The sequence below is a fragment of the Dermacentor albipictus genome, chromosome 3 (assembly GCF_038994185.2).
Source record: "Dermacentor albipictus isolate Rhodes 1998 colony chromosome 3, USDA_Dalb.pri_finalv2, whole genome shotgun sequence".
Lineage (NCBI taxonomy): Eukaryota > Metazoa > Arthropoda > Arachnida > Ixodida > Ixodidae > Dermacentor > Dermacentor albipictus.
This window is the reverse complement of record NC_091823.1, coordinates 17,974,639-18,104,024: the sequence shown is the minus strand read 5'-3', so window position 1 is coordinate 18,104,024 and position 129,386 is coordinate 17,974,639. Positions and strand designations below refer to the sequence as shown.

The following is a 129,386-nucleotide window of genomic DNA, read 5'->3' as shown; positions in this document are numbered from 1 at the left end:
CGTGATTTGTTTGCCGTAGCTGCACTATTGCACCCTAGGTTACTGGCAAGCTTAAGACTGACACTGCAGATAGCGATAACAGAGGCTGGCAAGTAACTGCTCTTCATCATCAGCTTCATCATCATCTATTGACCCTCTAGAGGGCCGTCAGGGACATTGCACAAGGGAGGAGGGGAGGAAACAGGGGTGTAAACAGCATAATAGCAAGTGAAAAAGAGCATAATAAGAATAAAAGGAGTAACAAATAACAACAGGGGTCAAGTAGTCAAATGAATACAAAGGAAAGCATGACAAGCAATGTAACAGTATATAAAAGGAAAAATTCAGTTGTGCGGGCGGTATGGACTGCGGTGAAGAAACGCGGTGGCCAAGGTCTTCCCAACAACTTCTGCCCTCTCCTATAATAATAATGAAGAAAAAGACTGAAAGAAAGCGAACAAAGAAAGAACTTGGAATGGATCGTTATACATTATCCTGAAATTAATGGCTTAGTTGGCGTATCGCTGTAAGCAGTAGTTCACGCAATCTAATACGAGAGAAAAGGAGATATTACGTATGGCGCTATCTACTGCTGCGTTATTGTCTTGTATTCAGAACTAAACTGCAACATTTTTTTTTTCTTTCACAAAATGCTTTTCAGTAACCTGGCGCCTTTTACAGGCGCACACTCTCCCAAACCCAGTGAAGTACAGTCACCTCTTTCCCGTGCTATATAAAGCACATTGTAAATTATGCGCAGGTAAAGCCGATCTTCGCCACATCAAGTGGGCGTGCCAAAAGTACCAAAAAACGCACCAGCTCATTAACTCCTCTTCCCATCACCATCCTGGAGCACTGGGAGACTGCACTGCTCAGCTCAGACCCGGACCTCCAACTCCGGGACACCCATGGCCGAAAACGCTGCCAAAGCGCAAGGCCTGGCCGCCGAGGAAGAAGAGGACGGGCCCTCCGCTCCTCCTCCCTAAGCCCCATCGCGGACAAAATAAAGTTTACTACTGCTACTTGACGGAATGCTTGTGCAGAAAGTTGCCTGGTCACTCGTTGGGACAGTATAGAAAGGATTCAGAAGTTAAATGTGGCGCAATTTTCTTCAGTCAATATTAAAGGGCGGGTCCCGCTTAAGTAACTGCATACGCTGATTGTGCAGAGTTGCCAACTGGACTTTTACTCCGGTAAACCTCTCTGCCTTTCGATCATCTCTTATTCTTCCTCTCTCTCTCTCTTTCTCTGAGGGTTGTTCCAGCATCACGGCATGCGGAAATGGTAAAGCGTGCAAGCATGAGGAAATAATTGACATGACGCGACTCCTGCCAGTATAGTATCCTCACGAAAGAAAAGCGATAGTATAGCGCGCAAATACTGCTAGTTTTTCGAAATAAGAGCTCGCCATCGCGAACGCGTTGGCCACATGTATTTCTATTGCCGTAGAAGCTCTGCCGGCAAACGAGGCATGGCTTTGTTTCGCGTTCGCTTCAACGTTGTCATAGATAGCGTTGTCATTAAACTGGCATGATTAAAGCTGAATATTTGATTATTTGTTTTCTCAGTAGGGCGAGGAGTCATTGGCGATAGGCGATCAAGAACACCGGTGAAAGGACGCCGCTGAACGGCATTCGACGCTTCCATCCAAGTTGCAAATGACGCACGCTGGGCATCTTATCCCAGCCTCGGCGGCCCCACTGCGGGTCGCTTTAGTTAATCGCACATCGCTGTTGAGACATGCTAACGTGCCTTTGTCCAGGACATTTTCCGTCGAGGACGATCGACAAGCAAGATGGTCGCTACGTGCCGTTTATTTTTCTTGCGGTGCTGCTTGTATGCGTGCGTGTGCGTGCATGTGTGTGTGTCTGTCACGGTGTGTGGTGTATTAACTCGTCCATTGTTGTTTTTCTTGATTTTATTCGCTTTCTCATGCACATCTGCACCAAGTGCCTCAAGGCTATTATCTCTGAGATTTCCCTGTGGTGCCCTTTTCTCGGGTACTAAGCGACGCCGCCTTTGGAGCTGCCCTCATTAATTATTCAGAGAGGTGATTCAAACCGAGAAGATGATGAGCTCGCCGGCGCTCCCAGTGTCGTCACCAGAATGAATGCGCCACGGCGGGGATTACACGCTGCTCGACGTCCTCCGGGCCCTCCAGCGGAGCGAGAACGCGGACCCGAGAGAAGCATGACGGTAAAGGAAGCGTACATATATAGGCTTAGCGGTCGCAGTCTTACTATTATAGAATGCGGTGGCGACCCTGTCATCAGGAAGCTGGTAATGAAGTTGTCCACAACCAAGCAACCTGGTCTCTTGAAAATAACCCTGCGCGAGAATTTGTTGAAAACGCAGGTGTGGCGACATAGCAGCATTCTGCCGGTTGCCTACGTCAGCCGCAATCTCTTAGAGTAGCTGATAGAAGAGAGCTAAAGTTTGTTCTCTCTCTCTGTCCCTCCCTCCTGTCTCCGCTCAGGCGCTGAAGCCCTGTTAATCTCTCATGTTTAAGCACTCCGGCGTTTCTTTGCACGTGGGCCGTCTCCTGCTGGCGTGGGAGTCTTGCAATTTAGGGAAACAAAAGACAATGCCTAAAGGCGGCCAAGTGTGGAAGAGCTTGTGTTTTGGCTGTCTGTATAAGCAGCTACTGCGATGCTGCAATAGGGCAGGGGTGTCAAACGAGCGCGCTCCGCACTGTAGCGCGTTGCGGAAGGGGGATGGCTAATGTGCGGAATTATTTTCGGGCTGCACACAAAAGATCCGATGGCAGCGCGTGCTGCTGGTATGCTGCGTGTTTGAAATCCGCACAATGTAGGCAGCGCATGTTGTTGCAACAGAGCCCTCTAACCAACGGCAAGCTCGCTTTGCCGCTCAACTTCTTTGTCGTTAACGTGGTAACCAGAGGATAGTTGAACGGAAATGTACAGGGAAGTTGGCGTTTTTCGATACTTGCAGTGTGGCGGTATATGGCACTCATGATTACTAGTTTTACGGACTGCAGCGTGTAATTAGCGACTCAGCTGCGTGGCAGCAAAGCCGATTTGACAATTGATTGTTTTAAAGAACTGCTGACTAGTATTTCCTCCGTAAATGAGCGGATGTGTGTGGCCTCTATATACGGTTATTTTCAAGTTTTCTTGTTGACTGATCATATTTGAAACAAAGCACCCGACTTGCTTGCTTTGTGTTCCCGCTCTTTCTAAACACATGGGTGTTTTAAACTATAGGTGTTGCGCCTATGCAAACAATGCTTACTTTCTGCTTCCATTCAATACAGTGTCGTGGTGAGCTTCATATAAGCACGTAGAATTTCATAAGCACAAAGGTGCTGTTGCTGTATATGTTACAAACAGACAAAATTATTTGACTTACCAACCAGTATATGGTGAGTTCAGCAGCCCGTAGTGGTGAATGACCTGCCTCGATTGTCCTATGAACCAGGCACGGGGTCCTTTAATGGCCTCACACTCGATCAACTAATCCTGTCCTAGAAAATGAAAAGCAACTGCGGGTAGCGAAAACAGTAAGGGCTAATATGGCCCCTTCGATATATTGAGTGACATTTTTGATAACACAGAGAGAGAATGCAAAGACAGGCAGTTTGGTCAACTAGAGGAAATCTCTGGGTTGCTACCATTTACTGAGAAAATTGGCAATGGGTAGATTAAATTAGAAAATAAAGGGGAAAGAAGAATTAGGAACTATGCGACTACGCTCAATTAACGATCGTACGACTATCACGGACTGTCGCGAAATCCATGCTCCGGCACTGATGTAGTGCACTGGAAGGCAACGTACGATCTTCTATAGATTAACAGGCGCCCCATTCTGCAGCGCAATCCGAGCAGGATGTTGCGTCAGCAATAACACCGAGACTGACTGTTATACGTCGTTAACCTTATTGAGCGCATTTGTTCTTAGTCGCCACACGAGCAAGTGAGTCAGTCCCTCAAACTGAGCAGTAAACGGCAAACCATCCAGGCGAGCCGCCCTTAACTCCATAAAGTGCTCACTAGACCTCCAGAGCAGCGTAATAGTTCGAAAGCTGGACAGAATCGCGCACGCGGATCATTGCGCGGGCATGCCACGACACGACGCGGCAGCTAGGAGGCCACCAAGCGCGTTCGGGAGAGACCGGCTAGCATCGGCGGGCTCTTTGAGTTCCAGGACAGGAGGGAAGGCATTGTGGCGGGGCTCGAGGGCTGAAACCCCTGTTGATGGCTCCCTGCGATCGTGGTGTTGTTGTCGGCAACGCGCACGCGAACTCCCCTCGCCACACCAAGCCCACAAAGGGCACCGTTCTGACGAAAAAAAAAACAAAGAAAGGAAGGGGGAATACGCCTTCTTTGTCGCGCGGCAAGCAGCTTTCTCCCGATCGAGCGTGCACGCGTGGTAACGGGGCAAAAGAAGAGCACCGGTCCACCTCCCCCCCTCCCGTCCCTCCTCATCGCCCCTGGCCGCCGTTATAATAATACCTCTCCGTGAAGCAGCGCCCTTTCCCGCTCAACTTGAAGGCGCACGCGCTCGCGCACGCGTCGCCATTATGACGCCACCGCGGCGGCAGCTGGTCCCGAGCGGGGAGCGTAGACCCCCTCACCAGCCGCCGAAGCGAGGGGTGGAGGAGGAGGGGGGGGGGCGTGGAGGGTTCGCACCGCCGAAAAGGCTCAGGCCCTAGAGAGCCCCGCTACGATGAGGGGGCTGCGAGGCGCAGTCAGCAGCGACAGCAGCCCGCGCTTCGAGGCCACGCAGCCGCTCAAATCTTCCGCGCGCAGAGCAACACCGGGACCAGGCAGCAGGCGTCGGAAGCTGGCGGAAGCGGGCGCTTCCGGTCGCCTCGGCTTCTTCCCCTGCGATGCTAGGCTGACGGCGCGCGCGCTTTGCTATCCGCAGAGGAGCACACTCATCTCGGCGTGGGTCGTTCCTTGATGACCCCCTCTTCCTGGCTACCATCCTCTCAGCACTCGCTCCTTATTTTTTTTTTTTTCAATACTCGCGGTGCGCATGACGCCACCGATGAATGAAGAAAGAAGTTGCCCCCGCGCCGGGCATCTGCGCGCCGTTCGCGCGTACGCACATGCATGTGTGCGCTCGTCTGAGCAAGCAAGCAAGCGCGTGGCAGCTTGCGGATAGAAGCAGTGGGCGACATTCCGTAGCCGGCTCGTCAATGGGGAGCCCCAAGAGGAGGGAGAGAGCGAGGCGTCCCGTTCCTTGGGCGCACGGAAGCGCGGCAAGCCTTGGAGCGTCAGAGCGCAGCCTTCTGGGAAGCCTCGAGAGCTCGCCGTATATTTCTCAGTGCGTCGACTCAGCCCCGTGCTCGAGTCACGCGTGTCAGCGCCTTGTCAGAATCTCCAATCTAGTGTGATTAATAGCGTTAGAAATTGGTAGCGGTTATCTGTGGCGTCCATAGGTTATTACGGCTGCTGCAAAAGCACAAAACTGTTATCAGGGTCGAAATGCGTGCCATGCATCATCCGCTTTTATCAGTGACCACGTGGCACACATTTCAGATGCGATCACAGCCTTGCCATTGCGCAATGTTAACGCACTGATCGACATCACGCGGTAAATACGTAGGAAACACATTCCACGTGGAATCATAAGAAGCCAACAAACACTGACACCAAGGACAACATAGGGGAAATTACTTGTGCTTAATAAATGAAATAAAGAAACGATAAATTAATGGAAATGAAAGTGGATGAAAAAACAACTTGCCACAGGTGGGAACCGAACCCACAACCTTCGTTGGTTCGGTTCCCACCTGTGGAAAGTTGTTTTTTCGTCCACTTTCATTTCCATTAATTTATCGTTTATTTATTTCATTTATTAAGCACAAGTAATTTACCCTATGTTGTGCTTGGTGTCAGTGTTTGTTGGCTTCTTATGATATGACTAATAAAAATCGGACCCCTCGGTTAACCCCTTTTCTTCTCGTTTATTCCACGCGGAAGACATGTAGACACCACGTGGTGCATATCAGCGAATTAACACGTTCGAATTCTGGGGTTTTACGTGACAAAACGTTTGACAACACGTTTAAACATCGCCTCAACTCTCATCGCAAAATTCTTCTCATGTCTCTATGTCGAGCTCACTGGTGTGGCATTCTGATTATTTGCAAAACGTGAGAACAAAGGAATGCTCATCCCCGTTCATGGTAATCATGTACCCACCCATGCCCCTTAGGTCATCTCGACAACATGATGATGATGCTTCACATTGGTGGATTGGTCATGGGCCGAGAGAGGTAAAGAGGTTGGGAATCAGGAGATGTCGACGCAATAAACTGAGATGAACTAAGACTATAATACTAAAGATCTCGGCAGCTCAAACGTGTTCCAGCGGTAACACGTTTCCTTCTAGATTTTTCTCAGAAGCGCGAAAGTAACCAAACCAGAAAATTATTTTACCTTGAACAGACCCGATACCGACCAAAGCAAACGGCGAAAATAATTCAGAAGTCAGCAGCGGGAGAGTGTGGGGTGTCTTGTTTCAGGACGACCTCTGATATGGCGTATCAGGGTTTCCTGGTAAATTGCAATTTCTTATGAAGGTATCAACACCAGGATGGAGTGAAGTACCGATTAGGCAAACAGGAAGGATTCTTCAAAAACAAAGACCCCATATAAAGATGACAGGGAGCTCACAGAGGAAGAAGTCTCTCACTCACCCAGCTGTGAAGATGAAATGCTCTGCTGAATAAAGCTCTGGCTATATGGCGGTGCGACTATTTCAAATGGCTTACCGATTAGCCCGATCACTCGAGTTCGTTACCCTGCACAGTGTGCGCTGCCAAGAGCGCGTCGTCTCTTCGCCTCACCGCCGGCCTCCCGGCTACACTTGGTTTAAGCCAGTTTTGATGGCGAGCGTTTTCACATACTGCGTCTCCCGTAGATGTCATTGCGACGTGTGTGAGCTTCGTATTTACTTTCACATGCACTCCGACCACGGCGAATACGACATTCGTATTTGCCAGACACCAAGTGTAATACCTAACTATTGTATATCGTAGCCTTATTCAGTCTGCCCTTTCTTGAAAATAAAATAAATGGCAGAACTGTTAATCAGAGGCTAGTTCGTCAGAATAGCTTCTCCTTGGCCGAATTGTTTGTTTAGCAGGATCATTGCAGCGCAAGAACTCGAAAATGAAAGATAGCAGCGAGAGGAACGGAAAGAGCAGCGCTCGTCTTTTCCTTTCCGCTCACTGCTATCTCATTTTCGAGTTCTTGCGCTGCAAAGATCATGTTAAGCTAGTTCGTGTTTAAGTACGAACTAGCTTCGTGACACATTGTGAAAACAAAAACGAAGCCGAGACCGGACCATGATGTGATATGACGAACTGCGCTATTATTCGATCACCGTTCACGCCGCACAAGCGTTCCCGCAAAGAAATTCAGCTACTAGGGGCCTTCAAACAATGCAAACACTTAAAGACCGACGGCTCATTTGGCGCAGCTGCGACGTCGCTAGCAAAATCGCACGCTGTACAACGCCCACCATGTGGCGCCGTCAGCCTCTATAATCTTCCCCGGAGCAGACGTGGCCCCCTTTGCCAGCGTGCCACCGCACGAACCCTTGGAATCCGAAGACTGCCGCGCGACGCCCGACGTCGCACCGTGGGCGTCGTTCTGTGAATGGGACGCGTGCGAATGGAGGCCGCACCTCGAGGGAGCATCCAGAAACATCGGCGGCGGTTGCAGAGCGAGCGGGAACAGACGACATTCCAGCGTTGTTGTGGGAGGAGGGGAGCGTGATATGTTCACTGCGCTTGTCCCCTTTGCGACACGGGGCTGCCGGCGGTGCGTCCCGCCGCGAGTGACGGCAGCCCCCTTGATGCGAGCGGCGTGGTGGCGAGCCGGCGGCGCGCACCACGTGGTCTCTTTTCTTTTTTTCTTCTCTGCGGCCTCTTTATCTGCGCCGCCGCAGGCCACGCCGAGCACTTCGAGAGGTGTCCCTGGGGCGGCGATTGATGGAATTGTGTGCAGGTGCTAACAATGCCTGTTCGCCACCGCCCGCAATGCGCGTGACGGTTATGTTTGTTCGTGCGTGTGCGTGCGTGTTTGTCTGCATAGTCATATTTTCTGCGAGATCGGACGACGAGTTGTGCAACCGATGTTTCTTGGCCTGATCTTCCGTGCAACACTGCATCCGAACGCTGTGTCTCATGTTGCGTCATCTATGCTGCACTTACCATAGCAAAGCGTGAACCACTGTGACGATTTACCTTTCTTGATTCTGCTTGCGGGGGCGCAATATCGTAAATGGACTCCACACGTACGTCTGCAAAGAATGACGTATGGTGCGGCAGTGGGAAACCAGATACAATGGAGACCCCAATCCTCGCTGTCCTTGGTGACAAAGAGATACGTAAAAACTAATGTAGATTGCAAATAGATGATATAGCAGTTTTCATTAGCGGGAAAGCCGATGCTAGAATCTTGTTACTTCACATGGCATGGCGAATTTTGCATAACTCTGGGATACAGAAAATTCTTCGCTGTACGTGAGCTCGTGAATTATCCCAATGAAGCTTAAAAAGCGCGACTAAATAGCAAATGCTAGCTGTCGTCCGTGGGCGACGTCAAACCGAAAAAAAAAATCACTTTCTTTGTTTTTTCTATTTGCAAGGGTCGCGGTATACGGTGCCACATTCATATAAAAAGGCGTTGCAACGAAGCGCATTGGGACTTCATCCGAACAGAACTCATAGACGCAGCACCGAGAAATACTCGGATACCAAACAATACCCACGGCGAATTCAATACTGTCAGGATTGGGGGCTCAATCCCATCGTCCGTGGTCCTTTGCCAAGATTGGAGTACGGCATGAATTCGAAGGTAGCGGGCCCATGCCGTCGTCCAACTTATTTACGCTGAGATCGTTGATGAAGTGAAGAACTGTTTCTCATCGAGAACGAGGAAAAGGGTTTATTTACAGAAATTAAATCAGTCTAACATGACTGCTTGAGAAAAAGAGTATCAGTCCAACATGACTGCATGAGAGAAGTGAATCAGTCTAACATGACTGCTCAAGAGAAGTGTCCTCAGCATTCGCACAACCACAGTTTTTATACACTCGATCCGCCGGTCATACGACGCGGCGACTGTTCGTTTTCTCATCACCAACTCGCCGCTGCTCTGCAGATCAGTTTACAGACACAAAGGCACACACATTCCGATGCCCAAACGACGGTGTTGGAGGGGTGCCGTTCCGGGAATTATCGGTGCCGATCGAGGGTCGCTCGTTGTTCCGTGCCATGCCGAAGCGTGAGAAGCACAAAAATACGTCGTTCCCGCGGCAGCTTGTCCATGCGTGTCAAATCAGCTCCGCGTTGGGGAACTCCGGAATCATTGTTCACGCACCGAACTAGTTCCGTCACAATGTCGAAGGGGCTGGAGGAAGGCGGCGGATTCCAGCGCAAAGGCCGCTTCTTCGAACGCCTCCCAGCTGCAGCGACGGAGAGGGAGAGGTGCGCGTCGTGTCGCCCTGTCGTAACTGTGTGGCAATCTTGTTTCGCAGCTCGCCATTCTTAACAATACCTAAGCAAAATCCGATTGCGAATGACTTAGATTTAACTGAAAAAAATTCGCAGTTTCGACCGAAAGGCGAAGCATCAATTGCGATAGCAAATTGGTAGATAGCTGTACGAAGTAATGATAGTATAGTACTACCGGCTGTATAAACTTGTAAACATTTGCTTACTAACTAAATTAACAATGATAGAATGTGTAAGCGTGACACAACGAGGACGTAGAATGAAACAGACACACATAGACAGCGCCGTCCTTGTGTGTCTGCTTCTTTCTAAGCCCTTGTTAATTCGCGCTTACATGCACATGTTCTATCATGGATTCGAACCAACTTGCCCGCCAACGTGTTTTGACTAAATTAACTAGCACGGTGTCACGCGCGCACAGGTAAACATGAACACATCTCGCTCGATGACAGCGGAAACTGTCTGTGAAAACGCTGGAGTTAGGAATCGCGGCACCAGCCACGAGCCAATTGACCTCCGTGCATCTGTCGCTTCCGCTCGTACGAAACCTCGAAAGCACAGCGCATGCGAAGCTACCGGCACTACGCGCACTCTGCAAACATCGCAGATCGCTTTGAAGATGAACCCAACGCGGACACGCACTTTGGCCACGTCGCAGATCGCTTTCAAGACACACGAGCGCCGGCAACGCGTCCCTACGGCGTCCGCCAAAGGTGTCTACTACGGTGTCCGCGATTCGCGTGGCGAACGAAGTAGTAAACGCCGCGGTTGTCTCCACTTTGTACGGTGCGGCGGGATATCGAGGCACCCTGGCAGCCGCCGGAGAAGAATGCCCCTCTTCCCTCGCCTCACCCGCCTGCCTCGCGCGCCACAGGAGAGGGCACGCATCTGCGCCGCCTGCCGCGTTCCTCTCTCCCGCAAGCGAGATTGAACCGCGTTCGCAGGCCTCACGGTGACGGCGACGGCATAAGTGCGCCTGGAGTGTCCGTCTAATTGCTATCGCAGTAAAGGTCTGGCTCCCGTGTTTCTCGTGTTTTATGTCCACTGCGGCCGGGATGGAATTTGACACATTTTCGCTTCAGTAATGTGTTTGACCATGCATGGCTGACGACAGGGCGCATTCCAGAGGTATTTGAAAAAAAAAGTTAGTTTACGAACAGCTACTATTCTATTCGAGAACCGAATTAAGTGAGCTCTTATTCGAATCTTCATTCGAGAGTTTCAAATACTAGCATACCGAGAGTTGCACCTGCGATGAAAATTGTTATGGTGACATATGTTACCTGCGTAAATATTTAAGGATACAAGAATTGCGTTTGAGTGACCTCAGGTATGCCCAACTTGCCCTTGCTTATCTTCGTCAGCTCTAAGTCGGTAAGTTTTATAGCAGAATAGAATTCTGTGGACTCCCAGCAGCTTCCCGGCTAACATCTCTAAAGCAAGTGATGTCACTCATTGCACACATCTGAATTAGTGAGCGTGATCACAATGTCCTTCTGCTCAGCGAATGTATATCTCACCGGGCTATATTAACCAGCTATCGCAAGGCGCGTGGTGCGCCTACCGTATTCGAAAGAAGAAAAGTAACTTGCAACTGTTCGTTCATTAACATCTTGTATCCTTCCTCGGTTTGTGCGTAAATGAGTGCACTTTGCGGCTTTAAAATTTGTCGCAGTTAATTAACTGGATTTGCAAACGCCTGGACGCATTTATTCGGTCAAGAACCGACTCTTTGTCAACTTGTGATATACGTTATTCTTTCATTTTCGTGCTCTCTCATATAATGCAGCTCTTACAAGCCCTGTTTCCCCACCATTTCAGTACATCCGTGCGTCCGCGTTTCCGAGCAACAAATGGAGGCTACGCCAAACAGATAATACTTCAAAGGCGCCATAACAATTACACCAAGAGTAAAACCTTTTCAGCCCATGGTGATTGCTGCTGTACTACTGTACTGATGCATATATGTTGTACAACTGCACTGGCATCCTGAGACCCCTTGAACATTATTTTCCACATCACTTTCCGAGTTAACCGTCCAACAGCCACGTAAAATATTTATCGAGGACCGCAACTCCGCATGTCGTATGCATGCGGAGCTGCATTAAAGTGGCTAAAGCGTATTATTTGCACCAGTTTTCGATAAAATTGACACTTTCAATTTAGACCGCTGTTTACACACACGCAGGAAAGCAACCGTAAGGTCCGTTCCGAATAACCCGAGCTGACACGAAATTTCACGATTCAGCATCAACACACCAACCTTCCATGCGATGTTACACGTTCATCTCTGTGTTGAGGCTAAGAAGAGTGATGTTTGCCATAACAAACAGGAGATGGTAACCTTGTCCCCATACACGGAGATGCTGACCTCAGCCTTTAACCAATGTATGTTAATAAAGTTTATTTATTTATTTATTTATTTATTTATTTATTTATTTATTTATTTATTTATTTATTTATTTATTTGAATGTTCGTAACGTAGCAGTTTGCAATAAGAACTGACCTGAGAAGCAATCATGTGGCTAGTTTGCCTGGGTCTCGGGAGGGAAAAAAACCTTATTCCGCGCTTGTTTTAAAACGAGGTCAAGCGCAGTATCGATGACTCCGCTGGAAAACAATCACCTCACTCATTTTTACTCACCACTCGACGCGGTTTCGAGGAGTCATCGACGAGGTTCGAGCGGCACCCCTCGCCTCCCGTCCCAGCGTTGCGCGTGTAAGCAAGCAAACAAACACACTGAGCTGCGGGGGCGATTGCGTTAGCCTAATGCTAAGCATAGTGTGTGTGTGTACTGATCTAGTGGAAGCGTGCCACTGGAACGATCCAGCTCCTCGTGCGACGGAACGACGGTCGATAACCGCGCTTCCCAACCCTCCTCGTGGCGTCAATATTGGTCGAAGCCCAGAGCAATGTCTGTAGGGGTTGCACAAAGCTGCACCAGTTCTCTCGCACTCAACGACAAGTTAAGTGCCCGTTCGGAGCGGTTGGCCGCACCCGTCCGTGATCATGGATTTGGTGAAAGCCAGTTGTCCGCACCCATCAATGATCTCCGGACATGGTTAAGTGCCAATTATCCGTGTGCATAACATTATGCGAGCACGAGTGTTTCTAGATTTGTTCGGAATATCTTACAAACAATAAAAGATTGATTGATTGATTGATTGATTGATTGATTGATTGATTGATTGATTGATTGATTGATTGATTGATTGATTGATTGATTGATTGATTGATTGATTGATATACTTCCTCGGCTCTTTCTTGTTCTGCATGCAAATATACGTGGAACAGCGTTTCATAGTAAGCCATGTTTTGTTCCGCTATTTTCCGCTGTCTAAAAAGCGCGGACGATCATTTACTTACCGCACAATCACGTCTTTGTTCCGAAAACGGCGAGAGTGTTCTTACAAGCGGCTTGTGCATCAAACTGTGATAGGATCACAATCCTGTCAAGCAGCATTAGTGCTTAGCTGCAATTGTTTTGCTACGTGCAGGCAGGAGAAAAAAAAAAGATAATTTCTAAAGACACCACCCTCAACCCCGAAATTGCGGACACGGATAGAAGAGAACGGTATAGAAGAAGTCTGTCGGTTTTTCTCGGAGAAATACCGCCGAAAACTTGGGTAAGAAAAAAAGGAACAGCCATGTTCTATGTGTTCCCCTTAATAGCGTAAAATGGCCACCTATACCACATCAAAGATTACCATCCTTGGGAACTACCGTGCTGCCCTTGTATATATAGCAGACTACGGAGAAGTGACCCTGTTGATACAGTTGTGCGTAACATCACTGGCAGCCAACTAAATTACACGTCGTGGGCTATCCCTCGTTGTTCAGTGGATACCATGGCACTTGGATATATTGCTGGAAATTAAGAGACCACTCGCCTGGCTTCGACTTCTGCTCATAACGACTGACATGACCCGGAAGCTTTGTGTACAGGCTCGATAACTCTGGTGTTCTGTATCATCGCTAGCTCCTCAAGCAGCGCCTAATAGAACAGCGCGTTGCATATGGAAAGTTTTCGCATTGGATTGTCTGGGCTTGCCTAACCGCACTATAAGGCCTACTAATCAAGGTAAAGGTTGCTTGTGTTCTGGTGTGTGAACGCTTACACCGACGAGGATGTGTGGGCACTCCGGGGTCGCGTGCCTCTTTGGTTCCTGCGAGACACTTGAGCACCTGATTGAGTGCCCTGGATCGCGATTTTGTATATAGCGGTTCATCCCGCTCGATTTCATGCCTCTCTTATCATCTCCCGTTCGCGGCCGGCTAATCCCATTGATAACGCGGGCGGAGCGTCGTTCTGACCACTGACGAAGCGCGAAAAGGAATGGCGTCGGAAAAGGCATTGCTACGAAATCGCAGCCCAGGTTTCCTTGTATAGCGTACGTCGCTACTGAAGGACTATCAATAGCCTTCTTGGCCTGCGCTGTTATACGAGTCTCGATGAATGATATATACCTCAGTATACGTGCTTATTGAGGCGACAGGTCTCATTACGCCTTCTTCACTTTTTTTCGAAGGTATATTCCATGGATTGGCTTCCCGTTAGTGCGTTTTTGCTTATTTTTTGTTTACGCATTTCGAGACCTTGGACATTGTTTAAACTATCTTGTAACATTCTTGTCATAGAACCAACCACCTGTGGTGATACATTTCTGTTCCTACTGATGTACTCCATTCTTTGTCATTGTTTTGCTTTAATGGTATTTATGATCTACCCGCCGTTGTACGTAGCCCAACGGCTCGTACAAGGTCGCGAATTCGATACCAGTCGCGGTGGCCGCATTTCAACGCGTGATAATCAGACCGCGGTATTGCACGCAAGACCTCATTATTTAAGTCAATGTAGTTCTTGAGGATCTGTCCCCTTACTTTTTTCATTCCTTTATTGCGTATTTATGTTTATGTCCCTTCTTTACCTGAAGAGTATAGGCACGCGTTGCGCTCTTTCCGGTGGCAGCTGCCAGCATGTCCCTTGATTTCCTTTTCTCTCTTTCAAGTGCACATGGTTTTCAAATAATAGTAATAAATAATAATAATAATAATAATAATAATAATAATAATAATAATAATAATAATAATAATAATAATAATAATAATAATAATAATAATAATAATAATAATAATAATAATAATAATCGAAGTGGGGAGAATTTCGCTATTCAGAGGGGACAGAAGGTCATGGCAGAACCGGAAGAACGCGGTTCGCAGTTCGATCCAAATTTACAGGTGGATTGTATGCCTGGCCCCAGCATCGGGGACGTCTCACAATACCTATCGTGACGCATGCGATGCGAAAAATAAAAATAACAAACAGAGCGTGGCACTCTGCCGCAGACCTCTCCCTCCGAGTGTACGTTTCGCGTTCGAGTAATTGCCGAATGTCACGGAAGAGACATGATCCATGAAAGAGACATTTTAACGTGACAGCGCTATATATATAAGGGCCCCGTGTCGCTGAAAATCCGGTGTCGGAGTCCGGCGTTGGCGTCCCGTGAGCGATAATTGCTGCATATATTTAGGTATATGTATATACTGCGCCTTCCGATATGATATGCGGTATATACGAGTTATATTTCCCCGCCATTCTAGCACTAAAGTTGCTCAGGCCTTGTCTTACATTCTTGACTGAGTTATTCCTCGGAATCTTGAGAATGACGGCCCACAAACGAATGTCGCGAAACAAAACACCGAAAGCGCTTGCGTATTATGCTACTTCTTCTCAGACTCAAATAATAAAAGTTCGAAACAATAACAGAAGCCTGAAAATGATGTAATTTTTTTTTTTTGCGAGGTTGTGCACAACCTCTGGGATCGGCCCACGCAAGAGGTAGCGTTTCTACCAGAAAGCTCGCCCTCGTACATAGCGTTCACCGCCAGCGTTTTCCGATAAACCTTACGCTGTTACATAAGCTGCAGTTGCCGGGAAGCGTGAGAAGCAGTCAGGGATCTTTGAATGCTATCGCGTTCCGCTCTTAAAGGAGAAGCTTTTTCAAGTTTTTCGTCTTTAGTTGCGTTCTGGGTGCTTCTTGCAAGTCCGCAGAGCCGGCAGAACTCACCCAACGATGCGAAAATTCCATCACATTTCAAATATTCAACTGTCACAGAAAGGGACTCATATCGACGCTTCGGAGCAGCACTTTTTATCCTCGTCTAGTTCTTATCTTTGCTGTCATCGCTGATACCCTGACACCCGTTCAGAAAGAGTAATGGGGAGCAGAATAAATGTTTTGTTGCTTCCGAACTGCGAAGACAGGAAGGCGAAAAGGAAAGCAGCTTGTCAGCTCGTAATGAACAGAAAAAAAAAAGAAAGAAAGTCTGGAGGAAAGCCAGCATGGTTCTGAAGGGCATAGGTCGGCGTCGAAGCGAGTTTCCAAGAAGAGAGTCTCTTGTGAAACGACGCGGGTCCTCCGAAGGCGACAAAAGCTCACAAGCCCACACTGCGCGGAGCGTGGCGCGTTGCTTCAAGAGGCCACCGTTGAAGCGCGGGATCAGCGCGTGAAACGACAAGAAATGCTTCTAAAAGTACACATACATACCGCACTTTCGTGTCTGTAGTCCGCACTCGCTGTATGGTTAGCTCACTGTGACGAAACCCGCGCAGTTGAGGATAGTGGAAATAATATTGACACGTGTACTTGTCTTTATCGGGCGACAAGTATTGTCGCCTAAACAAATGTTATCGCACAGCGCGGGACGCGCCTGCATGTGTCCGAAGTTTCTGGAAAGTTATCGATGCTTCTATCCGCTGTCTGTTGTCGCCGAACGTTGTGTTATCTGATTTCATCGCTTGACACGAATGGTGTAGAACATTTTAGAAGGCATGCGGGTCCCAACGTTTAATCTGGAACATTCGATGATTGCTGTATAAAAGCCGACGCGCTTGACCCACCGATGAGATTTTCGACGATCGCCGAGCGTGTTCGCCGCTATCGTTGCGCTATAAGTGTAGCCTGTTTTGTGGGCACAGGTTCGCCCAATAAAAGTTAGTTTTGTCGTACACAGTACTGCTACTGTGTTATTCAACGTCACCACCACGTGACATCTGGTGGAGGTGCTGGGTAAGTCCGGTCATGAACGGTAATTCTTGCCGTGCAGACTCCAGACGGCGTGATGAGGTGTCCTCCAGCGGTTCGAATTTGAGGGCCTTCCCACATAGTCTTAACTTTCTTCAACTGGGCGGCGATGTGTCCACTCATGACGGAGTAATCAGCTCCTGTGTCGACTAAGGCAGTGACTGCGTGGCCGTCGAGAAGCACGTCGAGGTCGGTGGTTCTTTGTCTGGCGTTGCAGTTAGGTCTTGGCGTCGGATCACGGCTGCGTCGTGTTGAACTGAAGTTGGAACGTCGCGTCGTCAAGTCGTCGTTCGTCGGTGTAGTCTTGCCTTCCTGACTTCGTCGGGACGGCGGCGTGTCGTTGTTATGTCGTCGAGATCGTTTCGTCATCGTCTTCGTCGGCGGCGGAGGATCTTCGTCAGTTCGACGAACAGCAACCGCACCTCCATCGGTTGCTGCTTTTAGTTTTCCGGATATGGGCTCGCTGACCGGCCCCGGGCTGGGCCAGTGTATGGTCGGCGCTGCGGCGACAGGTAGCGTCCTGGTGACGGCGAACGGGATGGCCGTCGAGGGCTCCACTGAGTAGCGGCGAGGTAATCGGCGATGTCACGTGGGCGCTCTCCAAGCTGTGGACGGGGCGCGTTGACGGCGAAACCTCGCAGTCCCATCTCCCGGTACGGACATCGTCGGTAGACGTGACCCGCTTCTCCGCAGTGGTAGCAGAGCGGGCGGTGGTCAGGAGCACGCCAAATGTCCGTCTTCCTCGCGTAGGTGCGCTGGGCGACGGGTGGTCGTGCTGGCGGCGGCGGGGGCGGACGACGAAATTGCGGCGTTACAGGGCCCTGGCGCGGTCGCTGAGGAGGGCCTTGACGGCGGACGACGGCGGCGTAGGTCATCGCTTCGGGTTGGGGGTGCGGTAATTGAGGTTGCACCTCCGGGACTCCAAGCGACCGCTGAACCTCATCTTTGACGATGTCAGCGATCGAGGCCACTTGAGGCTGCGACGACGGGAAGATCTTCTGAAGCTCCTCTCGTACGACTGCCCTGATAGCCTCGCGCAGGTCTTCGGAGGCCAGTGATTGAACTCCGGCATAGTTTGTAGCGTTGGTGCGGCGGTCGAATTGCCGGTTTCGCATCTCGAGTGTCTTCTCGATGCTAGTGGCCTCGCGAAGAAACTCGTCGACAGTCTTCGGTGGGTTTCGACCATACCGGCGAAAAGTTCCTCCTTAACACCACGCATTAGTAGCCGGACTTTCTTTTCCTCGGACATTTCCGGGTCGGCGTGGCGGAATAGGCGGCTCATTTCTTCTGTAAAAATCGCGGTGGTCTCGTTGGGCAGCTGCACTCGGGTTTCCAGCAGTGCTTGGGCTCGTTCTCGGCGTACGACGCTTGTGAATGTCTTCAGGAAGCCGCTTCGGAACAGCTCCCAGGTAGTCAAGGTGGCTTCTCGGTTCTCGAACCACGTCCTGGCAGCGTCTTCCAATGCGAAGAAGACATGTCGCAGTTTGTCTTCGCTGTTCCAGTTGTTAAAAGCAGCGACTCTCTCGTATGTCTCAAGCCAGCTTTCTGCGTCCTCGAACGTTGAACCGCGGAACGTCGGAGGCTCCCTGGGCTGCTGCAGCACGACGGGGGATGCTGGGGCTGCCATTGGGGTGGACTTGGTGGCGATCTTCCTGCACGTCTCAGGTAGGAGTCCGTGCTCTGGGGGCAGTCCTTGCAGCCGGCGGCTAGCTCGCTGGTCTTGGGCGACGTTGGTTTTGTCCTCGGGCTTCGGGCTTGGATCGCGCCTTTGCGGGGGCGTTCGGTACATGAACGCACAAGCACCTCCACCAGATGTCACGTGGTGGTGACGTTGAATAACACAGTAGCAGTACTGTGTACGACAAAACTAACTTTTATTGGGCGAATTTGTGCCCACAAAACAGGCTACACTTATAGCGCAACGATAGCGGCGAACACGCTCGGCGATCGTCGAAAATCTCATCGGTGGGTCAAGCGCGTCGGCTTTTATACAGCAATCATCGAATGTTCCAGATTAAACGTTGGGACCCGCATGCCTTCTAAAATGTTCTACACCATTCGTGTCAAGCGATGAAATCAGATAACACAACGTTCGGCGACAACAGACAGCGGATAGAAGCATCGATCACTTTCCAGAAACTTCGGACACATGCAGGCGCGTCCCGCGCTGTGCGATAACATTTGTTTAGGCGACAATACTTGTCGCCCGATAAAGACAAGTACACGTGTCAATATCGTAGGAAGCCTCAGCATACCACCGTTACCGCTACACATACTCTTGGCTAATTGCAAACTCTAGGTTTGTTGGCTAAGCCACACCAGGTGTGTGCGCGACGTGACTTCTTGCAAAGCGACAGGTCGCGAAGACTATAGAGAAGAGAGAGAGAAGTGGTTCTTGTGGGGAAGAGAGGAAAGGCTGGCACTATCTTCTGCAACCCATGCGGCAGCACGGCTCAACGCCAGCAGGGTGGGGGAGATGGGAGTAAAGGAGAGAGAGGGTAGGAGGGAGAAAGGTAGACGGTCTTCCAAGCTGCATCACAGCAGCCCGGCCGGGAGGGCCCAGTGGGTTCGACCGGAGGAGTAAAATACTACAGATGACAATACTATGGCGGTAGCGATGCGCTAAAGCTGTTTAGTATATCATCGCTTAGATCACTAGTACCAGTGACCTAAATATACCTGCCAAAAGGCGCCCACCGAAACTTCCGCCATGAATGCACAAATTATCACCTTGCAGCGGCTGACAAGCGCTCAGACGCCACGTTTATTGCGAAATGTGTTCCGGTCATGGCATTACATAGGTGACGACGATGAATGAGTAACGGTTACGGTTTGAAGAGGTACATAGTTTCATCGCGGTTACGGCGAAGATATCGGCTGTTCGAGCCGGGAGCCGATGATTAGGTTGACGACGACCCAGAAGACTGTAACGCATTCCCATGAGGGAAGATTGGTGAATAATCGGTTGACACCTGACATTGGGTACTATCGGAACAGATTTTCACTGCAAAATAAATTATGTTAAGAATAAGATAAAGTAAGATAACAATAAAGTAAATAAAGTTATTGAGCTGTCATATGGGCGTGTCAACTAACATGTGCATTTAAATTTAGAACGTCATAAAAACGCTACCAAAACGAGATAATTGGAAAAAGGAATAGAATAATGATGACATGAACAGTTAAGTTGAGCGTACTCAGAAAGCCCATACACTGCCACCTTTGGTTTTGCCGTCCTTACTGTAATAGTCGCGCCACAGCTCAAGTACAATTGAATTAATGAGTTCCTTTGTAGTCGCTATATTCTGGGCCGCTTGAGTGAAAAAAGGAAAAGGGGGAAAAAAAAAAGAAGCACGAAGGTTACAAATCTAAGAGCGCGTGATTCCAACAACCACGCTAATATGTTAGACAGTAGCCCAGCGATGGCATTCTCGATTGCACCAAGCCACCGTATGCTCGTGGCTATTTCCGCAAAGCAACAAGAGGAATCGCCTGCACCGCCTATACCTGCACCGCAAGCGGACTGTAGACACGTAAATGCGGTACTCGGCGATAAAGGGGACCGTGAAAAGGCAACGCAGCCGGTGCAGTAAATACGAGCGCAACAAAGACGTGCTCGGCGCTTGCTCTCAGATCTGCCCTCCCATAGCGCTGTAGAGCGTAACTGCCAACTTGGCGCCTTTCGGTGTAAACTAGGGGGCATCGGTTCTTCCTCCTTTGGCGACATCGCTTCCTCGAGTTCCGCCAGAGGCTGGCGTTGGGCAAAGCAGGCGTGGCTATCTAATGGTATATACATATATTTTTGAGCCAACCAACAAAGCTACCTTTTTTTACCTTTTTTTACCTTACTTTTTTAACATGAAGCTTTCTGCAAAAAAAAGATTACATTTTAGTTTTTTTTTTCAGACAATCGGCTGAATTTTCAAAACATGTACCATTTTTCGGCTTTACTATGGTAACTGGGCGACAATTCTATATTTAATTTTTGGCTTCTGGATCTTCCCGCGTTCCTAGAAAAAAAAAGAAACTAAAGTTGAACTTCGCAATTTTACCGGAATTTGCCGGCGCCAAAAGCACCTAAAGTATTCAAGTATTTGGAATATTGGTTATTTCGGCAGTCACATCCTTCCTTGTCCTGCTATATGCGCCATTTGAAAGAGTGCATTATACAATGCACCCTTGAAAAAAAAAGAAGAAAGAAAGAAAAAAAAAAGCTGTTTGGTGCCTGTCTGGTTCAGCTGGGCAAGAGCAATACATTTTTGGCTAAAATGCTAGAAATGTTTTGGGAAGAAAAATAGAGGAGAAGAATGAGTTTTGAACTTCGAAAAACACGTTAAAATTGTTTTTTTCAACTATACATCTGTGAAGGTAAAAAAAAAAGAACACTGATTGATTTGGCGTGGAATGACCCAATAGCGACTATTCGATTTGAAGACCGATTCAAACAGGACAAGATTCGATTTGTTCGAAAGTTCTAAATACTCGCACAAATCCCACGTGACACCATAATTGATAATATTGCTAGCTACGGATCAAGCATTGCTCCTCCAGAGAGCCTCCTTTTGAGGTGTTGGGATAAAGATGCCACACAGTAGATCACAGCGCACAGAAGTAGAATGTTGCCACCCACGCAAGTTCAGACGCGCCCGAAGAGACTATCTACTTCCTCAAACGATTAATCATTATGTGCAATATACTGCTAAACGCCAGCGTTTAGCGTTATGCTTGTTGGTGGCGACGTTTAGCGCCACTATATAGCTGAAAAGATTCGTATCTTTAAGAAACTTCAGAAGCAGGCGAAACAGCTTTCTCCCGAAAATTTGTTGTCCTTGTGCTTATGGTGATATCAAACTTTGCTTGTTAGAATGCCCAAGGAAGGAAGCAGAAATAAACGAAAAGAGAGGGAGGTTAGCCCCATGTTCGGGCAAGAGTACAAGAGTCTCCTTGACGAACTGAAAGACAGAGTGGTGTGGAGGACCAGAATTCACACCCTCCCCCTCCATCCCCCCCTCCCCCCCGCCCACACACACAATTCGTGTTCATGCTGGCTGCACTAGCGTGGTCACATTGTCGGCTTGTACAGACAGACATTATACACCAACCGCTGTTGCTCAGTGGATATATAGTATCCTGCTGCTGGGCATGATGTCTCGGGTTCGATGCCCAGCCGGCGGAGGGCACACTCCGGTGAAAGCAGAAAGTAAAGAAGCTCGCGCACGAAGCGTAGGGTACATTTAAAACAAACCCGGGTGGTTGAAATTATTCTGAGTTCTACACTGCGGTGTCCCTTCCAACCTCTGTGTTATATGCTTTGGGATGTTGAACCAAGTTGATCGACCAAATGCATAGTTAATAAATAAATCAATGAATAAACCAGTTCATTATCGACAGCTAAAGTGTGTCGTGCAGCCTGGTATTTGCGGTCCGGGGTACCGTCCCGTACGTACCGACCCCATCTCCCCACCCCGCCCCCCACCCCGCCCCCCACCCCGCCCCCCACCCCGGGACTTAGGTTCAAATTACGTTGTCTCCACAATTGGTCACCTTTTTTGTTTTATTGCTATTGTTGTTGCGATAGCAATTGAATGAACGCTACAATCGAATCTTCGCTGTCGGCGTCGCCATGCCGCCCTGCGTATATTTAGGTGTATGTATATGATGTATGCTTATATTGGTGCAATATTCATTCACTGAAGTTGCTCGTATGCCGGGTCTCAAGTTCTCGACTAAGTTATTCCTCAGAATTTTGAGAATGCCAGCCCGCAAGCAAATGTGATGAAACATAGCATTCACAACGCATGCCTTTTATCTTAAGCTATCTTCTCAGTCTGTAAAATATCAAAGGTTCGAAACGATATCAGCGCTCAAAACCTAAAGTGATGTAAATTTACTGGCGCGGCTCTTTGCCGGCCACGTATAGTGGAGGCTGTGCGACGTCCTTACAGCGTGTTAAAGCTCGTAAGGGTGCCATAAATTTTGGCGGCTGCCCGCGTATGTCGCGCCCGCGTTGGTCTGACCGTCTCGGTGGTGACGGTCGGACCCGCATATATTTAGAACACCGTCCGAGAAGTTTGAGCGTGAAGCTAAACATTGCTATCGCAATCAGTGCTTCGTCCATCGGGCAAAACTGCCAATCTTTGTTATTGTGTTTACTTACCTTCTTTTTCTTGAGGGGGGGGGAGGGGCAAACAAAAGCTTGGCGGGCTAAAACAGTCACAGAAAAATAAATAAAATATAAACATAAAAAGTAAATAGAGGTCCGAAAGCGCGAACAACAGACTTCACATAAAGGTCCAATCGGCGCATGCTACGTGACAACACGGAATGTTCACACAGCAAGTAATCTCATTTAAGAATATCAATCTAAAGGAAGAACGCTCGGTCATCCGCATCACGTCTGACTAACTATCACAAAAACGATGCCCGCAAAGTGTCCCCTATATATATATATATATATATATATATATATATATATATATATATATATATATATATATATATATATATATATATATATATATATATATATATATATATATATATATATATATATATATATATATATATATATTGCTGTCTCTAAAGAAATTCTCAAAAGAAAAGAAAGGGCTGCTGAGCACGAGGTCGCGGGATGGGGGCGAAATGCGAAAACACTCGTGTACTTAGATTTAGGTGCACGTTAAAGAACCCCAGGTAGTGAAAATTTCCGGAGTCCTCCACTACGGCGTGCCTCATAATCAGAAAGTGGTTTTGGCACGTAAAACCCCATAATTTAATTTAATTTTAAAACAAAAGAAAAGGGGTAATGCAGTGCTATTTAATTATTTTCTTCCTCCGTGCAGGTGAAAGGTTCGTCTCAGCCTAAATCGAAAGATCTGGTTATGACGGCACACAGTGCGCGAGTATGAAGGGAGACTTGGAAGGAAAAGCTTTCACACCCCCTTCGAAACTCTGTTTAACACAACATGGAAACTCTATCGCATGGCGCCGCCTTTACTAACAGGATGTCCGGCTGGCATGGTACGACAGGGTGACACACACAGGCGTAAAAGCGGAATGAGAAGGACACGGACGGAGTACCTCACAGCGTTTCAGGTGACGACGCGCTTATAAAGCAAATAAAAACCAACGACGACCTTTTTCACTAGGAAATACGCAAGGAATACGAACACTACATGTCTGAAAAGAAGAAGAACAAGAAGACCAGCGTGGCGGACTTGACAGACGTCTAACAGCAGCAAAAATACGCCAACACAAAAAGAGGATGCCTCGATGATGGGTAGCATAGAGCCGTGAGCAAACGAGGTTATGAGCAATATTTCCCGGGTCGACAAAACGAAATTGAATTGACATAGTCTTACGAAGACAGCGCTGCTGCAGTCTGCACTATTCTTTTATACATATCTCTCTTTAGACTAATTCATGTCTTACGCCAAAAGAGCGGCGCTTACGCGCTTTTGTGTATGTGTCCCATCTTTATGAGATCTTGGCATGTTTATCTTTCGAGGCAACTTGTCATCCGCTATTGGTGAAAGTTCCATTCCTTTGACGTAAAACTGCCTCGCTAGCCTTGAAGTTATGCGACTGCAAGTCGGAGAAAATGCCGGCTCGCCTGACGTTTGCCCTCGCTCCAAAACACTGCACTTTCACTAAAGGTCGCAAATTTACATTCGTTGAGTTTTCCAACGAGCGAATGTCGGGTCGTTCATAGTCCAAATGTCGAGTCGTAACTGTCAACTTGCGCATAGGACGGGCGTCATAGAAAAAGCAGTTTCATGCAATGCGCTGTGACTCACTGACACGCATAAAAGCGCCAAGGCTGCGTTCTTCGGACGAAGCGTTTCACAAGCTTTTCTGCAAGAGAGCTACGCTCGTTTGCTTTGTCTAGCAACACTTTAATGTCTTCTATGGGGGCACAGGCCAAGCTATACTTGCAGTTGAAGGCATTTATTTTTATTTTGCCTGGTATATAGACCTATAGAACCACTCATATCTACCTTAATTGATACCAGCGGCGTAGCCGGGGTGTGGTACACCGGGCACGTGCCCTTGCCCTCTTTCTGCCTCTCCCCGTCCACGGTCAAGTAAGTGCCCTCCCCCAACCCCCTCTCTTAGAAAAACATTTCTGGCTACGCCACTGCTTGAATACCACCTGAATTTCTCGTTAAACTTCGTACTGTTTTCTCTCGGCAAGTTAACAGTTTCTGGCATGGGCCTGCAGCCTCTTCTTCTTCTCTCTAAACGAACCTATTACCTGCCCGTGTAACACACGAAGAGTTTCTTCAAGGTTCAGTTCTTCCTATGATTCGGTGCAGACCTGGCTTCCTCGACTGCGCCACCGTGAATCTCGAAGTAGTGCTTGGCTCATTCCCAAATGGTTCCTATAGCGCCTATCACGAGCCGCAATATTATGCCTGATACAGTCACGATGCGCGGATCGAATTACCGTTAAACTACTTACGTACTTTAGAATGCATCAATGCCGAAGGAACGGCAGGTAACTGCTACTGCCTATGTTAACGCACTTGTGCTTAGAACCGCCGAATATTAACGAACATCCGTTAACACCGCCACAAATCTCGGATCGGGGCTTCTCCTCATTCGCCCGAGTATCGGAGCAACGCTGAGCGCCACCGTGATGCTTTTAACGGCGCTTATCTGGAACTGCCATAAATCCCGCGATGGCCTTCCCCGCGGCCATTATATCTCAGTATGCCGCTTAACGGTGCCATCAATCTCGTCTAGGAGCTAGGCACGGCCACTAAATTTCGCACAGCATGGTGATCCGTATTAGGACGAGGAAGCCACGCGCCGCGAGTGGCCGGGCTTCGACTGCTCGAATGCACGGTGGCCGCTTTGTCCGTGGCTGCCTGTGCGCGACACGGCAGCTGACAGCGTTGCGACCGCGGACAGAAAGGGGCAAGAAGTCAAACAAAGAGCTATCGGCTGCGCTTCTCATCTCGCTCGAGCAGGCCCCGCGAGAAAGGCCAGACAATGGCGGTAGTCCGTTCGCGGCAACGGCGGTATGCCATTAGGCGACCAGACGCCGCTGTCGATGGGAGAGCCATCCGATGTCGCATAGAAGGAGGCCGGCAGACCCCGCTGTCGCTGCTTTCTCTTTCGCCCCCATCTCGGGAACGGCGGCATTCTCTGCACGGCGTCGCTGCTGCCATGCTGCTGCTGTGCATTGCGTAGCACGCGTATGGCGAGCCATATGCTGCTGCTCCTGAAGAGACAGCACGAGCGCTCTCCGGAGGACGCAACAATCGCGGTGCGCCCAGTCGAGGATGAGACTCTCTTGACGGCGTACACGACGATCACAATTCTAGATTGTTCTCGCTGGTGTAGGCCGTCGGTGTGGCCAAAACGGTAAACGTTCGGCAACGGTTGATGCTTTCGGCTAGGCGCTGATCACTCGAGTGAACGGGAAAGACATCGAGAGGCAACGTGCTTAGAATGTTTTGTTAATAATTCCTTTTTGTTGTTGTTGTTGCTTTCTAAATAAGCTCGCGAGGTTAGAAAAACCGAGTTTTTCATTTAGCGCGTTATGCGTGGCTCGGCGGTGCTGGGAGCAATTTAGTTCTTATGAGCCATAATCGTAAAAGGATCACGGAGGTTATTCAAGACAGGTTTTCTTGTGAAAGGCGCCAAATGAGGTAGGAGAAAAGTGAGAGAGTGAAGGATTTATCTCGCCGAATACCAGAGCAAGATGCGCTTGAGGATTCCGAAGCATCAGTAATCTTTCACCCTCGCTATATCTGTCTTGAGCAGCGACTGCAGTTACTGCCGTTCACCATTATTGGCCGAGCAGCTAACGGACAAAAAGAATGCAGAAAGTCGGACCGGTTGCCGAAATGAGCACGCCCTGCTTCTTACGCGTTGTGGTGTTAATTTCGTATTTATTTACGTTGATTTCTTTTAGCGGACCGCCAGGGGGCTCGACAGTCTCGCGCAGGACGCCGCTGAATGAAAAATGCGAAAGTCAATGACGGACATCTGTCCACATTTCTCAGTGCGTAAAGTATACACTCCATAATAAGGAGGAGAAAGAGAGAAAGAGGTATTTTTAATTACTCGTGGAGAGGGTCGCCTGGCGGAATACCTAGCATGCTACTCCATGATGGGCACGATGGAAAATGAAATTATATGCACAGTGCATGCCACTGATAAATGACGTACACAACACACACCACAACGATCAACAAACTATGAAGTATCTAATTCAGAACAGTGTTTCTAAGGAAGGCTAATAGTGATTTCGTTGCGCGGAGATGCACTAGTAGCGTCAGTCCATGGGCCAATAACGTGTTGCAGCCCAAGTGATGACAGCCTTTCATAAATGTTCAATTCGGACATTATGATAGCTCTTACTAATGTCAATGGCCTGCACCGGCAGATAAAGCGTACGTTTTATCGCGTACGCCGCGCGCGCGGCAAAGTGGCCACCTTATCCGTCTTCAAGTGTTGTAGCGACAGGTGGACCTCACCTTGCGAATGTTGCTGGCAGTTGTGCGCCGTTTGTCTAGGTGAAGTAGAACTTACAGCCCGTAAGATTACATGCAGGAAGGACGAACGGCGAGGATGTATGTCAACCGCGGCGTACCATTCACTGCGCGCCATTAATGCATCCCACGTCGCCCTGCTACGTCACCCACATGGCTCACCATCCACATTCCAGCTTTATATCGCAGATGAGCCTGAGGAGGAGGAGGGGAAACACCTCGCTCCTAAATACTCAGTGTGCTCCTCGCAGGAACACAATAGACGCTCTTCTTAACACTCGTGGTCTCACACGAAGTTTGTGCGTGTGTATGTCTCATGCACAGTGTTTTCGTTCCTTAGAAACGTATCTCTCAACTGAAAAACTGCTGCGGGAAAATGAAAGAAATGGGACACAAACATGGGCTAACGCTGCATTTTATTGTTTCTAGCAAAGGTACCTGTGCCACCTTAGTGCACGGCGGTTTAAAACAATTAAAAGCAAGGAATTCGTTCACATTAGACAGTTCCAGGTTAAACTTGAGCTCCTCGAAAGTCTCTCAATTTCCATTCGCAATTAAACAGTGACTAGAACTTGGAGAATGAAGCTAATGCATGTTTGTACTGGCAAATGCTTCGTCTCGCGCCGACGCGTATAAACAAGAAAGTCTGGGTGCAGACACGTTGGACTAAAGAAACAGCGTCCAGAGGTTTGTTTGTTCGCTCACGCTGCGCACAGCTGCTTGAAAAGAAGCGGAACACAGGACACAACACAGTTCAATTGGGCCTTGTACGGCGAAGATGCAGGTGTCGTTGAGACAACCATGGGTGTCGAGAGTGCCGCACCGTAACAACAAACGTAGCTTGGTGAAGGAGTAGCAGCGCAGCGGTATGGTACACCCCTCCCTTTTTTTTCTTTTTTTCTGGAACGTAGCATTCCCCGCACTGCAGTCGACGACATGGTATATAATGCCGTATTTACACGTAACGTACGTTACAACTGTTCAAGCGACTGACAGCATGTGATTGCCGTATGTTCTGGCAAGGGGTTTGGTAATCAAGATAATAATCGCACTTTCTGCCGAACGCTGACGTACATGGCAGCAGCCCTGCTGTACCAGCGCCTTTTGGGCAAACGGGGTTTTACAAGCTGCCGTCCCACAAAGTTATAGCTCCATAACGCCGTCTCGGCGTGGAAGTAACAACCCAACAACAACGGCAATGCTTGCATATCCAGTTTGGTCAGGTGCAACAGGTCCTGGTCATCTCTCAGTCTTCGGGGCAAAGGCGTCCGTAGTTCGGCCCCTCACTGCAGGACAGCCGAAGCATCGAGGAGGCAAAATACAGCAGGGCATGGCAGATTTGCTCGTAGCCTGATTCACCACCTGGACGAGAAAGCAGGCGCGAAACCACATCAGTCGATGCGAAGGTATTTTTCAAATGCAACAGAATGACAGACTCACCAACTTACTTTACAACGTTCCTCCGTTCGACGAGGCCTCTAAAGAATTGTAGACGTCGAGAAGCAATCCCGTCCAGTCGATCCCTTTGGTTTTAGAAGGAGCAATTATCTTTTTGGATTCATTTACCTTCTAGGCCCGGAGGCCATGTGTAATTTGTTTATTTTTGTTCTTCATTTGTTGCACTTCTTTCTTTTGTTCAAGACATTCGATCACTCAGTAGCACTACGCTTCGACTCAATGGTGATGATGATTGATCATGATCTCTAATGGCATCACCATCCGCCGTGGTAGCTTAGCGGCTACGGCGTTGTGCTGCTAAGCTATAGGTCGCGGGTTCGATTCCGGCCGCGGCGGCCGCATTTCGATGGGAGTGAAATGCAAAAACGCTCGTGTAGTCAGATTTAACTGCTAGTTAAAAAAAAACAGGTGGTTAAAATTCATCCGGAGTCCCCGACTGCAGCGTGCCTCATAATCTTATCGTGCTTTTGCGTGTAAAAATCACATAATTATTTAATTGCTGGTTTTCCTGTAATCGAGAGTAGATGTAAGCATGAAATCGCAACCGGCAAATGAGATTGGTTGGAGATGATACTAGCCACACTCTTAAAATGGGTGTAGTGCATGTTCGTAACGGCATACCCCACCGCACCATACCACACCGCACCATGCTGTGCACTGGTCCATATGGACGCTTCCCAGCTAGAAGAAGAAAACCGGGTGAAGGCCGCACGACAGACCGCGACATACGCCAGGGAGACAGAGCGCACTGCCCAGCTAGAGTTACTGTATATGCTACCAAAGGTGGCATATACAGTAACTCTATGCTCAGCTAGAAGAAGAAAAGCGCCTGAAGGAGGCGCCACGCAGCGTGGCGCCATCTCTCAAAGCGACGCGAAACGCCTTCCGTGAAACTCACGGACCGCTGGCGTTCAAAAGAGCACAGGCAACCCTGTCTCAGCGCCACAAGGCGTATATGTATATGTATATATGTATGGAGCCCTGCATCTGCCTTTTGAACGTCGTTATTGGAAATGACAAATAAAACTTCAGCGTACTAGAAGTTAGAGCTTGAGTGATACTGTGAACAAGCATTAGGAACAACTCGGAAACAGTACTTTTCGGAACTTGCTTGAGCAGTAACTAGCGTATGTAATGTAGTCCTGTATAAAGGGTTGGGGGCCAGAGACCACATTTTCCTATGTTTTGACTGGTTGCCTGGATGATCTTGTTTCTGTTCGCGACCTACCCGGATAATGGCTCTGACTTTTGGCTCAAGGTCGCTTGAAGGCCGCCGACGACGGGAGCTAAAAGCATTTCATGCTTAAAGTTGTTTCTTTTTGAGCTGGGGTGGCGACAAATATTCGCTTAGCCTGTGTGAACTTACTTACGCATTATCATATCGTAACCTATAACTCTGCTTTATATCGTAATGCTGTTTATGCCTGTGACGATTTCACGCCCATCTCTCCCGTGCTTCTTTTTTTCCACGGATAGTCTAAACGTCTCTTGCTTATATCAACGAACACTGACAAAGTAACGCTCCAATCCATTCTAAACAACTGCCCACCATTTTCCTAAGTAGGTAGGGTGCCTTGATGTGCCAGTCTCCCGACGAAGCGGCGGGGGCGGTATTCATCGAGGCACCCTACGAGAAGGTAAAGCAGGAGAGAGATAGAGAGATAATTTAATTGAAAAAAGGCAGGGAGGTCGGCCTGAGCTAAGGTACTCTAGCCTGCTACTCTGCACAGGGGGAGGGGGAAAGGGGACATAAAGGTGTAATGAGGGATGATGCATGATGACATAGCAAGAGGGATGGGCAAAGGTGAAAGCAAGTTCAACACTCTGATGATTATTTGTTTCAGCGTAGTTAACGGCATAATACAGTGATAGCTAGATGTTTTAAATACGAAATCTAAGACAGAGATCACATAGGCAAAAGGCTAGTTGGCGATAAATATAGTAGAGAGAGAGAGACAAACGGCAGGGAGGATAAATGCAGTGACTGGAACAAATCAAGCATACTAAAAACAGGAATAAATTAAGCCGACTAAACAACTATATATGCGAATATATGCGAACAAACATCATTGTCATAATGATCACTGTCATCATCATTGGTAGTGTCCATGTGTATACAGGGGCACTATATACCGTGCAAACTCGAGTAAGGGCCGCACCCGTGTGTGGGCCACATCCCCAACTTTGCCGAAAATTTGGAAGAAAAAAATCCACCCGAGAAGTAATCGCGTTTGGCGCACTCATATGGAGGAACAGACATCGGGAAAGGCCACGCACGCGGCAGTTCGAGCGATGCTCAGAGCGTGCTCACCTCTCGAGTAATACACCAACGCATCACGAACGAGTGTGTCGCTGTGGAGGGGCATCTCACTGAGGAATCGAGTGTGTCCCACCGCATCGCTGAGCGCTCTCGCCACGTCAACAACGAAGGTCGCCGAGCGTGGCACGTGATACTGCACCTGCACATTCAGAGTGACGAGCCAGCCGTTAGAAAGCGTTTCCACGGCATGCCTCCAGCTGTGTACTGTCATCGGCAGGCCGGGAACACGTACACTACTTCCAATGAAGTTATATACTTGTGAAGCGTTATTGGTCTCGGTGTATTATAAATGTTTCGATCCTTTACTTCTTGTTTTCTTTATTCCGAAGCTGGCGGATGGCCTCCAGTGAAAGACAGAAGGAGGCTTCCTACCGCACGAAGGGGTCCGGTTCTGACTTGAGCCGTGGATACAGCAAAGCAGCACCGAAGGAAACGATTGACACAAGATAATACCAAACAACAGGAGTATAGTACAATATATGGCGTGCTGATACAATCACAGATATATATTTGCAGTGATCACAAGTCATGAAAAATGGCATTCGTTGAACTGCGGTGCACGCTTGAACCCCGTACGAGCAAGCGTTTGCTAGCGGAATAAAGAAATACCGCTATTATCATTCATTAGCCTGGCGTCTCAGAAATTGAGGCACGCTCGTCAGCGCTTTCTTCCTTTCCTTCTTTTCTTTCTTTCTTTCTTTCTTCATTTATTTATTATGACCAAAGTAGTCACCTATGGTATTTTTCAGTAACCTGTCTACCACAAGAAAAATGTGGAGCATATTTTTGTCGATGGCTGTGCGTATAGTTCCGTTGACCAAAGCTCAGTAGTTGTTATGTGGTCACCTGTAAAGATGTTTGAACTAGCAATACTGCCATACTCGTATTTGTTCACACTCACGCCGCGGTTGCGTTCGGAGAGTTCAATGCTGACTGACCTCGACGAAGGTACAAAGCGTCCGCGTGACATGGGGGTGAAACACCGTATATACCTTTGCAGAGACTAGACATTAGACTAGAGACTATAGAGTCGGCGCCGGTTCATCAAGCGCACTATCTTTAAAGCTATTCGTAGCTTAGAATTGTGTGCGATAAGACACGTGGCTATCCTACCGCCGGCTATTGTGACTGGCCATTACAAGAGTACCGGCTCACAAATAAACGTTTTTTTAAAAGTCAGCCTCTTATTAAACAACGCCTCAGCTTCCCCATTCAACGGCGTGAGCTATATATAGAAAAAGAATTCACCTTACTACAGCAAAGCCACGGGTATTCCATTCCCCGGAATGAGGAAATTGAAGCGCGCCCGCACGCCCGCACGCACGCACGCACGCACACGCACGCACGCACATGTACGCACAAACACACACACACACACACACACACACACACACGCACGCACGCACGCACGCACACGCGTGCACACACACACACACACTCACGCACACACGCACGCACGCACACATACACGTGCACACGCGTGCAGGCTAACAGAACAGAATAAAATAGAGGTTGTACTCACCAAAATCAAGTTGTACAGGACGCTGGCCACTTCACACTCCCGTCCATTGACGAGCTTAGAAGAGAGCAGCAGGACGCAGATGTCTACTCCGCAATGCGCCAGCAGTATGGCGCGGTTCACCGGAAGCCACTCCCGCGACATCACTGCGCAGATGTCGTCACCCGGAGGCGCACGCACTTTTATCAGGCACAGAGTGCGTGCGGGCCTTCACAAAATTCGCACTGTGAGCCTATAAGGATGATCCGATTAGCGATCCACTGTTCACGAAGCGTACCACCTGCTCTGCAGCAAGCCTGCGGCTCAGAGTGCACATTTGGGACGATTAACGCGCTAATCTAAAGATGCCAGCAACGAACTAACCGCAAGGCGTCCTTTTGCTGACACTTCCGTGACTTCGTGGGATGCTGGCAAGATTACGGTTCGTATGAGCTTAGTTTGCGGTCTACACCACTCTTGACAGGCGGAGACGCATACTTTTGAGGGATTCCTCGTGAGATTAAGCGTTCAACTTTAGCTGAAATTTAGCTGAAATGAAAGAGGAGCGGAATTTATGGTCGTCAAATAATGGTTCCATTTGCGCCCCGCAGGGCAAATGTTGGTGTTTCACACGAGGAAGTCTAAATAAAATCAGCCTCACTGACATGTCACACATACGTTCGGGAGTATATTCATCTCATTTTTGTGTTCCTACTCGAACCTTCCCGTTCAGTTTTCATTTGCCGCTGGCTAAAGAATTGACGGACACGCCATTGGCTGAATGTTGGCGACATCCATCGAGAGAAAACAAAGTGGCAAGAATAAATTTGTGCCTCTCCCGTTAAACACGACGTCGCAAGTCGACTGTACCCCCGTAGCGGTCTCTCGGTTACCCTCGATATTACTGTGATACCGCAATGCTAACATGTGAATACTATGGTCACTATACGTTCATTAGTGAGCGCTAGATGCCTTTCTCGTACGTAATAACACATGCAAATTCGCACGTACGAAGAATGCGTGCGAACATAGAGCCACCCATACAGAGAAAGAGAGAGAGAGAGAGACAGAATTTATTATGATTTAAAAGCTTGAAGTTCGGTCAGCCAGCATGGAAGTATTGACCAGCCACTCTGCATTGAGGAAAAAGAATAGGCGTAGAAAGAGAAATGTCGATGTTGTGAACGGAAGCGATAATTTGAATGAGCTTGAACTGTGAGAATTTATTCAAAGGCTAAATTTGTGGCCACGCTCATGCCGAAATTTTTCGGCAGCCTTTAGAACATTTCACCACCGCCGAGGTTATGGCCAAGAGATAATTTAAAACAAAATGGCATAAAAAATTACGCGCAGCTGTTATTAGAATCTTAGAATTACTTTATAGTCGTCATTGGATCTCTATTACATATACTGTTACGTTGCAGAAGTCACATATAAATATGTAGTTACAATATTTACAAGAAAGACAACGATTCATAAAGAAGACGACTGTCGTGACCGATTCCACCCCTACACGTCAAATCGTCTTCTAACTGATACCACTCGTGGTTGCACAGTAACATAACACCCGCCTGTGAAGGCGCCGTCTCGGCGCTAAATATAAGGGAGGTGACACGCGGCAAAGTAAGGCTTCAGCCGGGACAGCCTTTTAGTCAGCGAACAAACTTGCGGGACCTGTGGGTGCAGCCGGTCGAGGTGCACGCTCGTCCAGGCAGTGGCCGAGCTGATAAAGAAACTTGGTGATAAGGTGAAGGTGAGTCGCTAACGGTAAATGGCGTATCATTTTTTTTCCTCTCTCTCTTTATGACTCGGTTCACATTCTGGTCACGCACGGATTGGCCTATTGCGTCAATCCTCACGAAACGGCCTATTTACACTCCACGTGGCCTGTTTACCTTGACGTCTTTAATGTTACAACAGCTGTTATGGGATCACACCTCTGCTCGTTCTGATGGCCGCTGGTAGTGCTGGCCTCCGTCACTGAAATCCCACAGTGCTTTGCTATAATTTATTTCCTAAGAAGAACACATTGCCTCATTGTCCTGCGAGAATACGAAAGTCGTCACCAGTCAAAGACCCTGCGCCTGGACGATACCTTTGGCCTCTCGATTTGCTGGAGCCACGTAATGCAGCTTATCCGTAGACCAGCGCCAAGGTGCAGTAACATAACCCAAGGCAGTGGCAAGAAGCAAAAGACGGGTTAGGGAAGGGGAGGAAGTACGGTCGTGTCTCTCCGCTTCTCCACCACCGGGAATCACACAAATGAAGACGAGTCGGACTCGCCATCGCTGGCTGGATTTGTTTTATGGCGAATAGAATTATTCGCATTATTGGACCAGTTTTCTTTCCGGCTACCTATCAAACCAAAAATAATGGCCGATTCTGAAGATAAGCGCAGTCTAAAAATGTGTATGTGACACTGGATATGTGGCGCTCTTGATTGAATCTCTTTGACTTTAACATGTGTCACTGTTAATGCGCCACTTGGCATGTGCCGGTATTCATAATAATCACCATAACAGCTAAAACATATCGCCAGTTACACACGCACGATAATGAGATAGATTGCTAACAAAGTGTACAAAGTGTACATTTACAACAAAAAATACCCATTAGGCGTATAATAAGTTTATTTTCATCTCAAAAGAATGATATTCGCGTACTCGGATAGCCATCGTCGATGACCTCGGCCCAATTTTTTTCGTCTAGAAAGTGAATGTCTCGCGCTTTCTTGCGAATGTTTGCTCCAACCGATATTGTTCCAGCGAACCGCCACTTTTAAGCGGATAACTATCTTTGGCCCTTTCGGCCGTTTTCGTGGTAGGTCGGCGGTGGCTACGTCGGTGGTAAGCGGTCTGACTCAGAAAGAAAAACGATCTCTCTCTCTCTCTCTCTCTCTCTTACTGGTTCGTTCGTTCATTCGTGCTATTTGCTTTCACTGAAAAACATCGTCTATGGTTTCTGCAGAATTTCAGTACATAATATGTTACGTGGGCCTTTAATATGCGGCTGAGTGCAGGGCATTGATGTTTTTGATATAGCACCTGATTCCCGCGAGTTTTTGGAGGAGAATATTTTCGGCGAATGGTGACCGGTTGACCATGCCCAATGTGACATAAGGTCTCTGCTGAGCTTGCTATTGGAGACGGGCTTAGACGCTTGTCGCTAAACACAAGCGGTGTAAAATGAAAGTGTGCGAAATACGTTTACGCGAGAACGTTTCGTACTCCTGCGCCTAGTGCGCGTACGGTGCGTACGCCCCGTATTGAACAATGTGTGCGCAGTTCATTGCGCTGTTTCATCGCACCCTGCCACACACGCCCTCACCCTGTCTCTCCCATCTCCCTTGACCCCGGTGAGGAGTACTGCAGCGTGCTTAAGACACGCGCTTCCGGCCTTACACCTCCTGCTTTCTCTCGATCGAAAGTTCGTCCCTTTTCGGTATGCGTGTGCATACACTCACCGAACAGCTCCTCGATCACGGTGATGGTGTCGTCCGAGGACCATCCCGCGGCCTCCTCGTGCAGGCAGGACAGCGCCGCTCCCATGTGCGCCAGCGAGGCGCGCAGCAGCGGAGACCCCATCGCTGTCTGGGGCAGCGACGGCAGCACCCACAGGAGCTCGTCTGCACACGTGCACAGGGCTGGGTTTATCTGCTATGTAATGTACCTCGCACACGGTAACCTCTGCAAAAAGAAGCACAATTTTAGCATTTTTTACAGGTAACCGGCACAATCCATCGCCCTAAATAATCATAACAACCTCTAAATAATGAAAGTATATATATATATATATATATATATATATATATATATATATATATATATATATATATATATATATATATATATATATATATATATATATATATATATATATATATATATATATATATATATATATATATATATATATATGAATCAGAGAGAGGTTAACCAGGTGATTCTTTTATTTTAATATACTGGTAATAGTGGTAAAGAAACGTAATGATTTAATAAATTTAAAAATCATGGTGAAAAGTTCATACACTGAACGCGGTAATAATCGAGTCGATGTTATTGCAACACACAACATCGTTAGTTAACTTACTTCACTGGGAAATGGCTGACGGAAAAAGGAAATGTTTGTGAATATTAACACGACTCGGCGGAAGATAGATTGCTTTGGAATGATTTAGTCTGATGAGCGGTTTGGATGATCTTGCAGATAATGAGAACGTGTTATCTGGAAATGACCATGGTATAATTGAAAGATGAATTTTAGTCTTGAAATTGCTGTTCTCTGCGAGAGAGATTTTAGGTTTGCCCTTGCGAGCAGACCTGAGATACTGGACTGCATTTTGTAATCCGAATATAAGAACCAAATTGCTAATTTTTGTATGCGTTCTATTTTATTTATGAGGCATTTTCAATGAGGGCTCCAGATTATATCAGCGTATTCTAGGCATGGCTTTATTAGTGTTTTCTATACTCATTTAGTTTGAGGTATAGTGGTGCTGCGCGCAGTTTCCTTTTTAACAAAGGATAGCTTGCCTACGGCTTTTTGACACATGGTGAGAAGAGATGTGAGGCTCCCCGTTAAGGTTAGGCGGGAGTTTAATACCTAGATATTTTACCTCCTCGCTTTTATTGATTATTGAGCTTTCAATCGAATATGTAAAGTTAAGCGGGAGTTTCTTATTTGTGAAAGAATTGTAGTGTGTTTTTGATGTGTTTAGTTTCATGCCCCAAGTGTTGCACCAAGAGTAAATTGCTTGCAATGAATTATCAAGTTTTATCTGGTCGTCTGTGTTGTGTACAACTGTGTACATGACACAGTCATCAGCAAACAGACGCATCTGATTTGAGTTTTCAATGGAAAACTGGATGTCGTTAATGTACATCAAGAACAAGAGTGGTGCCAGAAAACGATCCCTGAGGTACTCCGGAGTACACATCGAGAGGTTGTGAAATATGATTATCGATTGGAACGCTATGTTTACGATTGGTTAGAAAACTGTTGATCCAGGATATTATTTTATTACTAATACCAAAAGCCGATAATTTTGTGAGTAAATCCTGTTGCGGAACTACGTCAAACGCTTTAGAAAAGACTAAAGAATCTGCATCCAATTGGCCATCATCATTAAGTACGTTAGCTATGTCATGAGTTACCTCAGCTAGTGATTATTTACGGTGTAACGGAAGAACCTAACGAAGATATAGTTTCACTCGAAAAGATAGTGCGCGAAAACATTTTAAAAGAAACGCTAGGCATTGAAGTGGAAACCCTTGATAGAATTTACAGGATAGGTACCCGCACAGGTAACCGAGACCACCCAATCATCCTTAGATTGTTTTATTACGCCGAAAAAAAAAAACTCCAAAATCTTATCTTGCTGCTACAAACTGAAACGCACACCATTAACTGTTTCCGAAGATTTTTCCAAGAGAGTAAGGGAAACGCGCACGCACTTGTGGCATTCAGCTGTAAATTAAAGGGCAAACGGAGCAAAAATTAGGCTAACATTCGACAAACTGAGAATCGATGAGAAAGTGCATACTTGGGACCCAGTGAAGAACATCAGGACTGAATTACCGCAGAAAGCAAGTCTTTCAGAACAGTCCCTTTCCACTTCGACTTCGCTGAAAATTATGTCTCCAGTTGAAGGAAAGAAAAGATAAAAGAGGATTAACGAAGCAAAGAAGGAACCATGCACGTAGAACTGTCGATCTGGGCGCTGTCACAACGTCTGTGAAGGCCCCACATCGTCATAATTCATAAACAATACGTAACTGCGGCGGCGGGTGCTCCTACGCTCTGAAAACGTTGATTTTATGTGAAAGAACAAAACATCTTAAAGTTATAATTTTGGCATTTTTTATAAATAACGGAACTATTTGCCTTAAATGATTGTTATATTCCGCAATTAATAACGGTAATTTAGTCTAAATAGATGTTGTCTAAAGTGACGACTGATTTAAGCAGATCGGCGAAAAGTTTACAGGAGCCAACAATGTGTAAATGCGATGCCGGATGTCATAATAAAACCTTATGACATGATACCTGCTCTAGAAATTCAATGTATGTTGCGCCAGCAAGCGACATGTATAACTTTGATGCTACCTTCAGAAGTTCAATGTATATTGTCCCGGCAAGTGATATGTTATAACTTTGATGCTACGTTAAGATAGAATGCAAGGTAACCACACAATCAAGTTCGATCGGCTTCTGCCGTTATTTATGTATGTATTATGCCGCTGACCTATAAGAATGTGACAGTCGCAAATTACTGTCGACGGCAATGCGTTAGCATTGAATCAGTACAGCGACACAAGGTATTGCCACCGTCGAGTTGAGAGAAAGTACCTTTAGTGAACCTTACAATGTTTAGAGCCCATCTAAAACCATTGACAGGGAAAAAAGATTTTCCTCGCCATCACTTGAACAAGCGTTGATTAACTTTGTTGCAATAAAACTTATGCAGATGCCACGCTCTGTGGCTGGCACCGAGATCGGTGCCAGCCACACTGTCGGTTCCTGTGTGTGACTGTCGGTTCCGCGTGTGCGTGTGCGCGTGTTGGGGAGCGGGAGTTACGGGTGGTTTTACAAATTAGAGAACCAGCTTCGGAACGCTGCACCGTACACGTGAGGCAGAGGGTCCACTCAGTAAAAGCAGTTCAGCTGCAGATGGGCTTAGGCCCGGCGGTGCATCGACGGTGAACGCGCGGAAAGGGAAATGGAAAATCAACACGGCTGCCGAGAAAGGAAATATTCCCAACGGCTCTGTCCACAGTATGAACGCACAAAACGCCTTCATTGGAGAACTTTCCTCTTGTGCGCGTGTGTGGCCGCGATTGTCCCCCAGGCATCAATGAATGCCCTTTGCGGAGCCGCTGCAGAAGAAAGGAACAAATGAGAGGAAGTCCTGCATCGGACAGCAATGATCCTATTAGCCTCCGTGTAAACACGCGAACCGCCAAATCCGCGCGTCCCTAGCCAGACGGAAGGCGAATGAATCAATTACCGAGCGCCCGTACCGAAGTTGCACAGATGCCCCTATAGTCACGCGAATTTTCTCTTCTTTGGCCTTTCTTTTTTTTTTTCAGCCGCAACCCCACTTTGCAGGTTTCGTGAGTCGGTAACTGCGACTCAATAAAACTACATCTTCCAAGCGTAATGACTAAATAGAGAATCCGCGCTGCGACGCGTTGTGCACCGTCCCATCGAAGTCATTCTCACAATTACCAGCAGCATAATTATAACTGCAATGTACGACAAAGGCACCTCTCAAACCGACAGAAGACGTTGCTCTATAAGCAACCCCTTCTCTCTCTCTCTCTCTCTCTCTCTCTCTCCTTTTTATTACTTTCTTTCTCACTTTTCTTTATTTTTCCGTTCCTTTTTTTTCTTTTTCTTTGTGGGTGGGTGTGGGGAAGGGGGGAGGGGGAGGTGAGGAGGGAGCGTGCACCAACCTTTTCATACGAACCGCACCGTGTTCGTTCGGGTGTGGATTTGACAGTTGCGACAGCTAAAAACAAGGACCGGAGCAGTAACAAAAAAAAAGGCTTCCAAACACCACGCGCCTTCTTCGCCCCAATATAATGTTGCGTCAAAAGTGTGCTGCAGCAATTTAAGCCACGAGACCTGGAGATTCCTCGAGGGCTCGTATAGCGGAGCGTCGTCCCAGCAGGCGATCGTCTGATGTCCGTGGAGGAGAAGAAGTCTCGAAAAGTGCGATCAAGACTGCTGCTGTTTGAGCTTGTTAGTTTAGGTTAGAAGGCTTGAAACGTGCACACTGTGTCCTAATCATTTTCTAGTGCTTGGCGCAGAAACCTTAGCCGAGGCGGACAAAACAAGATACGCGGACAAGCGCTGGTGTCCGTGTGTCTCTTCTTCTGCCCGTCTCGTCTATATAGACATTTTCTGCGCTTAGCACTAAAAATGATGTCGGCCAAAAAGAACAAGGTCGAAAGTTCGGTAAGCCATATTACTTTTATATGGAGCTACCGCAAGCATTTTCGCAGAGATTAGGTTGTAGCAAACGGTTTCTTTTTTAATAATACCGCTTTCATATAGTTGGGTTCGAAAGTTGGGAATGTCGCCGACAGGGATCACTGAAGCGTGCTTCTCCTTAGAAGACCACTTAATGCGGAGAAGCGCACTATGAAAAAAAAATACTGTTTTTTTAGGGTGGTTGCTTGGGCTAGTTGGTAATTCGTGATAAAAACAACGTACAGCGCGAAGGACAAGGACTGCGAGAGACGACATACACAGCGCAGTGTATATCGTCTGTCGCAGTCCTTTTCCTTCGCGCGGTACGTCGTTTTTATTCTGTTCTTCATTTCTTCTTGTTTTGATTACAAATTTTGCTGCTTTTATTTTAACTTTAATCTCTTAAAACTAAACTACCCGTCTCCCTCTTTTTTTTCAAGTTCTCAAGAATTTACAAACTTTTTTTTGGTTTCTAATTCGCGATGAACCGGTCATAGCCACGCTTGAGTGGGCGCTCACATTCCTAAATTATTACTTTCATTAAGGAGACATTAAACACGCACATCAAGTTACGGTGTATTAGAATATTACGCTTCTACAATGCCACTGGTCACTCTAACCACGAAAGGTGACTTGGTAAGCTAGAAAAGATGCACAAGAAAATAAGGGTGGCGACGCTCTGTGCAGTTCGCCATGACGTATGGCGCCATGGATTTTGACAGCTTTGACTCGGATCTGAATAACTGCTTGTCTGTAAAGGAGGACAAATCAAAGAATACGGCTATGGCGAGCTTGAAAAGCTTTTCCTGCTCCAAAATGGCTCACACCCGGGCAAGCACTTTAAGCACTATTTGTGACGTCGCACTGACTTACCGCCTCTTGAGTTTCAGCGTTAGCTTTAAAAAAGTATGCGTGACTTTCATTTCATCAGTTACGTATCGAACCTTTCGTTTTCATTTAAAACGAATGAGAACAAGATTTTGAGCAATATAGTTGACAGTCTTTATTGACCTATTGTTGCTCTTCACCATCATCAGCAGCAGCATCCGCAGCAGCAGCCTGGTTACGCCCACTGTAGGGCAAAGGCCTCTCCCAAACTTCTCCAACTACCCCGGTCATGTACTAATTGTTGCCATGTCGCCCTTGCAAACTTCTTAATCTCATCCGCCAACCTAATTTTCTGCCGCCCCCTGCTACGCTTCCCTTTTCTTGGAATCCAGTCCGTAACCCGTAATGACCATTGGTTATCTTCCTTCCTCATTGCATGTCCTGCCCATGCCCATTTCTTTTTCTTGATTTCAACTAAGATATCATTAACTCGTGTTTGTTCACTCAACCAATCTGCTCTTTTCTTATCCCTTAACGTTACACCCATGATTCTTCTTTCCATAGCTCGTTGCGTCGTCCTCAATTTAACTAGAACCCTTGTCGTAAGCCTCGAGGTTTCTGCCCCGTACGTTAGTGCTGGTAAGGCACAGCTGTTATACACTTTTCTCTTGAGGGATAATGGCAACCTGCTGTTCTTGATCTGAGAATGCCTACCAAACGCACCCCAGCCCATTCTTATACTTCTGATTATTTCAGTCTCGTGATCCGGATCCGCAGTCACTACCTGTCCTAAGTAGATGTATTCCCTTACCACTTCCAGTGCCTCGCTACCTATCGTAAACTGCTGTTCCCTTCCGAGACTGTTAAACATTACTTTAGTTTTCTGCTGATTACTTTTTCTTTAAGAGAGGCTGAGCGAATAGTGAAAGAACATGTTGCAGGTGGGAAGATCCGTTCATCCACCCACGCACCTACCCATCCACCCACGCACCCACTCACCCACCCATCCATCCATCCATCCATCCATCCATCCATCCATCCATCCATCCATCCATCCATCCATCCATCCATCCATCCATCCATCCATCCATCCATCCATCCATCCATCCTTCCATCCTTCCGTCCATCCGTTCATCCCTCCCTCCCTCCCTCCCTCCCTCCCTCCCTCCCTCCCATCCCATCCCATCCATCCAGCCCACTCACGGTGGCAGCAGGGCCCGTAGATGATGTAGAGCAGCTTGGCGCGGAACACGAGTGGCCAGGGCTGCAGCAGCCTCTGCAGCCAGGCGCAGCTGTCCTCGGGGCTCACCTCGGACAGGAACAGGCAGCGCAGGAAGTGACGCAGCGCCAGCTCGTCGCGGCGCAGCTGCCCTGCGCACCACCGCGACGCGCTCGTTCGCTCGTCCCTCTCTTTTTCGCCGGTCGTTGGCCACCGGCAGCCCCAGTTTAATCGCGTGTCCAGGGAAGACGATGGCTTTGACGCAAATCAGGCGATAGACCGGTTACAGCCATAGTACGCTTCAGAGAGATTACGAACATTGTGATTGATTGATTGATTGATTGATTGATTGATTGATTGATTGATTGATTGATTGATTGATTGATTGATTGATTGATTGATTTTGTTCGAGACCAGACTCGAAGATTCTAAATATGCAGGCTGAACAGCATATAGATGACTCTATATTACATGAACGCACCAGGAGATCATGTGTAGCCCTAGCAGTTCCTCAAGGAACGAAGCGGGTATTAAGAAGTACAACTTATCCACATGTAATCAATAAGTGATAAGGTACGCGTCTGAATTTTGTCGTTTTTGTTTGCTTTTGTTTTTTTATTTCTTCTACACAATGCAACATATAATTTTCGATGCTCTGTTCGTTCTTCTATCAACTATTTCTAGTAGAATAGAAAAATATTGACAGCTGTATTAAAGAGGGCACTGTGTTCCAAACTTTTATGAGGAGGTACACACATGCAGCTAGAGCACATACAGCAGCACGCCTTTACGTACACTGGTTTTTTTCAAGGAACCCTTGAACTTAAGCATAGTGAAACGATGCTTCCTTTCGTGTAAGGGCATCAAGGATGGCGAAGGTCAAAGGACGGCTGAGGTGGAGCGATGCTTTTCAAGTATTATAAGGCGCCTCATTGCGATTGGGAGATTGAAGCAAGTTGTCCGTACAGCTCTCCGTTGAGGTAATAATCTCACGGGAGCGCCGACCAAAGCGACGGTGAGCGCCGTAGCGATGCAAGGCGCATGCGCCCACAGCTCACTCGTTTGCGAGCGTCGCGTGGATCGTGTGCTGGGCTGCTCTGTTATGCTCCCCATTTTCCATGTTACCTACACAGTTACAATGCAACCATAAATGTGCGCACGTGCTCTTGTGCGCACAGTGGTATATACAGAATAAGCGGCTGCGAACGGTATATATGCTAATTATTTATAGCAGGCGCTACGCCTAGCAGATGGTCCCCTGACACCATGCAGGACGCTCTGCGCGCATACCTTCGCTACTTTCGCAGGTGTGTCCCGTCCCGCGCCAGTGACCGAATGCCGGTCGACGCTTCCGTGAGATTACTATAACACTGGAGAGCGTCACATACCAAATCAACTAGTAGATTTTGAAGCGATCGCGTTAAGAGTTGTAGCGTAGCGAAGTTCATGTCTCGTAGTACGTGAAGCTGCAAAATGGAGCCTTCGAACGGTCATTAAAGAATCGTATTGGGTGCGGATTAATTAGTGAATTATAAATCTGGGACACAAAAACGGTCTATCTTACTGTAGCGAAGTTTTGGTAAGGCAGAAAAGAGTTTTAAACAAGGAACGCGTGGCGAGGCCGTCTTGAAGTTCCGGTGCCACAGCTCCTCGTGATGTCACGGAATTTGAAATCGTCTGCTCTTGATTAGTCGGCAGTTTATCGATAAACAACAATTGCATTTGTTTCTAAATCCAACTGAGTCTAGAGAACGTTTTCTGAACGGAAACAACCAAAACGTGCACAAATGAGCCTATAAAACCGTGACGTCACGTCAGCTTGGACGCACTGCACTTCGGGCTTACTAGTGCAATGAAAGAAACTTTCCGATTTATCTCAGCGCTAATAACTTTTCAACAATAGATTCTTGGGAGAGTACTTGGCCGGAGTGAACTAACTTTTAAGCGTCCTTTAGATCTTCGTTGAAGGCCTAAAGACATCCGTTGGAAAGACTATCGACCTAAAGACGTTCGTTGAGTACAACAGAGAAATAGCGCGAAAACGAGACACGGACACAGGAGGCGAGGCATACTTGCGTTCTTGCGCCTCGCTTTCTCTGTTCATGCCTCGTTTCTTCCACTACTGCTTTAGTCAGTACGTGACAAGTCCAAATTGTTCTCGTCAGGTCCGTTGAGTGTTTAGCGCCCCTTTGAGAAGTATCCATTGAAGCACCCGGGGCCTCATGGTGTATGTATGACGCCCATCCGTGGTACGACTACGCTGGACGAGCCGGGCACCCACCGGGCCTTGCCCCGAGCACCCTGGAGGTGAATCGCTGCGCGGAGGAGAGCCCCAAGAGCACCTCGTGCACCAGCTGGCACTCGCTGTCCACCCAGCCGACCACGGCGGCCATCAGGAAGGCGCCGTACTGGTGCCACTGGCGACCGGCGGCTTCCAGGTCGCGCGGCAGGTGGCTGCGCACGAGCGTCGGCCGGCTCACGAACTGCGGCATCGCGCAGTGCGCGTCACCTCTCCGTTACCTTGCGCTACAGCACAGGGGAACGAAAGGAGGGAGGGCAGTACAGACAGACAGACAGACTCACTCACTCACTCACTCACTCACTCACTCACTCACTCACTCACTCACTCACTCACTCACTCACTCACTCACTCACTCACTCACTCACTCACTCACTCACTCGCTCGCTCACTCACTCACTCACTCACTCACTCACTCACTCACTCACTCACTCACTCACTCACTCACTCACTCACTCACTCATATTTATTTAGTTATTTATTTTATTAATATATTCATTTATTTATATACGGAATGAATGAAAGAATGACCCTTCTCCATTCCTTGTGCAGCCAGTAGACAGACGACGCATCATAGGCCCACCTTTTCGACGAACCGCAGCATTATCTTGAGCCGCTCCTTGGTCGGGAAAAGACAGGTGACCCTCTTCATCAGCACTCCTGGAGCAATAGAAGTTTCAACAATATATTTGTGACCTTGTAATTGGCTTACCGACACTATAGACTTAGGTTTTCCTGGTCTTGTTCACTTTACTCCATAGCTAATACACCAAATGTAATGTTTAAGCTTTGAGCGCTTAGTATCTAACTTCACATATATATCGCTGCAGTTAATTATTTTTCCGTTGTATTTATTTTGCTCGTTATATATATATATATATATATATATATATATATATATATATATATATATATATATATATATATATATATATTACACATGGTACTGTTTACAACGGGACATACTATTTCCTCCTTCTCTTGTTGTTGCAGTATCTAATGCGAATGTTTATTATTAACCAATGCGTGAACTTAAGGAATAAATTCTAACAGATATTCGAAGTTGATGGCAAGAAAGAGTGAAACACAGCATAGCCATCGGCTGTCAGAAGTCACATATTTTTTCCCACATGAACAAGTAGTTCCGTTGAGGAAGGAAAACGAGGATGGCGCGAGGTATACGGATGAATCCATATTTTACTTTTTATTCTTAGTTTAACTAGTCTAAATTCCTCTCATTCTAAATATTGCAATGAGTATTCTTATCCTTTCTTTTAAATTTAACCGTTCATTCATCTGGTCGCACTGTTCCATCACACAGTACTACTTTATTCGCAGTTGCATCTCGGCAATTGCTCCACCCGAGTTCCGTGCACGGTCCAAGCGTTTCCTTCCGACGCGCGGGGAATAACGTGCCACAGAGTTACTTGCATCGTGAGTGGGTCTAGCGCTGCCAACACCGGTCAAGCCAATTATAAGAAATAACGGTGGATTGATACCACTCCATCAAGTTCACCCCGTACCCGATGTGACTATCCACAGTACTTCGTCGAGCGAACTCACCAAGGTTCCTGCAGTGCTTTACAGCGTCTTTCTGGTGCATGTGTTGGAAGCTGAGCGCTTTGAGAGCGGGGGCCCAGCTGAGGTAGCCCACCAGTTGGTCCCGCAGCAGCAAAGAGCATATGCTCAGCACGCTGAGGGAGTCCACTGCGTCAGCAGAGCGGGGAAACGGCGACTGACGGGTTATTGGGTTTCGAGTGCATAGACGTCGTAGACAGCTTTATATCTGCGCGTCGATTACTCCCCGCTCAGTTCCGATTTCTCGCGCTGAAGCACTGTATAGGGAATTGCTTCGATTTCGTATTTTGGATAAGCTCGTCTCCCCTAGACGCGAGCGACGCGATGTCACCGTGGCTGCAAGACCGCTCAGAAGCCAAGTGGCCGCATATTCCCAATCGGCTGAAATGGCTAGGCAGCGGAGCCTCGGTTACGTTTTCCTTTTCACTTCCGGCATGAGCATTGCACGCACGCAAAACGCGTTGGAGCTGAGCCGCTGTGTGCAAATAGTAAAAATTCAGCAATCTGATCGGAGTGGAGAGCAACGCTCAACAAAAACTATGTAATAAGAGAGTATAGCGAAAACTTCTTGCGTGCGCTATAAAACATAATGCACTGACTGCGCTTGCGCAGAACGCGAGAGGGAGCTTCGTGTTTACCGAACGGACGCTATCGTTTGGACTTCGCGTTGAAGGTTTTGTGTGGATTGCGTAGCTAGCGTGACAACAAAACATATCTTCAATTTGGCTGCACTTTCTGGATTAGTTCAGGGAGTGCAGCACTTTTGTCGTCGATTTTAGGATTTGACGTCGTGCAAGGCAAGTTATGCACGAGTTCGCGGTTCTCCTGAACTCGCTACCTCCGAAGTGCAGGCATCGTGCAAGCTATCGGTAGCAGGCGACATGGCGCGTAGCACTAGTTGAAAATGGTGTGCGGATGTAAATGCACCCCGCTCTGGTTACAAGGGTTACTATAGCTGACATAGCAATGTGAGGCACAAGTTCAATGTCTTAATTGTTGTGAGGGCAGGTTAGTAAAGTGATGTGACGCGCTAAATGGTTTCCGATCGCATGTGTTTCTCTTAAAACGCGTTCACTGACGAAACAAAAAAAAAACAACGACATCCACACCCACCATTTCGTTCTCGCGACATAGTACTATCAAGATAGTGATAATTCCGATAACGAAAGACAAAAAATATCCTCCCTTACGCTACACCAAATTTGTCGAAAATGTTCACGACAGGCCTGCACTATGTTGATGGGGGGTGCTGCTAGATGGCGGAAGCATACCCGCAGAGGAGCTAAAGTTTGAGCACAGAGAACTTGAAAAGCAGAACATTTCTCAAAGCGCGAGGAGCAGCAACAACTTCAAAAGCGCACGCAGAACGATGCGCAAGGCGACCACAGTTCGACGCTACCACACGCCCCGCCGCAGCACGCTGTGACGCGTCACAAGCGCAGGCGCTACGACACGATCGCGCAAAATGCACCCAGCGGAGAAAAAGGCTTGCACTTTTCACTTCGTTTTCCGGAATAAGCGTATAAACGACGTCACCTTTTTCCCCGAGTTGACATCAAGGATAGGCAAAAGGAAAGACAGGCTCCGGAAGAAGACGGCGACGACCACAGGACCGCCAGGGGTTATTTAAAACCGTCCTGGCCCCCGTGTTAATCACAACCGCTCGAGACTCAAATGAGAGTCACATCCATGTACCACTGAAGTGAATGCAATGTTTTATACTTTTTTTTTTCATCATCACGATTCCCGGCTTTTTCGTCGTTTCCTGATTCTTGGGGTGAAGACTCCCCTCACTCGGTCGAGATTGTCAACTGGTATAGGCACCAATTGGATACTCCACCCTTCGTCCTGGCTTCAGCAGAATGGTGAGCGCTTGACTTTGAGAATTTGCCAAGTTTTAGCTCGTGTGTTTTCTAAAACTGCAAGTTAGTTTCTGTACGTGCACGCTCCTGTTGAAAGCTTCCTCACGTCACAGCAGAGTAAGAAAGTACTCGTTCGGGATTGACCATGAATTAATCAAATGAAGAAAGTCAGAGTTGTTAATTTGTAAAGAGCTGGGAATTGAGGTCGGGAAAAGTCAGAGAAAGCCGCAGCTTATTCAGGTAATTGAGAAGTGCGGGGCACTTGAGGACGAAGTCTGAGAAGCGTGGGAAGAGAAACGAAATGAGAAAGCTGAACAAAGAGCTGCAGAGGAAAGTAAAAAAATGTGAGCAAATCGCTGCAGAAGAAAGACAGAGAGCTCACGAAATAAGGCTAAAAGAATTAGACGTGCAGCGGGATCTGGCCATGAAATCGTCAAATAACACCTCAATAAATGAAAGACGTTCAGGTGAAGCACGAGTAAAAATAAGGGATCTCATGCCATCGTACAAGGTAAACGATGACATGGGATTGTTTCACGTTACTTTTGAACGAACCTGCGAGAAAGGGGTTGGCACTAGAGAGTTGGCCCCAACAGACTCTGACTTTTCTTCCTGGTGAAGCAACAGAAATAATTGCAAGGCTAACGTGAGACGACGCAAATGACTATCAGAAAGTAAAAGCCGCGTTGCTAAGGAAGTATCGGCTCTCAGCGGAGGCTTTCTGTCGTTGTTTTCGGGAGACAGCTAGAACGCCGGGAGAGTATTCAAGGTTTCACTTATAAGTTGAAAGTTAATTTAATTGAGTGGTTAAAATGGGAAGACGTGTTGGGTTGTCACGACAAGGTTATTGAATTAATCTGCATGGAGCAGTTCGATCGGTCCTTGAGCGAAGAGATGCGCCTGTGGATTCATGATAGGTCGGGTGAAAAGGACTTGGAACGTTCTGCAGTGCTAGCAGATGAATTCGCCGCACGTCGCGAATCCGAGAAAACGCGCGTCAGGCCATTCACTAAATTCATCAAAGAGGAAAACAGGCGCCCCATTTACCACGAAAAGGCTGGAGGTGGGACAAAAGGCGTGCAGCCCGATAACTCAGGAGAAAACAACACCGCAGTAAAAGACGAAAAGAAAAAAAAACAGAAAAAGCATTTGAGGCTAGAAAACCGGTCGTCTGTTTCCGTTGCCAGGAGACACCTTGCGATCGGCTGTCAGAAGCCTAGAATTGTTTTTACTTTTGTGAAAGAAGGCGATGATAACTTGGCCCTCCTAGAACCTTACCTTCGCTACCTAGTAGTAAACGGAATGGCGTGTAAAGTACTTAGGCACTCAGCTGCGACAATGGACATTGTCCGCCCTGCGTTTGTGAAACCTGAGGATTTCACCCGGGAATATGCGTGGATCCGGCAGGTTGTCGAGAATAATTGTGTTTGCTTGCCTATAGCCAGTGTAAAGATTGAAGGGCCGTTTGTACTATTGCTGACTGAAGCAATAGTATCACCAAATCTGTCGAAACAATATCCCTACTTATTTTCAAATCATTCCGAGGTGCTGTTGAAGAAGGAGGGCCTGAGTTTTGGCGACCATACGGTACAAATTTTCACGCGTTCCTAGGCTCAAGAGATCACGGCGGAGAGAAATCACGGCAACGAAGCCGAAAATATTCCTCGTGACAGTAACATTCAGGAAGCACAGCACATAGCTAGTGAAATCAACAAAAAAGGCGCTAGCGACGAGGCATCCGGGTCAGTGCGAATACCACAGCAAGGGCTAACAGAAGAATTAGAGACTAATTTGGCACTAAAACATTCGGAAAGCTCTTCAGACTTACTGAAGGTGGTTGAAGGAATCTCGACGGAAGGAGGGAGCGATTACGTTGCGAAAGTAGAAACAAAGACTATCCCTGAGGACGTTCCTTGCGGAGACGAGACCAGTTTGAACATTCCCAAAAGGTTCATGGAGGCGCTGAAAACTCGCTCGTACCTCCGCACTTGGGCGACTTTCCAGAATCGTTAAAAGGAGAGGAGAATGCCAGGGCAGTCCAGCAGGGCAGGAACCCAATGCTCGGGAACTTCAGAGGCGCATTAGGCGACCGCCTGGCGTGGCAAAAATTGGTTAAACAGCGCAAGATCAAGCGAGCCAAGTACTCGGCTCAGCAAAGAATATAGAAAGTCGCCACACCGCAGTCCGTAAGACAAGCGGACAGGCCATCACGCAAAACGTCAAAGAGCTCGTTGTGGCGGGTGAGAAAACCAAGGCGTCACCTGACAACAAATCAGAACGCGTCTACGCGAGTAAGGGTGCGGCTGGAAGGTTCAACCGGGCGGAGATATGCGTGTGCGAACAGGACCAGTGAGACTGTCACTGCTGTAGAATGCGCCGCGAAGGTGAGGAAAAATGGAGGCTGGCAATTCCTCCCGCGTTTACGGCCTCATTTTCGGGGACGAAAAAGCAAGCCGCGGGCACACAAAGTGGCAGACGACGACAGAGGGCAGCGTATGCCTGGCGCCCTTTGATGCCTTCGGCAAGGCTCGAAAGTTTTCAGACAACGATCCAATCGATGCGCATTAAGCGTTAATAATTGTCATACTAGGCGCGTCCATAAGTTTCTTGTTTGTTGTAAAGGTCCGCTTCTCTTCTTTGTTTTTCTTCAAGAGCACATTGTTTGTCCATTTTGAATGTATGATTAACGCTATTTCAGGGTTTCAATGCGTTCTCAGTATCTCAACAAACGTGGCTTCCTCGGAAAAAGGAAACACACGAACGTTAGGCATTAGGCTGGCTGAAATACGCACTGGAGTCTGGTTTTCTCCTTTGTTAGTTTTCAGGAATCTCAAACGAGGGCTGCACATACGATTCTAATAAAATTAAGTGAAGGACGTGTGAAGTTGGCAGTTTTCGTGATTAGTTGGGTATTCGCAGTTTGTGCCTTGGGCTGGGCGGGGTTTATTTCCAGAAGGTGTCACCAGGCGGGCCTTGGAACGATCGGCGGAACTAAGCAAGAAGCACGGGGTCTACCGGTCCCTTCGAGGTGCTCAGATACTGCAGCCCCTTCGAGACCTCCTGTGGCGGCGGGCGGGCTGTTATGCTCGGCCTGTCAGGTGTGAGAAGCATTCAAACGGGCTTCCCCATTCAACATAATTGCCCTCTTCTACGAAACGGCATCACGTTTTGCCCCGAGCTAACATAAAAGGACAGGGGAAGAAACCAACGGTCAAGACGACGTCACCCTTTTCCCCGAGCTGACACCTAGGATGGGCAAAGGGAAAGACAGGCTCCGCAAGAAGACGGCGACGTCCACAGGACCGCCAGGGATTACGTAAGGCCGTGCTGGCCCCCGTATTGAAAAGAACCGCTCGAGACTCAGATGAGAGTCGCATCCATGTACCAATGGAGTGAATACAATCTTTTCTACTTTTTTTTCATCATCACGATGCCCGGCTTCGTCGTCGATTCCTGATTCTTGCGGTGAAGACCCATGTCACCCGGATGAGATTGTATCAACTCCTATTGCCGTTCACCGCTTTTCAGAAAAACGTCCGAGTGGGTCCACTAAACTGCTACATTGAGTGCGGTGCCGCAATGCCATCTAGATCTGTTATATTGTGCTACTAAAACAGTATTCATTTTAATCTTTTTTATTTAATTACTTATTCGTGTTAAAACCAAACTCAAATCAGACAAATGAGTGTTTGCTTTGCCTGCATACAAACGCGTATGAGAAAAAAACTGCTTGCCAGAAAGTGATAGAGGAAATGCACACCGAAAAGTTTAGTGAAAGACAGGATCGAGGGAGACGTGGTATACTGCGAATAAAAAAGAAACTAAATAAAGCGGAAGGCTTATTACGACGTATAACATACATTACAATGTAGGTCCAGCGATTTTTCGTTATGTTCGGCGTGTAAAAGAGGAAAAAAGGGATACCTGGCATTTCTTTACGCTATGTACTCACGGCTATAGCATAAAGTTCCTACGTGCACTGTGGCAGGCACTGGTGGTTAATTTTGGCAGCCGAGAACTTTCGAGGCAACCAATACTACACCAGGCGACCCCGCAACAGCCTCAGAATTTTAATATCGAGCGAGACGCCACCGTTCCCGACCAAAACACAACTCCGCAGAGGCGGGCGACGCGCAAATCAAGGCCAGTGCCTGGCTTGTCTCCGCTAGAATGACGCATTCGTGAACGGCCGAGAAGAAGCTTCGGAGGACAGTCTGCTGCCGCTGACAGTAAACAGGAGACTCGGTAAACAGAGAGCCAAGGCTCAGCCGCCAATGACCGGCGCAATTTCCTATACTGAGCCGCACGAGGCTTTAACGCTCACGTCCCACACAGCAGGAGATAAGGGTCGCAGCTACGCCGAGATTGCGGAACACGAAGCAGTGAAAGAAAACAAGAAAGGCTGCGCCTCCCTATAAGATCGTGGGGCGTTGTAAAAAACAACGGTTGGACGTGAGACAATCGAGCTCCAGATCAACAAAGAGCCGTTTGTTTCGTTCGCACGGCATTGACCAGCACTTTCGCTACACCCACGCTGATCAACAGCGTTCGTTATCACGACTCACCGTCGATCGAACGATGAGGAAACTCGGGACCAAGCGTTTCCCAGAGCATCATGCAGACACGGACAAGATTGGACCCTAACAGCGCTGAGCTAATAACTGAAAGTTCTTTTCTTCACTGGGACCAGTTATAAACACGAACGGGCGTGTGTAATTGCGGAAGGAAGAGGTGCGCGCATCTGAGAAATAATCTAAGCATGAGAAATTTCGAAACGAGGTGAGAAATGGGATAGTCTAGTTTCGTTGGAGCGCGAATTCTTATCGCGCAATTAGTGACACGTGTAACATCTGATGCTTCTGATTATTGCAATTTTGTGCTTTCGCTCCGTTGCGTCTCTTTTACGTATTCTTGTCTTTTCCTTGTGTGAAGCGTATTTATACCTGCTCTCAGGAAAAATCAAGCTTAATTTGTTAACCGACCGCTATGAGCGTCCATACATCTTCGTCTTTAACGCGCTGTGACCCTTTGGTAGTGCAGCGCCAACTTAACTAAAACTTAACCGAAAAAAGCAACGTTGCTATTAGTCGCTGCAGTAATCGTATACATGTTCCTTCCAAAGAACTTGCTCGTTTACGGCAAGTATTTCGGCAGTTTACTCCATAATCTAAACGTGCCGGCGTCTTGCGCAAGCGAGGAACCACTGCATTGCACTTGTCAAGTAGTACGTCTATATGCGACCTATTACTGTGGGCGCAGGCACCTTCAGCAAGTCATTCGCATCTCGCTAGCGAGGACGCGAGACCGCATACTCAGGATTTCTACCGTATACCAAGTGATGGACGCTTGGTGACTGATAAGGTGTACGATGCATTCGAAACAAGAGATCGCCGCGACCAATGGCGCAATTAAATAGCTTGTGATGATATTGTTGTCGTCATTGCTGTTACGCCGGCATTATTTAGACGTGAAAGGTTGTTGAAGAAGTGCCATTAGTGTATTACACTCGTTCATGCATTCGAGTGTACGATTTATTTCTTTGGTTTGTTATCGCTGTATAGTGAATCAGAACACATGTTCTTTTTTTACTCATTTCTTTCTTCTTTTCATCTTCCGCGCTTAAGAGCAGTATACCAGGCGTATGGCTATAGGCTATGATTGCCACTCGTGGACTCGTTGACCTGACTTCGAAGTTTCTTTTCTTTTTCTTTTTTTTGATTCAGCGTAAAATAATTGCGACGCTTGCATAAAGATATTCGGACCCGTAACCAGAGACTAGTCCCAAGGAGAGCGCACATTCAAAATCTCGTTCCAATTGTGTTTCGCAGTTCGCGTCGAAAGAAACGTTGCCGCTGCAATTAAGGCGGGGAATCGCGCCCTTCGACTTCATTCGCAGCAGAAGGGTGCCACAACGACTGAGCTATCACGACGGTTGCCCTGATTAGCTCCCACAGTTGGAGAGAACGCTCTTAGTAAAATGCAGAGAATTCTGCCGGCGTATATTTAGCCGCTTAGATGCCACTCTGCACAGGGAAAGGGACTGGGGACAGACATGACCTAAGAAAAAGAGAGTGGAATTAGGAAGGCAAAAAAAATGAAAGATACGCTAGAAAATATAAGGTCATGCCATGTACAGGACAGGCAAAGGTGATGGTGTTGAGCTATGACGGCTCGACGGTGCTTTGAAGAAGGCATATACTATACGTAAGCTGGACATTTCAGTATAGCTCCAACAACGCTGCACAGTTCGATTGAGTCTGTAAGACGACAGGGGCTGTTGCCACAATGGACGCAGGGCCAATCAGCGATCGGTTGAGGCCGCTCGCGCAGTTGATTGCATCCGCGTTTACGAGGGCTAAGCCATCCGAGGCGACTTTGTAGCCTCTGTTCTTTGTTTTATACCGTATACCACCGCATGGAAACGGATCCCTGGAACTTGCCGCTTAAGGCCAGTCTCTGTTGGCGCGTGCGGCGACGTCGAGTAACTTCCCTATGCTCACTTCTACGCCGCCAGCTAGAACTGGTTCGAGTTCTTGTTGCACGACTCAACGCGCGTGTACACCACAGCCTGATCTACACATCACTGACGTCCAGCAAAGTCAAGTTGTTTTGTTGTTGTTGTTGTTGTTGTTGTTGTTGTTTCTTCACACAGAGAATCCTAAACGGGGTGCAAGTTTAGGCTAGTTGGTTGGACACCATTAAATTAACAGCGCGAAAGTACAAGATTAACACTATAGGGAAGAGGAAAGACAAAAAACTGCGCTGACTTCCAATTGTTTCTTTTTTTTTTCTCGCGTTTTCTTCTTCAATACAGCCGCTTTTATACTACTCATGCACAACAACAAAATGCGCATAACAAATTAAAACACTGCAGCAACGGCAGAACAAGCACTTGCGCGGCATGGCCAACCAGCTGTTGTCCTGAAATGCCTGTGTAAAAACGTTGGCTCCAGTCGCCCTTGCTCGCAAACTGTAGATAATTTTTTTAAGTTGTGCCAACAGGACGAGGACAGCGAAGTATGTACTGTCGAACGCCTCTACAAAGAAATAATTCAGTCCCGGCTATATTGCGAGCTGTGTGCTGCGCGACATTTACAACGAAGTGACTTGTATTACGAATGATTTCGAAGGCCCCAAGCACTTCGTTATAAAGGCGTTCGACTGTATTGCGAGTTCCAAATCTGGCTAGCATTCGACACAGTCTACGTTGACACCTCAGAAGATAGCTTCGACCCCACGTGATGGACCGCATCTGGAAGACGTCTCTGCAACTTGACGTCACCTACCATTGACAAGAAAAAAGCTAAGAAAAGCACATATTATAGCTATATTATTTACGTTATTTTCGTGTACAAACCTAGGAAAAGCACAACGTCGCTTACATTAGGCGCACAAGAAAGCGAGACTGCGTTTTCTTTTGCGAAAGACTAGACTGCGCTAGAATGGGGGAGTGGGTCCAGCGGACGCCGTGGCAAGCGCGGAGAGTGACGCCAAAAATTCGGCAGAAGCACTTAACACTGCTTACGTGCGGGAATGCGAAAGCATTAGAGTCCGTTTGGTGAAACACTTTCGATTTGTGTTTTCGACATTCATTAAAGTTATTTCCGATGATTCGGTGTTTGTGTGCTTGCGTACAAATTGGCCACAGACCGGCTCATTTTATACACTCATGACGTGGCGTCGAGAGTCCATCGCAGTCGGCGCAGCACCGATGAAATGCAAGTGACGCGTGGGAGGTAGCGCACTCACTTTACACACTCGAGAGGTGACGCCACGTCCTTCCCATTGGCTGCGCCCTCACGTGACCGATGACGCGCGCACTAAGTCACACCGTTAATCATCCAGATATACGCCCGCTACGCGCTAAGCGCGTCCTGCAGGACCAGATTAAAGTTTTCCAGTCCAGTCCAGTGTGCTGGTATGTGGCCTGTATAATTTCGTAATCCCCAGTCGTCCCGAGTTCTCATGCCATGAGAATACGCTGCTGTCAAGGATGAAGAATCAATACATTGAAATACGATGCCGTTACGCTTCAGAACAAAATTTCTTTTTTTCTTCCTTCTTTTTTTTTGCCTGAATCAACCATGGAGATGGTCATTTCAGTCGCTATACTTGTAAGTATGCACCCGTACCATTTCACCAAACAACGAGATTTTCATGTTCCGAATAGATCCCCTGACAATAATAACTGTTAAAATTGATTAAACTTGGGGTCTTACGTGCCAAAACCCCGTTCTTATTATGAGGCGCGCCGTTGTCGGGGACTCCGGAAATTTGGAACACCCGAGGTTCTTTAACGTGCACCTAAATGTAAGTACCACGGGTGTTTTCGCATTTCGCCCCCATCTAAATTCGGCCGCCGCGGCCGGGATTTGATCCCGCGAACTCGTGCTTAGCAGCCCAGCACACAATAATAAATCTCAATAAGTGGTATTATGCCAACGGGTTTTTTTTTTAAAGGGGGGGGGGATCTCAAGAGGCTATTGTACCTTGCAGTAGTGACCCGAAGAGTAGTTTTGAGGGTCGTAATCTTACCCCTAGTATTCAATCAATCCGTCCCCTCACTTCCCTGGAAGTTGCCCTTTTCGGTTGAGCACTCAGCAAAGCTCACTATTTAATGGCACCCTCTTCCTAGCATTTTGAAAAAACCATAATAACTTCTTGCCAAAAAGAAATTTAAGAATTTCACGCCCAGCTCTCGCGCCGGACATAAAACGCTGGATGCGCTGCTGGTGCATCGTGAGTGGCCCCGTGCCGGCCGCTCCCGGCGCTCACCATCGCAATGCAGGAAGACGTGGAAGAGCACTTCCAGCGGCAGCTCGGTCAGCGCGACTCTCCGCTCCGGCACGGCGGCGGCCGACGGACCTCGAGACCCTTGGCTCGGGGAAGCGGCGGCACCGTGGACGAGGCACAGCGTCCCCTCCGAGTGCGCCGCACCTCGTCGCTGGCCGCTGAGTCGCAGGCTGCGGCGAAGCCGGCGCAGCGGGGGAGTCCCGCCGCCTCTGCACGACGCGTTCCGCGGCGCTCGCGGGACTCGCCGAGTTCGACCTGGGGATCGTCCGGGGAAAGGACAGCGTGGTGCGCGGAGTTGCGCGGCTAGACAGATTGCAGGCACCTTTGAAAATGAACGCGTGCACCGTAAAAGAATAACAGAATGCCTTTTCGAAGTGAAACTGAGCGTATTCTTTCATTTTAGAGATATAACACAGCTTCCGTCTTTCATTGAAGAAAATCTGTCCTCTATAGGGGAAAGTGATAGAGAGTTAGAAAGGAAAGGAAAGGCAGGGAGGTTACACACCTTACACTGGAACAGGGAAGAAAAGAAAGAAAGGAAATGGAGAAGGAAAGTGGTAACAGGTGATGCGCAATATAGGTCGACCTACTCACTCACGGGTCCGCTGACTCATACTCGCTCGACACTCATTTCACAGGCGCGAGTTAGCGCACCTTGACACAGTAGTAACAAACTGCCGCCGCAGGTTTTCTTTTTATAAGACGCGTCGTCCACACCAACACTACGTCTATTGGCATACAAAACACTCGTCCGCCCCGTTTTAGAATATGCTGTAATACAAGGAACCCTTTCATTAAAAGCGATATTGGAAAGCTAGAAAACTCACATTAAAAAAAGCATTTCGATTCATCTACAATACATGTCCCATGTGGGGGCCTTGTAAAGTACGTTACAAATAAAATAAATAATAAATATGGGCGTACTTCAATTACTAACCTCTTACCTCGAAGCGACTTGCCTTCTGTAACTGATAGAAACCGTGCATGTCGTTTAATATGTTTTTTTTTTCAGCTAATAAATGGTCACTACAACGTCAACACGTCTCACCTTGTCACCTGTACAACAGTGTACACTACCAGACACAGACACTCACTAGCTGTAACTCCAGTTACTACACGTGCGAACTGCGTCAAGTATTCATTTCTTCCTACAACCATAGTAATAAGCTGGCCGATAAAACAGGATAAAACAGTACTTATTATCGCTTTTCGAGATATCTTTCAGGAAAAGCAATTTTCACTTGCTGAGACTGTTTGTGATATCACTGTTTGACTGTATAATTTGAAAATCGCTGAACGAACATTGCTCGACTTCTTTGTTTTTGTTTTATTTTTTAAGCGCTTGTGTAAAGAAAATTTTGAGTGCAGACCCCCCACCCCCTTTTCTTGTATTTATTCAATGTTTTGTACTTACTCGTGTACCACGCTGCTAAGATGTTGTATAGATCGCAGTATCTATAAATAAATAAATAAATAAATAAATAAATAAATAAATAAATAAATAAATAAATAAATAAACAAGGGGAGTTGGGCAGCTCACGTAGTTCGCCAAGTTTTGAGCTATACGTGTACAGTTTGCCTAGCAATTTATCAGCTACTACGATGCCGGGAGTCATTTGTGCACAGAAGTTCTAGTAACGTCAGTTCATGCACACGACGCCTGACTCCACAGTTGCTTATAAATCGTTTCTGTAGACTTCGCTCTGGTCAGTTTTAGTCTCGAAATAACCACGCCAGAAGCAACTCGGGTGTTATTAAAGCGTTGATTGCTTTTCCTACTGCCCAGGTTTCTACTCCTTCCGCGCTGTCGATCTCGCCGAGTATAGGAGACGGAAAGACACCTTGTGTAGCCCATAATGTGGTGCCACCGAGCACAACAATGTTCTCTGCGCAATAAAACATTAAATCGCGACATAAAGCATGCACATATACTGTCGGCTCCAAAGGAACCTCCAAAGCACACATATCTCTTAACGGAAAGACGCGCGATACTGAATAGCTTCTTCGACTTTCTTAAATTCCTTGCGTTTGGGCTGCCCAATTTGTGGGGCAGTGGGTGTGTGCCCATTATTAGCCTGTCTTCCAGAATTGGTATGTGCCGCTGTGACTTTAACGGGTATATGTAGAACCTTAAAATGCATTTGCGTATGTGTCGTACTCATCTATGAATACACCTCTAATCACCCTTATTCTCACGACTATCATCGTACATCGCCTTAGTCCTCGTGACAGGTACAGTGAACCACGAAAGTTTACGGACCACGGTATCTCGGAAAACGTTTCATTTCCGAGCAGCCTGTAACAGTAGCCAGTAAAACCGAACATCGCAATGTTATTCGCATATATTGGTAGAGGCTGTAAATGCGAACGCTAGCCTGCGTTGTGAGGCTGCGCAGATGTTCAGCGTTTTCTCAGATCTCGTGTTCCGTAAGATCTTGTGGTTTACTGTACCTCCGCGTGACATCGCTTCCCTAAACGTTCGCATTACATACATTCCAACATGTGCGTTGGATATGCGTGACTCTTTAAAGTCCGAAAATCGGCACTTTTATGGGCGTTATCGTTTCTCCTCCGCTGCTGTTTAATTTTGAGTATCTGTCTGCATGGGGGGAGGGAGGGGGGCGTGTTCAGAGAGATGCTGTTCATTTCGGCGATGACTTGCACGATCTCACAGCAGTTGTTTTGCTCGGGCCTCACACAGAGTAACTACTTCGATCTGCAGAAATGAGAAGAAATGATCAATTTACGTTTATACAGCGCCGTTACCTTAGTTTCCTAAATATTGCGTCGCACCACACGCCCGTTACACCAGGCTGACAAAGCATCCGCTCTGCGCGACCATGCTAGTGCTTCGAATGCGTTCTGCATACCGCGCAACTCTAAGCTCTATTTATTCGAGCACACAATATCGCGGGGCTGTACGCTCTTACCAGCCTGTATAAGTTAAAAGAATTTCATGGCGGTAGGCAGACACAGCTTTTAAAAAGAAAGAGAGAAAGAAAACTACCGTTCTCAAAAACTGCCGAAATCGCATCCGCAATGGCGGGGCTCCTCTAAACCGCGAAGTTCTTAAGATTGATAGGCGTGAACTTTTCGCACTCCTTTATTATGTGAACACAATATTTCGAGGAGCGCGGAAAATTCCCGGCGGACCACAAAGAGGGAGTCGTTTACCCATTTGCCCTTTATTTAATATTATTGTTTTTGCTTCGTGGTACAAAGAGCCATTCACCAACGTGAAGGGCTATTCCTTTCCTTTTCTTCAGCGGAACAAGCCGAGGGAGTGCCCGGACCGGCATGACCGGCACCGCTGACGTTTATATATGGGAGGTTCTCGTTCACCTACACGGAAAGCAGAGATAAATAATAATAACACAGCTCCCATTTCATAGCGTAAAAACGATCCCCTTTAAAAAAATATAGCGTCGAAGTCTGTACCTATGGCTACCAGTGTATTGCGACACGTGGGCGAGCTTTAGAAACACAAGTATTCAACGTCCGCCATAATTAAAACGATACACTCAACCTATTCCAGGCGGCGCAATCGCTTTGTGTTCTGAGTCGTGTCCCCACTCCACAGGCATGCTTCATACGGCGCAGCAAAAGAAAAAAAAGGAAGTTTTCGCGAACGAACACCACATCACACCCACCTTTTCATACCATCTCTCATCACACCCGTAACAGATTCGGCTATAATGCGGCACAAGTACGCACTGCGTTCTGCACAAAATCGGCAGAAAATTATTGAAAAAAAAAAGGAACGGCTTCATCACGCCGAACGCGCGCGCGCTTCGCCAACACGCAGCTGGGCGGGCGAGCGCCGCGCCGTACGTAGCATGCATACATGGATGAATGAGGGGACGGATGGGCGGACGGACGGACGTACGGAAGGACGCACAGACGGACGTATGTACGTATGTATGTATGTATGTATGTATGTATGTATGTATGTATGTATGTATGTATGTATGTATGTATGTATGTATGTATGTATGTGTGCATGTGTGTATGTATGTATGTATGTATGTATGTATGTATGTATGTATGTATGTATGTATGTATGTATGTATGTATGTATGTATGTATGTATGTATGTATGTATGTATGTATGTATGTATGTATGTATGTATGTATGTATGTATGTATGTATGTATGTATGTTATGAGCGTCCCCTTTGGAACAGGGCGGTAGGTTGCGCAAACAAGCTCTTGATATTATATTGCCTAATGTCCTGCCTAGGTTAAAGAAGAGAAAAAAACGCGATGAATTCTCATAACCTAATTTTCTGACCCCTATTGCGAACTTTGTTTTTGTACGTCTCTGTTTTTTGTCGTTTCCCTGCTTTTCTTCCACCAACCTTCCAATCGCCTTTTACTAATCTCTATAGCGGAAATGTTTACTTTCCCCCTGCACTCATTGAACCCAATGGCTCCAATGAGGTCAGTGGTGCCTAAATCGACCGCTGCGTATATATCTTCACATTCTAATAAAACATGCTCCATCGTTTCTCTATAGCTTTGCCGCAGCAAGCACATGCTTCTTCTTTCTTATATCTCGCTTTATAGGTTCGTGTTCTAAGGCATCCTGATCTCGCTTCGAAAAGTAATCAGCTTCCCTTTGAGTTATCATAAATTGTTTCTTTCCTGATTTCATTTTTTTCCTCTTAAGTAGTTACTCATGGAAGGTTTCTATTCCAATGCCGCCACCCATGACATTATTTCAGCCTATCTGGCTTCCCGCTTGACGTTCTTCGTTGCTGTGTTACTCACTCTACAAGCCGCATACTTACTGGTAAACCTCCTAGTTCCTTTCCTCAACTGTGAATCACTGCTTTTCCCGCACAAATATCTGAACACTCACCCAGCCCATTTACTTTCTTCCATATTCCTCAGCCGTTCTTCCCAATCAATTTTACCGTGAGCTTCCCTCGCTTCAAAACTTGTCCAGCCCATATCATCCTGCACAGCTTGATTTGTAGCCTTCCCGTGAGCGCCCAATGCGAGGCGTCCCACTGACCTTTGGTTGCCATCGAGTCCTGATTGTACCCCTGATTTCAAGCAAACAACCGCATTACCAAAAGTAAGTCCTAGAACCATTACACCTTTCCACATACCCCGGAGCACTTCGTACCTATTGTATCCCCATAGCGCTCTGTGTTTCATTGTGGCTGCATTTCTCTTCGCCTTTACTGTTATTGTTTTTTCCTGTGTTTCCATATATCTATTGCCTTCGTTTATCCATGTACCAAAATATTTATATTCTTTTACCCGAGGTATTTCCTGGCCCTGTATTGCCACTGTCTGTTCACTGCTTTCATTGACTACCATAACACCTGATTTTCTAACGGTAAATTTCATACCTAAATTATCGCCTTCCTGTCCACACATATTAATCAGACGTCGCAAATCACTTTGCTTGTCAGCTAGCAACACAATGTCGTCCGCATAAAATAAACCTGGAAGCTGCTGCTCTATTACTGTACCCGTATGCTTGTGTGAGAGACTAAACCCGATATTACTTCCTTCTAGCGCCCTCTCCATTCTCACCTAATACAACATAAACAGCAGTGGGGATAAAGGGCACCCCTGCCTCAGTCCCTTGTTGATATCAACTTTCTCCTCGCTCCTCATCTCTTCCCATTCAACGCAAACGGTATTTTCTATGTAAATCTCTCTCAAAAGCTGTAGACAATCGTCGCCTAAGCCTTCCCCTTCCAGAATATTCCGCAGAATGTTACGGTCTACGTTGTCATACGATCCTGTAATGTCTAAAGAGACCACATATAACGGTCTGCTTTCTACTCTTGATATTTCAATACACTGAGTAAAAACAAATAAGTTGTCATCCAAACGCCGACCCATTCTGAAGCCATTCTGAAGTTCTCCCAAAATGCCATTATTATCTGCCCATGTTTGCAGCTTTAATTTAATTGCCTACATTGCTAACCTGTATATTGCCGATGTAATGGTCAACGGTCTATACGAGTGAATTTTATCTTTCTCCCCCTTACCTTTATAAATTAAATTCATTCTACTTTGTCGCCAACTGTCTAGTATTCGTCTATCTACTAATTTTTTTTTTCACTGCTTTCACCGGAGCTTCTTTACTTTTTGCTCCTAGTTCATTAATCAGCCTAACGGGAACCTCGTCCAGCTCTGTGGCTGTGCGCTTAGAGACCCTTGTTATGTAATAAACGAGAAGGAAGGGGATTAACCGAGGGGCCCGATTTTTTCTATTAGTCACATTATAAGAAGCCAACAAGCACTGACACCAAGGACAACATAGGGGAAATTGTGCGAAATGGGAAGGTTGTGGGTTCGGTCCCCACCTGTGGCAAGTTGTTTTTTCATCCACTTTCATTTCCATTAACTTATCGTTTCTTTATTTCATTTCGTAAGCACAAGTAATTGCCCCTAGGTTCTCCTTGGTATCAGTGCTTGTTGGCTTCTTATAATATCACTTTTACTTGGCCATTTGCCAAGTTCTTCAAAATTGGACTGGCCATTTTGCACTCCTTGCTCTCTTTCCCAACTGCATATCCTATTTTTAAAATGATGCGTTTATGGTCACTCCCTATGCTGCTATACCCTTCCTCGTCAATGACCATTCCTCTCAACTTGTCATGAATTCCTTCTGTCATCAGACAGTAATCAATGGTCGATTGCCGGTTTCCCACTTCCCACGTGATCTGCCTTTCACGCTTAGGCCTTGTATTCACGATAACGAGGTTATGTTGCTCACAAAGATCTAGCATTGACTTCCCCTTGTTGTCGAAATAGCCATGTAGATCCTCTATGCGAGCATTCATCTCACCTAATAGGATAATTTCGGCATGATTCCCGAAACCATTAACATGATCACTTAACCATTCTACTAACTCTTGATTCTTCACTGTGCAATTATTTCCGCTCCACAAATACTTTACGCCCTGCCAAGTTTTCATTCCACTCATTGTACATGATAACCAAAAATGCTCTTGACATTTCAAATTTACTCTTTTCCATTTGGCTCCCTGATGGATGAGCATTCTGACTCACCCTCCTTTTCTTTCCGACTTATGTTGCATCCGTCCCAAGCATAATTCTCAATCACTGGCGGCTCTTCCGAGACTCTAAGGTGCGTTTCTGTAATCGCATACTCCCCTATCTGTTCTCTATTTAACTGCTCCTTGATTCCTCTCCATTCTCATCCGTCCCCTCGCCTGCCTTGAGGGACCGCCCGCACACTGCACGCTTTCCCGGCTTGCCATGTATTGCACGGCTTTTTCTAATGCAAATACCGAAGCTTTCAGAGCACGTGCCTTCTAGCAAAAACCGGTACGCACAGAATCTAAATCCATAAAATGCCACCAAGTAATTCTAACCTATGTTCTAAAAGCAATTAATGCCGCACAGACTTAAAGTACGACAGGTGTTCCCAAGTGTTCAACCACGCGGCCACGCTTTCACTTCCTGAGAGGATGGATGGATGGATGTTATGAGCGTCCCCTTTGAATCGGGGCGTTTGGTTGCGCCACCAAGCTCTTGCTATTATACTGCCTAATGTCCTACCTAGGTTAAACAATAAAAAAAAGAAAAGAAACACTATGAACTCCCACAACCAAATTTTCTGATCTCCTATTGCGAACTGTGCTTTTGTACGTCTCTGTTTTTTGTCGTTTCCCTACTTTTATTCCACCAATCCTCCAACCGCCTCTTACTAATCCCTATTGCGGACATGTTTACTTTTCCACTGCTCTCGCTGAACCCAAGGGCTTCAAGGAGGTCAGTGGTGCGTAAATCGACCGATGGGTAGACGTCTTCGCATTCTAATAAAACAGAGGACTGCTCGCAGCGCCCTCTGCGCGTTCATTCCGGAAGCGTCCCGCCCGCTCCATACGGTGCGGTGCGCGTGCGCCAGTCTACCAGTGTTTCGTTGTCGCATGCCTCACTGCCCTCACTGCAAAGCACACTGCTAAAAACGGTTGCACCTTTTGGGGGCTTTGGGGTGTACGCATTCGCCGCTCCAGCCGCTCAACGCACTCAGGTACACTCAACTTTAGAAAAATGGGGGCGTTTACTCCTCCGAGGCGGATGCACACGAGCATTCACCAATGGGCGCGCACTCTGGACTGACGTCATGAGCCGGACAGCCGGTGACCCCGCGAACGGAGAAGATCGCCGCCCGCGCTTTCAAGGCGTTGGCGTTTTCAACTAGGCCAAGTCACGTCAGCTGTGTGCTTCAGCCCCCCGTGAGAGTGAATTCCAGAACTCTTTGTGATGGTATATCATGCCGGAAATATTACTGCGAGCTTACGATGCTGCATTTGTTCCGTGTGCGTTTATTCCGAGCCATGATCCGACGAAGGAACATTGCAGCGAGCATCGTTGGCGCTGCGCTACGCTTTGCCTGAAAACAGGATCCCGCGGCGACCGCTACGAACACACATCCTGCATGTTTGTTCCAGGTTGTTTTATTTCGCTCCCGAGTGAAGTTACGACGAGAAAAGTTTGACAAAGACTTATAGTTGTGTCGCCTCAAAGCACAAATACTAAACCGAAACTAACCTATGAACGGTTTGATGCTAGGGGTGAAGAATCCCTTCCGTTAGTTAAAGCTAAAAAGTTATATAAATTAACTGCTTGTTGTTTTTTTTTTCATATCCACCATGTGGCTGCGGTGGCCACCATAATGTGGCACTTAAATCTATTTTATGGTTTTAAACCTTTTAGGCGTCACGTTGACATCATTTTTATCGGAATTGGAACACTTTCGGCTAGTTCGGTCAACATTGTGCATGCGTGTACCAACGTTCTTGCATGTACTGCAGCAGACGGCGCGCTCTGCAAGAGTTTGAAACTATCTTTTGGTTCGTGAAAAACAGACAGATTACGAAATTGGAAATGCTGAAGCTATGTTGAAAACACATTATTATTCAAGATGAGCTACATGCTGCGGTATTGCATATAGCAAGACGTGCCAAGCTGGCTTATGCACGATCAAGCTGAACTGGACCGCATCAGAATATCACATATTTCTGTTAGGCTGCGTATGTTATGCAGATGGGACACCAAGGCAATAGAAAAAGCAAAATACTGCATTAAAGCAGTATATTCGCCGTGGCAGTAACCGTGCCCGCAGTCTATCCGCAACACACCTGTCGCACGTAAGTATTGCGGCTAGTCACTATAACGTCACCTCGCCAGGCTCCAGCAGCTCTCGCGGCTTTTGAAGTAGAATAAAGGAGGGTCAAACTCAAACATAATTACGAAAAACTGCCTATGTTCGTTATCATAGTAAATATTTGCCTTGTATTATCGATACGCTGCCAGATTTAGGCCTACTCTCAGGCTCTCGAATACCATGCAGTTTTATCGTATCAAACCATTGATCTTGTTTGGTTGATTAATAGATGCTCAGCACGAACACAAAGCAACTCACCGTTGTCCATTAAACCGTGGTACCGCGAGCTATTATTTACACTATGGTCACACGCGATGAGTGGAGCTGGGAGCTGCCCAGGTTGTCAAAAAGCACCGAATGAAATCGTCTGCAGTACGCGCACATCAAAGGTACGCGATGCAGACGACAGTGCATTAAGAAACTATTCGCACAGTGACACCGAGACATTTCATACTCTACGAGCTTTTAAACATCAAATAAATTAATTTGGAAGTAGTATAACCTCGAACTTTAATAGCTTAGAAAGTTGTGTGGTACGCCAAGAATATTGGTTTCCAAGTGCCACCGGTGCCACCACTTGGGTGTCTGTTGTTCATAACGATACGGGATTGGCGATAATCTACGGCAAGAATCTGTACTAATCAACTGGGTGAAGCGCTGTAGCATTCATTTAGGCAAAAGTATTATTCTCAATGAACAATTTTAGTTCAAGAACATTATCCTTTGCATTAACGAAATGGAAGAGTGTAAGAGGACAGAGCGAAAAGGGTACATGAGTCGAGAGCACAGCATCAGGCTTTGAATATGTATATTTAATTCCATCAGTTTTCTAAAAGATAAAAAAAAAGGATATCCTATCATGAATGAGTGATGACATACAGTTTCTGTACATGGTTAACAAGTAGGGAGGGTGCAAATGCATACACACTTCCTCAATATCTGTAGCATAAATTTCACAAATGAGCATCTCATAAAGACTAAGTATGACAATAAGGCAAGAAGTCTGCTATTGAGAATGTGTATGACAAAACAAGCCGAAAAAGTATAACAATGTGTATCCCCCTCCCCCCTGCTATTCTATAGAAAACAAGAAGTTTTTATCGTGCAGACATGCGCACAACCAAACTTGTTTCTTGGTTAGTCCACACTCGCACAACAGCACTGAAAGTTATAATTTTTGTACACTCTGGAAACAAATGAATAATCTGTGCGACTAGTGAGCTCATATCTCCTGTTATATACATAGGCTGCATGCCACAATGCCCCGTGTATCGTCAAACAGTCGCACCTTGTAGCAAAAAATAGTCACTCTGCATGCACACTAGGAACACCCACTCACTAGGGCACACCACACAAGATAAAACCTACAGCAAGGAAATGGCGTGATAATGGTGGAGAACTCGAGTAACATGTGATATGTTCTCAAGGTGGGCTGGCTCTTTCAATGAACTTGCACCAACTGTAATACATCCCTATTTTAGAGAATCAAGCTTCCACAATTCGAGGTCAAAGTTGGACAGGAAAAGTTTCCTTCAACTATGCAATAACGGCTCATAAAAAATCAACATTTAACATAAAAGGAAAATGACTTCTGCCTGCACCCACACTGCATTCATTAATCATGGGAGAGCTCAGTACAAATAAAAGAAGAACAAAAATGCCCTTTGAAACATTTAAAATGCTTATGCGCTTCCTATACGATTACATGATGAAATGACTTGTCTACTTTTGACATAACAGGATGTATCCATAATGTCTTTTAAAAACTGGAACCGAATCGCAAGAGACCCAAGCTCAGTGGTGCACAAAAACAACCATGAAGACATGTCGTAGTATGCATGTGCACCAAAATCACAATGTATGGCTTTTCTCCCTTCAACCCTGTCGCAAAAGAATTTTCAATACCAATTCAGAACATCAAAATTCACACTTGTAGCACACACAAATGAGGAGTTATGCTCTCAATCAACCACATTTTGCAACATCTTCACTTTTGCACGACATCACATTCAGTACATCCCCACAGTAGTGACAAGCACTCACTGATGTTGCAACATTTCTGCCTGCCTATCCTCTCAAAAACAACACGAAGATAATGCTGATGAGAAATGTGCCTAGGCACAAGTGTTTTTGATCACATCCACTTCCACTACTTGAAGACAGCTGACACATACTGAAAGAGAAAGTTGCACTGCATAGTCGGAACAAAACACAAAATTAAGCGAAAATTCAATAGGTAGTTTGGTAAACGCACCCGAGTACTCAAGTGCAAAGATTTAACAAATTGAATCCTGTCAGAAAAATCAAAACAAACCTAAATGCTCAGTGCTGGATCTCAGCAGAACTCGTCAGTGGCAGCCACCAGAAAACATTGTGCTCTATACTCTGTTTGACACATAACAGGCAATGCTGAGGAAGCTACACAGGTGGGGCATTTATGAAAGTGTCCTTGCACACATTTTGCAGCGTACTTGTTTTCAATCTGCAACGCTTTCAGTGGAATAACTTCTTCCTAAATTACAACTTGTGGATGTAAAGTTATATCAACTCGTGTACTGTTCGTGCATCTTTGTGCTGATGGTATGCGATGCAATGCTTTTGCTTGCAAACTCAAGCGGAGCAATGTGGCCACTGGTCACAGAAACGTGTCACTCTGCGGGCTTGGTGGCGAATAAGTTGAGATATACGATGCCTTCCATGTAATAATTTTGTTATATCTTGCGACATAAAAGTATGTGATTTCTGGTCACATGAAATAACATTATTCATACCTATGTCATTCTTTTGTATGTAGCGCACCATTTGCACACCAGTGTGAGCAGCAAGAGAAATCTCTCTAACCTTCGTAGCATTGCCTGCTATGTATGAAATGAAGCGCTTAGCACTTCTGGATAGCAAACGCAATCAACCATGGTGAGAGATTGTTCAAAATGACCAGAGGAACATACATATCTGCTCCAAATTTACCAGTGGAAGTCTGCTATTGAGCAACAAAGGCAGCTCTGAATCGACCAGTACATACCTTAAAGGGGTGCTGCAACAGCTTTAGAACATGACACATAAACCTGCTTAGTTTTTATGCAATAATGTCATGGACCCAAGTGCCTAACCTTAATCCTGCACTCACAGCAAGAGGCCTACAGCTTCATTCAAAATATCGCCTGCTATTTCCTTCAATTCTGTAAGTCCCATCCACATTTAGTGTATATTCCACATACTTATATACACAATAGCCACTGCCTGAATTCTTTTTGAATTCATGAATAAGCAGTGCATCTCGGGGGTAGAAAAGGGGAGAAATCTCATCACTGAGAGGGCGACCGGATAATCCAGTGGCCTGAGAACAGTGCCACTGTGCCTGAACTATGACCTCAAAAATCACGCGGTACGATGGAGTGTTGCAATGATAATACAGAAGCCATAGGAACACAATAGCTTCGCGTAGCGATTGCAGAGCATGCTGGGTATTTTCAATGCAAGCACAGCAGCACCCTCAAACGATCAAACGATCAAAAAAAGGGCAAGGCTTATTAAGAGGGTCAGCAGAACTCGAATGCCAATACCAAGTGGATTCAATAATTTTGTTGGAAAAGACTCACGAGGAGGTGCCCTTTAATAGTGGGCAAAGGTGTTGCAGGTCCCCTTTAAGATGCGCATGTCTACCTGAATTTTCAGTATCGTTTATGGAAGCTTCACTTCATTCATCAAAAATTTGCCTTTTCAACAATATTTTGTTGTGCAGGGAATTTGACATCCCTAAATATGATCAACAAAATATGAGACCAGATCTTAAATAATTCTTGTCATAATCTAGAAACTTGCCACCCCCTTTTTTTCTTTTTGTACCTGTGATGACGAGAGTAAGGGAGGGTGCTTCACATTAAAACCACATCAGTCACACCACTATATCTGAGCAAGAATTATTACCTCATTGAACAACTAAAAAAAGCAAACACTTCATAATCCTGCTGACTGCCAGAAAGTATGGTCTGTTCATTAATCTACCAATTGCTATCACATTAGCTAAATAGTGACTATCTTTAGCTGTAACTTGACAGAATCATTAAAACATTTATTTTGTCCCATCAAGCTTAATTGCAGTGCTGCATTTCTTAGAAGACTTTGCATTATTTCTTCTTGAAAGGTGATTACACTACAGAAAAAGAGTTGTTACATCTGTGCACAATTTCTTTCAACCACCTGCTTTCTCGGAATAAAGAAACTGTTTAAACTCAAGAGAATATAGTTTCTTTCCTACTTGTAAGCAAAGTGTTAAACCCAGAAGTGGCTTAGAAGCTTTAACAAGTGCAAGCAACTCCAGCAGACTGCGCACAATTCAAAAATTGGCAAGCACAGTAAATTGCTCCTATGCACTAAGGTCAACCTTTTAAGCCTACTCATCGTTCATTCAGGAAAACTCAACAGCACCCTGTAGTCTAACAGTTATCAGTAACTTGTCTCAGTTATGTGCTAACAACATACATTAATTACTGAATTTACTGTGTAATTATGCATGTTACATTTATGATAATGGCATCAGCATACCATTTGGCAAAAGTTCATTCAGTCTACTGAGCCCTAAATGGCCCAGCACGCGATTTCCAGCCTCTTAGACTGATGCATTTCTGGTATGGTTCCATAAAGTACTTTCTGGGTGCCATGCAAACTAAGTCAGTGCTGCAATACTAGTATGATGGGCTGGCAATGCTCTGCAAAATATTGTGCGAAGAGAATGGGTCTAACAAATTATGGTCAACTAGCCATATTAAAAACTGACAACTAAGTGGCCACCCATATTAGAGATGTGACCAAGGTTGCCAAAGTTGTTACCAAAAATTGCTACATACAAAAGGGTGCTGCAAATGGCTAGCTGCATATCTGATTGGGCCCAGGGCAGAATTGTTGGGCAATGACTAGCTGCTGATATGACACACAAATTAACTGTTTCATTCCTACCAGCAATCTTATGTTTCCATAAACCCATGTAATGAAACCATAAAAACACTATGTGTAGCAGCATACCAATCAACTGCAAACTGCACAGCAGTCACTAGCCAGCTCAGTCACGTAGACGAAAAACAGTTAAAATGTGCATGTTTCCTCGTGTGAAAAGTTGTGGCATCAAAAGGTCATGCATGTCAAATGCAAACATTATTTGGCACACAGTAGCCCACCTTGCAAACAATGTTGGCCTTCAGATCAATCTCATGAGTACCTATTTTCTTCTGCAAAGGTGCTTAAAACTGACAAAAAAGAAAAAAAAGAGAAAGAGAACCAGTCAAGCACAATCAGAAGTACTTAAAGCAGCTTAAAAGAGTGAAAAAAAAAATAGCTTGCAATGTCAATAGTCATGCCACAACCGACGGCACATAGTTTATTACTGCCTACCTCGCACCACTGTTAACTTTAGACATTTTTTCGTGTCAACGCAGACCATATGAAGGAGTCATGGAAGATGAACACTTGATTTGAAACAAGTTGATCCTCAACCACCAGCAAAGTTTAGACAAGGAGACCTTCACATCAAGTCGTCAAGCTCCACTTGTTCGCTCACTGTTTATCAACCAGGCCCTCACAAGGAGACCCTCAAAATGGGACCCTCACGTCAGGTCGTCAAGCTCCACTTGTTCACTCAGTGTTTATCAACCAGACACGTAGACAGGTAAAAACTCCAAGACAGTGCACATTCGAATGCTTTAAAGAAGCACATCACAGCAAAATAAATATGGGCACTTGTTAACCACCCAAGAATCACACGTCCAACAAATTTTGCCTTTGTTAGTGCATGGTAGGCACAACTAGTCCCCTTGAATCTGATTGCCCCCTCCCCCTTCCACCCCCCTTACTTCACTCTAAGCTTGAGCATTTGCAACTTCACAAAAAATTGAAGATGGCAAGATATGCATGTGGCAAAGTCCCACTGTTGTACATTGTGAGTGATGCCTTGGCAAGTAGTATCTGGTTCCCCTAATTGTGAACACTCTTGAAAAGTAGGAGGAACACACAATGACACATTTCTTGAAGTTCGCACCAATATAGTGACCAACATTCTACTATTAGGCACACATTAATAACAGTTCATGGCCTCTCAGGTGGCATCAGGTCTAACATGCAGCTCTTATCACCGTATTGCAGAAATTTTCAAGACATAAATAAGTTTTGGCGTGACCCATAGGCACATACCTGCACATAACTGTGCAATAAATAAAATACATGGCAAGTAGAGCATGAAATAATACAGCTAACATATACAAAAGCCAATACACCTCAGAGGAATCTATGATCCACCATTTTGTTATAATTGCAGTTTAGGTTCTGAAATGTTTTACGTACTGCCTACAATTTTTTCTTTTATTTCTGCCAATGTTACAGCAACCAGAAGGCAAGATGAACAGAAGGGACCAGCAAAAAGAAAGATTTGCATAATTTTGTGCATAAAAGCGACCGTTCCATCTAGATGCATACGCACTGGCCTCTCTACATGTAAAGGTAAGGGAAACTGAGGGAAAGAACAATACAAGAAAAATAAAGGCATGCATGCAGAAACCAAACATTATTATATCAACTGCACCATTCTTAGCATATTTAAAAAAGCTGGGCAGATCCTGCTTGACACCTCCGTGGAATGGCAATCCCCAGAAAACCGCAGCACATGACAATGCCCAGAATACTTGACTAGAATGTTGGCAGTTCTACTCGCATGATTGGAGCCAAGCCCGCAGTAAACTTGAACATGTCACCATGTGCAGTTTCAAAGTCAGCCCCTCCCTCACTCACTCACACATGCACGCACAAACCGCACAATGACCGAAATTGTAGTATGCAGTGCTGCCTCCATCTGCTCAGCAGTGAAGAATCCAAGACCACAAACGGTGAGGTCTATGACTGTCCATGCACAGTGGCGCCTGGCACCTGCAGTGTAGGAGAGTACTCGATAGGTGGTGCAGCAGACGGTCCTGAGTGGGGCGGCTTTGGGGCTGGGACACCAACGTTGCGAGACTTCCAAGGGGAGGCTTTTTCTTCTTCCAAATGGCAGCAAATGTGGAAAAACCTTCACAGGGATGCAGCGCTCGCACGCTCTCTCTACCACTTGTCTAATCAAGAGGTGTCTTTAAAGAGTTTTACAACACGCTCAAACTTTTCCAATGAGTTCTGAACAGTCTGCAGGGCAAGCTGCAGTTCCAGGCGCCGCTTCTGCTGGTTCTGCAGTAAAACAACAAAAGCAAGCAATAGTTGCCCATTTCAGGAAAGAACACCAAACACTTAAACTTTCTATAGCATATTGTAACACTGCCATCAATCAAGTCCATGTTGGTAATACTGGCACATAGAGGCCAAAAACGTGACATACGCTCCTAGAACAATGCTAACAATGCAACACACCTTAACAAAGACCTTGCACCACACATAGTGTCACAGGTATTGCTTATGACTTATGCATGTGCATCTAAAGCATTCTCACAGAGGAAAGCAAATGTGTGTTCTTGAGCAATAAATATTGAAGCGCCCTATAATTAATTTTGTATCTACCCTTTACATTACACCAAAACATGAAAGAAAAACCGCCAATATGAGAATGGTGCAGCATATATATATATATATATATATATATATATATATATATATATATATATATATATATATATATATATGGGCTTTTTTTTAGCCGCACCAAATTTTAAAAAGTTGCCTGTGGCAGATAGCACAATTCTAATTCTCGATCTAAAATACTTGATCAGGCAGCCATTACTTCTATGAGAAATCAAAATAATTAATTATTTTAATTACCTTTTTAGTTATTTACATTATGGCCACTATTTCAGTCTACGAATTATAGCCGTTGAGTTCGCAGGGCATATTTGCTTGGAATGAATTCTCAGGACTGCATCAGTTTCGAGATATGAATTTTCAAAGTGTCCGATGACTGGCGGTTACTTTTGTGCTTCAATGAATAAAGCAGCGCTTTTTTTTTAAAACTAAATGGAACACCAATGCATATCGTTGGACACTCTAAAAATTAATATCTCAAAACAGATGCAGTCCAGAGAACTTGTTCCAAGTGGATACGCCTTGCGAACTCACCGGCTATAAGTCATACATTGAAATAGTGGCCGCAATGTTAATCATTTTAAAAAGTTTACGTAATTACGTTAATTATTTACTAATTACGATTTACTAATTTAATTATTTACTTATTTGCTAACGCTGACGTTGCCTGACATCGGTTGTTTTGAATTGCCAAATGTCCCCATTAACTGAAAGCCAGTAAAAAATATTTCAGTTTCACTCGTAAACAAAATAATACTTCTGTTACGTTTTCGTTCTAATGAAAAATATTGTTTTGTTTCGTTTTTCATTTTTGTTTTCGTTCCATTCCGACACACTGGTGGAAGCAGCAAATGTGGCACTTTGGAGCAGTTTTAGAGCAGGAAGTGCCCATTTTGGAGCAGAAGATACACATTTTGGATCAGCTTGGTAAAGCTCAGCATGAGTGAAATACAGGCAAACCAAGAAACGTGTTCTACAGAAGCCTGCAAGGTGTAGCACAGTTCACCCACCTGATAAAGAAAATCCCATATGGGTTTCTCAGAAACCACTATTAATAATGTTACATATTGGGTGTGCTGACTAAATGTGGCAAGAAAGAAAAATAACCAAGGGCTTAACGCGAACAGCACCCACTGTATTTTGATTGGCTTTTGGTAATTCTAGTCAAGAGTTTCCTTTATTTGTGTGTGTTTTTTGTGCACGAAAAACTAATATTTAAGTTGAATTTGCTGTCATCTATTAATTTACTTACTCTATAAGGTCCCACTGCAAAGGTTGTGGAGGACATCTAGAAATGACCGATAATGGCATTTAAAGTAACCTAGGTCCCCTGCAATCATTTTTCCCTCCAACCCTCCCAAAAAAACAAAGCCCGCGCAATTAAAAAAGTTCTATGTGACAACACGTCCCCAAGCCAGTGGTATCAGCGGTATCAGACGTAAACATTGTCACCTAGTATTCATCATGTATATTATACATGTACGATTCTGATTTTGTGTGGTGCGGTCGTGCAGAAATTAGAGCATCCAGAGTCCAAACTTGGAGTGATGATTAGGTCGCCATTTAACATTTCTGGTCAAGAAGTTTCAGAAAAGCATGCAGGTCGTTTGTGCAGGTCTAACATCCTGGTAACCAGACGTGCTGCAAGTGTTAAGTCTATTTGAACATTACACCCATGGTGTTCCCCATTAATTGACGCAGGTTTATCAATAGGACTCACAAGTGGGCCCTAATATGTGCAACGAAACTGCTGAGCTACAGGCTGAACAGACTGTACGACTTATCCGTTCAGCCGAGAGCATGGCTTTCTTTCCCGACTGCCTCACATAAAGAGTGCCAGTTCAAATCATCTTTAGCTGGTCCGCATAGTACGTAAACGCATAGGACTTATATAAAACATTCATAATGCAATGTATAGCACAATATCATTTTCATTATCCCATTTTCATGTGCTACTACACACCCACACTAAAAAGGCGCAGACTCTGAAACGGATAACTTAGACGTGGATTCCAGGGCTAAACGCTAGCCAACAAACAGCTGTGTGGTTGCCATTGAACACGCACATCCTGCAAAATTCAGCGACTTCATTCAAAATTAGCATTCTGACACAGGTAAGTGCAGCTTGATGGTTTGGCACAACATGGCGCAATTGGCGCAGCACTTCCATCCCTGATACAGGCACAGTACAACCTGCGCAATGGTGTCGATGGCCCTGCATGGGCATGCACAGATTGCTCCTGCACTGTGCTAAAGTGTAATATCCCAAACAGACTGCTTACAGTTGCATTATTGCATTGTTAGATGACTTAATAACCATAGCACTCATACATTATTTGTCAAAATTCCTCCTTTGCATTTTATTCATGCAAATATAGCATGTTCACATCAAGATCTCTTCGCTTAACCATTGACTTGTCTACAGGGTTTGGGAAGTGGCAGCAAGCACGTCCTTTTCACTCCATGGCAGGCCACACTGGCACAAGCAGTATGCATCCACTGCTATGGATCACAGGCTGAACACCGAGATCTATTCCATCTCAGACTGAAACACAGCCAACAGAGGTCCCTCACCAGCACTGCGGTGCACAGTGGCCTACACATTCATCAATACTCATTAGACAGCTTTCCAATTGCAACAGGTCAAGTGCTACACTGTAGTAGCATTAGTCCTCATCTTTACCGCTACACAATGTTTTGTTCTTGTGTTATGATGGGCGAATGTAATGTGCAGTTATGCAATGTTTTAGAAGGCAGTGTTCTCCTTCAAGTAATTAATGCAGCACACAACTTTGGTTACCTAAGCTGCACTAATTCCATCCAAAGAGCCGAAGGTGCTATCAATGCACAAGCTGCAGAAAGTGACATCATGACTATTCTGGTGGCACTGATGTCATATTCAGTGCCATCAAGAAAATTTTCAACTAACTCTGCTGCCATGAATTTTTCGGAAAGACAAAATCAATATATGTGGCCTAGCTTTTCATAGTTACTTGGCAAAGATTACTGTTGAACATGGCAAACAGCGAAGCTCTTTCTACCTGCTCTGTGTGCCACCATACACCTTTGCTTATAACTATGCAGCTTGTCTAAATTAATGTCTGGCTCCATCTTCACAGAGCACACTGTATATACTTTGCTTTCCCTTTTTACAAAGTTACATTGAAATGTATGTGATTGCATACATGTGTGCATGATTCAGCTACACTTGCAAAATTAATTGCATGTAACTTAGTCTTCCTATGCACAACACCTCTATTGCAGGTGTACTCAGCAGTATTCCACTGTATTTGGCATAACTAATTCATGGCACATTTCACCCAATACACGAAATAAATCACCACTGCAAGTTTTGAGCAAGTAAATAAAACACGCAAGAGCAGATATTGCAAAACAGAAAAATGTACGGATCCCACGCGCTGTGGGAATAATTTGAAATGAAGCTTTCACTATTGTTTTTGAAAACACTGTTGTTGTTTAGCAATTATTTGCATGTATAGGGCACACAATTAAGTTGGCCACAAAGAAGAAGAAAAATGGGCAAGGATCCAATTGCACAATGGCAGCCATTTTCCTAAAGTCAGCTACGCGGCAATACATCCACGTTATGCGGTAAAGCATATGAACGCTACAAAGGCGGTTTTGTTATGTCCGATAGCACCTATTAGAGTGTCTGTTAGAATTGGGTAAATACCATAATCAGACATTGTGAACTACTGTTATTGCTTCAAACTCTTTCTAGGGCAGGCTTAAAAGAAAGGCTTTGCAACGGGTGATGACGTGTGTGTGTGTGACAACTTTTATATATCCTGCAACTGATGGCCTGGGTCTAGGCTGCGCCGGGGGCAGCAGAGAGACCCTGCCTCTCGGTAGCTTCCCGGGTTTGCTGGATGGCCCAAAGTTGGTCTTGAAGATCTGAGCTAGTCAGCGTGGCTCTAAACCGTGCCTCTAGGTCATCCAAGGGGTCTGCAATTCTCCTCTGAACTATTTCACAATCCCAGAGTATATGCTCTAGGGTGGCTCCTTTATCACATAATTTACATTTGGCATCAGGGTATAATCCCAGAAACATGCGGTTAAGATTAACTGTGTTTGTGTAAGTTCTGGTTTGAAGGCACCTCCAGTCAACCGCCTAAGACCTGTCCTATTTTGGGCTAGGAGGTAAATATATACACCTTGACTTCCTATAGAATTGAATTATGTGTGTTCAGTGCATTCACTGTCCTCTAAGCTCCATCGGGACAGACTGTGTCACTAAGAGGGTTGCTCTTGGGGTGACTATAGGGGTCCAGCGCTTGCGTCGCGACTGATCAAGTTTGAGTAATTCAGCGAAGACCAATTTTAGGATCAAAATAACAAAAGTTTGACTCCATAGAAATGCATGGGCGCTGGCTGGGACCTTTCGCTAGGATCAAAATAAAGGAAAAATTTAATTAGCCAAAGAATTAATTGAAGTCTACTGCACAATTGCTCACAAGAAGAAATTGCCCCGCCATCCCAGCCCTGCAAAAGTGGATATACAGCGAAGCTGTTGAAAACAACCACTACAACTGCTGAGGGGTTATGCAATGCTTTATTGCTTTAGAAAAATGGCAGTAATGGTAATTCTATGGTAATTCTGATAGCATGCCGCCACCAATAGCAGTGCTGCAACAACATTGAAATCAGTTGCTAGGCTGGCCCTTTTATATACGAAAGACTAGGGACATACTTCCCATGTCAAAAGCTGCCGTCACCACGGCAACTTGCGCAACACTAAATCTTTACCAGGAAACATATGCGGGGAGCGCTGTGTGCTCCGCAATGTTATCAGGATTGCTTTATCAATTATGTCGTTCAGATGACCGTTTTGTGCTTGTTCATTATTGAAATGTATGCTGTTCTGTATGGTGTATGTGCAATTCCAAGGAATGTATGCACTGTTCAATTCGATCCTTCAAGACTGCTTGAAGGATCTGCCTTACAGGGGTACGAGCCACTGCTCTTGGCCCTGCACTGCCACTAGGATTGGCCCACATTTTTGCTGACAGACGCAGACACGAAAAATGACGACGAACCAGAGGCCAACAGCTTCGCTGTGAAAGCTTCTATGGAAACTGAGCTGTGATTCTGTAATGTTGCATGAGTTTGCCATGTTTCCTTGTGTCCGGGGAGGACTGACTGTGGTAAGACCTCACACTGAAAGTTTTCGCTGTGCAGGAAAGCAAACTTGGCCATCCTGCAAAGGTTCCATTTCAGTGCATAATAAGGAAGACAAAGTTACTCAAATTACTGCAAGATTACATCACTGGCATCCTCCATATGCTTGCTGCATGGGGAACTAACATCAATCAGCAATAAGGAGAAAAAAAGCTGCTGCTGTCACAACTTACAGCAATGATCTCCGACAGCTGCTGCTTCTTCGCTTCTAGCTGCATGCGCTCGGCTTTTAATTCCAGGCTTCTTTTCAGCAGCTTCTGCTTTTCTTCTGCTTTGGCTGCATGAGACCGGAGGAGAACATCAAATTAAATGTGTCATCTTGTATAAGGTAACTGAACGGTCAGTAAAACGCAATGGGAATGTGACAAGCCCAATGTTGGTCCAATCGAAGTGATTGACACACATTTTTCGAGGAAATGTGTCCCACAAGACTCACATCTTTTTATTGCCGAATCAAATTATTTAGAATTACCTATTTTGATAAAACAAAAGCAAACATGTTTTAGGTGACACTAAAGCGAAATTTTTGTTTGTAATACGTGCAGTTTTAACATGACTCATTATTTAATACATGAATAATGTAGCATAGAATTTTTGATAGATGTAATAACATTCACAAAACTTATTTTTATGTTATAAATAAGTTTGACACAAAGGGCCCATATTTTGAAATTTCATTTCATTTTCCACTTTTATCGTATATGCCAGGCTGCGGGTGTGATCCCAGCAAATATGGCGGTGCAGCGGACTCCAAACCACGTCTGGCCCGATGGCGGAGGGTCATGAGAATGGAAAATGAAATGAATCATTAGAGAATACGGCCCCAGGACAAATGGCCAAAGCAAAAGCAAGGCATACCACGTGAGTGCCTGAAAGCAAACTCAGTGGTGCACGCACGTCAGAAAAACAAGGCACCTGAGAAGCTTGCAGCCAGCAAATTGTTAGATCAACAGAAAAAATTCTATCAGCTATCGCGAGCCTCGTAAAGAGAGATGCACATACAGCAGTATCAACAGTTGGCGCTCGCCTGTTAGCAAAGTAATTACATGCCTGCAGGAGAGCTATGCGGGCGAGCATCTTGCAGTAACACTTAGTGATAAGAAACGAGATAGAAATCACTTAGAGGCCTGTAACTCGAAGAGACGTGCGAAAATGTTGATTATAACTCGCGCAAGCACAGCAGTGAGCATGTCGCAATAAACTAGGCAAAGCAGGAATACTCCCCAACTACCCTGGCAACAATCTCCATAGAGCAAAGTGAAAAATCAGTTTTGGCAGAAGCTGGGGGTCAGCAGCACAGCAAGAATATTTTTTTAAAAGCCGTGGAAGGTTGCAGCAGCTGCAGAGCGATGCTAAGCGGTGCTTCATTCTGAAAAATGTGCCTTTTTACGAATGCTTGGTTGCTGCTGTACAAGTACGACCGTGACCCTTAAAGGTTTAATTACCACTTGCCACCCTTGCTCATTTCTGAACACTATTAGTGCCTTCTGAGCTTATTACAAGAGGTTAAGCAGCGAATTATGAAGTAAAATATGCACGCACAATTCCCAGAAAATATGGATTGGCAAAATACTGTAGACCACCTTTTCTCTGCTGCACTTCTTTGCTAACATCTCTGCTGAGATTTTAAATCTCTGGTGGATTGAACAGTTAGGGAACCTCAATTTTCTTCCGACTTGAAAAAATTATTTTATGCTTAATGACACTCTTTTCTCTCAAATTTCGCATCAGATTGCATTTTATGGTTAACATCTTCCAAAAATGCACTTGACATCATTGTTTACCTAAATTCGTCCAGATATTTTACCGCCCAATTGGCAGCAATATTAGCCCACATCTCTGCAGTAGCTAGCTTTTCCAGTTTTTTTCCTGACAAACCGAGCACTCAAAGATGCCCGATTACACACATTTAACAGACGCAAACACTTTGTACTCTTTCTCAGAATGTCATGAAAGTAGAGACACTAACCTATATTTGTGTTAAACAAAACGTTACTGGCGTGCATGTCGAAATCTCATGGCAAACATGGCCTCATATGTATGACAGCAAGGTGTCCTCACCACTTTTGAGTAGGGCGTAGTCACTGACCCAGCCCAAGGAATTGTTTGTGACCTCTTCAGGAGTGCTCTTTGTCCAGCTTTGCAACACATCTCCATTTACAAGCACTGGTGCTTCTTCTCTCTGTTGGCAAAGAGATCAGAAGAGGCCCTGAATGTGCTATTCAGAAAATCAAAGTAAATGACAGTGGAAATTATAAAGTCCACTGTACTCTTGTGATACAGGAAACCTAATGTGTTTTACAACAAATCATGTTCATCGAGTTTAATGTTATTTTCTGTGCCAATTGTTGCACAACAATGACTAATGTCATTTGAAAATGATGACAGTGACAATAGAGAAAAAAATAATGAACAAAGCTACTACAGCCCAACCCGAATTATCTGAACTCAAGTACTATATTCAATTATTGTCTATACTGAACAGTTGTAACATACCTTTGGAAATACCTTGCAGAAATATAGTGCTGTACTACGCATGTGCAGTAAAACCTCGTTAAACCATGCCCACTAAAACAGTAGTTTCATTTAAAAAGTAATAAAGCCAAATCCCCGACTCAGCAGCCATTTAACATAATGTGTTTTGCATCAGAACAAACTGTACCAGCTTATTGCGTACGTATCGGTTAACACGTAGTGTTTCCACTTTTCGTTGCACAAACATGGCGGTGCGTCGTCTCCATCGGGTGGCCTGGCAGAACAACAAGCCTTAGAGATCGAAACAACGGCCTCCAAGCGCCCTGCGTGTTCGTGCGTGAAGCCACATCAACATCAACATCATTTCAGCACCGTGCCAGAGAGCGTTGTGGCGTCGTGCAACCAAGGACTCGCGTCATGCCGAAGCTCGAATAAAAAAGACGCCGGGTGCTCAGCATGGAAGAAAAATTAGACATCATTCATACTATCGAACGTGAGACGAACAAGTCGGCGCTGGCACGCGACGGGGATCTGCTGTTGACTACGGTGTGTGGCATTTAGAATGCGAAGAAGTTGCTCGGTGGCGTTGCTCGGCAGCGCCGCTGCGGCCGCAAATTGATGTCGACTATGAGGTTTGACTTTTCGCCATCGTTGTCTCTGTTGTTGCTGAAGTGTGGACAGTGACAAGTACGACACGAAAAGCGACAGCATGGGCGATTCAGGCCCGACAGGGGTAGAAGCTGTGCGTTACGTCAGCCTCATGAGTGAAATCGTCACGATGAGAACAGCACCCCGCAATGAAAAGGTGTCCCGCGACTTCTACTTCTGCAGCGCTACTGCGCCTGTGCATGGACAACATGCAACGCCAACGAGGAATCTGCCATGCGAGTGTTTGCCGAGAAGAGGAGGCCGGCTGAAAAGCTGGCTCGAAGCTTCAGTAAGTTTGAGGCCGCAGTCGTCGCTGCTAGGCCGCCTCGGCATCAAATGAAAATAACACTTTTGTCGCACGAAGGGAATAAATACTGCATGTTTTTTTCCCTTTCATAGCACACTCTCCGAGTTCCGTTTTTGGCACGTAAGTGGCCGATCTCGTGGTATTTCGTTTAAGCAGTACTACCGTTTAGTACGTACTTTTTCTGTCAGCCAACTACGGTTTAACGAGGTTTCACTGTATCGAACTCCCATTCACTGCCATATTCGATATATCGACCACTGCGCCGCACCGCATCCCTGCAAGTGCAGTTCCCTGAACGAATAGCTGTTCACATCTTGCGCCGTCGTAATTTTTAATGCCGACGAATATGAAAAACAACTACATTTTGGCAGATGCTGTCAAACAGACAAGACATTGAACCTAATGGGCAGCAAATGTCATGGATGAAAATGAATGGCATGCGTGTCTGTTTAGCTCACTACACACATGGACGGCTCGGTCATGCAAACTACAACCATTTGTTATTCGCGAGAGCAGATCACCACTTTGCTACAAGAATGTGAACGGCCGCCCAGTCAAATAGGCATTCCACAGGAAAGTGTGGATAACACTCTATCTTTTGACTGAGTGGCTCCGGGCATGGAATGCCCAACTGGGATGTCTGCGCCGCTGGTTTTTGTGTTATAGTAGACAAGGGAATTTCACGGACGGCATTTTAGGTTTCAACAGGCAGCCAAAATGAATCTGACCCCAACCACCACTAGGACGGATTTTTACATTACAGTTTGGATTTAATAAAACCACCTTGGTGAAAAGACCATCCCAGCAGCAGCACACAAGACTTGCATACGCTGTGTGATTCATCACTAGAGTTACATGTGAATGGGAATCGACTCGGATGTTCTGCAAGTTGAAAGCCACTTCCGAACCTGGCAACGTCTATGTAGTGTCGGCAGTCACTGATCGAAGCAGTGGCTAAAGGGGAAGGTGTAAATTCAAGAGACCACGAGGTGTTGGAGCACCAAGTGGCATGCAAGAAGATACGGGCAGACATGGAGCGTAAAGTGAGGACGACTGGTTTCAATAGGAAGTCGGTTCCGATAGCGAAACACAACAGAAGTCTGCATGGATTACTCGTTGCCGACATGTGATGATGAGCCAATTAAACGATGTACACACAGCCTGGCACATTCGTGCACGATTCACAGTACAAGTACGCTAATGATGGCACGGCACATACCTACGCAGGCTGGTTTGCTTCCACAGTGTCCATTTATACTTTATCTTGAATAAAAATGTGAAGCAAGCACTTCCGAGGCCTGCAAGGTGCACCATGGTTTGTGCCCAGGCGATGCAGGCTTTTAAGGTTAGTGTTGTGATCAGCTTATCAAAGACTGCTGAAGTGCAATCAATTTAATTGCAGCATTCATGTGCAACAAATAAACAAATTTTGTGTATTTGGCGCTGCCTTGAAGAAGCGAATCGGTAAATTCCCACTTTTCCCGATCTGGGGAAACTGAGATATGCAGAGGTGTCAGATAAGCTTCAGAAAGGCACAATTTATATTTCAAATTATTGATATATCAAACTATTCTGCCATCCCCTTCAAACTCGATATATCCAGGTTTGACTCTATATGGCAACCAGGTGGCACTACAAAATTTGCATCAGTAGTGGCTACTGTGAACTGCGAGTTCAAGCTTAGTGAGCTGCTAAGCTGCGTCAGCCGTCACTAAATGCACACACACTCAGCCTCTAAAGGGCACCACAAGACAGACAGTATTGCCCAAGTTAACGAAGGAGGGGCTTGTTTGTACATTACCTCCAATAATGCCCAATTCTATACAGGTGCCCAACAATTAGCAGCACAAGAGGCAAACACTCCTGTAGTACCAAGGGTGATATAATGAACAGACCCTACGATGCTGTGAGAGAAAAGTTCCTTGCAACAATCACTGAAGGGAGGAATGCTCTCACAGCTCTGCCACATACTCTTGCAATGACAAAACAGTCCGTTTGCAAAGGATGGGGCAAGCTTCGTCAACTTCGCTTTTGATGAGTGCACCTCGACATGCAGCTCGACATAGTAAGACCACGCATGAGCACTAGGCACCACTCTTCAGTTGAGCATTTGGGAAAGAAACAATGCGCTGCCATGACCACTCATCGAAAGAAGCACTGAAATGCATAGGTGCAGGTAGGAGCGCTGTGTTTACAGTTACGCCCGCTTTGGCACCAGCAGCCGTACACAATTACAAAACACAGCGCACGTTTCCGATACGAAAACATGCGTGGCAGTGGGGACAAGTTTTTAAAACTGGTGCTATTAATGGTTGAATCCTTCACATCTTGCCATATTTGGGCATGCCTAGAATGTTGCGTACCATTGTGCCCATCTAATATGAAAAAGAAATCCTGTCATGAGCTACCACAAATTTCCAGCAGACTCTGAATGCTGGCAAGTGCGGCTGACTGGCATATCTAAACAGGGATCTATATAGAAAAGAAACCAGGTAAATACTGCATAATACCAGTTTCGTTGTGCCTTTGAGGACAAGAACATGACCGACGCTTTGACTATGCGACCGTGAGACGAGGATAGCCCAAAGCCTGGCTTTCTGTTTTTTTTCAATTTTCGTGCCAGAGCCGAACATATCATTGTAATAAAGAGCACAAGCCCTTGTAGCAGAAAGGGCGCCGGTTTGTGTAATAAATTAAACCATTCATTCAGTTACACCAAGCATTCTCATTATGAGACTACAGTATGCACGAACACTTTGTCGACCATATTAGTAGACCGATAATTTTATGGCCAGTAGAGTTTACGTATTTATAGCCAGGGTTCAGTCCTGCACTCATCCTCCTTACACTTCTTTCTGTCTTTGAGTGCTGCCCCACCAATACTTTCATTATGTACCAACTAGCCCAGACCAAAGCTTTATTGCATTTATTCTTTCTTAATCATTTTTCAGCACTGTGCATTGAACCTTTTTCCTTCTCGCATTCATTTTTGTGGGCACCAGTTAGTGCTTCAACGATGCATGCTAACTACCCTTGTCAAATGTGTTTCAAAGGAAATATCCAAGAAAAAAAAAAACGTATATAGTCGCTGACCGATTTTCCGGACTCCAAAAATTCGGACATGCCCGATTATTCGGTCAGCTTCGCGGCACCGCCATTCTCCCCATAGACCATAATGTATAACAACTGCCGAAAGTTCGGACACCTTGCAACCTCTCGTCGGATTTTTCGGACACTCCTTGGGCCAACTCGGTTGAGAGCACCATGCACAGACTCTGACCGGTGCATGGTTCAACTTGCTGAACGCCATTTTTGTTTTGAACAGAGCTTCCTTGCTGCCCCAAGAAGTGGCGCTACCAGAAATCCCCGCTCATCATCATCTTTCTGCCTGGTTAGATAGAGTGGCTCTGTAGCAGTTCCGGTTTAAGCTTAGTAAGCCATGTCAAGACAATCCAGCAGCTCATTTGTTTCTTCGCGCACGACGCTGCGAGCAGGCCACGTTTCTTCGTTTGTGTGACTGGTGTCGGCACGGTGGCGTTTGCTTTGTGTGCTGTGTCGAGGGTTCGGTGATCCAACGCGGCATACGGAAACATAGCGTCAAGTCTCTAATGGCGCCGACAGTGCCCGCGCAGGCTGCACTGGGGAATGCCGGCAAGCGGGTGCCGGGAGGCCTAAGATTTGTCGCCTTCCGATGTGCTCCCTACTGACACGGAAAATATTCTGCCGAGACCTGCGGAGTGGTTGCATTGCGACTCCGGACACCGTCCCATTTGACAGTTTCACAGGTGCTGACACTACTGCACTGACGCGCACAGAACTCGACGACAGCGAGATCATTCGTCAGGTTTCTGCTGCACCGTCAGACGATGACTCTTGTGTCGGAAGATGACGCACCATGTGCTACGCTGCCGTCGCATGCGGGCATGTACAAGCAGTGACTGTGCTTTCAGCCGCCTATAGTGAATGTACGACCCTCTCCATGATTCAGGCTTATCTGATTGCGCGTAAACGAACAGCGTGCAACGGCGCATTCACGATTTCTTCTAGCCTACTGCCGAGCCCGAATAAGTGCGTGGAAATAAAGGATTTAATTTTTTTTTTTTCTTAATCTGCTTTTTCGGACACCTGTTTATTCGGACATTTCCGCAGTCCCCGTGAGGTCCGAATAAACGGTCGGCAACTGTATACCAGGAACTTTTGAGATGATCAATTTATAATTGAATGCATTAAAATGAAATCTAAATAGCTTTTTTGCCAGCACCCAAAACTGCTACATCATGGCCATCAAATTTCAATGTAAGTGCAAGGATAAAATGTACTCATAGATTGTGAAATACCTTTAAATGATTGTGCCAGACAGCTTGTAAGTCATTTTAACTGGAATATAACGCTTATCTCTAATAAGCTCACAGACAAGGAAAGATCTTTTTAATGATTTCTACACAATCATATGAGAGATAGCAGTCATAAATAGCATATGGGTTCGTTGCATTAAATCAGTTTGAGAGTAGAAAAACAGCTATGATTAAGCAATTCAAGGCTCCAGTGAGAAGCTATAAATCTGATTCATGCAAGGCACGCACCCAGTACAATTTCTGAAAGTAAGAAAAATGCGTCTTTTTAGACAAGGAGATACGTGAGTTTGTGCCTATTGGCACCCCTTATGTTGAGAAACTCCAGATGATGCTTCAAAGCACTGTATGACGAAGGACACAAATGAGGCAAAATGACACTCAAGGTAGATCGGCAACGTTTTGAGCACCTTTGTGGTGACGTCGCAGCAGGGTGGTGGTGATGGATGGCCATTAGGTATGGTCTCGTTCGACGATGCTTCCGGTGAACTTGGTGTGGACGAACCAAGGCGTGATCGCACTGTAGAAGAGGCATCCATTGTGCAATTTAACCAATGTGCTAAACAATGCATCATGTAAACGCTCAAAAACTACGCTGTCAACAATCCTAGTAGGCACACAATACCATCAAACAAGGACTGACAAAACTAGGTATAGCTATCAAATTGAGAATAATCTTTTGACCAATACAGATTTAAAAGGAGAGAAACTGATGCACCAAGCATTGTTTGCCTCTGTGGTGGGAACACCGAAAGGTACTTTCAAATAACTTGTTGCCCTTAGCTGAAACCTTTCAAGTCATGAAGAACATAAAGGTGGCATGTGTAAAAAATATTGCATATTATGCATTACCTTATCATGTTTCTCTTGACATTAAGTATAAGTCACAGCTTTGTCCAAGAGGCAAAGCATTGGTAGCGATAGTCAATTACACAAAGTAAGGTTCAGTTTCACAGGCTGTGTAGATTGCAGTAAGCATTCTCATAATAGCCATAGTGTCATGTGTGCACAGAAAAACATGGACAGATCTCACTCTATGATCGCAATCACTGTCACAAAGCTGTCACGATAAGTACAAGCAGCAGGGAGCATGCATGCCTGTCTGAAAGCGCACACTTCATGCTAATGCTCACTTCATAATTTCAACTGTGCTGCATCTCCAAAACACAGATTACATGACTTCCAACACAAGGCGCACGAAAAGACAGCTTGCATGTAGCCACCAGCCATCTTAACTCATCTTTAGTCCTGGCACCCACCGCAAATGACCTCCAACATATGCTCGCTCGATCACATGACTTTCAACATAGGGTGCATGGGAAGACTGCGCATCAAACTGCCATCCTTCTCGGCTCATCCTTGCATATTTGCCCTCGCGCCCGCAGCATACAGCATGTGCAGTACTCATTCTTCTTGCACTTGGAGTTAATTTTTAACATCACTACGGCAACGAAAATTCACCTGATGTGGCCATATAATCGCTATCGCAATAAATGTGCAATGCATTATGTCTTGTAGAAAGTTGTAAAAACAGCTTTTATGGCAAAAATGAAGGAATTCTGCATGTGTTCTAACTAATATTTTTAGATATTGAGTTATCAACATTCCAAATATCAACAAACCAAACTACTTTGTGATATCTTCAAGATTTGATACATCCAAGCCTAAACATAATGAGTCCCCTATATATAATCGCCACGCGGACTCAGACTTGGCAACCATTACATGATTACTTTAATGACACATGTCCAGCTTGTGCCGCTTTCAAACTATGCAATATTCTTGAGACCTTCCCTGAAGTTCTCATAAATGAGGTTCTACTGAATGTGCACAAACACTAACACTTCAGAAAAAGTGGCTGAAAACTTCATGTTCCGGTCTCAGTTTCCTGCTTCAATAGTTCTCTCAGAATGAACCTTGGTCAACATTTTGAGCTGGCGGTCCTGGATTTGCTGGAACCAGAACCGTGCATTGCACAGGCACGTTACACTGCATCTAGTCACACACCAACAGTATGCTGTGAAATAAATGCACAATCATTGATGATGAGAGCGGGAGGTTCCTACCCTTTTGACACTTTCTGCCCGAGGCCATGTTTTCGCCAATCAGAAGCAGTGCATTGCGCCGTTTCTCCTCCAGGGCAGCACTGGAAAAGTGAGGGTTGGCAGTGGTGCGCCGCTTGCGCTCTCCCCGACGATGCTGGAGCTCGCGCAGAGCCTCCCGGGTCATCAGGCCCAAGGCACTAAGCAGTTCCAGCTTCTGTGAATACATGTGTATGCATCACCAGTTACACCACGCTGAAGTGCACAACACCTGCAAAGTATCACAGAATATACGAACAGAAGACCAAAATCACTCTGTGGCTGCCAAGGGTTTCGAGGCTGGGCTTCTCACACGAGCCAGCAGCTGCCATGTTTCCCTTGTTTCAGCATTTTCCAGTGGGTGAACCCGTTCAGTATGAAAATAGAGCTGAGCTCATCAGGCGCGTACTTGCAAAAAAGACAAACAACGAACCCAACTTGTCCAGTGCTGTTTTATTTTCAATGCAGTCCGCAAGACAATTTGAGCTCATCCATTGCCCTTGGCTTATTTCAAACACTGATGGGTTTCGCGAACAATGTGTGCCTCACCATCACGACAGTTAGTTGCTTTCGTTGTGTGAGTGGTATGCCACATTGTCGATAAAGGCTACTGAGGGTCGCTTTAAAACATTTCTTCGCTTGCAATTGATTGGCTCTCGATCTTAACCACAAAACTTTTCTTTCAGGTGATTGCTACTATGGTATTTGTGAATTAATTATGTAATAACTGTACATGACATGCCATCGTGTTAGCAGCCATGAGCAATTTGTTTTATGAGGGCCTGTTTCAGAGAGCGGTGAAGATAGCGGCAAACTTTTCATACGAAATGCGTGGCTAACTCTTTCTCTTATGCATTAATAAAGTGGCCATATTTGACTGGAACAACTCACCAGAGTGTTAAGAATTATGATGACAGCTTTTGCTGGGCAGCGTCTTTCTAACACGGGTAACATGTTGACACCAAATGCCAAGATATTTCTTCCATGTAAAATGCAATGTCTGTCATAGCTAAGTACTAACAGAATGTTAAGTGTTTAGCAAAGCATCATACCCAACTTCACGTGTTGAATTTGCAGACATTATTTTTACGCAAAATTTATGGACAGGCACGGCGCATATGTACATTGCAAAACCAGTAGACCCCTTCAACGCTACATAGCTTGCAACATCCAAGGCGCAAATTTTCTCGACTCACGCACTTTTGAAGAAAGAACTGTGGTTCAGGCAAAGCAGCAGAAAGAAGCCGATATATCCTTCAATAAGAATGGCTCGAGCCACCTATACCCCAAGCATATACATGAAGGGAACGAGCACGCATGGCAGCCGAGCGAGCCGGAGCGAGCCGGAGCGAGCCGGAGCGAGCCGGAGCGAGCAGCGTCCTGGCTGTGACGTCACTCATGAGAGGGCACCACTCCAAGTTCTCGCCGCTAATACCGGACATGTAGAAAGCGAAAGCTTGTTTGATTAGGGGGCATGTTGTAATCAGGCAAATACTCCTAAATGAATTGGCAGTGTGTTTTGGTGTCCTTTTCAGCATCTTGCATGAGCATCTTCAGCCGGATAACTCAATTGATTGCGTCGGTCCCATCAGGGTCAAATTAATGGAAGTGAACTGTATCCCAGTACTTTTCATGTTTAGGTAGTCTTCAGAAAAAACTCCCTAGGTTCAGTTTTTGGTTTCCTTACAATGCAAAGTAATCCTTGTTTATCAAACAATGACGAACTGGACCCTGCAGACACTGTCCAAATGTCACTCTGTCACAAGTAGCTAGCATGGGTCCTTTCTCTTACTTCTGCATCTCTTCTGTGTTACCAAGTCTCCATACACAGAAAAACTGGCATTTCAGGTATTCCAGAAATCTAATATCCTATCTTACTGTTCCTCCTTAGTGTCCATATAAAGTGCTTTAATCCAGCATGCTGCTTGCAGAAGTTGTATAAGTGTCTTGTGGAACTCACTGTAAATGACCAACCACAAGAAGTTTTCTTACCAGCCTGTCCTTACATTGCCACATCTAAACACCTTCTCTCATGTATCTTTGTCCTAGGAAAGACATCTGTTCATCAGCATTGCTCTTAACTTGGTTTTCTGCTTAGCACAGTGATTTTTCTTCACATTCACAGAGCCTTTGCATAAAGCTTGTCGTGGGTGTGTGTAACTACGAGTGCACGGCATAACTGCTGCATACTAGTGAGAAACAGCAGCCCTTTCTCTTCATGTCCATGGAAAATGCAAGAAATGCTTTTTTCTCGAGAGTGCAGGTGTAGAAACAAGGAGGTTTTAAAAAATACCTCATTATGTGCTGAAAGTGAAGTCCGACCGTGGCCATCTTACTATAGGACTTATGAAGATTAGGAAGCGCTTTTTTCTCACTTCTAGCAGGTTTAACACTTTTCTGTCCATACCTGCACCCATCGATAACATATTTTTGATGGTTTAAACTTCAAATTTTGCCGCACTCAAAGCACTTCTGGACAGCTAGCACAATACAACACCTAAAAGAGAAAATATTTTCTAGTTTCGCTTTTGTGTTTCTCTTTTTCACAACGGGGGGATTTTTAAAGCGCCTTTCAGCCATGCATGACACACAGCCATAGCTTCCGACATGGCGTCGACGTCGCATGCAGCTGCCCTTCAGAAACAGCGAATTTCCACAGATTCAGATAAGTCTGAGTGAGAATACTGCGATGGTGGTAGCAGCATCGACTCAGAAGATGATTTTGATTCATCAGACTCTAGCAAGGACGTCGAAAATGTGTCAAATAGCCCCAGAACATCAACAGGCCTCCGCTCGTAAGTTCAGTTTTCTACTCCAAACCATTTCGTTGCAGCTGAGCTCAGATCTAACGATTTCCATTGTGTTCTAAAGGTCACAGTTTTTATCTGCAGGGTGTCAACGTTGTTTGGGCAGGATCACTTGCTAGCGGCAGCACAAAGAGTGGAGTTTTGTGTGAGAAAACGGCCGGGATTTGACCTCGGCAATGCGCTCCGCAGTGTCACCAGCAGTACTATGGCAGTTTGTGCGATGGCGCAATAGCTACCTGGGCTAACATTTCTTGTTGTGTATGATGAAGTTCTTAAGAATGCTTATATGTATTTGCAGGAATGTTATATATAGCATTTTATATATTCTTCTTTTCTTTAACATGTATATTTAGAATTTCTTTTATGTTCCCTTGGTGCAAAGCAGCATCGATGGTTTTACTAAGTTTTCTCATTTTTGTTATACATTTTCTTATTCAATAATTATTTTTAAAGAATTAGCAGTAAAGGTTTGCTTGAAGATAGTACCATTAGAAATCACATGATCTTTTACAAATTGATACCACACATTTTAATATCAAGAATTTGCTGTTGCGGTAAAACAATTGTTTACTAGACTACCCGAAAACTGCCTATTTTTCCGCGGACAGGAATGTGTTAAGATGGCTGATATTTCAGTAAGCATACCGCTCAACATGCAACATTGTGTCATGTTTAGGATAAGGCATGAACATAGTGGCCAACTGTATGGGAGATTGTTATATCACTGCTATGCCAAACGTAATATCGTAGCCCGAAATAACGTACTTTTGCTTTCCAATTAGCCTAGCATTTACAATAAGACAACAAAAGCACTTGATCTGTGAGTGGCACCCAAATAGTGCGACTCACTTTCAGAGGACACGTAGAGGCAAACACTGGCTTCACCTCTGCTGGTAAAGAGCTGTAGGGGCTGCCACTACAGAAATTTTTATGTTAAATCTCCTTGGGTCAAAACCAGCAGCTGTATTGTCAGCCTTACTTTCAAGAATATCACTTTTTGTCTGCATTTACCAGATAAGACAGTGGATAAGATCAATGTTCTTCTAATGAGGATAGATATGTTACATCGCACGAAGGTCAAAGCATTCCCAAAAGTAATCGACCAGTAACACTACCTAGGTACGTCGTGCCTCTGTGGCAGAAAGTTACAACTGACTGCAGTAAGCTAAAACAGCAAAGCAAATATGGTACATGCATGCGCACATGCACACAGTGAAATTGTAACAGTGCCTCAGCTAGTTGGGCCAGGCATGGTGGAAAGTCACTGTTATTAACACTAAGGCAAGTATGATGGTGCAAAACCAGAATGACAAGTTATCCAAGTTGAATTATGTATAGAGCAGAACCTTATTGATTTAATCCTGCTACATACAATCTCCTAATGCCAACGTTTACGATCGAGAACACAAAAATGAACCATAAAGTTGTTCTTTTCTTTTACCCATTCATATGTTCCTGGAAAACACTATCTTCTGGCACTAACGTTCAGTACATCACCAAACTGCGATCATGTGATGTCTTCCAGCCGCCAGATCCCATGTAAACAAGAAAAGACATAAGGCGCACACCGTCGAGAACAGTAGCTGCTCACTGCAGCAGCTTCCCCGCAATACTCAGCTGCCCGTCTCACATGAAAATGCCGGTATGCACTTGGTTTCGTATTTCGGTACCACCAAATCTCCCCGGTCACCACGCATCACATGCACAGCGACCTCCGCCAACCTTATTGCAATAAGCATCTTCATCTCTCTGTTTCGCAGCACATGGGGCATCATGCCATTGGAAGCATACTGCACGCTTTTAATATGCGATAACCCAAATGTGCCGCCATTATCTGCTGCAGGTGGCATGAAGCGAAAGTCACGTTTAACTTTGCTGGCACCGTAGGAGTTGTATTTCGGCGTCACCCAACAGCCTGACTTCATTTCGCTTTCCTGTTGCTGTCTTAAAGCACTAAACAATAGGAAAACAACAACCTGCCTCTAGAGTTGCTCAGGTCCCACGAGCTCGACTTATGTCAGCATCTCGTTCCGCAACGGCTTGCTCTGATTGAGCACATCAAAGTTTCTTGCCACAACGCCTCGCTCCAATTGCTCCAAGAAGCTGCTGACCCAGGCCGAATTCGAGGAGCGCAAACGTAAGCTTGCCAAAGCCGCAAAAATGACAAAGCACATCTCGGGCCACCCGCACCTTACCAGCTCAGCGCGCGTCGGCATCTCGTGCTGCAATGATTCATACAACACTTCATATTACATAGGTGTCAACTACAGCTAAGTCTGCCGAAACTTTTAATGACTTCGGATCATACATTTATCCGTTTAGTATGTTTTCTACAGAATTTTTTTTTCTAAATGTATGAATGAGGTTTTACAGTAGTAAACTGAATTCATTTAAAAGCTGCTGTATGCTGGAACTCACCTGGTGGTCCTCCTTAGTTGGTGGAGGGGCACTTGGAGGAGGGGGAGCCACAGGCACAGTTCTGCGAGGAGAAGCCACAGCCGCAGTGGGCACGGGTGCAGGCATCGCAGCTGTCACCGTCACCATCGTGGTTGCACCGCCCGTTGCACAGATGCCATTGGTGGTGGTTGTGGTCATCGTTGTGGTGACAGTGGTCCTGTTGGTGTTACTGTGAATGTTGGTTCCAAGGTTTGGCACCACCAGTCCCGCAGCTGTGCTGTTGATGCTGCTTGCCTGTACAAGCACGGCGACGCAGGACTTGGGGACCCGTGGCACAGGTGGTGCAGTGGAGACCAAGGTGTGCTGCAAAGCGAAGTAAGGCAGCTACGAATAAGTGCCTGCATTAAACAAGGTGCCCGACTTATTTTATTGCGAGAGTGGCAGCAACATGTGGCAGTGCAGTTAATATCAATGAGGCACAGGCACATTGTACAGAGCAGAGCTGGTGCAGTGTGGAAGTACACTCTAACCTCATTACAACGAAGTTGAAGGGGGAGCCTAAATCACTTCGTTATATCCGTCACTTCGTTATGTCAATTATTACGACTTACCATAATGTATTCTCAATTGAGTGCATAACTGTAAACATGGAAACAAGAAGACAGCTTTGCAGCCTGCGGAACCACTGCGCAGCCAGGCATTGATGAAGTTTGAATAAAACAACAAAAGAATCTTTGGTGAGTGCAACACGCGACTTAGCAACTGAGACGACAGCCTTTAGATAGATACCTTTTGCTGAGCCTCTGCCTTCTGTTTTTGCACAGCTAGTGCAGTACGTAAAGCACACCTCGGTGAGAAAAATGCAGCGAGAACAAGGTAATCCATGACCAACCGACGTGCAGTTGTTTATGGCACTTAAGATGGCGGTAGCAGCATGGAGTGCCACACATCGGGCCATTATTGAGCAATTGTCTGGGAATACGCATCCCTTGCTTTAAGAATGCTGGTTTTGGTGCCACCCAAGAGACATTGCATGCGGATTCGGCATCGGATGTATATTTGTGCAAAGGGGCCGTAATCTTGATCGACTGCTTTCAGGTATACGAGATATGGCCCCTTTTGCATTCAGCTGGCGTTTGGCACAGGAAGCGTCGGCGCCTGCAGGCGACAGCGTGCACTGGAGAAATGCTGCTGCATGCATGGAGTGCTGTTGCTCTGCGTCTAGTGCCGACTCATGCAAAATCTTGTAAAAGTGATCATATATCCAAAAGCAAGTGACCGAGAATACTACTCCACGGCAGTGCTGCCACTGCTGATTGACGCATGCAGCACACTTTGTACTGTTGGCAATGCGGTTCTATATCCTCAAGCACAGCTTGCCAAAGTAGGCTAATGGAATTTCGACAGTAAAGTTTCGTTGTGCGATGCATTACCTATCTGTGCTGTCGCAGCAACAAAATTCTTGCGAGAGCGAATTTTTCCGCGTTACCCGCCGATTTCATTATTGCAAGGTTCAACTGCACGAATTGTTCTATACCTCTGATGAAGATATTCCTTCTTTTTTTTTTTTCTTGAATAAATGTATTTGAATTGTGGTTAAAAATTCTTATGTGTGAGGTCAGAACATCCAAAATTAGTCACATGCGAAAGTGTTTATTTGACAACTACATGCAGCATCAGAATCTGGCCCCTCTTCTTACTTTTATGTCCCACTCCAAGTTAGGAGCCCACAGCTAGGATGTTTCGAAATTAGAGGAACCTTCTAGAAAAGGTTAGCTGTGTTTTTCAGAAAATTGCTCCGGTTTTCCATAGTTGCAATACAGTATCCTACCAGCAGTGTTGCCTATGGTGCATTCTCTACAAGACCTGGCAAATTTTAGGATTGTTTACTGCCAAAAGTACGCCTCTGGCAAAGGGTAGATGTTCTAGCCATAACATCTGCCTGTCTTACGAAGAATGCCGAGTCATCGTCGGCACTGTACTGAGAAGTCCCATGCAGATTTCTGCCCACTTTGTACTAAGTCTGATATCACCCCACTTTGAATAACCTGGCCTAAAATGCAGGCTCTACAGTCGGGGCCAAAAGAGACTGTGAAAGAAGTAAGTACTTCAAATAAAGCAATTTTGTTATAATGAGGGTTCACTGAACTTGCATTACTTTAAGATGCTTGCATACTTGGTCTTATCCAATCTCCTGTCGAAATGTTTCTAGGTGGATTCATGAAAATGACCACATAGGCAATGAACTGCCACAGCAAATGGTGATGGCATTTCAATATATTGTATAATAAATTGCAGGGTTTAAATCCATAAGTGGCACAGTGAACAATATGGGGCGCCGTGGCACAAAGTTCTGTATCAATTTCGACCATCTGGGGTTCTCACCACACACCAACACCTTTGCATTCCACATTTATCAGAATGCAGGCACAGCGACCAGAAAAAAAACTTGCAATATCGCACACAGCAGCACAATAGGTACAGCCATTGAGCCACCACAGCGGGTAGCGAGAAGTTTGAACAATGCCTGCTGGATAGACACTTCACCTGATGCTGAGATTGCTGATGCTGCTGCTGGGGCTGCTGATGCTGGGTCTGCACCAATGGCTGCTGTGGAGTCAAGCGCTGGCCACAGGGCGGGTACTGGGGCACACGTATTGATGGGGCCATCAGAGTGGGAGGGCCGTGAGGGGGTCCACTGCAGCTTGGAACTACCACCACCTGCGGCAGCAGCACACCTCCTGGTGCCCCCTTCAGGGCTGCCTGCAGCTTCACAGGAACGCCTGCACCGCCCAGCTGCAAAGCAGCAGCACAGTTTTTAACATCTGCACCATCAGACAGCAGAAGACCTCTGGACATCATGGCTGATTATGGTGTTTTGACATCCTAAACAGAAGGGCTATCACAAATGCTAAAGCGGGGGCTCCTGATTAATTTAAACTACCTGAGGTGCTTTAAACGGACACTAAAGACAAATACTAAGTCGACATGGACTGTTTAAATACCATTCCAGAAACCTCGCAACACTTGTTTTGTGCCAAGAAGAGACTAAGATTACGAGAAAATTGCATCTGCAGGGTCCCAATGCTTTTTCAAAAATTCAAATCTCCTGCCACCTAACCGCAGGAGTGTTGACATTGCATACGCCATCGTCGGCCTTTGCTGCCGTCAGTGAGTAAAACGCCGCCCAATAGAAGGCGGCACCGAGCCAAGACAGAGCGGCAGATTTGCCGCTGCAGCTTCTTTTTGGGTCAAGTGCTGTAGACCGTTCAGGCATCCTTCGACATCACATGGAAGTTGAATTCTCTGCTACTTGCAGTTTATGTGATTTTCGTAAACCAGCAAAAACACTGCAGCACTACGCGATAACGAAACCACTGAAATGCAAAAGCGTCGGCGGCGCAGAGTCGAGTGAAAATGAAGCCTTTTGACCGCCTGCGTCATTGTCAAGGATAATTTCAATGAGTTCTCTTCTTCTTTTAATGATATGGAACTGAACAAGTAGCATTTTATTTCACCTTATAACACAATACGAGGATGTTTTTTGCAACGAGTAGTTCAGTACTAGTGACAGAATTTAACTGACGAGTGCTTTTGTCATCGGGCAAGTGGTTTAATGTCCCGCATTTACCTCGATTTCTCTATTATTAAGGCCCTGTTCGCGATAATACTGCTGCCTTAGAGAGTCTCGAGCACTAATCTATCACTTTAGTTTGACTTAGTGCCCCTTTAACATGCAACCAAAGCACACTAAATAAGCATTTTTGCATTGCACCTTAAGTACAATGCAGCCTGTGCAGCTGGAAATAAAACCCACAATTTTATTTTCAGAAGCAGAACACCACAGGCACTTTCGTCCTTTTTTTTTTAGCATTACAGTATCTTTAGGATAAGTTGGAATATTGGTCAATGCCAATGACACTTTGCTTGGTTTCACGTTGCCATAATTATTACATATGAAATAACAAATAGAAGTAACAGTAAGTGGCTAGGAATCTAACATGCTAACTTGTGCTTCAGCAAAAAAAAAAAAATGTCACGCCACCAAGCCACCATTGTGGTTAATTGTGACATTCCAGAGCTATACCTGGACTATCAGGAACTTTATGGTGACAGGCACCAGATAAATTTTAACTGCTTGTTTCTCTTCAACAGGGATCAATACATTGATATAGGGTCATGTCAAAATTCATTAGTATAAACAGAAACCATTCCCAGCCTAGTTGTTAGCTCGGTTTTCTCTCAGCAAAACTATGGTGTAGCCTTTAAATTCACATTTGAGCTCAGAAAGAAACGTTAACTCTGCCAGAGATGCCTTTTCATTCTGGTCACTACCAGATGTACTATGAGAGATACTGAGGGAAAGAGTTTGCCTCACAAAATTACTGCTAAACAAACAACAAACCATTTAACAATGTACAGATGCAGCTAAGCAAAGAGCGCAATATGAGCAATGAAATGCAGAACAAAAGGCTGAGTGGTTGTATTGCAAAGCAAACGCCAAACTGTAGCTTGAAATGATGGCAGCACAAAGGCAAATATCATCAGAGTTACGGTCCCTTCTAAGAGAGTTCCTCAAGCCACCCATTCAGTGCCACGTGGAGAGCAAATGATGAACTGTGGCTCACTTTCTGAAGTGCGGCAAGTGGATACCATGCCATAACTTCTGCCATGGGATGGCACCAAGAAGCATGCTGAGGCTTTTTGTGTTGTAACACTTATCACAAGGTGGCAGCAAAACATGACTTTATTCTTAGTTGAAGAATTACACTAATCCCCATATACACAAACAGGCCTCAGTTGAAAGTCCCTCTTGAACTTCAGCATGTAGCACAGTGGTGCTCCTCAACTGAAGTGAACAGTGCTTTTGAATAATGCTCTCTACCTCAATTACTGTGACCAGGAGGTGCATGACAAACACGTGCCCACTATTCAAGTACATGCTAGGCACATCCGATTATGAGATTTCAGCTCAGGAATCACCAAGAGGCATCATGGAAGCGTGGCTGTGACTTCAGTTGAGGGTAGGCATTGTCTTTCAGTTTTTGCAACTGAGGTGCAGTGTTCAATTGAGGAATGTTTTATAATACAGGGCAAGTTTCCATAGTGCACCTCTCTGGCGATAACGATATGTAACAAGAAAAGACTGGACAGTTCTTAACCCTGAATAGACTACAGTTATGACAGAATCCATAGAGAAGAATTCAATAACATGACAGTACAAAAAAAAATGGAGAATTTTTTGTGCCAGAACCACAATATGATGATGAGGGATGCCATAGTGTGTGACTGGATTCATTTTGACCACCTAGGGTTCTTTAAATATAAGTGCACAAACGTTTTTGCATTTTTCTCCACTGAAAATGCGGCCGCCACAGCCAGGATGAAACTCGCAACCCAGGCTTAGGAGCACAGCACCATAGCCACCAAGCTACTGCGGCAGGTGCCGTGACAGTACAAAACATGTCAAAAGAAATTCTCAAGCACATCACATGAAATCACACAGTGCAATGGAAGAACTTCAGTTTGGCCTAGTTGGTATTTACTGCAAATCATATTGACCGCAAAAAGGACGGGGACAGAGGAAGAAAACACATAAACAGCACGGGCGGTAACTTTCAACTTTTGTCCTCGTCTTTTTTGCGGTCAATATGATTTGCACACAGTGCAATGGTGGGGAAAAGCGTGTAATGTGTGACACTCATACGAGCCGAGCACATCAATAAAAAAGAATTATCCAACTTACCATGCCCCTAGGCAGGAGTTGCGCATTGTGAGAAAGCTTCAGAACTGCTGAACTTTGTTTCCGCTCAAGCTCTGACCTCAGTTGTTGTACCACCTGTTTCTGTAAAAACAAAGATTAAAAACTATGTTAAACACACTGTCGTGCTTGGCACTTCAGCAAACCGATTTTTCTGCAAACTTGCAAGCTAAACCTGTAACACAAACGTAAACTCCAACGTTTAGTTGAACACAGGCTCTAAAACTGTGATTTTGACTATTAATGCCATAATTTCAAGGTAAACAAGGTAAGTGTCTGGATATCATGCTGCATGTTGACAATAAACAAGTTAGAGATGACAGCATGCAAACATGTCACATGAACAAAATTTACTATTCATCTACTTATATAAACTAAATTTATATTGTATGCTTTTTGCCTACAGCTGCCACAAAAGTGATTTTATCAAAAGCAAATGTTAAAAAGACAGGGCACGTGCAATCCCTACAAGATGTGAAATAACACCTTCAAGTTGTGACAACGCAATATCAATCCCATAGCATAATTTCTGACAGTAAAATTGTCAGTCAGCATTAGAACACATTGCTGTTTGTTGTGTACAACAGGTGAAGCTTGTCCATCAGTAAACTCATGACACTGAATCATTGTTCTCATAAAAGATAACATAATTCCGAAGAGAAGTTTCGAGCTTTCAAGCTAAAATCGCCCTTTATTGAGCATTAATTTTCGTGTTCAAGCAAGAACAGAATCGGCTCTAGGCTGTAAAAATAAGTTTTAAAAACCATTGTTTGATTGTGCTTTAAAAAATAACGTCTTCATAGGAGCGACGAGTCAAATAACAGCTGGGGGTTTTAAGCAATAATGGCCGCGAGTAAAACGGTAGACTGACTTAACGCTTCTCAACCAAAATTTTCACGCCACCGAGAACTAAAAAAGCACGGGAGGCATTTTTTTTTTTTTAAGCCTTCACGAACATTTGAAGTGCAAGCGCAGGCACGGCGAATTCATGCACGAAGACAATCGGCGCTTGTGAATGCGAAAGCAAAGTCTAAGCACACGCCAGCAAGAAAGGAAGCCGCGGTGCTGGCACTCGTGATGTCACACACCTCCAAGTTTGTTTTTATGCTGCACTCGTTGACAACCATCTAAACCCATTTGGCCAACGCAACACATGCGAAGCCGATAGAAGGTAGCGCCGCCGACCTCATAAGGTGCAAGCGCGACCAAAACACCCGAACTCCACGGGCCGACCTCAACCACCGAGCTGACAAGCGCCGCGCAGGCTACACACACATCATGCCAAGGTCACAACAGTCGATAAATCTGGAGCTGATTACTTACTTGCTTGTCGCTTAGAGTCATGATTTCGGCTTGCAAATCGTGGAGCTGTCTCTGAAGAGCCGTATTCTGCAAGGAAAACACATTCTGAGTGGCCGCAAGCAACTTTGCAGATTCGTTAAAAAAACAAAACAAAATAACGGGGGCACACTTCGGGGATCCCGCAGCGAGTTTTGCGTCGCGTACACAGCGCCTTTGCATCTCCCGAGCAGCGCTTTTCAGAGGCTCAGAGCAGCCCACATGCGCGCATTACGAGCCGAAGAGTGCCAACAAAAAATATAAAGCCAAAGCGCCTACCTGAGGATCAATGCGCATTTTTGACAGCACGATCTGAAAATGGAAGGCAGAAGTGTTGTATGAGCGACAAGAACCCGCTAGGCGCCCGTTAACTGGGCGAAACAAGTACGCGCACCGCGCATTTTGCGCAAAAACCTTAAAGTCCACTGCGCAATGCCTATTCTAAAACTTGGCGTTTGTGTACACGTCCCGATACATGGCTGCCGCGAAAGTCCACAGCAGTACGGCTGTTGGATAAAAACTACGACAACAAAGTTGAACCGACCGATAGCAGGGGGGAACTCACTGGCTCAGCTCGAGTAATGTTCTCAGACAACGCTACTGCCATGCAGTTAAGCACTAGGCAGCCCAGGGCCAAGATCGAGCTACTATCTTAACATGCACAGGTCGACACTGCCTGTTTTTTTCAAGACGAGATATATCAACTTGGGATAAACTCGAGACATATCGTCCGGCCGTATACCTGATGGTTCTGGATGGCACTTTTAAGTTGACTCTGAAGGCTTTGCAGCTCCATCGCGTTCATTTGAAAGGCATCCAGCTTGGCTTGAGTATCACTCGACCCCGCGAAGAATAACAGGTCTTGTATAACAGATTACACAAATTACATCAAGTCGGAAAGTACTGCTGAGCTTTCGTCGTCCTACCTAGGGTAGAGACGCTGCACGAATAAATGAGCTGAAACTGCAGCTGACTGATCAAAACTCAATTTACTCAATTAATACCCCAGCATCCGGTGCTAGATAATCACTAACGCAACGATATACGTTCTTAGTCAACTTTTTTTGTTGTCTTAGAAAGAGAAATTAGAAATCTTTGATGGGTGCGGAGGGACTACTTTTCAAGTGTAGGCGTAGTGATCAGGCAGAGACTTGCTCCCGAAATCTGTGCCCGGATGTGAAAATATTTAGCGAAACTTGGACAAACGCTGTTATATTTGCTTAATAATGGCGTCAATAAATTTTTGTACGCAAGTAATACACCTCCTCGATGCAGCAAGCTCGGTGTTCCGATGCAAAACACACTTTTCAGCTGTTTTCACTTTTTATTACAGCGACACTTCTCGCGCTGCGCAAAGTGCGAAAAAGGGCAGCTGCTACCGCGCATCGAACGCGCAGTCAGGCGCAGGTCGCTCAGCAAGTAGTGCGCCGGGCAGAACTTCGAAAGACAGGTGGTTTGTAGGTTTTCATCATAATATTTGCGCATTGCAGCACCACTTATTGAATGCGCGCGTCTTGCATGCAGCTTTCGTTCGTCCTTCGAACGAAGAGGCCGCCGTTGAGTGCCGTTACATTGTATATGACTGTGACAAGTTGGTAACGGACGCTTGCATTCGAGACCTCATCCCGTGCATGTGCTCACGCTTCTCACGGTGTATTGATCTGCGCGGAAATAGCGCCCCAAGAAATGCAATTCATATGTAATTTGCAAAATTCCTCTACACTGTTCTCGCCACGTATTGCCGTCAAAATGGCACTGATTTGCGCGACTATACATCGTGATAGTGCGTCTGCAGCCAGCTAGTTTGAATGAAAAATGTGCGATGTGTTGAGGCTCGCGTAACTACCTTACTAGTTCTCGTGTAGTAAATAAATATAATATAGTGCAACACTGGAAGGCACCTATAATCGCTTCTTTATAACTGCACCGAAGCTGTTGATGTTTTTCAGTGAAGCTACCTGCGTCCGTTTGCTCCCGCGTGCTGCGAGGCGTAACGTATATGGGCGTTCAGATTTGCAGGAGGGAACTGTGCTAAGGAATGTGTAGATTTCTGCGAACACGCGGCTCAGAGTGCTCATCATTGTCTGGTTGCCATCGAGGACGGCTTTGCTAGAGCGGCTCGTAGATATATCGCTGTGCTGTCACTTATTGGTACTGAAACGGTGGATTTGTTCTGCGTGTGACAAATTAACTGTTTTGTTGCCTACGTAAATTAAAAGCCGAAATAGTTGCCGGCATGTGCTGCTTTTTTAGTGTGAGGAATGTTGATACTTGCAGATTGCTGACGATTTTCTGTGACGCCTTCTGGATAGAAACATGGCAAAGCGACAAGCTTCCAAAGAACTGAACGCTGACAACTGGGAAGAGGAGGACGAACCAGAAGATCAAGGCCAGTTCAAGAAAGCTGACAAAGAGGAAATTGGACGCCGTGTAATCAAGACTGCCAAGCGTAGCCTCACCAACACGTCAGTAAGTGTTCTCGCCCGCAACTACAATCAGAATTGCACTTGTGTAGAGTAGTCGAGCGGACGACGGCGGACTGCGCATGGAGCTAGCATGCGGCGCAACCATGCGTGGTCTCAGTGCGACGTCGGTCTGTGCTGGTCAATTGACCACGCTAGACAAAGTGTGATTCAGACTGTACTCTCTCACTTTCACCACTGTTAGATTGTTTCAGCCTGTGAGAGCGAATGTGTGCGTGTGTGTGTGTGTCGATTCGAAATAGATGGCAGATTGCCCAAAATAATCCTGATGCATTCCCGAGTATTGCAGAATCTATACATGTATTGCGTAAGGAATATTGGGCATTGAAGCATTAGTACACCCTTGCATATCAGCGCATGTAGAAATGTGCATGACCGATGTTGCAGCCATGCTGCCAAATGGATTAGCTTTGTTTTGTATTTAGTACAATAACTGATTATTCCACAGAAAAGGAAAAGAAAGAAGGAACAATGTTCAATGGTCCTTTGATTGTAGTCCGTAGTGCTCTAAACGCAACAAACAGGTAAAGCACTATGCATCAAAACAGGGAGCGGATATCATGAATTTCTTTAAAGGGACTGACAACTGGCCAGAATATGTGGCGAGACGTCGGTGGAAATGAAATTACCATGATTTGTAGTGATAGAATCCAGCACACTGTTCACGATTTAAGTAGGAATAATAATTTTAAATTGGCAAAGAAAGTCTCAAAAGTCAGTCAGTGGTGCGGAGTGGCAGTAAAGCCTTGGTAATAGGGATGTAGTATATGAGATTACTCCACGTAAGTTTGTTGTTATTAAGTACTGCATACTTATTGCTTAAAATAGCAGTCCATTTATTGTTAGGCTTTTGCACTTTATTCTATGCATATTACGAAGTAAAGTCCACGCTAACTAGTGGCACTTGCGTTCCTCAATGTATATCAGCGCACGTAATTGCTATTGTACACATGCAAAATCCTGAGCACGCAGCTAAGGGCATTTGTTCCCACTCACTCAGGTCTTCGAGGGACAACCTACTTCTAAAATCAAAAGCTCACGCACGGCTACGTCAACATCCTGAACTGCGTATTACGGGTAAAAGTGTCCTTTCACTTAGAGAACTTAACTTGGCTGGGCTGAAAAACATCCTTGACTTGTTAATGATATAAGGACAGGAAACCACGAAAACATGTAGCTATTATTGTAGAAATAATTTAACACTTCGGAAAACATGAATAACAGGAACATTGGCTTGATAAACAAAATATTAATATCTCACAGCTATGACCGCACTTGTTGTCTGCCTCCCTCAAATGCCAGAGTATTTTCGCTATCACGCTCTCCTATCACTGTTTCCGGCATGCTTCCAGTAAACGACTGTATTCTAACTGCAAGTTGAAAAATTCGATAAAGACTGGTGCATGTAACCACTACACTCCGACTAGTAAGCTTTCCATTGTACCTGGGTACTAGAAAAATTGGTTGCGAGTCCCTTTAAAGCTTGCTGTGAAATTACAAGTTTAGCTTAGAATGACTTTTTTCCAGCTGTTGCCTATTTTGGCTGCCTCCCCAACTTGTCTGGACGAACTTGCTCCAATCAGGTGCCCTTCTTGTATCCTTTCACCATCAGAAGCCTTTTAAAGGAAGGCTCAAAGATTGACAAGCAAATATTTCTGCAAACAACTTTATTTTGTGTGAAGTTTGACATAAAATTCATACAATGGTAAAACGTGCCCAAATTCATATGCTTCAAGAAAAATTCTAGAGTTGGCAGGTGCGTTACTATGCGTTACATGATTTGCCTTAGCCCAGTCCTTATCTCAGAGTACAATATTAACTACCTGCGTTTGGGGCTCCACAGTTCATGTTGCTGTCTTTTCTCTTCACGTTATGCCTATCACTGTCATTGCAAGTTTCCATGGAAGTTTCTTTGTTATTCTCAAAGTTTTGGCCTTGTAGGTTAGTACTGACACGAAGCATTATTGCATAGTTTTTTTCTTTCCTTTCAGAGATCTGAGTAAGCTTTGATTCATGAATTATAGTTAAATTCACTCCTTAATTGTTCCAAGACGCTGACTGCTGCTCATAATCCCTTGCTTCCTTCACAGGCTGTTACGAATATACCACAAAGGTTGTTTAGCCTTTTTTTTATTTTTCTACAGTAGTGACGGCTAGCTTTTAAACAAAAGCTGGAGGCCAAAAGCCATTTTTATGACCTCTGTAAATATTGCACTTAGATTGACTGAAAGCTAAGCAAGTTAGTAGGGATTGTATTAATTCTCATGTTACTGAAAGCAACACGAATTCTTGCGAGTAACAGTAGGAATTCCATAGTAGTGCACAGGATCAGCGACATGATATTGCATTTAATATAGTTGAAAGAGCCGGCATGGCTTCATAACACGGGTACACTGCTCTGTTATTGAAGTGTGGTATGATGCAAACATGCACGACTATCTACTGCTACACTCATGCGAACAAAAAATACCAACCTCAACCTTTTGTTTTCAAATTACTTGTAACAGGGTCATAGACAGGGGCGAAAGGGAAGGGGGCGGTCACATTCGGCACATGCGCCCCCCCCCCCCCACACACACACACACACCTAAATGTCTTTGTACCAGGGATACCTGGCATAAAATGACATGCAACGACACCCATCAGCCCTGTCCCTCTCCTGCAGACGAGTGGTGCCCCCCCCCCTGCCTTCTGAAACAAATTCCTGGCTATGCCACTCACTTGAAAACGAACGAAAAGAAAGGGAACCGAGGGGCCCGATTTTTAGGATCTGACTTGAAAACATTTATTAACGTGCCCGACCACAGCCTCTGTCTCTGTACGCAGGCCTCAGCTAGTCCCTTTGGTGGCTTTGGTTTTGCCAAGGCGGATGCCAAAAAGCCACCAGACGCCACACTACCCAACGGCTCCACATCAACAGTACCACCTGACAAGAAGCCACAAAATGAAGATCCAGTTTTTCTAGGCAAGCTGAAGGTGATTGGTAGTTCTTGCTTACTCTTTATTTTTATTTTTGTTATATTACGTAAAACATGTCGTGTTTTTCAACTTTTCTCCATGGTACCCTAGAATATTTGTCAGCATACTTTCACTTGTCTGTAGCAGCATTGCCTTTTAGTGGTTTACTTTTCCTTACTGCTCAGAAGTTCTGTTATATTTTTGGCTGCATGTATCAAGACCTTGTACTACCTCTTGAAAGTTCATGATACAATACACAGAGAGTTACTGCCATCCTCTTGGTATAAGACTAATTTTCACAGCAATGTGTGACTTCATGCTAAAGCTATTTTATTTTATCTCTCTAGCGCTTAAACGAGTGCCTGCTGAGCTGGGTAAAGCAGCATGTGGAGTCCAATCCATTCTCGGATTTCCGTCCCGTCTTCCGGGACTACGAACATCATCTAACCGAAATCCGAAAGTTTTCCACATCTGGACCTGAACTGCCCAAGTTACCCACATTCAATTTTGCATCATCAGTCCCCACCAATTTAAACTTCGACCAGGCACCTAAAGGTATTGTGTACTTCACTTTATTTTTTCCCTGAATTTATGCACTTGAAGAAGGTATTGCATGTGGCCCATGGCCAACGCAAATCAGTTTTCATTAGATGTAGCTGCAATTTGTGCTTTACCACATCCTGATGAGAAACACATGCAGCAAGGCTTTGTACATCACTTTACCTTCCAGGTGACCCAAAGTCTAATACTCCTGCCTCAGAGTCTTCCAAACCTGAAACCAGTTCTTCGGGTACCACCGCGACGAAGTCTTTTATATTTGGGATGCAGGCTGCACCTACATCTTCCCATGCCCCGACACCAACTTTCACATTTGGGTTATCAACAGTTGCCCCAACGACAACTTCAACTCAGAAGGACACTAATGGTGAGTGCAGGAATTTAAAGTTTTGTTGCAAGTGTAGCACCATTGACGTGACATTTCTGACGCCACATGTCTGCACCTTCGCAACCATATGGAGTGGCGCAATGCAGGAATTGGAGCTTGCGTACTCATTTGTTTTTCAGCTCGTCCAGCATTTAGCGCATTTCGTCTGCCCACTTACAGTTTTGGCGTTCCACGATATTCAAATTCACAAAATTGTTTTATACATTCAGACAACATTCACTAGTGTGGTCCTTAGCATCTTTTCAAGGTCAAAACATTTTCACTTGGATCGATCTGGTAGTGAGTTCAGCCTGAGAGGACCAGTACCATTACCAGCAATCACTATGGCACTGACACAGGCATACAATAAAGGTGAGAGCATGTGATGTAATAGTTTTTATACTTAACACTAACTCCACTGCACATCTTTGAGGTCAAGCAGGCTATACAAAGCCACAGTAAAGAACACTTAACGCTTACACAGACCTGCGTTTTTAGCTAGTACTACTTTCTTTCGCACTCATCCTACACGGTGTACCATCAGACTTTGATGGTACGCATAACATCCATTGTTATTGTATGCCAGTTCAACACTTGTGAATAATCACTAACATCACACATCCGTGCGGGTTCTGGAATCTGTGCTAAAAACTGTGGAAGAAAATTTGCAGTGACAGTTTGACTTATGCTCTGCAAATAACTTTGTAATGTAGTAGTGGCATCACTTGTTTGTCGAACTGTTTCAACTGGAATGTACAGCACAGATTATGGCTTGATAAAATTGTGAGTGAATTATTAGTCAACTGTCTCGTGCACTTTTCTTAACTGACTGAGGCCAACTGGGCCGTATGACCCAGGTGGCGTCAGTCATTTAAAGGGACACTAAAGGGAAACAATAAATCAGTTTAGACTAATAAAGCATTGTTTGAGAAACCTGCAGGCAGTCATTTCAAGAAAATAGTTTGAATATTAGTTGAGAAAATGAAGGTCCAAGTATCAGTATTTGAATTTCGCGCCGAAACGCCAGCGCCGGTACGTCAGCGTGACGTCAGGGATTCTAAAGTTTGTTTTCGCATTTGGGCCGCGTTGGCTGAATAAAGGTTCCCGAAACTTGGCATGTTTAATATTTGGTTCCTTTAGAACACAATGTAGTCAATCTGTACCGCTATATATAATTAGTAGGCCCTAGAAGATGCCATCAAAATCCAAGACGTCACAGCCCCCAGGTGCGGGAACTCAAGTAGGCGTCGCCACCCGCATTTCGTTCTTGCGCTTTTTCTGGCTTACCAAACGTCTTATCGTTGTAAGAGTGGTGTTTTTGGTGTTGTATAATGGTGATTTACTGATGCAGAAGAAATCATTTTTCACTTTAGTGTCCCTTTAAGAAAAGCATCCAGCATCCATGGCATCCAGCCAACTGGGGCTGGATGCCATGCGCAAGGTTTTCCTGGGAAACATTATTATGTACAATCAGTCTTTACAAGTTGTCTATGACACTCTGTCTTCTGAAGCTTGCAGGAATAGTGGCTTAGAAGAACCTGTTTAATTTAATTTCATGTCCACTGACTATTAATGCGATGGGGAAAAAAGTAGCATTTTTCACTATGACTAAGTTCATAGCAAATGAGTAGTATATACATACTACTTAAGCAATCTAGGTAAAGCTACAGGGCTTGTAATTGCTTAATTTTCTTATTAAAAGCCTTTAAGTAGCACCAAAAAAGACATGTGCACCTCATGGTTAGCGGATATGATGCAAGTCCCAGCACATCACCGCCGAAATTTTCACCGCACCATGGGCATTTTCAGGTAGCCACTAATCTTGGAGGTAATTGGTCATACCAAGGAGCTACGCATTCTCAGTTATGCATCACTCCCAGCAAGCAATACTGGCTCTCTCTTTCTTCCCCTTCTGCTTTTGGTATCAAAAATGTCTACTTTTGCTAGCCTTTCATCACTTTTATAGTCATATTTCAAACAAAATTTGATGGAAATTGTCTTGCAATACAATTATATATGGAAACTCGAGCCACGTTCACGCTATCACTGCTGCCATGCTGTCCCGATAACGATGGTGAAAGCACGGCTCATGCATGGGGGATTGTAATGTCTCCAGAGACACGAAAGGCATGCTGTGCGTTCGCCTGCAAATACGATGAAGCCAAGTGGATGCATCGTCATGCTTCGCTGAATCAGCTCTGCAGTGGAGCGGGCAGCGTTCCTCATGCTTCGCTTGCCACTGCTGGTATGAGCATTGTGCGGCTGCATGCGTACCACACCATGGTGCCTACAGTGGCCTGGGCAGAATGCACAGAACACCAAGCTACAAATGCTGACAGTTTTCCTTCCATTTCATCTCATGCACCATTGAGGTGCGACGCCTGCAATGCTGGTGGCAGGGCTCCCCATCACACCAGTATTGTGAAACACCTAAGAGCTGCCAGGACATTGTTTCTGCTGTGCAGCAGAATTGGCCTTGTGCGCTATGTCGTGTCAACTTGTCACTCCCGAGTATACTTAGAACACCATCTGAGGAGCTTCAGCGCAGCACTAAACCTTGTGAGCACTCTCAATGCTTCTCCCTTCGAGTGAAACTGGACAATGTTTTTCTTGTTGATTTCACTTTCTTTTTCAGTAATGTATCTGCATTGAATGGAACACCGCAGGGCTTCCATTCTACCTTTTTAACACAAAATTTCCGAAGCGCTTGGTTGTCAACACACCTGCTTTGTTGTGTGGTAACTTCTCAGTGTTCTAGCCTGAGGTTTTACATTGCCCTTATAGTTTCTAGACAATATAGCACATACTAATGTCATAAATGCAATTGCGCTAAAATTATTTTTCTTCTTTTTAAATGCAAAAATCCCTTTTCATTTTTATAGTGTAGTTAGGGCCTACGTTGCAATTCTTCTTAATTGGGCAAAAATTGAATAACAGCGTCCATGGCAAACAGTTAGTTGATAACATACAAAACCGTTTTGCTCTCTGTCAGAAATTAATTTTGGGGATTGACCAGGGACTCCTGCATAGATTAAAAAATAAAGAAACTTCCAATAGCAAGGTAAACTTAAAGGGATACGAAAGGCAAATATTAAGTCAAGCTAAAGTGATAAGAATGCAGTTTTATGCGTACAAGACAGGGATGAAGAAGAGGCTAAGACACATGCACGCAGCCTTGTACGTCTCCTTTGTTCTCCTCTTGTGTGCATAAAGCTGCATTCATGTCTTACCAACATGCCCAAACTGTCACCATGTTTAAGTGATAGATTAATGCTCAAGAATGTCAAAGGCATCAATATTGTCACAAAGTTTTACTAATGAAGAAATTTAGGTGAACAGAAGACACGATTCCAGACTCATCCAGGATATTTAAGTACTATCCCGATGACGTAGGCACTCCACCGTAATTCTATCGCTAGTACTCAACTATTCGTAATAAAAAGCATTGCATTATAAGACAGAAGAAAAGGCTACCTGTCCGGTTCTATTCAATTTCCAGGAAAAAGGAACTCATTGATGTTACCCTTGTGTTATGATTTGGTTTGCATAGGTTAATGTGGGGTTGTATGCCCGGGAGTGTACCTACACTTGCATGGTTTGAATTATTCTAGCCACTACTGAGGCAAATCCACAGTGGGGAAAGGAAACAGCGAGCTGATTGTTAACAAAACATGAACATATAATTCAAACAAACTATCACACACACAAACGTTCCTGCAGCTCTATATGTTCTCACACAAGTAAACACTTATACAAAACATTAAGGTCCGTGACCGGTCGCAATTACTTGACATGCGTCGATACAGCTGGTCGCGTAAGGATAAGTCGCTGCTTGCTTCTTGAGGATCATCCGCAGCTCGGCCAAGGTGTTGCAGGAGGGAAGTGTGAAGTTCCTGCCTTCAGGCCCATGTCACCAGAACCACCGAAGGCCACAGGTTGGAGGTAGGATGGAGGCCATATCGTCGTTGAAGTCTTGAAGCTCGGGCCTGCAGCCTAGCAGCCTCGCTTCTTCCACATACACAGCAGTGCTTTTCTCCAAGAAAAAAAAGCCTTTTTATTTCTTCTCTTCTGCTTCCCCTTCCAGAAGCCATGTCTTTTCGTGATTGGCTGTTTGCCGAGATGCCACGTCCTGCGTGCTTACACTGAATCCACCATTTTTTTTTCTTCTTTCGGAGCCACTGGTTGTCCACCACGCCTGACACATGCACTTTAGTCTTTGTACATGACGCCTTCACAATGTTGCAGACAGTTGAAAGCTTTCATTTTTGATTGGCTCTGTGTTACCTGCACTTTCGCAGTTCAGTAGTTTCATTATCACGTACTGCTATGCTCGTTTGCTGGCTCTAAAAACTGCAAGTACCATAGAATTCCACGTCCATGTGATGTCGTGGGATGCCTGAATGGTCCACGCCACTTGACAAAGAGCAGCTGCAGCGGCGAATTTATTGCTCTGTCTTGGCTCAGTTTCTCCATGGTTGCACATTTACGTTTTGCACAGAAATGCCATAATGGACACTCTACTGCAATTTCTCGTGGAAAACTGCAATAGTTGGGTGACCGTGTCATGCTCGCTTTAAGCCATGTACCTGCTGTTGGATTAGGTGATCGTGACATCAGTTGTCAAGTGCTGTTTGTCAAGTTTACGCCTGTTTCCATTTATACAGGTTCTGATGAGGAGGAGTACGTTCCTCCAAAGGAAGAGTTTGCTCCAGTTGAAGAAAAGGATGCCGTGTACACCAAACGGTTCGTTGTGTTTCTGCCCTTTTATATGTCTGGCAAATGTTTCAGTGACTTTGTAGGCTCATGGTGGCCTGAGGCTTCATACATGCCAACTTTCCAGATTTTTTTTTTATTATTAATGAAAATTAATTAAGAGAAAATGAGACATCCACCCATTTGTAGCTATTGCTACTAAGGAAACCCAGACAGGCTGCTCGAAAGAAAAGCCTCGCAGTTGAAGAAAAATTTGTTCTGGTCCGGGACTCGAACCCGGGACCAGAAGCAGAAATAAGAGCAGACCAGGATGCATGCAAAGACATGTTTCCAAAGGTTATGGCAACATGTTAACATATTATATTCAATAACCCACATTTTATATTATACGACCAGTTTTGCCACTACGATCAAAACTCGACAGAACCAGAGGGTGGTGTCCTTGCTCTGACGCCAATAAACGCAAGCTCGATAATGCTGCACAGCAATGCCAGCCTCTCAGCTTAAGTGTGCATTTCACACTAAGTTAAAGGAGTACTAATAAGAATTTTTCAAGCGAAGTTTGTATTGCTTCACTTGTGTCGGCGTTGGCGTCAGTGTTGGCGGGTTTTATATGCATAAAGAAGTAGACGTAGCACAAGGCGCAAGTCAATCACAGGCGTCCCCTCCCTCCCTCCAGAGAAGGGAAAGGGTGTGATCGCGTCATCGCTCACCTCATACTTGCCGTTTCCCGTCAGTTCAGGCCCGGCAGTCAGATGGGGAGGCTGCGTTTGGTTCATTCTGCCGAAGAGCAGGCTGCATTGAAAGAATAGGAGCAGGCCGAGCGTCATGCATTCGGCCGAAGAACAGGCAGGGTTTGATGAACGCCGCTGGGAACTTACTCGAAGAAAGGCTCATCGACGACGTGCCAACCTCACCGTGAGGGAGTGCAAAGCCAAGGCGTTATGACAATGAAGAGCCACGGATCCCGAGCTTCGCTTGCACCCCTCTTCACCGTAGTGGAAGGGCGGTCAATTTTTTTTTTCATATAAGAAAGCAAACGGGAAGAGCCGAAATTCTAGTTGCCATTAAAGGGCTCCTCACCAGGTCTGGTCATTTTGAGCTGAAAAGTTCAGAGCATGCATTGCGCAATAACAGTCATGTCTGCAAAGTATTGCATCACTACGTGCTGCGGAAAGATCTGAAATTTCAATCCGAACACCGTTTTCCTCTTCACTCCCGACTGCTGTGCTCCAAGCCGGACGGTGACGTAATCGTGCCCCTGCGCCTACGTAAGCGTGTCCACAGTGTGATGTCGCTTGTGGTGACACATGAGTTCGATAATTATTCAAGACATCTGTTATCTGTGCGATCTGTTGCTTGAATTGACGTATTGAAGTTTAGAGAAATAACAAAACACACAAACAGAATGTCTGCTGGTTTTTTTTTTTCACACCGAAGCAGGAGAGATGTACTTCTGCTTCGTCTGCTTGTTCCCATGGTCGTGCGCTCACATGCGCAGGTACCGAAACTACCGTGCTCCGGCGCGTGATCATGCTTTGCGATCCGCTTGTTTGGCCTCAGTATTGGTGTAGCACTGAATTATATCGCTATTCATGTTTCCTTGTGCACAGCGTGCAAAATCATGCGCTGCATGAATGAGACAACAGCTCGCGCGCGACGCCATCAGCGGAAGTGTGTAGCACTGAAGAAAAAAAAATGTGAGGAAAAAAAACAATGAAGGCGGGGCCTGTGACGTATGCATCACGCAATCCTCGAGGTCTGGTATGGGAGAACGGTAGGAATAAATTTAGCTTGCGGAGGCTAAATGGGGCTAGTGGAGAGGGCGTCTTGCTTGACAGTGGAGCCCGCCTGCTGAAATCATGGGTGCGCTCCACCAAAATATTTATATCTCGGGTATTAATAAGCTGATTCGAAACTTTTTTTGTGGCACAACACTCCCTAGAGAACACTTGCAGCATATAACCAAAATTTGCTATGAGGCCTGGTGAGGGGCCCTTTAGGAGAAAAAAAATGGAGCTGGGCAGGTCATGTAACGTCTAGGGTAGAAAACCAGTAAGCCATTAGAGCTGCAGAGTGGGTGCCAAGGGGGAACGGAAGCACAGTTGAAGACGGCAGAAAACTAGGTGAGGTGATGAAATTAGGAAGTTTGCAGGTACAAGCAGGAATTGGCTGGCGCAAGACAGGGTTGGAGATCGCATGGAGCAGCTTTCGTCCTGCAGTGGACATAAAGATAGGTTGCTGCTGATAATTTTTTTAGGTAGCTGTCAGCTGCGTAATTACAGTACAAAACATCACTTAGTCAAGGGCACAACAAATAATTAATGACAGCACCTTTTATGCATCCCGTTTGGAATCTGCACAAAGTGCGGTGCTTCTTTGGACGTGACAAAGGGGGCTATTTGGTTACAAAAAGGGGAAGTGGCAGTCATGTAGTATCACAATCAACTAACTCATGCACTAGTCAGCCTGGTGTAGTGTTTAAAGAGGGACACTGCTACTGAAACATTTTTTTTTTTCATCAATAAATAAATTTTCCTAGTCTTGTTGAACTCATTGTGCTGATTTCAGTAGTGTAATTCGTGTTGGTGTAGGTCTATTAGATCTTCAAATAATTAATATTTCTGTTCCATTGTTTCAGGGCACAATAAGAAATAAATGGCACAATAAAATTATTTGTATGACATGGTTAGATAGCATGAAGAGTAAGGAATTGAGTATAGCAAGCATATCCAATAATGGATATTTACAGCCCATAGAACATAAAAGCCCACAAAATGTAGCAAGAAATTTATTTCTGAAATTAGAATTAAGAGGTCTGATTGCTATAATTCAGAGTACACATTAGGCTCCTTTCTGCAAAAATAATTTTAGTTCTATCTGTTCTAGGTGTTGATATATCAAGGCCTAAATATTGCACTGAGCCAAAAATTTGTGTTTTGAGAAAGTTAAAAAGAAAATGAACAAAGCAAGATTTAATAAAAATTAACAAATGTTATGCACATATTCACATAGCTACATTCTTAATTGCCACCAGAGTGTAGTCTAACTGCCTGCTGCTGTTCCAATGTTGTCTCTTCAGTACCCCTTGAAGATTGTTGGCCCATGTGTGCTTCCGAGCACATTCATTTGCTCTACAGTTGTGCTTCTCGGCTATCCATTTGTTGCTCACTGAGCCAGGGTTCAGGCTGAGTTCCTTCAGGATTGCTGCTTTAATGTCCTGTTGCCTGCATTGAACTGCATCACTGCCTCTGCAACAGCAGCCTCCAAAGTGAATAGTGATGCATGCCATTGCTTTGGTGCAAGTGACCAGGTTATGGAATTTAAGCTCATGTTGTTTTGAGTTTTACCTCTCTGGAACCACTCAAGGAGCTTCCTTTCTGAGAGGCGCTCATAGACTGGAAGCAACAAGGTGGCCAGTTGCACCTGTGTTTTGGGAGTAGGCTCACCTCGAGCTGCTGCTGCATTCTGCCATCACCAAGAATGTAGGCATCTTGGGCACAAACTGTGATTACCGACTGCATCATTGGAATTAATGTGATATGTCACCATCACAGCCTTGTGAGTTTCCTCTGCATTTCCTTTGGGAGATTTCAGCACCCAAATATAGTAAAAGCTCAACTTTGTTGTGAGGTCCACTTTGAGCCTACCCTTGCCACCAAAGTTCTTGGTTCCTTTGTCTCCTGCGATCAAGTTGAGCAGGGCTGTGCCCATACACTTCTGTGTGTGATTAATGCAATCTTCTTCTATCTCAATGTAATCATAGCTATTTAATTTCTTTATTATTGATGTCCCTTTTGTACACTCATGCAACAAAAAACGGGAAGCCGGGGCATATGCAAAGGATCTTGCAGCCAATATTTCGTTGGATTAACTGAGCAAGTGCACTGATGCTAATGTGGCCTTGTATCTGCCCAATTGCTCGCTACATAATACTTTGGAGCTCTATATCCACATTTTATTACAAGTAATGTAACATTCTATTTGTATTTGAATAGGAAGTAATTTCTGCAGTCACATTCTCGCATGGTAATGTGCCTTTGCTAGATTGCTTGTCAAAATATTGTTGTTCTGGCTATTGGATCAACTATAGTATTGAGAGCAGGATGTGCAGCCAAGCAAAAGGAAATTAAAATGTTTAAGGTTGAAACAAAAGCCTATAAATGTATAAAAGCCAAATTTTTGGAAAGTACAAGGTTGGTTTATGGGAAATGGTCTAGATGTAAGGATATGTTTACACACACACGGAAAATGCCTTATTTTTCCAAAAGAGTATATTTGCAATCAACCCAGTGACTTCCCACTTGCTTTTTGACCAAATACAGAATTCAAAGAAGCCCTGACATTCTTAAAAACAATGAAGCCACTTCACACCGCAAGCACTTGCTTGCCAACTCTATCAGCCACACTCCTACAGCCCATCACTCGGTGGCACCGCCGCGTGGCATCGCTCCCTGATCACGCTAGCCCTGTCTGGCTCACTGTAGTGGTGCAAAATTCAGCCATGTCCATAGGCCATCTTCATCTTTCAGGCTTACTTTGGCTTGGGCACCATAACAATGTCTCATATTTTGTAGTAGCTGTGCCAGTACAGAGTAAATGAAATCATGACATCCCTCGTGACCAACTGTGCAGTATCAGAACGTTAAACACCGTGATTAAACATGCTCTCGTTTTGGGCTTTAAGTGGCCAACGGCAATAGTGGTGAAGGAATGGAAGCAAATATATTTCTCCCGTACTAGCCATCTTTTCCCCCTTTGCATTAGAACTCCTAGATCAAAGAAAAAGGAAAGCCTGTTTCATAGGTGGCCCTCTTCTTAATTGCACTTGGGTGTGTTTGTGAGGTGCCCCATCCTTGAAAGTGAGAGAGGTGCACTTCAGAATTATGTCATTTCATTATAATGAGTTAAAAGCTGGCTGGCATGTGTGTGTGCTTTTCTTTTTCTTCCTGCCATTGTTTATGTGATGTTTCTGTGCAGGTGCAAGCTGTTCCAGAAGAAAGACAACGGCTATGCAGAAAAGGGTGTGGGCATCCTCTACATCAAGCCACAGAAGGACAAATACCAGCTGCTAATCAGGGCTGACACCAAGCTCGGTGGGTGTGCCAGTGGCATTGTCTCTGTTTCCAGACACTATTGTTGTGTATATGCACGTCTGCGCGATATTCTTTGTATGATTAGGAAAATATGTTTTTTGCAACTTGTAGTAGTGTGTTTTTACATCATTGAGCATAATATAATTATTAAGCTCGTCCATATTTTTCTCGTTATGTTTGTTGTTTTCTAGAACAATTCACTGACATGTATAGCACTACAGTAGACTTCGATTAATTCAACCCTGAGAGGCCCGGCGAAATTCATCGAATTATCTAGTAGGTCGAATTAATCAAGATGCGGGATAAACACTAAAACACACGGCCGATTCATTTCGCAGTTATTTGCATGAGCCTAACATGCCCATGACTCAAATGCGCGCCCACTTTCTATGTGTACAAAGTAGAAAACTAATGTAGAAATGACATTTAAGCTCCTAAACAATGTAGAAATCTCAGGTGCACCCAAGGTCAGCTTTGCCACGATACATTAGCATTATCCGGTAAAGCATACGAATGACGTGAAGGCGGTTTTGGTTTCCTATCCAACTGCAGCATGCACTCAATCTTGGCCCATTTTCCTTGTGGGGAAAAAAAGTTCACATTATAAGGTATCTGTATAGCGCAACAAAACAAAGACACGAGAAGAACCGAAGGCAGAGACAAGACTAGCGCTTTTCTTCGTCTTCAGTTCTTCTCGTGTCTTTGTTTTATTGCGCTATACTGATACCTTTCAATGATGACCGACCAACAAGCCCATATTGCCACCCTCGTCAATTGCACATTTTAATTGGGTAAATATTGTAATCAGACAATTGTGAGCTACAGTTATTGCTTGAAAATCTTCCTAGGGCAAGCCAAAAATAGGCGTTTTTGACAGGTGATTTTTTATGTGTGTTCAATGCATTCACTGTCCCCTAAGCTCCTCTGAGACAGACATGCTGTCACTAAAGGGGTCACTATTTGGGTTGCCTAAGGGTCAGGCGCTTGTTCAAATCGTACAGTGAAGGCCAATTTTAGGATGTAAATAATGTAAGTTTGGTCCCATAAAAAGGCATGGGCACTGGCCAGGACCTTCAGTCAGGATTGAGTTAATTGAAAAATTGAATTAACGGAAAGCTACCATATTTTGTGTCAAATTTATATTTTCTTCTAACTATAACATGCCAAAAACTTGGACATGGCTTTATTGCCACTAGTTTAACAGGTAAAATTTGTTCTTTTGAATGGGCTTTCATAATTAAAGCAGCATGTCATTGTGTTACCATTGGCAACCTATACAAACACCTGTTCTGCCACCTTCTTGTAACTACAATGGCAGCGATGTTGAGTCTGAATAGGCTGTTGTTAATGCCAAGAACACATTTTCAGTGTCATATTCGACCACAATGCACAAGCAATATCCAGACTCGTTTTCTTGGACAATGTGGTACACCTTAGAATTGCATAAAAATAATCTTTCATTGTGAGCTGCTGTTCTGACTTGGAATTATGGAGAGAGAGCGCCAAAGATCGGTGTTTACAGTGAATGAAAGAAAGCGTGTCTTCGATGCAACAGCTGTCCGCTAGTGCTGCCAAAGCTGATGCTGCAGCCATTCGGGTAAGGCACAGCGTGCTGGCTAGTGAAGTTTGAATTGTCCTGTGAGGGTAAATGCCAGGGTTGAAATGATGAATGTTGGCCCATAGAAATGTATGGGCACTGACTAGGACCTCTAGTCAGGATTGAATGAATGGGAGTCAAATAATTTAAGTCTACTGTAATACAAAAACACATATCTAAAGTTATATTTATTACTAGAGATAAAAACAACAAGAGGGTGTGTGCAGATAAGTGGGAAGACAAGGAAACAAAAAAAAAAACAAAGTGAGACATGAGAAAAGGGTTATCATAATGGCCAGGTAATGTGTGAGGAAAGACAATGCAAAGGGGTGTGCAAATGTTCAAAAATGTATTATACATATTAATGCTATATTTGATTCGAAAAAAAAAAAGCTATTATATAAAGTTTGAATATATCGGTGGCGATGTGGTAGCAGACATGATTTTTGCACTTGTTTTTATCTAGCCTGCGAATGCATGATCACGTTGTCACATGGCTATGGGAGAATTCTACGCATACGGTAGGCTCAGCTACGAAACGACAAAGTCGTGTGGAAAAACTACTCTCTTGAGAGCAAGGGGCATGGTTTTGCAAACAGTGAGGGTGCAACTTAGCATAACGGAAGAAAATGGGGGCAGTTGCATCAAGGGCTTGAACTGCATCATGAGTGCTATTCCAGAAAGTATAGGTCCTACGGGCCAATCCAATACAGTGATGCTCAGGCACATGGCTTCCTTGCTGTGGAAATGTGCTCACTGCACACCCATCTGACCTTTTAATATAGGGTCTAATAAGCAAGCTTTTACTGTAAGGGTTCTATAGTCTATTTTTGTTGTTGGCAACATAATTTCAGTAGTCGAATGTGCTAAAGGAACTTGCTAATAGGTACTGCCATCTGCCTATCATTACATATTCTATATTCAGAAATAAATTTTTTTTTTCCATTCCTACTCAAGAATTTTGGCATTTACGCACCCTACAACACATTGAAACAGAGCAAAAATGATATGTGTTGTCAAGCACTGAGCATAAGCATATGTACAACTGTTAGGACCAAGTAAAATGCATGTTGTCAACAAAATCTGTCATGATTAGACTGATTGCTATTAGTTATGTAGAATTCTGAGAAAGCTGAGATGAGGGGGCTCATGGTCTTACAGGCAACGGACCAGGCTCTTTCTTGAAAAGCTTTAAGCTAGCATACACACATGAATGAGGTGGCATTTCGGTTATGTGGTAAATTTCTCCACCATGCCAGTCATTTAGAATGGCAGCCGCATTATTGAACGCCTACTTTTGTGTAGAACTTCGTTTACAGGGCACTTGGCAATCGTCGCACCTTTCTGGCTGGCTAGTTCACTTGCAAGCAAGCGCACTTTCTCCCTCTTAAGTTTGAGTAAGGTATGGTCATATCTGTATACATCTTTTTCCACATTTGTTTTTTTATTTTTTTTCTCATTAACACACATTTTAGTGCATCATCATATAGCTGATCATAAGGGTCACTACGAATTCCAAGTTTCGCTCAATATCAAATTGTGCTTGTTCTGGAACAGCATGCGAAATCATAACAAGGTAAATCTTCTCCAATTGACATTTGACCGGAAGCATTATAGTACTACTGTGCACTTTTGTTCTTGTGTGCAGGTAACATACTGCTAAACATCATGCTGGCCCCGTCGTTGCCAGTGTCACGTTTGGGCAAGAATAATGTGGCACTGGTGTGCATTCCAAACCCACCTACGAATGGCAAGGACGAGCCAGCAAGCCCTACAACTATGCTGCTTCGCGTGCGTACAGCTGAAGACGCTGATGACCTGAAAGATGCCTTGGAGCGCTACAAGAATGAGAAGAAGGACAGCTGAGTTTGAACACAGCTGTCTAAAATTAGCCTATCAATGAAAAAAAAAATTCATCCCAGGTAGTTAGCCTGGTTTGTTACCTCAAGGATTATGCCAAGCAGAAGCATGAGCTTGGTTGGCTATTAAAGAGAAAGTCCACAAGATTTTGATTTGAATTATGTGAAATATCCTTTTTTCTTGCATATCAGCACAGCCACCCTGTGATGCTTGAAAAGAAAAGATCTGCAGGTTTTTCTGCGTTTGTATCGGTAGAGCAGCATGATGACAAAGCGCCAAAGCGCAGGATATCATAGCTCAATTCTGTGTTGCCTTTCACAGAATTTTTGATATGCTGTTTATGCAAATGTCTGTGTACAGTGCAGTCACTCAGGTAGTTAGTTGCATTTCTGACTCAAACACTGCTTGGTGAGACTAGTTTCTTGTTATATTTGCATGAAACTAGGTCCACAAATAAAAAAGTCCCCCTCCCTTTCCCCCCTTTTTGTATGCACATGCTAAGCTTCCGCATGTTAGAATCCTTGTATCCATATTTTTGTCCGCCTATCTTTTTCAACACTGGGTATGCAGCCCAAGGAAGCTTAATGACCTTTATTGACTGAAAAAGAAGGTCATTGTTTTTCAGTTATGTTGATACTCAAGTGCTGCCCCTCCCGCCTTTCAATCTCCTTTCAATAGCAGATATGTTAGCACAGCCTGAGGCCCAATTTTGGAACTATTCTTTTTTCATGTCTTTTTGTTATGTGTATGCCATTATGTACTGTTAATGCCTTTATTGGCCACAAGGCACAATTAAGGCAAAAAGGCTATTTCAAAATATATCTTTATACATGCTTTATCCTTTTTTTTCTTAGCTCCGGCAATCTTTATTTCACTTTTGTTTAGATGCATATGTTAATCCCTTGAAATTTGAGCTTTCACTTGAGGTTGCAAAGGTGTCTGGAATTTTTTAAGTTGTACTTCGTTAGTCTATTCACATCTTGGGATCTGGTATTCAGTTTGTCCAAATACTTGTGCATGGCTGAATGTATGCAATTGTTACAATGTTCCTTCACTTAGTTGCGGTTGGCGCCGTTAACATTTCGTTAGGCTGCATCCCACCTTCACTCTTCCACCCACTGTGACGGCTTGGTAACTGTGGCATTCTGCTACATAGCATGAGGTTGTGGGCACAATTCCCAGTAGCTGTGACTGCATTCTAATTAAAGCAGAATGCGCGAGCACATGTGTATTATGCTTTGGTACAGGTAAAATTAATCCAGAGCCATCCACTTCAGTGTCTCTCATAGCCTTTGTATTGCCTTCGAAGTGGCCTTTATGAAATACTGCTTTTTTGAGGGGGAATGGTTAGCAATGCAACTTGTGATGACTGGTCTCAAGGAGACCCTTTAACATGGTCTGTGCGACTGTCCTCGCTGCAGTGAACAAAGACTGTCACTCTCGACTGTGCTAGCTCGCATTGATCACAGACCATTGTTAGAATAAACCATTTTGGAATGCCAACCTCGTAAGCCATCACAGCAGAGGATAATGAAAGCACTGCAATTATTAAGGACAGCAAACCTGCAAAAATGGCAGTAGCCTTAATTGATGTCAATTGTGCTGCACGTGACACTGCTGTGGTGGTCTGCGGTGATTGTGACCGACTGGAATCGTGTTTGTGCACTCTGGCACACTCCCGCTCTCTACTTATCTCTCTCCATCCACCACTATAGGGTAACAAAACGTATTTTCTATTCTACTATTCCCTGCTTTTCTCTTTTTCTTTGCTTGCTGTCAAAACCCCTCGAATAAAACCACCACCTTCTCTCTTCCATGTACATTGCTTGTACTGTTTAGCAAGCTATTGTTGCAATCGTTGTAGCTACTGAAAGACAAGTTTCTGCTTCAGAACGCACTTGGCTACACTAACAACCATCTGGGACCCAAAATTTTGTTTGTAAGCAGCCTGTACATATACCTTTACGCAAAGCTACGTTTTCACTAGCCTGATTTGCACTTCCATAATCATTTGCCAAATATTTTAATTTTCACTACTGTGTTAATGCATCATTGACTTTACTTGCATTGCATGTTCATTTGTTGAGTTCCCACTGGCAGTGGTGACGCACCTGTCTTCTGTTGATTTGCAGGTCGAATTGATTTGCCCCGCACTTCATAAACTAGCCCACGCCAGTTCAGTGCTGGCTCTCGCAGAGCTGCCTTGCTGTCAACTCGTCTTGCACAAAGTCTGCGTTGTTTGAAATGAATGGAGACATGCTGGTGCCACAATCTTGAGCTGGTGAAATTAGCAGCACATCCTGAACTAGGCCGGAAAGTGCCGGCAAATCAACAGAACCTTACAATATGGCCAATACTATTAAAGGTTACAAGTGAACTTTTATCATTTTACCATCTGCTTCTTTCTTGTACTCTGGACAGAAAAGTATTTAATGCTCAAACTTTGTTGTAGTGCATAAAGACAACCGAGACGAGGACATAATGCTGCCTTGTGTTCTTGTCTCGGTCTACGGCCTTGGCTGTAACAAAGTATGTTACTATACCAACTCGCCCAGCTAGTCATCCTGCTTCGAATGCATTGAAAGCCTTTTATCATGTATTCAATTCAGGTGCAGTTTCTAAAAATTGCTATTCACATGTGCAAAACTTGCCTTCATATGAATATAGTCCCATGAATTGTGCGACTGCAGGAGTGAAATTCCACCTATGCCTTTCAACACTGAGTGTGTCGAGAGTTAAATTGGTGTAGCCCAATTTCCATGACACTGTTCATCTAACTAGTGCCCCTGCAAGCACTTGGTAAGCACCTAAAGAAACACTAAAGGCAAGTACTAAGTTGAGTTGGACTGTTCCATTCCAGAAACCTCACAATGCTCGTTTCGTGCCGAGAAAAGAGTTAGCTTACGAGAAAATTGCATCTGAAGGGTCTGAATGACTTCTTCAAAATTCAAATCTGCTACCTATCCGGCAGAGGGGTGACATGGCATATGCCAGCGCCTGACAGAAGGCGGCACAGAGCCAACACAGCGGCGGATCCGCCGCTGGAGCTTCTTTTTGGTCAAGTGCCGTAGGCGTTCGGGCATCCCCCAACATCACATGGAAGTTGAATTCTCTGCTACTTGCAGTTTGTGCGAGTTTCACGAACCAGCAAAACCAGTGCAGCACTAAGCTATAACGAAACCACTGAAATGGAAAAGCGTCGGCAGCACAGAGCAGAGCGAAAACGAAGCCTTTCTACCGCCTGCGTCGTCGTCAAGAGTAATTTCAATTAGTTTTTTTTTTTTTTTTTGATGAAATGGAACTGGACAAGTAGCATTTTATTTCATCTTATAATACAATACAAGGATGTTTTTTGCAATAAGTGGTTGAGTACTAGTGACAGGATTTAACTGAGTGAGAGCAGCATTCCGGGCAAGTTGGTAATCCATTACTTAAATGATATTGCGCGACAAAAAAAACGACACGGACGTGAGAGAAGACGACACACCAAGCGCAGACGACACACATTGCACTTGGTGTGTCGTCTTCTGTCACGCCCGTGTCGTTTTTTTGTCGCGCAATACCGTTTAATTAACTGAGTGCTTTTGTTATTGGGCAAGTGCTTGAATGTCCCAGGGGAGTCTCTAATCATGTCCTGCATTTGCCTCGATTTCTCGATTATTAAGGCACTGTTGACGATTATATTGATGCCTTACAGATTCAGGAGCACTAATCAACCACATTAGTTTTGTTTAATATTTCCCTTTATTGTCCCTTTAATGAAACTTGTGTTTTCTACAATGCACCTAGTTAGCTCTTACGCTTGGAGCTGGAATGCCTGTTATGACTTGCAAAGCAAAGGGCTACAGTATGGAGGCATACTAAAATGTCATCTGGCATGAGAAGTTATTTTGAACAGTACGGACGTGTTCTTGAATTTTTGCACACTCGTGCCACATTAGCGTTTAAATAGCTACACCCAATGTTTCAACAACAGATTCTCATGCAACCCAGCTGTAGTTTTTTGGCACTTCCCTTGGTGCGTTAACTCTTTCATTATTGCGCCTATAGAAATTGATCGATGTGATCCACAGATTTTGCACGCGCTGTTCAACATTTTCGTTGGGATAATTCTACTAGCAATGTCATGCATTCAGCTTATGAAATGATGACTGAACTAACTAGTGCCTATTGCAGATTGGGAAGTCTGGAAAAATAAAATGTCGACTGGAGGTATTGCAGAAGCTAGCCTGCAGTGCTCCTAGCACTTCCTCAATAAAAGGACACAATATTGGTGCTTTGGTCAACTTGACAACATAACTTTTAAATGACAGCAGCAGTGAAGAGACGGAAGCTTCTGTTGAGTTGTCAATTTTGCGATCCAGTTTTAACGATGCCTCAAACAACGGTAGATACTCATTAGTGAATGTTATTTTGATAATTGGGTTCAATTAATATTAGGTCAACTTTATTTTTCCCACTGTTGTTTGCTTTTATCCATCAGCGTTGTGACAGCATATGCACAACTTTTTACGAGCAATCCTTCCCGTCGTGTGAGGCTATCACTCGCACAATAGCACGCAGTCAATTTCAGACCAACCTTGGACCAAATCTTGACTAGCAATCTAACTTCTGCATTTTCAACCCCATGTCTGCAAGTGCCCTGAACTCATTACTGTACAATGTTGTGCAACATCACATTATTTTGCAACACTGCACAGGAACATAAAGCATGCAGAGGCTCTAATAGCTGTTGAACCCACATTAAACCACCTTGCTTACACAGAAAAGCTGATCAAATGCAATGAAGAGGCTTCTGCATGCTCCCCAACCTGAAAACCATTGCATTGCGAGCCTAAAGAATAAAGAACGAACCAGGTGCCTCCTGCAATGAGTAAAAACAAATGCTCTCTGTACAACAGGAATTTCACCCACTTTCCACATTTGTGAAGCTAGTGCTTTTCTGCATAGCATGGGCATCATTATGGCTAGCATTGATGCCAACAAATCGTCATAATTTTAACACAGCAGCGTTAAGGGCCCCATGTAGCAAAAAAATCCAGTGTCTGCATCTTGCATCAGACGCCGTTTGGTGAAAAATTTGAACCACAACCATACAGGCCCTCTGCGTGGCGCAGAGGCATCACTGAACTAACTGAATTCCTCAAAGATGCGTCAGAGAAATGGTAAAGTACAATGTAAACACAAGCTACAGACATGATAGCATCAGATTGTAATTTGAATATACCAGAAAACATCATTCTGTTAAGCGGAAACTCAAACATAAACCCCATTTCCAGGGTTTCTACCGTTCACAGAGCGGTGCAGCGAGCTCTGTATGTTGCAATAACACCATCCAGATGGCGCTCGCCTCTATGCATTCGCGGCCTATGCAAGAGGCCACATTTCTACTAGAAAGCCCGCTTTCATGCGTAGTGTTTGCTGCCAGCATTTCCCAATAAACATTGTGGTTACATAAGCTGCGGTTGCTTGGAAGCACGAGAAGCAGTCGGGGATCTTTCAATGCTATCGCATTCCACTCTTAAACGTCAAACATAAGTTTCCTCCAAATTTTTTTGTGTGATCTGGCTTACAAAAAGACAAAACTAGGAATCAAGCACATAATCTGTATGTTTATTTTTTTTTACTAGTACTTATATTAAAAACTGCAAATTATTGCTGTCATTTGTTTTCCTTGAGGTGCTTCTTTGAAGTTTCACATAAATATTCTAAAAAATTGTCTCAGCAATTATTGCTGCTATACATCCATAGAAAACACCAGTGATCAGGCTGTTAATTTGTGTGTAACAGTACACATCGCGACTACTACATCTTAAAATAAGTTAGAAATTGAAAGCACTGAAAATAACCACTTTTCTTGCGGGAACATAAACATACAAAAATGAACATTGATTATAGATGGCACCTCTTGACTGCAGCACAAGGTTTTGAGTTCAATTACTGACCACATTTCTGCAGGAGCAGGATGCAAAAATGCATTTGCTGCACTTTGGATGCTCATTAGTGAACCCCAGGTAGTAAAAAATTATTCCCAGAGCTTACTACTAAGGAGTGTCTTGTAGAGCGTGTCTGTTTTGGGACATTAGACTTCATGGCAATGGGTGGAAAATATTCATTTAGTATATGCGGGGTTGCAGCACTGGCAGTATGTGACAGTAGTGGAAAAAGAATGTGCAGTAATGCATGTAGCACCACACTGCTTACCATTGCATATGCATAGAGAAAGTGTAAAAGTGGGGTTGATGCAGAAGACGAAGATAATGATCAAAAGCCGGGCAAGGGAAGAAGAGTTCAAGATCACCAGTCAGCTTCTCGAGTCTGTGAAGGAGTATGTTTACTCTGTGAAGGAGTATGTTTACCTACGTCAATTACTCACAGGGAAGCCTGATCATGAGAGGGAAATTTACAAAATAAAAATGGGTTGGAGGGCATAAGGCAGACATAGTCAGCTCCTGACAGGAAGCTTACCATCATCATTGAAAAGGAAGCTGTACAATCGGTGCATTTTACTGGTGCTGACATATGGGGCAGAAACTTGGAGGCTGACAAAGCTGGAGAACAAGTTAAGGACCGCGCAAGGAGCGATGGAATGAAGAATGCTAGGCATAACGTTAAGAGACAGAAAGAGAGTGGTTTGGATCAGAGAGCAAACGGAAATAGCCGATATTCTAATTGACATTAAGAGAAAAAAATGGAGCTGGGCAGGTCATGTAATGGGCAGGTTAGATAACCGGTAGACCATTAGCGTTACAGAATAGGTGCTAAGAGAAGGGAAGCGCAATCGAGGATGCCAGAAGACTAGGTGGGATGATGAAATTAGGAACTTGGCAGGCACTAATTGCAATTGGTTGTCACAGGACAGGTAATTGGAGATCATAGGGAGAGGCTTTCGTCCTGTAGTGGACATAAAATAGGCTGATGACGACGATGGCTTTCCACAATTAAAATGGGTGCACCAGGTTTGTCTTGGCTACAGCCTGAATGTGAGCATTGCCCTTCACTTTAATCAGAAAGACGTCAAGAATACATCGGTAAACAGTGCACTCCTCATAAGGAACATGTTTACATGTGCCAGTGAGTCACATTGTTTGAATTTCTCTGATCCCTTCACTTTGCTCAGGCACTGCTCTTGAACCATAGGTGTCGGCAAGATACAAGTGATACTGTCTGTGAAATGAGTAGTTTCGACTTTAGTGCATCTACTTAAGTTCTGTCTAAGGATGTTACTTGGCGTCGCGAGGTGCATGTACTGCAGTAAAGCAACGAAGAAAAATAATGGAAAAGAAAGCAACAAGTTTCGTGGAGTGAGCGAAGTAGATGGTCAAACCAAGGGTTCAGGGTCTTCCCGCCTGTACCTGGTGCTTTTGGGACCAGCGGCCCAACATCCAAACTGGTCTTTACCATGTCCAATGGGTTGCCAATTACAACCTCTAGGCTCCCATCCTGCATTCCCAAGCGTTCTGACCAACCACATAGTCTTGCTACACATTTCAGACTAACGCAGATCACCGAAAGCTGGACACCATTTTGGTATTCCTTCCCTGATCCACTTTAAGAATTGCAGTATACTCCGCATCTTTCTACCGTGAACTTTTTTTCATCCTAACACTAGCACCTCTTGCCTGTTCGTGCATGTGATGCAAGAGTACAGAGAGTTTCTAAACCTTTCAAACTTTATATCCCATCTGCATGACCTGTAAGGGAACTGTGGGTGTTTGTTTTTTTTAGGGGGGGGGGGGGAGAGAGAGAGCAGAACGGCAAGCTCGGCACACTTCCGTGGATGGAGCTCTTGCATTCTTGCCACTGTTGGTCTGCACATTAATTTGCCAGCATACACTGCAAATTCTTCTACACGCAGAAGGGTGCAAGTTTAATGCTGACCAGCAAACATATTAACACATTTTGGAGCTTACCTTGTCTTCAAAAGAGCAATCATCATCTGTCCTGCATGCATTACCTTTCTTTAGCACTCTGCTCTCGCTACTTGCCTGCCAGGAATTCCATGTCACATTGGCACACACATGCCATTCACTACATGAAAGTACTGGGAGCAAGCGTTGAAGAAAATGCACACAGGACCAACAATTATTGCACAGTATTATTGTTTGGGGACACGCTATGCTCCAAAGGGCACAAGCTTGTTTTAGGGTGAAGAATTTAGTCCGAACAACTGCACTTTGCTTTCTCGTCTCTTCTTTTCAATTGAACAGACTTTATTGAAGTGCTAAGGGGCTCTATAAATGCTCTCAAAGGCTCACCTGCAGACTGCACAAACTGTTGATCTGACCCACAGTAGAATGAGGAGAAATTGAGGAACACTGGAAATGAGTCTCGGCACTGCTCTCTCTTTGAACTATTTTATTCTTGCATGGTAGAAAGGGCCAAATGGTACACAGTGGCACAACGAGTGCAAGCCCTTCACCAACAAACAGACCACACCTTGTGTCTGCATGTAGAGCCTAGTCTGACAGGGTCTCCTTGTCAAACATGTACTCTCCGAGGCCAGGGCCAACACGCTTCAAGTTGGTCACATAATCGGACAGCTCCTTGATGGCCTTCACCTGCTCTGCCAAGTACTCACTTTCCAGGAAGTCACACAGCTGCGGCACAAAAAATGCAACAGGCCATCAATGCAAGGGCATTTCAACGTTCCAGAACTGGTACTTCACTTGTGCAAGCTCAGCCAAAGGAGTATTAACAGGGTGTCATTAAAATTATAGTAAGCCCTCATTAACTCGGAACTCTAACATCTTGAAATATTGGTTACGACAAAATTTTGTTGCAATCGC

At 45.2% G+C, this 129,386-nt stretch overlaps 4 protein-coding genes across 12 annotated transcripts in view; 1 reads left to right on the top strand and 3 right to left on the bottom strand.

Annotated features, from left to right (window-relative positions):
- Window positions 1-27,460: 27,460 nt before the first annotated feature.
- LOC135896963 (F-box only protein 47-like) lies at window positions 27,461-66,418 on the bottom strand. Of its 3 annotated transcripts, XM_065425514.2 has the most exons (10): window positions 66,311-66,418; window positions 56,873-57,145; window positions 46,221-46,364; window positions 45,241-45,317; window positions 44,640-44,841; window positions 42,343-42,510; window positions 35,801-35,962; window positions 32,362-32,504; window positions 30,831-30,978; window positions 27,461-28,423 (listed from the first exon to the last, which is right to left on the bottom strand). In XM_065425514.2, exons 1-10 carry the CDS (start codon window positions 66,318-66,320, stop codon window positions 28,308-28,310), a joined length of 1,443 nt encoding a protein of 480 aa, XP_065281586.2. In that variant the 5' UTR covers window positions 66,321-66,418; the 3' UTR covers window positions 27,461-28,307. The 3 variants fall into 3 exon arrangements, with proteins under 3 accessions (XP_065281586.2, XP_065281587.2, XP_065281588.2); XM_065425515.2 differs by lacking the exon at window positions 30,831-30,978; XM_065425516.2 differs by lacking the exon at window positions 56,873-57,145 and having other exon boundaries at window positions 66,311-66,412.
- Window positions 66,419-66,843: 425 nt separating this feature from the next.
- Window positions 66,844-102,043, bottom strand: LOC135896962 (PHD finger protein 21A-like). The gene is made up of 11 exons (XM_065425513.2): window positions 101,708-102,043; window positions 101,245-101,277; window positions 100,951-101,016; window positions 99,613-99,711; window positions 96,414-96,662; window positions 93,888-94,229; window positions 88,648-88,840; window positions 86,992-87,101; window positions 80,861-80,981; window positions 78,973-79,076; window positions 66,844-73,255 (listed from the first exon to the last, which is right to left on the bottom strand). Exons 1-11 carry the CDS (start codon window positions 101,768-101,770, stop codon window positions 73,151-73,153), a joined length of 1,485 nt encoding a protein of 494 aa, XP_065281585.2. The 5' UTR covers window positions 101,771-102,043; the 3' UTR covers window positions 66,844-73,150.
- A 133-nt stretch (window positions 102,044-102,176) lies between these two features.
- On the top strand, window positions 102,177-122,988 carry Nup50 (nuclear pore complex protein Nup50). 7 transcript variants are annotated; one of them, XM_065425521.2, is made up of 9 exons: window positions 102,177-102,210; window positions 102,299-102,422; window positions 103,278-103,434; window positions 106,275-106,424; window positions 106,754-106,961; window positions 107,137-107,331; window positions 111,996-112,074; window positions 117,025-117,140; window positions 120,386-120,755. In XM_065425521.2, the coding sequence occupies exons 1-9, from the start codon at window positions 102,192-102,194 to the stop codon at window positions 120,601-120,603; spliced, it is 1,266 nt and encodes a 421-aa protein (XP_065281593.2). In that variant the 5' UTR covers window positions 102,177-102,191; the 3' UTR covers window positions 120,604-120,755. The 7 variants fall into 7 exon arrangements, 6 of the variants coding, with proteins under 6 accessions (XP_065281593.2, XP_065281594.1, XP_065281592.1 ...); XR_011512672.1 differs by lacking the exon at window positions 102,177-102,210 and adding an exon at window positions 122,730-122,988 and having other exon boundaries at window positions 102,293-102,415; window positions 120,386-120,659; XM_065425522.2 differs by lacking the exon at window positions 102,177-102,210 and having other exon boundaries at window positions 102,289-102,418.
- Window positions 122,989-128,938: 5,950 nt separating this feature from the next.
- The window catches only part of LOC135896976 (soma ferritin), a 6,354-nt gene continuing 5,906 nt past the window's right edge, over window positions 128,939-129,386 (bottom strand). Inside the window, exon 3 of the mRNA XM_065425542.2 lies at window positions 128,939-129,197. Within this exon, the coding sequence (XP_065281614.1) occupies window positions 129,057-129,197 (141 nt within the window). The 3' untranslated portion in view covers window positions 128,939-129,056. The remainder of the gene's footprint in view (window positions 129,198-129,386) is intronic.

Bases quoted from the DNA above. Each gene is read 5' to 3' on its own strand.
- LOC135896963 (XM_065425514.2), bottom strand. The intron at 42,511-44,639 runs GTGGGTGCCCGG...GGTGGTGCGCAG, and splicing joins GGTGCTCGGGGCAAGGCCCG to GGCAGCTGCGCCGCGACGAG. The intron at 30,979-32,361 runs GTGAGTACAACC...CTGAATGTGCAG, and splicing joins TCCTGTACAACTTGATTTTG to GTGCAGTATCACGTGCCACG.
- LOC135896962 (XM_065425513.2), bottom strand. From the start codon at position 101,770: ATGAACGCGATGGAGCTGCAAAGCCTTCAGAGTCAACTTAAAAGTGCC. The intron at 96,663-99,612 runs GTAAGTTGGATA...GCTGCTTTGCAG, and splicing joins AACTCCTGCCTAGGGGCATG to CTGGGCGGTGCAGGCGTTCC. The intron at 94,230-96,413 runs GTGAAGTGTCTA...TTCGCTTTGCAG, and splicing joins ATCAGCAATCTCAGCATCAG to CACACCTTGGTCTCCACTGC.
- Nup50 (XM_065425521.2), top strand. The intron at 103,435-106,274 runs GTAAGTGTTCTC...CTCTGTACGCAG, and splicing joins GTAGCCTCACCAACACGTCA to GCCTCAGCTAGTCCCTTTGG. The intron at 112,075-117,024 runs GTTCGTTGTGTT...GTTTCTGTGCAG, and splicing joins GATGCCGTGTACACCAAACG to GTGCAAGCTGTTCCAGAAGA.